General features: G+C 50.2%; 2 protein-coding genes across 3 annotated transcripts; one reads left to right on the top strand and one right to left on the bottom strand.

The window, feature by feature from the left end:
- Nucleotides 1-10,062: 10,062 nt before the first annotated feature.
- Ephb4 (EPH receptor B4) lies at nt 10,063-33,383 on the top strand. 2 transcript variants are annotated; one of them, XM_075976089.1, is made up of 17 exons: nt 10,063-10,608; nt 14,285-14,355; nt 14,493-14,780; nt 17,747-18,143; nt 20,472-20,627; nt 21,223-21,555; nt 23,298-23,449; nt 23,944-24,109; nt 25,828-25,930; nt 26,261-26,325; nt 26,428-26,541; nt 27,352-27,599; nt 28,702-28,917; nt 29,739-29,888; nt 30,900-31,093; nt 31,283-31,438; nt 32,396-33,383. In XM_075976089.1, exons 1-17 carry the CDS (start codon nt 10,557-10,559, stop codon nt 32,523-32,525), a joined length of 2,991 nt encoding a protein of 996 aa, XP_075832204.1. In that variant the 5' UTR covers nt 10,063-10,556; the 3' UTR covers nt 32,526-33,383. The 2 variants fall into 2 exon arrangements, with proteins under 2 accessions (XP_075832204.1, XP_075832212.1); XM_075976097.1 differs by having other exon boundaries at nt 10,064-10,608; nt 23,325-23,449.
- A 4,325-nt stretch (nt 33,384-37,708) lies between these two features.
- On the bottom strand, nt 37,709-122,013 carry Zan (zonadhesin). Its single transcript, XM_075974048.1, is given in 82 exon segments — nt 37,709-37,746; nt 37,829-37,872; nt 37,950-38,061; nt 39,708-39,848; nt 40,498-40,636; nt 40,729-40,928; nt 42,276-42,415; nt 43,580-43,747; nt 44,333-44,504; nt 45,305-45,434; nt 46,197-46,441; nt 46,734-46,875; nt 51,683-51,900; nt 51,995-52,136; nt 52,858-53,075; nt 53,301-53,442; nt 54,021-54,238; nt 54,627-54,768; nt 55,669-55,886; nt 56,751-56,892; nt 57,291-57,508; nt 57,881-58,022; nt 59,322-59,539; nt 59,961-60,105; nt 61,323-61,540; nt 61,827-62,028; nt 62,850-63,067; nt 63,443-63,584; nt 63,956-64,170; nt 64,556-64,697; nt 65,172-65,389; nt 65,910-66,051; nt 67,317-67,534; nt 68,116-68,257; nt 69,184-69,401; nt 69,838-70,021; nt 71,234-71,451; nt 72,042-72,183; nt 72,872-73,089; nt 73,480-73,661; nt 74,338-74,587; nt 74,935-75,076; nt 76,566-76,783; nt 77,142-77,283; nt 77,777-77,994; nt 78,369-78,510; nt 78,889-79,106; nt 80,689-80,987; nt 82,102-82,226; nt 82,845-83,009; nt 83,095-83,354; nt 84,514-84,655; nt 85,084-85,289; nt 88,668-88,844; nt 90,482-90,576; nt 91,833-91,944; nt 92,552-92,732; nt 93,021-93,268; nt 97,396-97,537; nt 99,577-99,779; nt 101,159-101,328; nt 101,442-101,579; nt 102,061-102,204; nt 103,748-103,893; nt 104,116-104,240; nt 105,298-105,414; nt 105,645-105,786; nt 108,288-108,472; nt 109,127-109,207; nt 109,210-110,451; nt 111,071-111,197; nt 111,777-112,048; nt 112,893-113,039; nt 113,158-113,236; nt 113,807-113,898; nt 114,686-114,850; nt 116,886-117,038; nt 118,732-118,819; nt 119,175-119,446; nt 119,580-119,726; nt 120,799-120,844; nt 121,942-122,013. Coding segments are annotated over 82 exon segments (14,688 nt in total).
- Between the last annotated feature and the right edge of the window lie 209 nt (nt 122,014-122,222).

Below are 122,222 nucleotides of genomic sequence, written 5' to 3'. Positions count from 1 at the left end.
CACCCCCCCCCTCCCCCAGCGCACCGACTTTAAACTCCCCTCCCAGTTCTTCAGCTTCCCTCCTCTTCTTCTCCATGCCCCCTCCCCACCCCAGCAAGCTCTACCCTACCCCTTTCTCCTTCTCCACTAGGTCCCAACTGGTTGGGTTCTCTACTTGCTGACATATCAACAGCATTCCGGGGCCCCTTTTCTTGACAAGGTTGAAGGCAAGGTGGAGAGGCACCCCTGCAGTAGTAAGGGGTGAACTGCCCCACCTTGCCTCTCTTTTTTATTTTATTTATGCTTTTACTTTTTGTTTTCCAAGACAGGGTTTCTCTGTGTAGCCCTGGCTGTCCTGGATCTCACTCTGTAGGCCAGGCTGGCTTCAAACTCACAGAGATTCTCCCGCCTCTGCCTTCCGAGAGCTGGGATTAAAGGTGTGCGCCACCAACACCCAGCTTAACCAGCCCCTATTAATAGTGAATATAAAGGATGAGCTTGGGGCTGGGAATGTGGCTCGGTTTGTTGACTGCTTACCCAGGCACCCGAAAAACCCGGGCTTGGTCCCTATGACTGCATAAACCAGCACGGCGGTACTTGCCTATAATCCCAGTCCTGAGAAGGAGGGAAGAGGACCCAGAGTTCAAGGTCATCCTCAAACATAAAGGAATTGGAGGCCAGCCTGGGCTACACAATGCCGGTTTCAAAAAGAGAAATGGACAAGAAAAGATGCTGCTGCCTCTGTAGAAGAATGACACCCTCAACCTGGGCAGGCTCCTGTCAGCCAGTGACTTCGTGGCCAAGGAGGGAAGGCTGAGGTGGCACGGGGTGCTCATCTCAATGCTGACCCCAGTGGAAGGAAGAAACAGTGGGTCAGCAGATCTGGGGGCCTTTGACAGGTCACCAAACCTTCTTTTTAAACTTTGGTGTGTGTGTGCACACACACACTCATGAGCACACGCACATGCAATCTTGAACCTGTGCCATGGCTTATGAATTAAAGATCATAGGAAAATTTGTGGGAACCGGTTCTCTCCTTCTACCATGTGGGGTCTGGGGAATCAAGCTCAAGTCTTCAAGATTGGTGGTGAGCAGCCGGGGGCGGTGGTGGCGCACCCTTTAATCCCAGCGCTGGGGAGGTAGAAGCAGGAGGATCTCTGTGATTTCGAGGCCAGCCTGGTCTGCAGAGTGAGTTCCAGGCCAGCCAGTGCTGCTTCACAGAAAAACCCTGTCTTGGAGGAAAAAAGAAAAAGAAGAAGAAAGTTCTGAGCTGGCAAATGGGCGTTGGGATCCTCTGGAAGAGCAGCCAGTGCTCTCAACCACTACGCCACTCTCCAGTCCCAATCTGTATTCCTTTAAGTGTGTTCACATGTCTCTCAAATGGGTCTCTCAGCCTGTAGAACACGTAAGGGTTAGTATTATGTTATCCATATATAATGGACCCTTTAGCAACAACAATGTGACGTCCTGAACTGCCACCCCCAGTGAAAAGTACAACTATGGAGATAACCTCGGTGAAGCCTGAAAACCTTTAGTGTCTGATCTGAGCAAGTGATCATAGAACTCAGACACTAAGAAGATACCATGAACTGAAGAGATGGCTCAGTGGTGAAGAGAGCCTCCTTCCCTTGCAGGGAACCTGGGTTTGGTTTCCAGCACCCACATGATAGCTCACAGCCATCTGTAACTCCAGTAACAGGAGATTCAGTGACCTTTCCTGGCTGCTACAGGAAATGGGCATGCACGTGGCACACAGATAAACATGCTCATGGTGATTAGAAGTGTTAGATCCCCTGGAACTGGACTGAGATATGAGGTCTCTCCAGCCTCATAACCTTTCTCTGAAAAAAATATACTGAGCTGGACTGTGGTGGTGCACACCTTTAAGCCCAGCACTCGGAGATGCAGAGGCGGGTGGATCCCCAAGTTAGAGGTCAGCCTGGTCTACAGAGCAAATTCCAGGACAGCCGGAGCTACTCAGAAAACCTGTCTTGTTAAACCAAAGCATGGCGGCCCATGTGTCGCACTCAGGAGGCAGAGGGAAGCAGATCTGTCTACATCATTGTGAGCTCCAGGTCAGTCAGGGCTGCATAGTGAGACCCTGTCTCAAAAATTGTTTTTAAAAAGGAATGGTTGGCGAGGGCTAATACAGCTTGATAAGATTTTACACAGCATAGGTGGAGATACTAACTTATTTAGTTCTTTGTGGTGTTATTTATCTTTGAGTTCTACAACGTTTTTGTTACCTGGGCCTCTGATAAGCTTGGAGGGGCCAACTGGAGATGTTTAGTTTGGCCTAGGACCAAAGGTTGGCCAGCATTTGTTCCCTTTCAGCTAACCCTGTATTCCTTAGGGCTACACGTGGTATTGCAGTCAGAGCCAGTGTCTCCCCGTAGGCCACATCTGGCTGCTGAGGGGGCTCCTGTCTGGACAAACAATCTCAACATGACCCTCACCAGAAGAAATGTACTTAGTGCCTGCAGGAGAACTGCCCATTCCTAGCTTAAGTTTAATCCCTTTAACCTGCATTGTTTTCGGTCTCTATCTGCCAACTGATGTTTAATTGCCTCTTACACTCCGGAGGCCGCCAGGAACCGGGCACACCTGCTTCCAGCATCCGCCCAAGCCCGATAGCATTAGAAGACCAATAAATCCACAATTTCACACGATCTTCAGTTACGGCGGGCGAGGGCATCCTCCCTCGCGGTTGCTCCGAGCACTCCATTAGGGAAGTGGCGGGGAACCTCCTTTCCCCACCATACAGTAGAAATCAACTGGACCTGTGTTTTGTATTTTTTTTCACACCTATGGTAAACTGCCAGTTAGGTCGCAAGATCTACCAGCGCACATTTGGTTCTCCGCCAATTGGCCCCCCACAGACTCCAGTTCAATGCAAATCTACCCACATTTTCCTCCTAGTGACAGAGAGAGGTTCCCTGTTTGGCTTGTTTTCTTTTCATCTGTTTTTACTTGTTTTAGCACCTTGTGGACCTGGCTCACACAACAGACTAAGCCATTTATGTTTGTTGACACCTTTTCCACCTCTTAGGGATTGTGTCCCTGTGGTGTTCAGGAGGACCAATAAAGCCCCCTGCCAGCCATTCAGTTGCTCAGCGCTCGCTTTCCTTCTCTCTCTCTCTCTCTCTCTCTCTCTCTCTCTCTCTCTCTCTCTCTCTCTCTCTCTCTCTCTCTCTCTCTCTCTCTCTCTCTCTCTCTCTCTCTTCCCCTTGCTACCTTCCACCACCCCCCTTTTTTTTTGACAGGGTTTCTCTGTGTAGTCCTGCTGTCCTGGAACTTGCTCTGTAGACCAGGCTGGCCTTAAACTCAGAGACCTCTGTCTCAGAAGGGCATGTGTGGTTGTCTCATCCCCTTCTCTGCTCCCGCTTCCCTTCGAGGCTCTTTCATTGCTGGTTTAAAAGTCTTCTCCAATTCTAGACGTTTCTGTGACTACTTTCGATGTGTTGTGTTCCAGAAGGTTTGCTGTGAGCAGAACAGCAGTGTGGCGGTTGTCACGTGCTTCTTAAAGTTCCAATAAGTTGGAAAAGAACCACCAACTGCAATTTTTAAAAGATGTATTTATTTATTTGGTTTTTTTTGGTTTTGTTTTGTTTTATTTGTTTTTGTTTTTTGGTTTTTTTGAGACAGGGTTTCTCTGTGGCTTTGGAGCCTGTCCTGGAACTAGCTCTGTAGACCAGGCTGGCCTCGAACTCACAGAGATCCGCCTGTGTCTGCCTCCCAAGTGCTGGGATTAAAGGCATGCGCCACCACTGCCCGGCTTATTTGGTTTTTTGAGAAAGGGTTTCTCTGTAGTTTTGGAGCCTGTCCTAGAACTAGTAAAAGATGCATTTATTTTTATTTTGTGTGTATGGGTGTTTTGACTACACAAATATCTGTGTACCGTGTGCGTGCAGTGCCCAAGGAAGCCAGAAGAGGGCATCAGTTCCCCGGGAACTGGAGTTACAGACAGTTGTGAGCTGCCATATGGGTGCTGGGAATTGAACCTGGGTCCTCTGGAAGACACTGCTCTTAACCACTCTGCCATTTCTCTAGTCCCACAAATGATTTTTAATTATGATTTTACTTTTGTGTTATATGTGTGTATATGTTCCCATGTGTGTGCAGGTGCCTAAGAGGTCAGAAGAGACCTTGGGATCCCCTGGAGCTAGAGTTCTAGGCAGTTGTGAACTGTGCCAGGTGGGGGTGCAGGGACTCAACTTCTGGTCCTGGCCAAGAGCAGCAAGCGCTTGTAATAACCAAGCCATCTCTCCAGCCCATATATCATGATGTCTAGAAAAGCGGCATTTATTATAAACGCTCCTCATTGATCTCTCTGAGATGCTTTCATGATTGTTTTGTTTTGTTTGTTCTCCTGTTGGTTGTGCCGGCAATAGGACTCAGTCCTGTGTCTGCTAAGCATTTGCCCTGTTACTGAGCCACATTGCCAGCTGTCTAGGTGATGCTGATACTTCCATTTCCTCCTCTCGGCTTGTTTCCTGTGAGATGTGTACTTTTTGCTGGGTGTGGTAGCTCATAGTTTATAATCTAGCACCTGGGAGGCTGAAGAAGGAGAATTGGGTGTTTGAGGGCAGCCGGGCAGGGCTACATGAGACCTTGTCCCAAGCAAATAGAAGGAGCCACTGAAATGACTTAGCCAGGAAAGGTACTTGCCAGCAAGCTGCCGGCCTGAGTTTAATCCTTGGGACCCACAGGGTAGAAGGAGGGAACCAAGTTCTTGTTATTTTATTTCTTGTTTTTATGTGTGGGAGTGCTTTGTCTGCATGTACGTGTGTGCGCCACAGGCACATACAGAAAAGGAAGTAAAATCCCTGAAATTGTAGTTAAAGATGGTTTTGAGCTACTGTGTTTGTGCTGGGGACTGAACCCATGTCCTCTGTAAGAGCAACAATTGCTCTTAACCCTGGAATCGTCTTTGTAGCCCTAAGAATCAACTCTTGCAAGTCACTTCTGAGCTCCACATTTTCAATGTTACCTGTGTATGTGTATATAAACACATGCATACACTAAACGAGCAGATAATATTTTAAAAAAATATTTGGATGGGTATGGTGCTGCTTGTTGGATGTAGAGACTAGAGAATCGTGAGTTCAAGATCAGCCCGCGCTACATGTCAAGACTGTCTCAAAAACTAAAAAAGGCTTTGAGCAGTACACCTCTCTCAACAATGTACAATACTTCTACCAGATTCTTTCGTTGTTTTTTTTTCTTTCTTTGGTTGTTGTTTGTTTTTGAGACAGGGTTTCTCTGTGCAGCTCTGGCTGTCCTGGAACTCAGTCTGTAGAGCAGGCTGGCCTCGAACTCACAGAGATCTGCCTGCCTCTGCCTCCCAAGTGCTGGTATCAAAGGTATGCACTACCACACCTAGCCCTACCAATTCTTTTTGTATAAGAGCTGTGGGGAGGTAGAGACAGGAGGATCGAGCGTTCAGAGTGAGCCTCACCTACATGGGAAGTTTGTGTCCAGCCCGGGACACGTGAGACCCCCATCCCAGTAATTAACAACAGTGAAAATGGGGCTAATAAAGGGCCATGTCCAATTTTAGGTTATTTCAAGTGTCGTTATGCCTGGGACTCACTGAAGAGCTGCTCAGGGCTGAGGATGTACCTGCAGGTGGAGTGTTTGCCTAGTGTGCTCAAAGCCCTGGTTTAACCCCCCAGAACCCGCATAAATGCAGTGAAGTAGTGCATGCCTGCTGCGGTGCATGCCTGCTGTGGTGCATGCCTGCTGTGGTGCATGCCTGCTGCGGTGCATGCCTGCTGCAATAGCAGCACCGAGCGGAACAGGAGTCAAATGCCACCTTCGGTTACACATTGATTTCTAGGCTCCCCTGGGATGTCTCAAAAGGAGAAAAGGGGATGAGGATTGCTGGGGAGATGGCTCAGTGGGTTAAACACTTGCCACACAAGCATGAGGCCATGAGGATTTGGGTTCTGATCCTTGTAGGTGTGAGTGTCAGGGTGGCACCAGCTTGTGACCCTAGCACGGTTGCGGGGGGCACAGACAGGTAATACCCAGGGGCTCTCTGTCCAGCTAGTCCAGCCAAAATAGAAAGCCCTAGGTTCAGAGAGAAACTGTGTCCAAAAAAACAAGGTGAACAGCAACAGAAGACACCTGTGGTGAACTTCTGGCCTCTGCATGCAAAAAAGAGCGGGCATACACACCCAAACCACCTCCAGAAAACGGTTTAACGTGGTGGTATTTATTAACTAGGGCCAGGGAAGCAGCCAGACAGGTGAGGGGCGCTGGAGTTTAAACATCATGGAACTTTGAAATAATCTTGAACTTTGGACTTGACAGGGTTAAGCGTGCCAAGAGAGGAGTGCTGGGCTGCGAGAGGAGATGTGGCGACTTCTACAGTTTATACTTTAGAGGGGTAGATAGCTAATCTGGTCTCTGTTATTTCCAACATACAGGAACTTTTCTTCTGGTTTATTCTTATCAATTTTTGGTTTTGTCTTTATAACATTTGGGGTGTGTGTGCACATGCGTGTGTGTGTCAGACGGGGGGGGTCAGAGGAAAACTTGTAGGAATCATTTCTTTACTACTCAAACTCAGTCATTGCGTTTCACAAGGTCTTTTGCCCCCTCAGCCATCTTGTCAACCTCTTACTAAGTTTTGAACGTTAGCCTACAAAGTAACGTGTTTTGTTACAACATTTCCTACCTACATTTTTGTCATTATACTTTGTTCTCGTTCTCCTCCCCTCTCCCACTGCCCTTCCTCTATCCTTTGGTTTCTATTTTTCTGAGACAAGATTTTACTGACTGGCTTAGAACCCACTAAGTACGGCAGGGCACAGTGGTCTCAAAATTCCGGCAGTCTTGCTTCTGCTTCCTTAGTGCTGGGATTATAGGCCTGCAGCACTAAGCCCCGTTTACACATCCGGAAAAGTTTTTATCTCTGTGAGGGCTCAAAACAAACCGTCAGGATGTGAAAGGGGAATCCTAGGCTGGGGTTGTGGGTCAGTGGGGGGTTCTGTCCAGAACACTTCATAAATCTGGTGAGCTGGTGCACGGCTGTAGTCCTGGCACTGAGGTCTCGGCAGGAGGATGGAGAGTTCAAGGTCATATTCAAATATATATAAAATCTGAGGTTTGCTTGGGCTAGAAAAAGGGGGGGGAAGACTCCTGCTGTTAAGGTTGTTCAGGAGGCTGGGGCGTGTGGTGTGTAACTATTGGCCTGGCAGTGTGTGAGTTCCTCATTGTTATTGCCTGGACACAGTTGATTGCTAACACTTGCCATGCGGGAATGGGGAAGAGCTCCATGCTTTAGTTTATTGTTATTTTTTATATTTTCCAAGTTTTTTTATGTGTATGGGTGTTTTGCCTACATGTTTGGCTGTGCACCACATGCGTGCCTGGTGCCCACAGAGGTCCAAAGAGATCATTGGATGGGGATCCAAAGGAACTGGAGTTAGAGATGGTTGTGAGCCACCGTGTAAGTGCTGGGAACCAAACTCACACCTTCTGTAAAGCCACATGTGCCCTGCACTGCTAACTCATCTCTCCAGGCCTTTGATTTTTTTTTATTAAATTTTTATCTATTTATTTATTGGGTTAGGTGGGAGCCAGTGCATGCCACAGTGTGCATGTGGCGGTCAGAGGACAGACGACTTCTGGGAACCCATTTTCTCCTCGCACCATGTTTAGTCTGTCATTCAAACTCAGACTGTCACTTTAACCGCCGAGCCATCATTTCTGTGTTCCTCAAAAGTGTCCTCATACTGAGGAAAAAATGCTTTGGGATTTCTTTGGTTCTCTTTGGGACAAGCACTGATTCTGGGCTAAGACGAGTTCACACCTGCAGCAGGCAACTGAGGTAGTTTGGCAACAAAGCGGTTCTGAGGGCTGGGGGTCAGAGCGTTGGAAGGAATGACTTCATCTGCACAGGATAAATGGAGGGTGCTTCCTGACCAGCGGAGTCAAAATCTCAGGCGTCACTTGCCTGGAAAAGGGAAATCACGGGATTTTCACCAGCTGTGTGTGAGTGAGTGAGTGAGTGTGTGTGTGTGTCTGTGTTTGTTTTTTTTTTTTTTTTTTTTAAGACTTGCAATGTAATTCGGCCTGAAACTTGCCCCTGCTTTCCTTTCAAGTAGAGGGGGTTACAGGTATGCAGCACCACACTGGACTTATGCAGGGCTGAGGAGCTAACCCGGGGCTTTCTGGGTACTGAGGAAACTGTCTGCTAAGCTCTCTGCCGATTCCTACCATTGCAGTCCTGTGGGCTGTTTCATCTTTTCAGCCCGTCTTATCAATAGCACCTTCCTCCACTCTGCCTCATCCCTTCCTTTCTGCTCGCCTCTCCGCTCTTGCGGGGTTAATCCTCTCTGCATACTAATGCTTTGCCTCTCCCACTAAATGAGAAAAACTGAAGCCGTCAAAGGCTTGACGTGGGCTGATGATAGTGGCGCCTAGGGTGAGACTCAAGCCGTGTGTCGGAAAGATCAGGGACCCGGGTGCAGAATGATAGCTGCAAAAAGGGGGTGTCTGTGGATTAGAGAAGGGGAGCCTGAGACTGCACGGGGAAGGAGGAGGGGACTCCCAGCTCCAGCCGGTCAGCCTGGCTCCAGCCAAACCGGCTGTTTCCTGCCCTGGCTGACCCCCCACCCCGGAGCAGGACCCAGGCTGGGGGGTGAGGAAAGGCAGTGTGGGGGGAGAGCACTACTTGCGGCAGGAAGATAAGTGCACTGGGACGAGAGGTCATCACGGGTCTCCTGTGTCCTTTGGGGGGTGTGGTTAGGGTATTTGGCAGGCCCTCAGGTGCCCCAGACTCCTACCTCAGAGTTTCCAGACTGCACTAATTACCTTAAATCAAAGTCTCCTTCTCCCAGCCCTCTAGGGACCTACTTCGGTAGCACCTCTCCCATCCATCCATGGTGCGCCCCCCACTACCGGTGCCCTTAAATTGATGGGGAGCACATCTTTCCTGGACCCTCCCCTCAAACTGATTGGGGGGTGTTGGCAAATGAGAGGAAGGGCCCTCCCAGTCATCCCGAGGGCCCCCAGAAGCCAGACAGGAAACAGCCTCAGGAAAGAGCCACAGCGGTCTCCACCCCCGCCCTGGAGGTCAAGGCTGCGGGCGGCGGGGGAGTGTCCCCCTCCAGAAAGAGAGAGAGAGAGAGAGAGAGAGAGAGAGAGAGAGAGAGAGAGAGAAGAGGAGAGGAGAGGAGAGGAGAGGAGAGGAGAGGAGAGGAGAGGAGAGGAGAGGAGAGGAGAGGAGAGGAGAGGAGAGGAGAGGAGAGGAGAGGAGAGAGAGAGAGAGAGAGAGAGGAGAGAGAGAGAGAGAGAGAGAGAGAGAGAGAAGGTGTCATAGAGATCCCATGGGATGCCTCACCCTTTCTGACACGCCTACCTTTTATTTACTTTTACTATACTTTGGTCCTCAAACCACTACTTCCACCCTCTCTGCTCTTTTCTCAGCGCTAGGCTGCGCGCATAGTGGGTCTCCAGCACTTAACCTGCACGCTCTGATTGTGTGAGTGCTCACTCTGGAGGCCTCCGAGCTGGGATTGTTGTTGGGGGCGGGTGTGTGTGTGTGCGGCGGTGTCCGACAGGCAATCTTCCATCACCAAAGGCATAGATTTAACCCTGTCCTCCCAAATGCAATCCCCTGCTTCAACGAGATGGCAGGGCGCGCATCCAGATGTGGAATCTCAGGTCCCGCTGCAAGGTCAAAGCAGGCTTTGTGTGTGGGGGGTGAGCATTTACACACATCTGTGAGGCCTGCTGGGTTCAAGCCTATCCGGAAGGTTCCTAGGCTCCGGCCCCCCAACACGCACAATCGGACAGCACGCACGGGTCACCCAACACCCCTGGACAGTCCTTGAGTTACACGCATGCCGCCCCTCCCCCTCTTGCAAACTTTCTCCTAACTTCCCGACTGGCTCAGTTCGGGCGCCCCCCCCCCTCATGAATTATTCAGCAACATAGAGCCAATCAGCTCCCCCGCTCCCCCCCCCCCCCACCGTCGAAGCCTGGGCTCCAGGGTGTAGGGAGATGGGGAGGGCGACGCTGACTCGGGACTGTCTCCGCCTCCCGTGCGCCCCTCCCTCCTAGGCCAGGCGCCTCCCGGCCCAGTCTCAGCCCAGCCCCGGCCCAGCCTGTCTCCCTCTCTCCTGCTCGGTCCCCACTTTGGCTTCCACCCTCCTCTACCACGACCCGCGCACTCAGCCCCGCGGCGCGTGAGCCACCAACCACTCCAGGGAGCGAGAGAGACCGCGAGCAATCGGCCCACCCCAGTCAGCCAGGGCGGGACCCCCGAAGCCCCGGAGGGACCCCTAACTCTCAGCCACGTCCCGATCAACGCCCGCCCAGCGACGGCCACTGCCAGGACGTCCCCCCTCAAGACTGGCCTCCCCGCGCGCGCGCGCTGCGGCGGGGACGTGGGGGCCGCACCTGAGCACGGGTGCCCGGCGCGCCCGCATGGGCCATCGCTGAGAGGCCCCCGACGGAAAGTCCCAGCAGCAGAGTCGGGGTGCATCCGCCCAAGGGAGGGTCAAACCTGGGGGGGCCAGGGCCCCCCAAACTCGGATCGTATTCAGCCAAAGTGAGGCGGCGCCATGGAGCTCAGAGCGCTGCTGTGCTGGGCGTCCCTCGCCACCGCTTTAGAAGGTGAGATTACTTGGGGGTGCCCCCTATTCTTGGGGTTTCCAAAATTGTGCCTCGGAGTGAAGAAGCTGGTCTCTCCCTATTCCAACTCTGGCACCCCTAAACACTTCGGACCAATAGTGCTAGAACGGGAGGGGGCGGGGGAAGAGGCGGCCTGGCGGGGAGTGGGGTTTTTCTTTTGTTTGGGAAAGAGATGGAGTCGAGAGCTGAGACCGGGGATCTTCCCATACCCAGTCTTCTAAACTCTCTGTCCTGATGCCAAAGGCCCTTGGCAGCCTTCCTTTTCCTGCCCACCCTAATATTCAAAACTATCCCGAAAGTTTCTATCCATCCTCCACCTCTGGCCAAACTCCGGGGAAAAGTTCCTGGAGGGGTACTTGCAGACTGGGCAGACCCCAGCTAGGCCATAAAACAACCCCCACCGCCTAATCCCTAGCATTCACACCTGGATCCTACAACCCCACACCCTAGTCACGGTGTCCCCATCTGCGGCCCCACTCAAACGCCAAAGGCTAGCCAGGCGGCTGACCTCGTGCAGGTCCCCCCCTCTTTTTTTGTTTTTCTCCAGCCTGTACTCCAACCTTTTGAATGCCATTTAGTCCTAAACTTTTCCCAAGCCTGTGGCTTTCTTCCAGCTGTGCAAGCCCGCAGAAACTGCCTAACGCTGGCTTGTGTTGCCCTAATTCACCCCAGCTGGCCACCTCCTAGTCGGCCTCAGATTTCTGGGGCTTTTTTTCCCCTCCCTATATTCCTCTCCAAATGCCTCTTGAAGATCTGTGGGCCTCTCACTTCTCATTCCCCCTTGGGGCTGCCCAGGACCTGTAAAACCCCCCTTCCCTGCTTCCCTAATCTCCTTTCAATGAATTTGGCTCCCCCACAACCTCCCTTGCTGCTTAGAATCAAAGGGGTATATGAGGAGTGGGCTACGGGAATGGGGAGGGGAGTTGCCGAAGGGAAGGATTCAAAGGCACTTGGAGAACCCTGCTCCCTCTAGGCTGGGCAGTGCTGTTCTGGCTGATCAAAGTGAGAGAATGGGGAGGGGGTGAGGGAAGGCTTCGGGGGCCCCTGGTGAGGAGGAAGTCCTCACCAGGGCAGTAAATCCGTGAAGTGTGTCGGGAGGGAAAGAAAGATGCCAACAGGAAATGCCCCTTCTCACGTGTGTTACCTGGGTGTTTCTCAAGCCCTCCCGCCAGCTGTGCCAAGGGCATCGATTTTACTGTTCTTTTCACTTTTGATGGCCCGGCTTGAGCCAGATCTCCCCTCCCCGCCCCATTTATACAAATGGAAAGACCGGAGCTTTAGAAATATTAAAGTAGTTTATCATCCAAGGCCACGTTCCCCCCCTCCCAGGTGTGTAAACTGAGAGGCCACCCCGGGGGACCTGGAAAGGGAGTTGAGCAGCCGAGGTGGGCTGGAGGTGAGGGTGGGTAGGGAACCCAGAGGCTGTAGTGAGCTGGGGGTGAAGTGGTCTGGGATCGCGAAAGTGAGTCTGAGCTCAGCTCAGCAGGCTGAAGAGCAAGCCTGTAGCACAGACAGTGTGTAAATTGGAGACAGGAAAACACTATCCAGGCTGGAACAATGGAGGGTGGAGTGTTAGGCCTCTAGCCACCCCCTTCCCAGAACCCTGGCATCCTGTCCCCAATGTGCTCTCCTGGCTCCTGCCACCCACTGAGGGCCCCTAGGCTTCGCCTCCAGCTGGTCGGGTTTCTGCCTGCCCTTGCACCCATGGACATCACCGGGAGCTTTGAGGCCGCACCTCATCCACCCTATCTTCCCGCACCCCTTTTCTCTTGCAGCCCCAAAGGGGAGGGCGGGACCTGGTCCCAGGTGTTCAGCTGGCTCCCCTGGGGGCCCACTCTCCATACTCAAACGTGGTTCCCTGACTTCTGCTCCCCCCCCCACACACCCCAGGTTGCCCTAACCGCTTCAGGGAATTCCCCAACCCCCCCTTCCCTCTTTGTATTACCAGAGGCTTCTGCACTTTTCCTAATCCCCTACTGGGTCAGCACCCTGTCCCCTCCCCACAAGTGATCCCAGAGCCCTGTCAGGTGTGTTCATAACCCCCACTCCCCCCCACACCCCTAAAATCCCCTCCTTTCTTTTTCCTAACCAGCTCCAGATGTGGTGAGGTCTCTGCAGGAGCCGGGGTGGTAACCCAAGAGTCCAGGCTTCCAGAACTTACTCCTCAGATGGTGGCAAATGGGGGAGGTGCTGTGCCTCAGGCTAGGGCACCACCTTGAAGGAGAACTGGGGTGTCTGGTGTGAAAAGGGGGTGGGGCCTGGGAAGAGGACTAGAGTTGGGATGCAAGCCAATTTTGGCACGAAGGAGAGGGAATGAGGAGTCCAAGACAAGCCTGCCTGTAGGGAACCATGGCCTGGGCCAGCAGCCCCTTGCCCCAAGGGGCAAAGCCCGGCCGGGGATGTCCTGGTTTTTGTTTTTAAACAAGATTTCATGTCATTCATACCAGCTACAAATTCACTACGTAGTGGAGCCTGGTCTCAAACTCTTGGTCTTTCTGTTTCCACCTCCCAAATCCTGGGATTACAGAAATGTGCTGCCATGCCCAGTGGTTTCGCTTTCTTTCTTTCTTTCTTTCTTTCTTTCTTTCTTCCTTCCTTCCTTCCTTCCTTCCTTCCTTCCTTCCTTCCTCTCTCTCTCCTCTCTCTTCTTCTTTTTGGTTCTTTCTTTTGTCTTTTGAGAGGGTTTCTCTGTATACTGGGTTGGCCTCGAACTCAGAGATCCATCTGCCTCTGCCTCTGCTGGGATGAAAGGCCTGGTTAACCGCTGCTCTTTTTGTGCTGCTGGGGATGAAGCACACTAAACAAGGAGCCGCGCCCCCAACCCCTCTGGCAAATGCTGAGGTCCAGCTGAAGAGCTAACTTCTTCAGACTTCCTGAGTGGTGGACTTTTAACTTCCAGCACGGGTTTCCCTCGTCTTGCTGGGCACAGCCTCCCGGGAAGCCTAGATCTCGGAATCCCTAGAGGCAGTCCAGTGCCTACCAATTGCTGCTAGTGGAGCTGGTGCTGGGAGCAGGAGGCATGAATCTAAGGGCAGTGGGATGGTGATCCGTCTGGGAATGGTGCCTCCAGGCTTAACAACCTGCTTTGGATCCTCAGCACGCGTGTGTGCATAATCAGACACACACACACACACACACACACACACACACACACACACACACACGATTTTCTTTATGTGGGGAAGAGAGAAAGGAGTTAAAGAGTTTTTGTTCTTTTTTTTTTTTTTTTCGAGACAGGGTTTCTCTGTAGCTTTGGAACCTGTCCTGGAACTAGCTCTTGTAGACCAGGCTGGCCTCGAACTCACAGAGGTCCGCCTGCCTCTGCCTCCCGAGTGCAGCACCACCCTGGTTAAGAGTGTTCTTGTGCCATGGCACCTGTGTGGCAGTCGGAGGACAACTTGTGAGCGTTGGCTCTTTCCTTCCACCCTGTGGGTCCCCAAAATCAAACTCAGGTCTGCAGACTTGGTGGCCTTGGTGGTTAGCATCTTTATCTCTTTGGCCTGAGGAAATAAATTTTGCCACCTCCTTGTATCCCAAGCCCACCTTGGAACTAGAAACATAACCCACTCCATACCATTCCTGTTTGTTTCCAGCAAGCTGCTGGCCCCACCTCTCTCCCACACCTCCCCAAAGGGCTGACTTTGTCTCTCTGTCTTAGAGACCCTGCTGAATACCAAACTGGAAACCGCAGACCTGAAGTGGGTGACTTACCCTCAGACGGAGGGCCAGGTAAGAGCTGGATCTCTGTTGATCCAGGAGGGAAACTGAGCAGGAGGTTGTAAGGAAGCCCCCTGAGATACTCGCTTCCTGTAGCCACTCCAACAACTCTAGTTAGAGTCCCTGTCTGACCGTCCCTTTCTCTGCAGTGGGAGGAGCTGAGCGGCCTGGATGAGGAACAGCACAGTGTCCGTACCTATGAAGTGTGTGACATGAAGCGGCCAGGGGGCCAGGCACACTGGCTGCGCACTGGCTGGGTCCCAAGGCGAGGTGCCGTCCACGTGTATGCCACGCTGCGCTTCACCATGATGGAGTGTCTGTCCCTGCCGCGGGCCAGTCGCTCCTGCAAGGAGACATTCACCGTTTTCTACTACGAGAGCGAAGCTGATACCGCCACGGCCCACACGCCAGCCTGGATGGAGAACCCCTACATCAAGGTACGGCCGTGGGCTTCAACAGCCTCTCTGGGGCCTTTGGCAGGGTTCCTGGGGGCTAGAAGCAGCAGGTTTAAGTCTAGGGAGGGAAGAGGACAGGGACACCGCCTCGCTGCCTGTGTGGGGAGGGCGTTGCCACACTTACCCGCTGTTCACAACTCTGCCCGTAGCAGGTCCTTCCACAGCGCCAGATCAGCGCCGCTGCCTCTCGCTGGTGTCTTCCTCCTAGGCCCTCTACACAAACCCCTCCCCTGCCTTCTTATTTTGTCTTTGAGACAAGGTCTCAGGTAGCCCAGGCTGGCTTCAGATTTGATAGGCAGCTGAGGCTGGCCTTGAGCTCCTGATCCCCTCATCTTCACCTCCCGAGTGCTGGGGTTATAGGTGTATGCCATTGTACTCGGCTCCTGGCTGACTTGTTAATGAGCTGGTCTGTTCTTTGTTGTCTTTTGAGACAGAGTCTCCCTATGTAGCTCTGGCTGCCTTGGAACTCTGCAGACCAGACTGGCTTTGGACTCAGAGAGGTCCACCGGCCTCTGCCTCTGAAAAACTGGGTTTAAAGGCGTTTGCCACTATGCCTTTTTTTTTAAAAAAAATATTTAAAAATTTTATTTGGTGTGCATGAGTGTTTTGTTTCAGTGTATATCTGTATATCATGTGTATCCTGGAAGTGGAATTACTGATGGCTGTGAACTGCCATGTAGGTCCTGGGAATCGAACCTAAGTCCTCTATAAGAACAACAGGTGCTCTTAACCACCGAGCCATCTGTCCAGTCTTGTCTTGTAAATCCCAGTTTCCAGCACCAGCCACACCTTGCCTCCCTAAAAGCTGAGGCGTTGCTGTCCTGTCCCTACTGGCCTTGAAAATGCTGGACGCAAAGTGATCTTCACATTCAGCCCCTCCGATGTGCTAGCCCAGAACAGGGTTGCCAAGCCTAAGCTTTGAGGGTACAAGAAACCCCGGCAAGCCTCCCACACCTGATCCTCCTGCCTCCACCTCCCAAGTGTTGGGATTGTAGGTGGATGGCACCATACTTGACAGGTTTCAAAATTTGTACATGTATGTATGTGTGTGTATGTATGTATGTATGTATGTGTGTGTATGTATGTATGTATGTATGTGTGTGTATGTATGTATGTATGTATGTGTATGTTTGTGTGTATGTACATATGTGGGTTTTGTTTATTTATTTATTTATTGGGCACCTGCCTGGCTGTGCCACAAGGCCAGAACGGAGGGCAGTCGGAAGACAGCTAGCAGGAGTTGGACCTCTCCTTCTGGGGTCCTGGGGATGGAGCTCAGACCATTTTTCTTGGTGGAAATCCCTTTACCTCCCAAACGGTCTTACCAACCTCTTGTTGTTGTTGTTGGTTTTAAATTTTTTATTAGGAGGCTGGAGAAATGGCTCAGCCGTTAACAGCACTGGCTGCTCTTCCAGAGGACCGGGGTTCTCAGTTCCCAGCACCCACATCACAGCTCACAACTGTCTGTAACTCCCAAGATCTGACACTCTCGCACAGATGTGCATGCAGGCAAAACACCAATGCACATGAAATAAAAATAAATATACATACTTTTTAATTAGATTTATTAGTTTTATTTTGTATGTGTGGAAGTTTTGCCTGTGTGTATTTATGCACACCATTGTGGATGTGTTTGGTGCCTGAGGGGACAGAAAAGGGTATTGGATTCTTGGAACTGGAGTTAAAGATGGTTGTGAGCCACCATGTGGGTATTGGGCATTGGGTCCTCTGTCAAAGCAATGACTGCTCTTAACTTCTGAGCTCTCTCCAAAGTTCATGGTTTTTGTTTTTTTCCCTTTCCTTCCTTTTTGTTTGTTTCTTTTTTCTTTTCTTCTTCCCTTTTTCTTTTCTTTCTTTTCTCTCTCTCTTTTTCTTTTCGTTTTGTTTTGTTTTTTGTTTTTTGAGATACAGTGTCTCTCTAACTGTAGATTATGCTAGCCTTGAACTCAGAGCTCTGTCTTCCTGCCTCTTGGAAGGAAGGATAAAGCATGCACCAGCATGTCCAGGTTTGTTTTGTTAAGATTTTTTTTAAAGGATTTATGTATTTTTATTTTATGCATGTGAGTGTTTGCCTGCGCATACGCCTGGGTTCCACAGAGGCCAGAAGAGGACATCATATCTCTTGGCACTAGAATTACAGATAGTTGTGATCTACTGTGTGGGTGTTAAGAATCGAACTTGGGTCCTCATCAAGAGCAGCAAGTACCCACGTCTGCTGAGCTGGCTCTCTTAGCCCCTGTTTGGTTTTTAAGATGAGTTCTCATGTATAGCTCAGGCTGGCCTCCAATTCTCTTATCCAGCCAAGGGTTACCAGAAACTCCTGGTCCTCCTGCCCCAAGCGCCCCAGGACTGGGATTGCAGGTGTGTGTTAGAGATTGACCCCAGTGCCTCCTACATGCTTGGTAACCCTCTACCAACTGAGCTACATCCGCCCCTGGGAGACGAATTTTATAAATCTCCGCCCAGCATCAGCTGTTGATTTCCCATGGGATGTCAGCATCTGGAGTGACCTTTGCGTCCAGAGCCGACGTCTGTCCTTGTCCTGGTTTCTGCTACACCGTCATCTGCCTGTCACTTCTGTGGCTCTTCAGGTCATGGTGCCAGGTACCACGAATATTCATCCGCCTTTAATCCCAGCACTCAGGGAGGCAGAGGCAGGTGGATCTTTGTGAGTTTGAGGCCAGCCTGGCCTGCAGAGTGAGTTCTAGGACAGAGACAGCCAGGGCTACAGGAGATACACAGAGAAACCTGTCTCGAAAAACGAGAGAGAGAGAGAGAGAGAGAGAGAGAGAGAGAGAGAGAGAATGTATGTATGTATATATTACATATCATGGAAGAAAGGAAGAATGTTCATGATCAGGAGCTGAGATCACTGAAGGGCTCTGTGAAGATAGTCTACCAGATCCAGGAATCGGGACAGTGGTGGTGAACCGGGCTTCTCTTGGCAGGTGGACACGGTGGCTGCTGAGCATCTGACCCGGAAGCGCCCCGGGGCTGAAGCAACGGGGAAAGTTAACATCAAGACACTTCGCCTGGGTCCACTCAGCAAAGCGGGCTTCTACCTGGCTTTCCAGGACCAAGGAGCCTGCATGGCCCTTCTCTCCCTGCACCTCTTCTACAAGAAGTGCTCCCGGCTGACCATGAACTTAACCTACTTCCCAGAGACCGTGCCTCGGGAGCTCGTGGTGCCCGTGGCTGGTAGCTGTGTGGCTAATGCTGTCCCTACCGCCAGCCCCAGCCCCAGCCTCTACTGCCGGGAAGACGGACAGTGGGCTGAGCAGCCCATCACCGGCTGCAGCTGCGCTGCCGGGTACGAGGCTGCCGAGGGAAACAAAGTATGCCGAGGTGAGAGTGGGACCACCCACGAAGCTCTCCTGTCTCGCGTGGGGCTGTCTCGGTCTCGTTTTTAAGCTTTGGGCCTTTTTTATTTTAAACTTCAGGTTTTATTCTTAGTGTGGTAGGAAATAGTGTTTAGAATTTTGATAATTCCGTTGATTGATGGGGTGGTTGATTGGTTGGTTGGGAGGCTGTAGGGGTCAGAGGACAACTTGCTGGAGTCCATGCGCCTCTCATCCACCATGTGGGTCCCGGGGACCAGACCCATCCTCGGGCTTGGCAGCAGACACCCGCATCCAGCCCTTAAGATCCCCCATTCTGAGCACACCCTACTTCCTGGACACTCAGTTACTGGAGCTGGGAAAGAAGCTCAAGCCACGGTTGGAGCTCTTCCTCTTGACCCAGCCGCTAACCCCGCCCACTCAGCCCACCTCCTCTGCTTTCTGGATGCTGTCTGGAGGCGGGCCTGGGAGGTCCGACTTTCGTGAGCAGCTGGAATACCTCTGTGGGCTGAGGAAAAGGACTTCTTTATGATCTCCATTCTATTTGTTGGGAGTTTCCTCTCATTTATTGCGCATGCTAGGCAAGCTCTGTATCCTCGGCCTTTTAGTTGATTTTTGGTGGTGGTGACTTGGTTTTGTTGTAATGTATTTATTATTATTTTTTAAATGTAGGTGCTGGTCATTCAAACTCAGGTTCTCATAGTGGCTTACTCATTTGTTTGGTTTTGTTTAGAGATTTGCCTGTTCTGTGTGTTTGTTGGGGGGGGGGTGACTTGTGCTGCCAAGGCACTTGTGTGGTCAGAGGTCAGAGGCCAACTTGCAGGCATTCAATCACGTCATGAGTGGCAAGCGCCTTCACCCCTTGAGCCAGCTCGCAGTCCCGTAAATGACTTTATTTTTCACAAATGTCCAACTAAAATTAGCCAGTCATTGCGTTCGGAATGTTGGCGACGTCCCAGCCTTTGGATTGGGATCTGAGGTTTTACAGGGCACCCTAAAGACAGGACTCTGCAGAGTCCCTTCTGGGTGCAGCAACAAGCTGAAACATTGTCTCTGCTCAGGACTTCAGCGGTCCAGAGATCCTAAGGCCAGCCACTGCTTCTCCTGGTGTTTTGTTTGTTTGTGGTTTTTATTTTTGTCCTGAGATAAGGTTTTCATTTATAGTGAAGACTGCCTTCCAATTCTGTGGATTCTCCTGCCTTAACCTCCTGAGAGTATCACCATGCCTAGGCTATACCTTGTTTTATTTTATTTTGTTTAATAATTTGAAAAGATTTATATTTTAAATTAGGTGTATACGTATAGTTATGCATAGGTGAGGTATCAGATAACTCCTGGAGCAGGAGTTTCAGACTGCTGGGAACTGAACTCAGGTCCTCTGCAAGAGCAACAAATGCTTTTTAACCTCTGAGCCATCTTTCTAGCCCCTGGATTTCGTTTTTGAGTAACAGGGTCTTCCTATGTAGCCCAGGCTGGCCTTGAACTTGCAGTCTTTCCCTTGCCTCTGGCTTCCAAATGCTATAATGACAGGATGGGACAAAACATCCAACTTTATTTTGTATTTTGGTGAAGGAGAAAAGTATATGGTGCCGCTCACACGCGCTTTCTTGATGCTTTACGTGGATTTTGGATCTCCTGCTTTCTCTGTCAGTCCTATGTGTTGGGCAGCAATGTATTCAAAATTATCCTGAAGGCTGAGAAGTTGGTAGAGTGCTGGCCTGGCAGGCACAGAACCATGGTTTCCGTCCCCTCCCCCGAGTAAACTGGATGTGTGGTGCTGCACACTTGCCTGTAATCCCAGCACGTGGGAGGCAGAGACTGACAATCAGAGGTTCAAGGTCACCCTCAGCAATGCATGGAGTCTGAGGTCAGGCTGGGATGTATAAGATGCTGTCTATACGTTAATTAAAATCACGAGAGGGCTTCACTAGACTGCCAACGTTAGGGTTGGGGAGGGTAAGGACTCCTGTTCTGGGGAGAGTGTTCCTTCTTTTCCTCTTACTAGCCGGGTCCCTCATTCATTCCTTAGCTCTGTGTGCAGGCTTGGTTTTTGCTTTGGAGTTGGGAGATTCTTTTTAAAGCTTTTAAATATTTTCCAAACTTCATTTTATGTGTATGAATGTTTTGCCTGCATGGATGTCTGTGTACTGTGTGTGTGCCTGATGCCTTCGGAGGTCCGGAGCGGGCACTGGATGCCTGGAATGTTGGCTGTAAGGCACCATGTGGGAACTGAACCCAGGTCCCCTGGAAGAGCAGCCAGTGTTCTTAACCACTGAGCCATCTCTCTGGTCTTCAGGGTGTTGTTTTTGATAGACACATGTGCTCTGTCCTTCAGCCTGTGGCCAGGGCACCTTCAAGCCTCAGGTAGGGGAGGAGCCGTGCCAGCCATGCCCAGCCAACAGCCACTCTAATAACATCGGTTCCACCGTCTGCCTGTGCCGGATTGGGTATTATCGGGCCCGGTCGGACCCGCGGAGTTCACCTTGCACTAGTAAGTTTCTGTTGTCCTGGGGTGAAGGACATTGGTTCATTTGGGGGAGAGTGTGTGAACTCCTGGAGCAGGCTCTCCCCATGGTCCCTGATCTAGTTTTCCATTCCTGTGATCAAACATCCAGATAAGAGACACTTTAGGAGAGGAGGGAGTTTATTCAGTCAGCTAAATTCCAGATCTTAGTCCATCAGTGTGGGTCCTCAGGGCAGGAACAGCAGCCACATATCCACAGTGGAGGACAGAGAGATAGGAATGTGCCCGTGCTTGCTTATGCTGACTGCTCAGATCGATTCCTCCACTCTTACACAGTTCTGGGACCCCTGCGTAGGGAATGATTCTGCCCACAGTGGGCTGGGCCCTCCCATAGCACTTAACTTAATCAAGACACGTCCATAGGCTAACTCAATGCAGACAGTCCCTCATGGAGACTTTTCCCAGGTGATTTTAGGTTGTGTCGAGTTGTCAAACCTAACCCATCACAGCCCCCATGCTTCCCAGCCTCAATCTCACCTTGAACATTTCAGATTGGTGAGACTGTCTGTCCTTTAGGGTGGTCCCCTCCTACCCTCTTCCTGATTCTCTTTTTTTCCCATAGCCCCACCCTCCGCACCAAGAAGTGTGGTTCCCCATCTGAACGGTTCCTCCCTGCACCTGGAATGGAGTGCCCCCCTTGAGTCCGGAGGCCGAGAAGACCTCACTTACGCTGTCCGCTGCCGAGAGTGCCGTGCTGGGGGCTCCTGCTTGCCCTGTGGGGGCGATCTGACCTTTGACCCTGGACCTCGGGACCTGGTCGAGCCCTCGGTGGTAGTCCGAGGGCTGCGTCCTGATGTCACCTATACCTTTGAGGTTGCTGCTCTGAATGGCGTGTCTGCATTGGCCTCCGGACCAGTTCCATTTGAGCCTGTCAATGTGACCACTGACCGTGAGGGTAAGAATGGGGATGTATGGGAGAGATGTTGAGCATGTCAAAGGCCCTGGTTAAACAGATCTGCCTCGGCACGTAAACCAGCATAGGAAGTGGAAGCAGGGAAATCAGAAGGTCAAGTTGTCCTTAGCTATTCAGAGAGATCCACCAGCAGAAGATCACGACCTTAAGAAGTGATGTGTTCGTATGGGAATGTCGTAATGAAACCGTTCAGCTGCTGCGCTCTAATGAATCTGAAAGGGGAACAGAAAGAAGGGTGACACGCTTATAATCTCAGTACTTGGGAGACGGAGACAGGAAGATCAGTGGTTCAAGGCCCGTCTGAGCTACTTGAGACTGTCTCAAAGAGAGAGAAAGTATATCTTGATATAAAGACATCCAGGCGTTGGTGGTGGTGCACACCTTTAATCCCGGCACTCCAGAGGTAGGTGGATCTCTGAATCCTAGGACAGCCTGGCCTAAAAGAGTGAGTTCTACACAGTGACACCCTGTTTTAGAAAACCAAAACCAACCAAACAAACAGGAGAGAGACCATGGCTAAAAGAAAGCGTTTAATTTGTGGCTCATAGCTCCGGAGGGTTAGAGTCCATGGTCATTCTGGCATGGAGCATGGCGGTAAGGCAGCCATGGCACTGGAGAAGCAGCTGAGAGCTCACATCTTGACTCATAAGCACGAGGCAGAGGAAGAGAATTGAACTAACCAGAATTGGCTTGGGATTTTTGAAATTTCAAAGCCCACCCCCAGTGGGCTTCTCCAACAGGGCCACACATTCTAATCCTTCAGAAGCACTTCCACCAGCTGGGTACCAAACGTTAAAATATATGAGCCTGTGGAGACCAGTCACATTCAAATGACCACAGAGAGAGGGAGTCAGGAATTCGGGGGGATGGGGTGAGTGAGAGATGTCAGAAGGCTGAGGGTAGAGGGGATCAAAAGGAATCTGTGTGTGTGTTGTGTGTGTGTGTGTGTACATGCGCACATATGCACCGGAGGCCTAAGGCTGACTTGATCAGTCTCCACTGATTTGGCTGATCTAGCTAGCCAGCCTGTTGGGGTATGCCCCTGTCTCTGCCTCTGTGCTCTGAGGTACAGGAAACTGAGATGCCTGTTGAGCATCTAACTGGGTACTGGAGATTCAAACTCCTGGACTAGGCAATTTGCTTAGTGGGCCACCTTCCCAGCGCCACAGTTACTGTTCTTTTACCTTTTGGTTTGTTTGTTTGTTTTGTATTTGTTTTTGTTTTTCAAGACAGGATTTCTCCATCACAGTCCTGGCTGTTTTTGAAACTCTCTTTGTAAACCAGGCCGGTCTTGAACTCATAGAGCTCCACCCGCCTCTGCCTTCTGAGTGCTGGGATCAAAGGCACGCGCCACCATTGCCGTGCTTGGAAATTTTTTAAAAGATGTATTTATTTCTATGTTTGTGAGAGCCACATATGAAGAGATGCCCAAAGAGGACAGGAGAGGTTGTTGGGTCCCCTGGCACTGCAGGCTGCTGTGAGCTACTGGATGTGGGGGCTGGGAACTGAACCTGGGTCCTCTGCAAGAGCAGTAAGAACAACTTTTAACTACTGAACCATCTCCAGCTCCTCCGAAGGAATTCCTGTAAAATTTGGAAGAGGAAACTAGTTCTAGCTGGTGGAGGTAGAATGTGCAGGGCCCTTGACTGCCTCTCCCAGCATCCATGGGGGGGGGCGCGGGTAGGGGAAGAACTGGAGAAAGGAATTGCTAGACTTTGCAGTAGGGCACGCTGGGTTTCTTTCTCCTGCAGTGCCTCCTGCAGTGTCTGATATCCGGGTGACTCGGTCATCGCCCAGCAGCCTGATCCTGTCCTGGGATGTCCCCAGAGCACCCAGTGGGGCTGTGCTGGACTACGAGGTCAAGTATCACGAGAAGGTGAGACCAGTCTCGGCCCCGGGTGGAGGGAGTGAGTAGTGGGTCTTGGTTCAGCTAGGATACCTGATCGGGAGACATCAGTTTCAGGTTGACTGTTTATTAACTGTACAACCTAGCGGCCAGTCCCTGGCCGTCTCTGGGCCTCAGTTATCCTCATCTGTAAAATAGTTATTATACTGCCAGGCACAGAGGACTGCTGCAGAGGGTTGTTAGAGTGGCTCAGCAGTAGAATGCGTGCCTAGAGTCCGCAGTGGGGGAGTCGAGTGGTGTGGCTCAGTGGTAGAGCACCTGCCTAGAATCCCCCAGTGAGGGGCTGGGGTGTGGCTCAGTGGTAGAGCCCCTGCCTAGAATCCCCCAGTGAGGGGCTGGGGTGTGGCTCAGTGGTGTAAAGCTGCTAGAAGGATTAGTGATGCCACACAAGGGAAGAAAGCGGGAACAAAAATCAGCAGAGAAGGGTGAATATCTCATGACCATTCCTTCCGCTTCCTCGATAGGGTGCAGAGGGCCCCAGCAGTGTACGTTTCCTGAAGACATCAGAAAACCGAGCTGAGCTCCTGGGGCTGAAGCGGGGAGCCAGCTACCTGGTCCAGGTTCGCGCACGCTCCGAGGCTGGCTATGGCCCCTTCGGCCAGGAGCATCACAGTCAGACACAACTGGATGGTAAGTTAACTGGGATGGTTGCCCCCTCGCCGCCTCCCCACCCCCACCCCGACCAGGCAGGTCTGAGCTCAGTGTCCCCAAAGTCATTTCCTTCAGTGATAAAGTCTCGTCAGCAAAGATGGCATAGGCCAGAGAGACTGAAGTCCGCAGGGCTCTTTGTTCTCAGCAGAAGGTTGACTCATGAGCCCCAGTTCTTTCTTCCAAGCAGATGAGAAAAATCATCCACCCTTTATCATAGAATTCTAAAATAAGGCAGCTTGTGCTTTTAGCATGTTAGACCCATGATTTTCCAAGTTATTTATTTATTTATTTATTTATTCGTTTATTGACCTATGAGACATCCCACTCTGAAGCTCACTATGTAGACCAGGCTAGCCCCAAACTCACATAGATCCCTTTGCCTCTGCTTCCCCAGTGTTGGGATTCAAGGTGTGCACCACCACACCCCACTAACGCCAGACATTTTTAAACAGCTCATTTCTTCCTATCTCCCTTTGTGTTTTTTTGAGATAAGGTCTTGCTAGGTAGCCATGGAAATGTTCTAGAACTCGCAAGGCTGGGCTCAAGGTTTTAGCAATTCTCCTGCTTCTGCTTTCCAAGTGCCGGGGGTTACAGGAGTGGACCAGCACGCTTGGCCTGCACGTATGTCTGTGCACTGTGTATCTGCAGTACATGTGAAAGCCAGAAGTGGGTGCTGGATCCCTGGGAGCTGGAGTTACAGATATTTGAGCACCCCCATGTGGACGCTGGGAAAGGAACCCAGGTCCTCTGGACGAGCCCGCTGGTGCTCCTTAGCCGCTGAACCATCTCTCCAGGCCCTTGTTTCTTTCTTCTAGAGACAAGGGTCTCATTGTATGGCACAGGCAATCCCCCTGCCTCAGCCTCTTAAATGATGGGGTCACAGGCGTGGACCATCACTTTTGTCTTAGCTTTCTTCTTGCTGATGGACTCCAAGACCATTTTGTATGCTACACCAGACTCTACCACTGAGCAATGTCCCCAGCCCTTATTTTTATTTTGCGATTGGGTTTTGCTCTGTTGCCCAGGCTGACCCAGAACTAGCTGTTATAGCCCAAGCTGGTGTTGAACTCTGTCCTCCTGCCTCAGCCTCCTGAATGGGGTTACATGTGTGTGCTACTGTTCTGCCTAATTTCCACCTTTGGACTCTTACTCAAATGGGATTTTTTATTATTGTTATTATTATTTATTTATTTATTATTTTCTGAGACAGGGTTTTACTACAGCTTTGGCTGCCCTGGAACTCACTTTGTAGACCAGGCTGGCCTTGTATACACAGAGATCTGCCTGGCTGAGAATTTTTTCTTAGAGGGCACCAGAACATAAAACAAAATCAACGTGTCTCTGGCCGGGGAGATGGCTCAGTCAGTAATGCGCCTGCTGTGAATGCATGAGGACTTGAGTTCGGATCCCAGAACACACATACAGGTCGTGTGTGATGCCCTCCAAATGCATATGCAGCACATGAATGAACAAACACACTCACACTCACACACACACACACACCAACCAAAATTCCCCCAACATCTCTGACAAAACAAAGCTTGGACACTTTCTCCGTTGTCCGCAGTCTGAGCTCACTGCTCACTCGGCTTGTTGTCCTGGACTGGGGTCTGCTCTCAGGAAACCTCAGACTGTTGCTTGAAGCTGGGGTTAGGGAATCAAGGACTCTGGGCTTTACCTGACCTCTTCTTCTGCAGAGAGTGAGAGCTGGCGGGAGCAGCTGGCCCTGATTGCAGGAACTGCCGTTGTGGGCGTGGTCCTGGTCCTGGTGGTCGTTGTCATTGCTGTCCTCTGTCTCAGGTAAAGACGCTGGCCTATAAACTTCCTGTGGGTCGTTACCTACCCACACACCCTAGAGCGGTGGTTCTTAGCCTCCCTAATGCTGTGACCCTTTAATACAGTTCCTCCTGTGGTGACCCCCAACCATAACATTCTTTTCTTTGCTACTTCATAACTGTAATTCTGTTACTGTTTTGAATGGTAATGTAAATGTCTGAGTTTTCTGATGGTTTTAGGCGACCCCCCTCACTTCAGTCTCCCCACTGGCCAGTTGGAGTCTCATTCTCTGTGAGAATATATACAGAGATATAGAGCTCACTTTGCTCTTTCCTTCTTTTCTCCCGGTTATAGGAAACAGGGCAATGGGAGGGAGGCTGAGTACGCGGACAAACACGGGCAGTATCTCATCGGGCACGGTATGTGGGCCACAGCAGGGGGAAAGGAGCTGGGACCTAATAGGACATTACAGTCCAGAGGAATTGGCTTCCTGGTTAATGGGATCCCGTGTGGCTCCTTAGGTACAAAGGTCTACATTGATCCCTTTACTTATGAAGACCCTAACGAGGCAGTGAGGGAATTTGCCAAAGAGATCGATGTCTCCTATGTCAAGATTGAAGAGGTGATTGGTGCAGGTAAGAGGAGCAAGTTGGGGCGCTGGGGAGCGGGCTCAGTTGGTAGAGCGCCTACCGTACACACGTGAGAACCCGTGTTTGATCCCCCAGGCCCACATGAAATACTTAGGGACAGCGGCACCTGCCTATAATCCCAGCTTAAGGTGGGAGAGGGGGGTGGACGGGACAGGATGGACGGATGGACAGGTGGATCGCCAGTGCTCATTGGCCAGTCAGCCTAGCCAAACTGATGAGCTCTGGATTCAATGAGAGAGAGAGACCTTCTCTCAAAAACTGAGGAGGATTGCTGGGTGCGGTGTCACACATATTTAATCTCAGACCTTGGGAGGCCTCAGAGGCAGCCCACTCACCGAGTTTGAGGCCAGCCTGGTCTACATAGCAAGTTCCAGACTGGCCAGGGTGACAAGATGGCTCAGGGGATAAAGGTGACTGCAGCCAAGGGTGGTGGTGGCCTGTGTATGACATCTAAGGAGGAGAGAACTAATTACTGAGATTGTCCTCTGACCTTCACACATTCGCGTATACACACACACACACACATGCACACACGCACGGCCATAAAATATAATTTAAAAAGAAAGAAAAGATAGAGGTAGAAGAAATACCAGGTGTTGACTTATGGTTTTTATCAACCTCTGTCCTCCACATTCACATGCATGCATACACCCACAGGAACCTGTGCAACCAAGCACGCACACACACATGCGCGCACACACGCACACACAAAGGCAGAAGCCTAGGCAACGGAAATGAAACAGACGGGTCAGGTCAGGATGGGAGGAGAACTGACCCTCCGTGTTCTTGCTGAAGGTGAGTTTGGCGAGGTGTGCCGGGGTCGGCTGAAGGCACCAGGGAAGAAGGAGAGCTGCGTGGCCATCAAGACCCTGAAGGGTGGCTACACGGAGCGGCAGAGGCGTGAGTTCCTGAGCGAGGCCTCCATCATGGGCCAGTTTGAGCACCCCAACATCATCCGCCTCGAGGGTGTGGTCACCAACAGCGTACCAGTCATGATCCTCACTGAATTCATGGAGAACGGAGCCCTGGACTCCTTCCTCCGGGTGAGCCACCCTACCCCCTTCACAGCCGCTGTGCACTGTTTGGTGGGGAGGGGGGAAAACAGGACAAATCCTAGCACTGAAGAAACTGAGGCAGGAGGCTTGTGAGTTTAAGCCAGCCTGGGGATACAAAGCCAATTCTAGGCCAGCTGAGACTAAATGATATAGCAAGACTCTACCTTCAAAAAAAAGTGAATAGTTTCAAACATGAAAAAAACCAAACCAGGTCTTCAACAGTGATTCAGTGATTTGATTGATAAATGTTTGTGCATAACTAGAGATTCCGACCAAGGTCTCATGTATGCTGTACATGTTCTCTATTGCTGAGCCATGCACTCAGCTTCTTATTGATGGATTCTAGGCAGGGGCTCTACCACTGAGCCACACCCCAGCCCTCACTGGGGGATTCTAGGCAGGGGCTCTACCACTGAGCCACACCCCAGCCCCTCACTGGGGGATTCTAGACAGGGGCTCTACCACTGAGCCACACCCCAGCCCCTCACTGGGGGATTCTAGACAGGGGCTCTACCACTGAGCCACACCCCAGCCCCTCACTGGGGGATTCTAGACAGGGGCTCTACCACTGAGCCACACCCCAGCCCCTCACTGGGGGATTCTAGGCAGGTGGTCTACCACTGAGCCACACCCCAGCCCCTCACTGGGGGATTCTAGGCAGGTGCTCTACCACTGAGCCACACCCTAGCCCCTCACTGGGGGATTCTAGGCAGTTGCTCTAACACTGAGCCACACCCCAGCCAAAATAAATAAAACAAAAACCAGGAGTCACGGTGGTTCATACCTGTAATCTCAGAGTTTGGGATATTGATATAGGATTACCATAAATTTTCCGGTTCATCCAGGGCTAAAAGCAAGGCTTTGTCTCCAAAATGCAAAAAAAAAACAAAATATAAGGTATTATGAGAAACTGTGTTAGGGTGTGAGAATATCCAGAATTTAGTAAGTAGGACTGCCTGAGAGAACTGAGCTGTCTTCTAGGTGGGCTGAGGTGGGTATTTGAGTGGCAGGCGCGGTGAACAGAGTAGCGAGGAGGGCAAATTGTGGGTGATTTATCCTAAACAAGCCTTTCCCCCTTTCTCTTCTTCAGCTGAATGACGGGCAGTTCACAGTCATCCAGCTGGTGGGTATGCTGAGGGGGATTGCCTCAGGCATGCGGTACCTGGCTGAGATGAGCTACGTCCACCGAGATCTGGCTGCTCGTAACATCCTGGTCAACAGCAACCTAGTCTGCAAGGTCTCCGACTTTGGCCTCTCCAGATTCTTGGAGGAGAACTCTTCTGACCCCACCTACACAAGCTCCCTGGTGAGCCTGGGGCCAGGGGTCCCAGCTAAGCATTCCAGCCCCAGGGGAGGTAGTTGGAGAAACAGCAAGTATTAGCGGCGTTGGGCCCGGGAGAGAATGTAGGTGCAGGCAGGAGGGAAATCAGCTTCCGACATGTAGAAAGAAAACCGGTGTGGAGATAGGAGATTGGAGGCCTGGAAAGAAATGAGACCAACAGCAAGGAGGCTGAGGAAGGAAAGTCGTGTGATGGAGGCCATCCTGGGCTACCTAGGTGTCTGGATCCTATCTCGGAAAGAGAAAAGATGTGGAGGTGTGTGCCTGTCATCCCAGCCTGGGGAGGTGCAAGCTGGAGCCGAGCTAGGGCCACGTGAGGCTCTGTTTCTAGAAATCATCTCGGGATGTGAGGCCAGCAATCGGAAAATGTCTTAGTCTTTTCCTATGGCTCTAATAAAATACGCTGACAAAGATACCCTTAGACAGGGTTATTTGGAGCTCAGTTCAAGGTAGAGCCCGGGTGTGGTGACAAAACCAAAGCAGGCAGAAACTGGAAGTGGCTGGTTACACTGCACCCACAGTCAAGACACAGAACAAGAAAGGAAGGCCTGTGCTTAGCTCCCTTTGTCCTGTTGATTCAGTCCAGGACCCGAGCCAGGAAACGGCACTACCTGCTTTTAGGCTGGGTCCTCCCACCTTGTTTAACCCCATTAAGATAATTCCTCTCAGGCACTGCCACAGGCTCACCTCCGAAGATTCTAGATTCCGTCAAAGCAGGCTGTCCATCATGGGAAGATACTCCTGGGTCCTGCTGGTGCCTGGGTTCACCTTTCCTCCTCTTTCCACAGGGAGGAAAGATTCCCATCCGGTGGACCGCCCCTGAGGCCATTGCCTTCCGGAAGTTCACCTCTGCCAGTGATGCCTGGAGCTACGGGATAGTCATGTGGGAGGTCATGTCTTTTGGGGAACGGCCCTACTGGGACATGAGCAACCAGGATGTGAGTGTTCCATGATCATACCGAGATTCTTGCCTGGGATACAGGAGTGGGGGATAGGGTTCCCAGACTCTTCCCCACCAATGTTGGGGATAGTGGAGGGTGACACGAAGAGGAAGTGATATTTATATCCAAGAGCTGGCTGCAGGGACTGGGACAATGACTCGTTAAGTACAGTGCCTGCCATTGCAGGGACAAGGACCCAAGTTCAGAACCCTAGCACCCACATAAAAGCCAAATTCATAGGCGCTCATCCATGACCCCATTGTATGGGGGTGTTGAAGACAGGCAGATCAGGGGGACTTAATGGCCCACCAGCATAGATTCAGATTGTCTCAGGGAAGGTGGCTCAGCGGGCAACGTGCTCGTAATGCAAGCATGAGGGTCAGAACTCAGATCCCCAGCACTCTCATCGACATCAGGTAGGTGTGGGGAGCCTGCCTGTGACCCCAGCATTTGGGAGGTGACCACAGGAGATCCTGATCAAGCTAGACGGGGATAATTAGCTCTGGGTTCACAGGAGAGATCCTGCCTCCATATATAAGGTGGAGTGTGATTGAGGAAGACGGCTGATGTTCTCCTCTGGTTATTACATGCAGCATGCACACATACACACACACACACACACACACACACACACGCATGCACGCACGCTCGCACCCTGCTTCCACAACTAAGTAAATAGGTAAAAACAATAAAGAATAAAATGAGCTGGAGAGCCGTGGAGGAAGACACTCTTTATTGGCCTCCATGTGCACGCATACACGTGAACAAACACACAGAGTTGGATCTTGGATGTAGCATTGCTAGATTTGGGGATGGATGGTCACCAGGGTTGGGAAGTTACACTCTGGACTGAAGCCTGGGAGCTACCGGTGTGGGGGGTGGTGCTTTGTCAGCCAGGGCCAACCTCCACCCACCTAGGGCTCATCACTCTGTTATTGGGTGGCTGTGGTTCCCAGCCCAACATGATTCTCTCGGATCTTCACCTCGTCCTTCTCCTTATCACTGCAGGTGATCAATGCCATTGAACAGGACTACCGGCTGCCCCCTCCCCCAGACTGTCCCACCTCCCTCCACCAGCTCATGTTGGACTGTTGGCAGAAGGACCGGAATGCCCGGCCCCGCTTCCCCCAGGTGGTCAGCGCTCTGGACAAGATGATCCGGAATCCTGCTAGCCTCAAAATTGTGGCCAGGGAGAATGGAGGGTGAGGATCCCAGAGAACAGCCCCCTCCAACTCTGACTGCCACCACCCAAGAGCCTTTCTAAGTGGCCGGGGGTATCCGTCCGTTTGATGACATATGGACTAATCTGTGTTGGTCTTCCCAAAGCCCTCTGGTGTGGCTGTCCAACTTAGAATTTCTCTCCATCTTTATCCCCCCCACCCCCCACCCAGGGCCTCACATCCACTCCTGGACCAACGGCAGCCTCATTACTCTGCCTTTGGCTCCGTGGGTGAGTGGCTTCGAGCCATCAAGATGGGAAGATACGAGGAAAGTTTTGCAGCAGCTGGGTTCGGCTCCTTTGAGGTGGTCAGCCAGATCTCTGCAGAGTAAGTGGGAAGGGCGCAGCACTCACATAGTACCTGTGGACTCTGGGTCCAGCCTCAGGGACCGAATGTTAGATTGGTGGTCCCACCATGCCCAGGGCTGCACACCAAACAAATGACTGAGGTTGAGACCCCGGATTCTCCCAGGTAGCAAAGCCCTGCTGGCGTTCATTGTGGTGCCTTCTCAGCCCTGGGCCATCTCTCTTCCCATCCCCAGCCTGTATCTATCTTTGTGCTTCTATCTACATTCCAAACCCGGCTCTCACATTAATGTGTCAACTCGGGTTCTCTTTTCCCACCCATAAAAGGAGAAGACGGGACTGAGATCTGGAAATCCCTTCCCAGCTTTGATCTTAAATGGTTTTATGATTCTATCAACTCCCAAATAACTGTTCTCTTGCCTGTCTGTACTTGGAATGCCTCCTTTCTCCCGTCTCTGATTCTCTCCCAAGGCCTTCGCTTACTCCAGCTTTGAAAGTGGGGGGAAAGACATAGACTTATGTAGGCAGGAGGTGGTGGCATACCGGTATAGCACTGTTCTCCTAGCTCCTTGGGAGGCTGAGGCAGGTTTTTTCATTTGAGGCTAGTATGGCCTACATATAAATACCTTGTCCTCAATTTACCAAATAAAATAATATGTAAAATTAAAAAAAAAACTTCAGAAGATGCATGGCTAGGCAGGTCCCCATCTCTCCTTAACATCTCTCTTGAGGCAAAGCCTCCCTTGATGCCCTAGCTCTTTTTCTGTTGGCCCCTTTCCTTATTTCTTACTCTTCTAAAGCAGTTTCTGAAGCATCTTTCCCCTAATTTCTCTGAGGCTTTTCTCTTTCTATCCTCTTTGGCAGCTGTGAAGTAGAGGCTTGGTGCCTAAATTCTGCCTAGCAGCTCCTGACATCACCACCCTATGGGCTTCCTGATTGGCCGGTCCCTAAACTCAGCCAGCCTTCTGTTTTTCCGCAGGGACCTTCTCCGTATTGGAGTCACTCTAGCGGGACACCAGAAGAAAATCTTGGCCAGTGTGCAGCATATGAAGTCCCAAGCTAAGCCAGGAGCCCCTGGTGGCACAGGAGGACCAGCCCAGCAGTTCTGACCTCTAAGGCCTCACCACGCCAGAGACATGGCCTCCCCTTCTTTCCAGGGCAGAGCGTGGGGACTCAGAGATGCCCCTCTCCCCCCACCACAGCCTCCCATTGGATTGCACTTTGAACTGAGGGGGTTGGGAGTTGGTAATCTTTGAGACCCAGGATTTGGGGAGCTGTGCCATATGGGATGGTAAGAATTATCTGCCCTCCAGGCGGGGAACCCCAAACTCAGAGTGAGTCTTTCCCTCAAGCCTGGGCAAAAAAAATCCCTAATCTTCCATCTTCCCAGAGGGCTCACTCCCCAAGTGCCTTCCACTTCAGTGGGCAAGTTCCTGCAGACCAAAGAGAAAGGGTGACCAGCCTGCCAACTTGGGAGTGGAGAATGTCCCAGGAGGCAGGAAGGGGCTGTCAAGACCCAGTGATGTAATCATTGGATTCTGATGTCCCAACTTGCTGCTGTCACCACCCAAGGCAATCATTTTCCCCTTGTGAGTGCCCCTCCCCTCATCTGCCTTCATATTGAAGGTTCTGGATTTTTACCGTTTTTGTTATTTCTCCTCCTTTTTCTCCCCTTTGTCCAGATTTTGTGTGTTGACGGGTACCTGTTTCCACCCTCCTGTTGGGAATAAGGACCCATTGATATGTTCTAGAACAGTGCCTTGGAAATGCCACAGCCCCAGACAGTTCCTTTCCCCTTCCCTCCCCCCAGCACCCTCAAGCTGTGTCCATGAGTGGAGGGGAGGAAGGGAGGTGGTAAAGGGGGCTGTTCAACATAGGCAGACGGCGGTGCTTGGAAGGGGGTTCTTAAATTATATTTAAAAAGAAAATTTTTGTATAAATAAAAGAAAATGGGATATGTCCCAGTACTGAGTGAGGGTGACTGGGAGCTGGGATAGGCTAGGTCTCTGAGAATAGGGGACCCCTTGGGTCTGGATTTGGAGGGTCAGGTGAGGGAAGGGGCTGAGTGTTGGTTCCCAGCCCCAGGGTGTTATGTTTGGGTTGGTGGGAGGTGAGTCACTGGCAGCTGGTGCTAACTGCTCCAGCTGCCCCTGCCAAGAGCCTCAGGCACCTCCGGGGTGGGGCTGCCTTCTCCTGCCCCTCCTCTGTCTCCTTTGCCTTGGCAGGGGCTGTATGAGGGAAGCCCCAGCCTATAGCCCACAATCCTCTCCAGCTCCGGCAAAGGGAGAGGGGGGGTGGCACAGGTGAGAGAGAGAGGTCCAGCGAGGTGTCCACAGCTGGGGCCAGATGTCCGTCCACAGCTGCGGATGGTTTAGTGGTCATGGGAGAGCCTGGGCTGTGGGGGAAGGGAAAGATGGGGAGTGGCTGAAAGGGGGGCCCTCACACGTGTGTACAGACACCAGGGAGCTCTCAGGACAATTCCCCCATTCAGGATGCTGCCCAGGCAGGTTTTCCTGGCCTCCTGGGAAGAGGAGGGGGAGCTGCTCCCTCCCAGACAGGAAGAGGAGGAGAGCCATCCCCCATTGCAGCTTCCACACTCCCCCTTGTAGTGTCTTCTCGGCTGCCCCTTCTGCCTTCCCCTTGGGACACCTGCGAGGGCAGGCTGAACCCCGGCTCGCCTGATGCAGCTGCTCTCTGCGGTGGAGGGAGGCAGAGCCTCACAGCACAGGAACCCCAGGCAGTGTTCCTGTCTATGATTTCCCATGCTGTGAGCCTTTGTGAAGCCCCCAACGTGGTGTGTGTGTGTGTGTGTGTGTGTGTGTGTGTGTGTGTATTCAGCTCTGTTGGGGGGTTATGTCCATGTGGATGTAGGTGTCCACAGAGGCCAGAAAGAGTATGCCAGATCTCCTGGAGCTGGAGTTCCAGGCTGTTGAGACATGGGAACTTAATTCTGGTTCTCTTTAAGAGCAGCAAGGGCTCTTCACCACCACCGAGCCATCTCGCTAGTTTCTTGGCTGTTTGTGTGAAATAGAGACAAACAGACAGGGTCTCTCCGCTAACCTGGAGCAGTACACTAGCCAAGTGGGCTAGGCTGGGTGGCTAGCAAGGTCTGGGAATTCAGTTTCTTCCGTCCGCAGTTCTAGAATGCTAAGCCCACACTGCCACCCCTGTTGCTTGGCCCCCTCTTCCACTGCAGACAGACTCCTGACTAAACTAGCTCTCTCCCCATGCCCTCACACACATATTTTGTGACCAGGGCTTGCTATATAGTCCAGGCCAGCCTGAACTCACTATCCTCCTGCCTCAGCCTCTGGAGTGCTGAGATAGGCACGAAATCACACTAAGTTCTTAGTCTCCTCTCTTCCTGGAGGGTGGGAGGGGCTCAATACTACAAGGAAGGGGAGTGTCCGGGGCACCAGCCCAGCCGACTGCCTCACACATACCCTGGGGAAGAATGAAGATGAAGGCCAAAGGAGCAGAGCTGCAAAGATGGCGGCCAGGTGGAGAAACTGGGCTCAAGGGGCAGGAGGCTGCTCTACAGAGGTGCACTGTGCCTTCCTGGGTAAGGGGAAGGAAAACACGGCCATGCAGGGCCTCCATGCCCAGCCCTTTCAATACTTTGGGTTTGGCTGGCTTCAGGAAAGGTCCCCAAAGGTCTAGTTGTCACACAGATGGATTAATCATATCTCCCCAGGGCATGTGTCAACCTGCTAAGTCCCAGTTTCTTGAGGTCCTAACAGTCCGATCCACCACTAGGTTTTGCCTAAGCAAGGAGGAACCTAGAAGGAGACAGACTCTCAGGGTGTAAAGTATACACCTTGGCTTTCTCTGGCTGGGCTAGGTGGTGGTCCTTTCTACTTGGGTTGTCAGAAGGACTCCCAAAGCCTATAACCCCACCCACAGTTTCCATGGTAACCAACTGAAGGGCTCTTTGGAGAAAGGGAGGAATGAAGAGGGTGTGACACCCTCTGGGAGGAGGCCAATTAGAAACAAAACCCGGAATAGCCTTGCTTCCCCCTAGTGGAGGAACTCAGAGGCCGAGTCCTCCATGAACCTGGACTCTTAGACCTGTGGAGTCCCTAGACTCAGGAGCCTGAAGTAGGGAGACTGAGCACAGTGAGTGCGAGGCCAGCTAGGGTTATAGGGAAGTCTGAAGCCACCGTAAGAAAGGGGCATATAGCAGTGACATGGCTCAGCTGGTAAAGATGCTTGCTGCTGAGCTTGAGTTTGGTGCCTAGGTAAAGAGAACTGACCCCCCTCTAGCTGTCTTCTGACCTCTACACGTATGTGTGAGCATCAGAACAAATAACACCCACTGGGTGCTGGAGAGATGACTCGGTGAAGTGTTTGTTGCCCATTTATCCCCATGGCCTGACGTAGCAGTGTGCACTGTAGAACAGCAGTGGGGAGCGGCCGGGAAAGATAGGTGGATAGATATGTGGGAGCTGGCTGGCCAGCTAGCGTAGCTGCTGGGCAAAGAAAAGGTGGAAGGGGCCTGAGGAATGACAGCAGGGCTGTCCTCTGCCCGCTATATCGTGAGTGTGCACACAGGGAACTGTGCAGCTGCTGGGCGAGAAGCGTGCTAGGGTTCAGGATGTTGGGCTGAAGAGACTGCTCCATGCTTAAGAGCACTTGCTGCTCTTGCGGAGAATCTGAGTTTGGTTCCCAGCACCCACAGCAGCTGGCTTAGAACTGCCTGTGACTCCAGTGTCCTCAGGTTCTGGCTTTATGAGCATCTGCACACATACGGCAGACATTCTCTCCTACACGCGCACACACACAATGAATAAAGCAGAGTTCTGACTCGGGGTGTTCAAAGGGAAGCTCCCGCAGGCTCAGGAAGTAAACAATTCAGGACATCCCTCGAGCCGAGCAGACGCACTAGGCTCCTCTTGGCCCAGCCTATATCAGCAGTAAGGACTGCTGAGAACACTCGGACAAGCTGGGGATGCCCTCCAATCTGTCAGGCTGCCTGCAAGTCGTGCAGCGAGCACCGGGTCTCCAGCTTCCATGAGCCGGCATGGCTACCTCCGAGTCATTTCTGCTGCTGTGACCGCTCACCTACACTCATTAGTTCACCGCGCTGGAACTGGGCGGTGTTGCCACTTGGGTCCATTGTTGGTTCTCTATCTGGGATAAGCAGATGTCTGTTCATGTCTTTACAGGAACGGTGTCACACAACAGCACCTGTACACACATGGACACATATGTGCACACACTCACACATGTTTCTTAAAATGGGGTCTCTGGGGTAAAGAAAATGTATGATGAGCACTGGAGAAATGGCTCAGGTGCGGAGTGCTTGCCTAGCATTCATAGAACCCTGGGCTCCAGCGCCAGCACAAACTATGAACAGTGACATGTGCCTGTAATCTCAACAGGTGGAGGCAGGGCAAGTCCAAAGTCATCCTCAGTTATATAATAATTTGTCCTAAAAAACAAACAAAGAAATAAAGAAACAAACAAAGCATGTGCACGGGAAGCCTTTTCTCTTGACTTGCAGGGCTCTGGGGCCACAGTTCATTCTTCCTTCCAGGAGTTTCCGTCCCTGCCCCTTCTGTCTTCCATTGCTGGTTGTCAGGACTGAGTGGCCCACTGGTCTGGCTTTCAGTGAGTGACCCTCTCCTTCCTGAGCCCTGAGCCTCTCTCCCTGTGGACCTTTGTACAGCATCCAGCCTCTAGGGACCCACACACACCTCTTTGTCTCCCAGACAAACTGCCTCCACCACAATCAGGGGAAATTCACATCTAAAAGCATTAAGTATGGGGCATCAAAGATTAAAATATCTAAAAGCATTAAGTATGGAGAGCTGGTACAGTGGTTAAGAGCACTGCCTGCTCTTTCAAAGGTCCTGAGTTCAATTCCCCAGCAACCACATGGTGGCTCACAACTGTCTGTAATTAGATTTGGTACCTTCTTGAGAAAGAGACCTGGTCAGTCATCCTCATAAATTTAGATCATGAAACCCAATATGGACAAATTCAATAGAACCTCCATACATGGGCTGCCCATGCATGCTTCAGCATTGCCAGGGCATAAAATAAGTAAATAAGTAAATAAATAAATAGCGAGATATCTCCGTGGAGAAGGCATTCACTGTGAAGTGTGGTGACCCAGGCTCAATCCCTACATCCCACAAAGTAAAAGGAGAGAACTGATTCCCACAAATTGCCAGACTTGAGAGTGGCAGCCATGTACACCCCACATATACATAACACACAGCCACACAATAACAAATGTAAAAAAATATTTAAAAAAATAAATTATTTCATCTGTTTTTCTGAGGACAAGTCAGAACTTGGTGGCTCTGAAGGCAGGCTCTGGAACATCTGAGGAGAGAGCAAGGAAGCCCACATTGGAGGAGGACTCACCTCTTGGCCAAGACTTGACGCCCCCAGAGCTGGCTCTTACCTGTGTCCTCCAGCCTATGTCTATTCCGTCTCAACAGTTTCTCCCTAGAGGTGGTGGGGAACAGATGAGGAGCACGGCCCCACCCTCCCACTGCCCGTTCACTCCCTGTACCAGGACTTACCTCCTCCTCCTCGCTATGACAGTTCTCACGTAAATATACACTCTAAGCAGTAAGACGGGGACTAAGAGCATCACAAGCACTCCCGGCAGGATGGCCAGTAAGCTGGATGATTCTGAGTGTAGAAAGGAAATAGCAGTGGGGCTGGGAGTGGGCTCAGTGGGTAGAGTGCTTGCCTTACACGCTCAGAACCCTGGGGCCCATGTAAAAGTCAGATGTGGTGGCTCATGCCTGTCTTCCCAGCAATAGCAAGAGGCCCCCCTTATCCTAGCCCTAGTGGATGAAGACAAGTGAATTCCTGGACACTGGTTCAGTTTCAGGCCAGTGAGACTGTGTGTGTGTGTGTGTGTGTGTACCCGCGCGTGCGTGGATGTGTGCATGTGTGTGTGCATGCACTCGTGGAGGTCAGAGGATAACCTGCAGGATTAGTTCTCTATTACCATCTGAATCCCAGGGATCAAATTCAGAAGGCAAATTGGAGACAGCCACGTTGACTCACTGAGCCCCTGTCTTAACTAAGAGGTGGGAGACATCTCAACAGCTACAACCAAGTTGTCCTCTGGCCTCCTGTGTAGACTGTGCCTGTACATATTCACACCCTCCCCCACGACAGGGGTAGGTGAAAGGGTGGGAGGCTGAGGGAAATGGGAGGAAGCACTGCCTTCAGGTCCTTAGCTGTCAGCCTAAGGCATCTTGGTCTCCTAAATCTCTGGATGTCTAGTTCTTCCTCCAGGAGGCTCAGGGACTCGAAGATCTGAAAGCCCTCGTCCAATAGCCCTTATTATCTGCAGTCACAACTCCCTAAGACTGTATGAGGCTGTGTGTGTGTGTGTGTGTCTGTGTGTGTGTCTGTGTCTGTGTGTACAGGAGCAGATGTCTATTCGTGTGTTTATACACACATGTGTAGGCCAAAAGACACCCCCTGCTGGTATTCTTCAAGCACAATCCTCCTTCCCCAGCACTAGAATTACAAGTGTACACCCAGATTTTCGTGTGGTTCTGGGAATCAAAGTTGGGTCCTTGTTCTTTCAGAACAAGTAACTGTGCTACCTCCCCAGTCCCCCGCTTCTTGTTTATTTGCTTGTTTTATTAATTTGTTTGCAGCATTATGTCACGTGGCTCTGGCTGGCCTTGAACTCACTATTTTGCTGAAAATGACCTTGAACTTGTTCTGGCCCTATACTCCCACCTCCCAGGTACTAGGATTATTAGCACACACCTGGCTGAACTTCCACCCCGCACCCGTTTGCTTCACTCTGGCTATTCCTGTCCAGGACCTCTCCATCACCTTTTGACTTTCCATATATATTTGTTATTTATTTATAAGAAATATACGTATTTTCCATATATAAAAATATACAGCACAATGTAATTTAAAGTATATTAATATACAATGCACCCAAAATATTTATATATAATCATAAACTATATGTGATAATTATGTATTTTAAATATTCCCTATAGTATATAATACACAATATTGCCTATGCTATATTACTTATTATACTATATATAATAGCTTGTGATAGATTACTAATATTGTATAGTATACCTATCATTGTCACCACATCACATATCTGTAAATATAACAGATATTATAATTGTAAAAAAATTTAATCAAAGTTAAATAAATTAAAATTAATATATAAGATACATGAAAATTAAAAAAGTAAAATATAATAGATACAATGTATATGAAAATAAAAACAGTAATTCTGTGGCAATGGCCAGTGGGACACAGGCCTGGGATGTGGTTATTACCTAGCTTTTTTCTGGATGGGATATCCCGAGGTTCTGTGCAGAATTCTCCTCCATAACCCAGGTCACAATGGCAGATGAAGGTGTCCCCTTGCTCCTGACACTGGCCATCATTGTGACAGGGGTTCTGTAGACAAGGGCTATCTGCAAGGGCAGAAGGGTGTGAGGGGATCCCAATAGGATATTCACAGTGTAGGAGATGCCTGGCTGTGGGACAGGCCCCAGGAAGAAAGCAGCAGCCACCAAAGCTGCTCTGGGGGCCACTCAGCAATCTAAGTTTTAACCCTGCTACCCTGGGTTCAGGGAATCTGCTTAGCCTCCCGAACCCCCGCATGTGTGTGTGTGAAGGTCCAGAGGTCAACTTCAGGTGCCATTCCTCAGCTCTCACCCACTTGCTTGTCTGTCTGTCTGTTTGTTTGTTTTTCAAGACAAGGTCTCTCTGTAGCTTTAAAGCCTGTCCTAGAACTCACCCTGTAGACCAGGCTGGCTTTGAGCTCACAGAGATCTGCCTGCCTCTGCCTCCTGAGTGCTGGGATTGGATTAAAGGCATGCACCACTGTACCTGTCTGGAACCCTATTTTCATTGCTCATAAAGTGGGGTGTTGTGCTTTCCACTAGGTAAGGATCAAAGTCTATCCTGGGGCAGAGCTCTGCACGGCCGGTACTAAACGCCTGGTAAGAGATGGTTCTTTTCAGACTTCCTGACACCAAGCAGGAATCCCACCCGGGCAGGAATCTGACTCAGGGAGGGAGGGTAAGCCTGGTGTTAGAGACCACAAGGACCCAGGCTCACCCCGGAAGCAGCCTCGAGTAAAGTTGGCCACAGTGCAGGCCTCTCCAGCTCTGCAGCCATAGGGCTCACACAGCAGGGTCCCCTGGCTTGCGCAGGTGCAATGCTGGGAGCAGTCCTCAGTCACGTAGCTGTCACCTAGCTGTAAAAGAGGAAGTGAAGGCAGCAGACATTCTAGACTCATCCTAGATCTCATTCTCCATACCTGGATTCCCAGGCCTCTGCTGTCCAGACCTTGTAATAGAGGCCATTGGTGGTGCAGCCGCACTGTGTCACTGGGAGGCTCTGGGTATCACTGTAGATGTAGCCTGGGATGGTGGCACAGCCTTCCACGCAGGGGCCTTCACAGGCCTTGGGGGTCACAAATTTGGCACAGGATGCTGGGCAGGGCGTCATACAGGGCTGGTACACAGTATTGGCAGGGCATGTCATGGCTGAGGGGATAGAAGCATGGTTAGGAGCTGGCTGGCCTTGGGACTGGTGAGTAAGAAACAGAAAGCAGGGTATACGGTCATTCAACAGAGCACAGGGCTCCCTGGACACAGGGAAGCTAGGGCGAGCAGGCCCGTTCCGCCTCAAGTGTTGTCTGAAACATAACATTTGATGAAAACAGATGGACAAGGTCGGGTGGGTACAGCAGCACATAATCCCAGCACTCAAGAGCTGATCGGGAAGGGCACCAGGAGCTTGCAGCCAGCTTGGGCTATGGAGTGAGATTTTGACGCAAAAGCCAAGAACAGGGGCTGGAGAAAGAGCTCAGCAGTCAGGAGCTCGATCCTGCAGAGGATGCTGGCTCTGCTCCCAGCGCCCACATGGCAGTTTAGGACCACCTGTAACTCCAGCTCCAGAGGCTCTGACACCCTCCTCCCACCTCTGTGGGCCTCAGGGTGCACACGGTGCACAGAACACATGCAGGCAAAGCACTCATACATATAAATCAAATAAAAATCAGTAAAGTTTTAAAATAAATCCACCCCGAAGCATACACGGGATAGCGCGGCGGTTAAAGCGCTTCTGCTCAAGTCAGGTGTGGGGACCAGAGGAAACCTGGGGGTTGATAGGCAGGCAGCACTACCTCATCACCAGGCACTGGACGAGAGAGAGAGGGGGGGGAGGGGGAGAGGGGGAGAGGGGGAGAGGGGGAGAAGGAGAGAGGGAGAGAGGGAGAGAGGGAGAGGGAGAGAGAGACCCTGTCTTAAAAAACAAGGTGGGGTTAGTGAGATGGTTTAGTGGGTGAAGGCGACCTGACTGGATCCCTTCCCACATGGCGGAAGTTGTCTTCTGACCTTCACATGTGTGCTGTGAGACATGTGTGCTGTGGGACATGTGTGCTGTGGGACATGTGTGCTGTGGGACATGTGTGCTGTGGGACATGTGTGCTGTGGGACATGCGCACCCACACATACACACAAAATAAAGAAATGTAACTGTCCCCCACCAAACAAACAAAAGAACAAAGTAAATGGTTCCTGTTCTCTGGTCTCCACACATATGTCTGCATGCATCCAAACACACATGGACACACACATATATAAACATACAAAAAATAAAAAAAGAGAAAACACAACAACAGAAAAAAATGGGCAGAGAGGAGGAGGGGATTGGACAGCGGAGGAGTGGATGGGAGAGGGGTCAGTCTGGAATCACTTGCTGCCTTGAACTAGGGGTAGAAGAATCAAGGCTGAAAGGCCACGGTGAGGGCGGCGGCAGCAGCAGAGCTGAGCAGACAGCAGAATGGCTGAGGAGTGAGAGCCGGCTGCTGGGCAGAAACAGAGCCTCACCACAGTGTGTCTGGTCCCGCCAGCCAGTCGTGTTGGCACCTGCCTCCTGGCAAATGATTGCGTATCCACTGAGGACCCGGCATCGAAACTCCTCTTCTTCTTTGGTTTTCCAACCAGTGCACACGTCGGACATACAGTGTCTGGGGTAGAAGGGGAGGGGTGGGGTAGGTGTGCTTTAGAGAGGGGGAGCAAGGAGAGCCAGCCTTGTGGGAAAAGGGCCCGGGTGAGGGGCTGGGGGCTGGGGGCTGGGGACATGGCTTAGCTGACCAAGTGCCTGCCTTGCAAGAATAAGAAAGGGCCTGTTTGATTCCCAGTATCCATGCTAAAAACAAGCAGGGTGTGCTGAGGTGCTTGTAATTCCAGTGCTGGTGAAGGGGAAACAGGAGGGTCCCTGAGGCTCACCAGCCAGCTATCTTAGCCTAATCAGTCAGCCTTAGGCTCAAGTTAGAGACTTGTCTCAAAACAATGTGGAAACTGGGGAGGTGTCACTAGGAAAAAGTACCTGCTGATCAAGTATGAGGAATTGAGTTCGAATCCCACACATGCCTGTAATCCCAGCTTTGTCAGGGATTAAAAACAAAAGGATCAATGTGGTTCACTCTCTCACAGTCTAGCCAAAAAATACCCAGTGAGCTGCAAGTTGGGTGTGAAACCCTGTCTCAAAGGAATAAGGCAAAGAGAGAAATCAGGACACCGGACTTTAACTCTTGATGACCCAACACTCACACAAAAGGAAAGAAAGGTGGATGGCCCCTGAAGTCGATCTCTGACCTACGTAAACATACATGGCACATACACTGAACAAACAAGTGCGTGCCCATTCCCCTTGCAAATCCCCCCAAACAGATAATAAGCAAAAGCTGAGGAGGCGGCCAAGTTGGTAGAGTGTTTGCTTAACATGCGTGAAGCCCTGGGTTCCATCCCATGTACCACAAAAGCAAGGTGTGGTGGCCCACGCCTGTAATCCCAGCACTTGGGAGGTGGAGGCAGAAGGATCAGAAATTCAAGGTCATCCTTAGGCACGTATTAGCCTGGGCTACACGAGACCTAAATAAATACAGGATAAAATGGATTAAAAATAAAATAGAGAAGAGGGGCCCAGAACCCCACACAGAAAGTCGGCAGGCTAGAGGGGTAGCGTGGGGATAAAGGATTGCAGAAAAACAGGATGTAGAATGGGGGGAGTCAGTAGGAAATGGGGTCACAAGGGAGAAGAACCAAGCCCACAGAGCTAGAGGGGGTCAGAGAGGAAAACCACAGCAGGAATCTGGAACATTCTTGTGAGTACTGGGCCTGTAACTCACTGCTCGAAGGGCTCTGGGGCTACAATCTGGTGACAGTCAGCAAAGGGACCCTGGGGGTCCACCACCACCCTACAGGCCTGGGTGCTGCTGAGGAGCGCTGTCTGCTCTGGGCTGCACTCTGACGGCAGAGGGTCAGACTCTTCCTCTCCCCCATCTTCTGGTAGGGCCCTGAAGTAGGGATGACAAGGGGCTGTGTGAGGTTTGGGAGGGAGGTGAACTTGAGGGAAAAAATAAAAACAACAAGTGTGCAGAAAAGTGAAGGAAAGGACAAGGGCACATAGGGATTTCCAATGAGCAGCTGTTCCCACTGGTCAGTAAGAGACCGAGTGACAGAAGGTGCGTCTGTGTTGAGGACCAGAGGGTTAAGGCAGTGGAAAAAGAGACTTGCTGGGTAGGAGATACCCAACTCAGAGGGACAGTGCCTGAAGAGAATCCCTAGTAGGGGCTGGGGTGTGGCTCAGTGGTAGAGCCCCTGCCTAGAATCCCCCAGTGAGGGGCTGGGGTGTGGCTCAGTGGCAGAGCCCCTGCCTAGAATCCCCCAGTGAGGGGCTGGGGTGTGGCTCAGTGGTAGAGCCCCTGCCTAGAATCCCCCAGTGAGGGGCTGGGGTGTGGCTCAGTGGTAGAGCACCTGGCTTTGATTCTCAGTAAGGGGCAAGGAGTGTGGCTCAGATTATGTGCACAAGTCTACAGGTTCAATCCTCTACAGCTCCAGTGAAAGAGACTCTTAGTCATCTCCCAATCCCCAGCCCTCACCTTGGAAAACGTAAGAGGGCTTTCACCATCTTCACCTCCCAACTGTTGCCAAAGACAGTGATGTTTGAGGCGAGTGTTCCACTGGGCAACATCAAGTCATTGTCTCGGTCCTTATCATAGTTTCCACACAGGCCCCGTATCATCCCACGGTACATGGTAGGCAAGGAGATCACTGCAGGACAAAGTAGTGAGCCAAACTCTGTTCTCCCCTCCACAATCTGAGTCTCCCTTTCAGGCTGGGGGCTCTATTCCCAGGTATAACACATCTTCCTCTGACCTATCTGAGCTGTGCCTTTCCATCCCAGAAATGGGGTTCCTATTGTTCCGTGGTTATTGGCTTTATTGTTGCTATTTTCATTTTTGAGACAGGGTCTCATATAGCCCAAGCTGGACTCAAACAGGCTGTGTAGCTGAGGCTAGCTTCACACTCCTGACCCTCCCGCATCCACCTTCCGACTGCAGAGACTACAGGTGTGCTCCAGCTGTGTAGCTGAGGCTAGCTTCACACTCCTGACCCTCCCGCATCCACCTTCCGACTGCAGAGACTACAGGTATGCTCCAGCTGTGTAGCTGAGGCTAGCTTCTCCACACCTGCACTGTCAGTTTCTTGGTTAGGGTTTGATTGGGTTCTTTTTTCTTTTTTCATTTTTCAAGACAGGGTTTCTCTCTGTAACAGGCTTGACTGTCCTGGAACTCGCTCTGTAGACCAGGCTGACCTCAAACTCACAGAGATCTGCCTGCCTCTGCCTCCTGAGTGTTGGGATTAAAGGTGTGCGTCACCACTGCTTTGCTGGGTTTCTTTGGGACAGTATTGCACTATAAGCCATGAATAGGCTGGAATTCACGATGTAGACCACATTGTCCCCAATCTCACTGGAGATCCTCCTGCCTCTGGCTCCCGAGGGTTGGGATTATGCATTATGCCTGGCTCAGAGACAGGTCCTCTGCGGTCTGAGTCTGTGCCCCAATTACCTGCACTGTGCTTCCCATCGAAGTCCACCACCATTTCAAAGTCAGTGATGAGAAACAGCCGCTGCGCCCGCAGGAGGACCCGCAGGTGGTCATTTGGACCGTAGGGGATTGCCACCTTTTGGTTGTTGACCTTGAAATGGAAGACTGCAGCTGCACAGCGTGCTAAGTGGGCCACACTCACTGCTGCTGTTGTCTGCACCTGGCTTTGCCCAGCCAGTGTCAGAGACCTCCCTTTATACCTCAGTTCCTTCCTTGCAAACACTCAGAAAGAGAGATGGCTCAGTGGGTAGAGGCATTTGCCACTGATCTGGAGGACCTGAGGATGACTTCCAGGACCCACACGGTGGATTCAGAGAACTGACTCCTCCAAGATGTCTTCTGACCTCCACACATGCACACACACGCACAATAAATAAGAAAGTGTGACAGAGAGATGACCCATAGGTTGACAGTGTCTCCAGAGGACCTGCATTTGGTTCCCAGAATCCTCATTGGACTGTTCACAACTACCTATAACACTAGATTCAGGGTTCATGACACCTTTTGGCCTCTGTGGGCACTCATACATATGTGGATATACTTACATAGACACACATAAATAAATAAATGATAAATAAATATTTAAAATTGAAATAAGTGTAAAAGAATGCTGCTTTTCTAGCCAGCCCCATTACCACATGCACGCCATCCTCCCTTCCGCCCCCTCGCTCCCTTTATCCTCCCAGCCTTTTGTTCAGCCCTACTGCCCTGCGCCACTTTTTTTCCAGGAAGTGGCACCAACTCTGCACCCCTGGAAACTCCCTGACAATGGAGCACTCTGGTTTTGCTAACCACGGACGGTCTACAGTGGTCTCCAGGTTCCCTTCAGGTCTGGTCCTGCCCCTTTACTCACCAAAGCCACCAGCCCTTCTTGGAGCTGTATTTTATAGCCATAGACGTTGGTGGTCACTTCATGCAAGGTTGGACTCCCTTTGGGGGATATTTTGTTGCGCCCCTCTATGACCAGGTGCTCCATCCCCTCTGAGAGTTTGTCCACTGTCTTTATGAGATAGTAGTTCATCCGACCCAGGAAGCGGTAGGAGAAGCCATCGAAAGTGTGGTAATAGGGGTCCCCAAAGATGGTACATTTTTCCAGTTCTGTCAAGAAATGTGCACACTGGAAAGGACCTCAGCCCAGCTACCGGTCTCCCAGAATCTCTTCCTAACTGTGGTATTTCTGATTACCCTCCCTCTTAGGCCAGGGGCCCTGCCTCTGATTCTTTTAGTCACCAGAGCTCCTCTCCCCTACCCCCCTTCCCCACGGCTCCCCACCAGAGCTCCTCTCCCCCCCCTCCCCCACGGCTCCCCACCAGAGCTCCTCTCCCCCCCCCTCCCCCACGGCTCCCCACCAGAGCTCCTCTCCTCTTCCCCTCCCCAACAGCTCCCTTACTGTTGGCCGCACAGTTACTGCTGCCATCATCACTGTGCTGGCAGTGGGACCCTGTGGGGCAGATGAAATTCCGGCACTGAACAACTCCGTCCACGCAGGTACAGCTCTGGGTGCAGCCACTGGAGAGCCAGGTCTTGCCTATCTGCAGAAGGCATGGGAAGAGAAAGGGAGTGAGGACAGGGGTGGTAATTCTAAAGAGAAAGGCTTAGCTTCCATGAGAATGGTTTGCATTTGACCTCCCTACCTGCAGGTCCCATGTCTATCAAGCCAAAATATTTGAAACAATTGCCTCCAGCTTTTATATGTGCCTGGTCTTACTGTAGCTTGGAAGGCTGTGTTTGGTTGGTGTCCCTGGGAGGTCTGCTCTTTTCTAAACAGAAAAGGAGAAGTGGATCTGGGGAAGAGGGGAGGTGGAGGGAGGGAGGGAAGGAAGGATGTAGTCTGTGCGAGAGAAGAATAAAAAGAAAACATAATAAAATAAAACTACCACATGGTCCAAATATCAAAAAATTGTATCTGTGATTGGGGTAGATCTCAGTGGTAGAGCCCCTGCCTAGAATCCCCCAGTGAGGGGCTGGGGTGTGGCTCAGTGGTAGAGCACCTACCTAGAATCCCCCAGTGAGGGGCTGGGGTGTGACTCAGTGGTAGAGCCCCTTCCTAGAATCCCCCAGTGAGGGGCTGGGGTGTGACTCATTGGTAGAGCCCCTGCCTAGAATCCCCCAGTGAGAGGCTGGGGTGTGACTCATTGGTAGAGCACCTGCCTAGAATCTTCAAGTGAAGGGCTGGGGCACAGACAGTAGAGCCCCTAGAATCTCCTAGTGAAGGGCTAGAGTATGGGTCAGGGGTAGAGTTAATAACTACCATGAATGAGGCCCTAGGTTCTAGAAAGAAAATCTACTTGTAATTTTATGTCATTATTCCCTAAATAATACAGCCGAACTATTTGTGTAATCCCAGCCTCAGCCTTCAACTTTGGAGGACCCTCCCTTGTGCTCTCCGAACCTTGACCCCCTCTCTGAGAAGGGTCAAGGTAGCCTGCCAAACCTTGACCCTTCCCCAGGAAAGGTCAAGACCATTCTCACAGGCAATTTAAACGGCTCTCCAGAAAATAAACACGTGGTTTTCCCTTTTGCTCTCTGGTGGTTGATGGTGTTGGCGGCTTCCTGTTCCCCTAAGGGTCACCTGGGAGCACAGGCATCTAATTAAACCTGGATATATTTAATTTGGTCTGATTTAGTTTAATTAGGATTATTGTGTGTTGGTTAGAAAATATTCCTAACATCTTGGAGGTCCCACCAAGGGGTTGATTTTCCCCGCAGGTCCACAGCCACGTGTTGGAAACGCCCTTATCCTCCCCCGACTCAGCTCTCCGCCAGGCTAAATTTGGCTCCGGGCTAGATAGGCTTCATTGTAGTGAGTATCTTTTTCTTGCCTATACTACTAGGGTTTTGTTTGTGTTTACTTTTCTTGATTTTCAGGCTTTTGTGGAAAATGCGGTCCGCGCCAAAAGCCTCGCCCACGTGGTGAAAGCTGAGACTTTCGCTGAGGTGAATTTTGTTTGTGCAGGGACGCCTGACAATTGATTTTCACAGCCCTGTTTGGGCTCAAGAGTTATTTCAGTGGACACACTGTGATAGACTTGAGCCACACAACTGGGCATAGACTTTTAAAACGGGCGCTTGCAATTCAAAGCTAGATTCGTTATGGCCCCTGGAATGCCTCTTAAAAAGTCTTTATAAATCTGTCTGATTCAATCTGTCCCAAGCGGCTAATTTCTCTATACACTAAGATTTGGCCTCACTACGATCTTGACAATGGGACGTGATGGCCACCAGAGAAAAGCCTTGAGTTTACTGTCCTTCAAGACCTAGAAAATTTTTGTTGCTGTGGAGACAAATGGACAGAATTCTCTCGTGTTCACGATTTTTGGGCAATGCATTCTTGCCCCTCCCTCAGTAGCCAGTGTCTTGCAGCACCAGTTTTTGTTGCTAGGTTCACGGTGCCTCCAGATTTCCAGTCATCTTGGAACTGGGATCCCGATAGCTAGGCCTTGACCATGCAGCCAGAGGCACTGGCCCCTCACCTACTCCCTGGAACCCTCACTACTCCCAATCCCCTATAGAGCAACATCCTTCATATTCCTCTCCCTAGTCACCCTCACCTACTCCCTCCCTAGCCAAACCTGAAGTTCAAGGTCAACTTTCCCCTTACCCACCTTCTCCGCCCCCCTCCACCGCATCTTCCTACCCTCGGACCCCCTTTGCACAATGGGTTGACTCCCCCAATCCTCCCTGGTCTTCTTTCATACCAGATCCCACCATAAGCCTGTCCTTCTCTGTCCTCTCTGGAAAGTAGCAGGAGCCAATGGCATTATTAAAGTCCATGTTCCCTTTTCTCTTCCAGATCTTCCTCAGAGAGAAAAGCAGCTGGGTTCCTTTTCTGCTAATCCGTCTGCTTATATGAAAGAGTTTCACTGTCTGTCCCAGGCCTACGATCTAACCTGGCAGGCTTCTACTCTCACTCCTGAGGAGCGAAGTAGAATTCAGGCAGCATCTAGACAGTATGCAGACCAGACTCATCTGTATGGTCCCTGTGGGGGAAGTGGCTGTGCCAGCCACAGAACCACACTGGGACTACCAACCTGGCCAAAGTGGTTGACAGAGGCGGGGCATCGTGGTTCATTGCCTCCTTCAGGGTATGGAAATAGTCTCAGAAAAAGTAGTTAATTTTGACAAACTTCAAGAGATCACACAGCTAGCTGACGAAAACCTAGCCATTTTTTAAAATAGGTTACAAGAGAGCATGGTCCAATATACAAGGCTGGATCTAGCCTCCCCCGCAGGAGCCATGGTCCTAGCTACCCATTTAATTTCTCAGTCAGCACCAGATATTAGAGAAAAGTTAAATCCTATACAAGAATTGGTGAAAATGGCCTTTAAAGTTTTTAATGCCCCAGAAGAGAAAGCTGAGTCTTCCTGACAGATGAGGCTGTTACGCTCCAGGCCCAAGCCGTAGCAGCTGCCCTAAGGCCAACAGGACTCCAGGAAGGGGGATATGGGAAGTCAACCACAAGGCTCCATCCCAGCAGAGCTCAGCTTAAGTCAACCTTGCCAGTAAGCTGCTTCAAAGGTGTTCTAGCCGGGCGGTGGTGGTGCATGCCTTTAATCCCAGCACTCGGGAGGCAGAGGCAGGTGGATCTCTGTGAGATTGAGGCCAGCCTGGTCTACAAGAGCTAGTTCCAGGACAGGAACCAAAAGCTACGGAGAAACCCTGTCTCGAAAATCCAAAAAAAAAAAGGTGTTCTAAATGGCCATTTGGCACAATATTGCATTGGGCCACGCCCTATCTGCCAGCAACCTGGACACTAGAAATCACAATGCCCCCATGGGGGCTCGTCCTCTATGTCACACCATGGAGGTCCAGCCTCACCAACATCAACAAGTAAGACAGTGCCAGTCTTTTTCCAAAGAGAGCCTAAAATGTTTGTCATAAATATCACCTTAGCTTGCTGTCACCCCTTATACAAGCAGTCTTCACCCCTCCCCAAGAAGGGTCAAGGTAGCCCACCAATCCTTGACCCCTCCCCAAGAAAGGTCAAGACTACTCCCACAGGCTATTTAGATTGTTCCCCAGAAAATAAACATGAGGTTTTCCCTTTTCCTCTCTGGTGGTCGCATTGGCGACTTCCTGTTCCCCTCTGGGCCACCCAGGAGTGCAGGTGTCTAATTAAACCTGGATATCTTTTAATTTGGTCTGATTTGGTTTGATTGGGATTATTTTGCATTGGCAGAGTGGCTTGGTTAGGAAATATTCCCAACAATTTGTATAACTTTACATAGTCTTATTATAATTCATGTAGAATTTTTTTTTTTTTTTTTTTTTTAGTTTTTCGAGACAGGGTTTCTCTGTAGTTTTGGAGCCTGTCCTGGCACTAGTAGACCAGGCTGGCCTCGAACTCACAGAGATCCGCCTGCCGCTGCCTCCCGAGTGCTGGGATTAAAGGCGTGCGCCACCACCGCCCGGCTCATGTAGAATTATTTAAACCAAATAGGAAGATATATCAGTACTATGTATTTTACTTATTACTTGTGTGTGGATGTATGTGTGTGAATGCATGTGTTCATGTGTGTGTGTGCATGTACACATATCTGCATGTGCATGTGTAGAGGAGGGCCAAAGGACAAGTTTTTCCTTAGGAACTGTTCACCTTGTTCTTTGAGGCAGGGTGTCTCATTAAGTCTTGAACTTGCTAAGTAGGCTAGGTTGGCTGGCCAGTGAGCCCCGGAGATCTATCTGCCTATCTCCACCTCTTCAATGCTGGGATTACAAATAAATAATACTACATCTGACTTTCAAAAAATAGAAAAAAATACTTATTTTGAGCATTGGATGCCATAGCATATGTGTGTGGGAGGGGTGGCCAGAGGACATTTCTTTCAGTAGCCCATTCTCCTGTGGTTTCTGGGATCAAAGTCAGGTCACTGGGCTTTGTAGGAGGAAATGGAGCAGCAAAGTTCTTCCTGTTTGGTCACCCTCTACCTTGGTTTCAGCTGCGGGGATTCCCTGACACAGTTCCCAATCTATGAGGGCTGGGAATGTGGCTCGGTTGGTAAAATGCTTGCCTATGATGTACAGAACCCTGGCTTCCACCCCAGGCACCACATAACCCAGGCATGGTGGGGCAGCCTGTCATCCCCGTGCTCCAAAAGTCAAAGCAGGAGGACCTGGAGTGCAAGACCATCTTCAGGTATGCAGTGAGTTTGAGACCAGCCTGAGTTACAGGAGTCCTTATCTTTGAAAAATGAAAAAACAAAAATTAAAACTCATTTTAAGGTCTACCAGCTTTCACATTCCAGGGCCAACCATATAAACAGGCGCATCCAAGGCTGAGAAAGGCAGAGGGTGCCTGCCCCCCACTTCCCGCCATCCCAGGATCCACACCAACTCACTGGGATGAGGTCACCCTCGGCATCTTTGCAGCCACATTGGTTTCTGGGTACACACTTGTCCTCACTGAGCAGGTAGCCAGGTAGACAGACACAGCCCTCCTTGCAGGTGGAGGGGTCTTTGGGGCTGACGCCCTCACAGTGGCCATTTGGGTTGGAGCAGGAAGGCAGACAGGAGGGAAGGCAACCGGTGTAGAGGCTGTTGGCTGGGCACTTCAGAGCTGTGGGGTGGAAGAAGAATGGGGCTCAGGCCATGCCTCGGATTTCTCCAGCCATGAGCTGGTTCTGTCCTTCCCTTCCCATGTGCTCCCTTACTATCGGAGACACAGTTACTGCTGCTGTCTTGATATTGTTGGCAGTGGGTCCCTGAGGGGCATTGGAAGTTCTGGCACTGAAAGAGTCCTTCCTTGCACGCACAAATCCGGGTACAGTCAGTAGAGATCCATGTCTGGCCGGTCTGCAGAAGTCACCAGAAGGGAAAGAAAGAGAGAACATAGAGCTTAGTTTTCTGTCCAAGGGTCTTACATATGCCCTATGCATCTGCAGGTTCCATATCCACTGAGTCAACCAACTACAGATGACAAAAAAATTCTTTTTAAATTGCCACTGGGATTGTGGGCATAACTGAGCCTGACTAGAACACTCAGTGAGGGATGGGAACATGGCTCAGGGGGTGTGACCCAGTAGTAGTTAGAGTACTGGCCCAGAATTCTTAGTGAAATGTTGGCGGTACCCAGTGGCAGGTATAGTGCTTGTTTAGAATCCCCCAGTGAGTGTTAGAGGTATGGTCCAGCAGAGGAACATCTGTCTAGAATCCTCCATTGAACACTAGGACATGTGGTTCAGTGGCAGAGCAGTCCCCTGGCACGTGCCAAGACTCTAAAACCTTCAAACCCCGGAGCTAACCATATAAGTAAGAGTATCCAGAGAGACAAAGAGAAAGAAGCTCTAATCCTAACCTTAAAAATCTAGGTGTGCGTGGGTGTGCCTGCGTGTATGAGAGTATGGGCATACATCCATGCTGAGGTGTCACCTCTTCTATCATAAGAAAACTGGGGTCACAGACAGCTGTACCCAGCTTCCATGGGTAGTGGGAACTCAACTTAGGTCCTCACATTTACAGAGCAACTCACGGAGCCAACTCCCATTCCCTCATGGCAGTCTCCAGGCCTGCTTACCTGGATGAGGTTGCCCCGGGCATCCTTGCAGCCACAGTGAATTCTGAGCACACACTTGTCGTCATGCAGCACGTAACCAGATCGACAGATACAGCCTTCCTTGCAGATGGAGGGGACCCTGGGGCTGGAGCCCTGGCAGAGGCCCTCTGGATCCGAGCAGGTAGGTAGACAGGATGGGAGGCAGCTGGTGTAGAAGCTGCGGGCCGGACATTTCAGAGCTTTGTGGCGGAAAGGGAGTGGCATTAGTGCAGAGAACCAGAGGAGCCCAAGGAAGCAGAGGCCACGTTAAACAGGGTGGGCAGAACAACTAAGAAACTTGAGGGCTTCCTCTGCCCCTTTTGTTATTCATCCAGCAAAGATTTACTGAGGATGGACTGTGTGTCCCCCAGAGAACTACCTTCCTTCTTGTCCTCTCTCTGATCCTTCCCCCATGGCTTTCTTACCGCTGGTGACACAGCTTCTGCTGCCATCTTTATTGTACTCGCAATTGGACCCTGCTGGACATTTGAAGTTATCACACTGGACAGTCCCTCCTCTGCAGGTACAGCTCTGGGTACATTCACCAGTGATCCACGTCTTGTTTTCCTGTAGAAGCCACAAGAGGACGAAGTCCCCAGTGAACAGCAGAGGGTGTCGCTCAGTGCAAGGGGACAGAGTAGCAGCTGGGCACTGGTCCAGCATATGCCAAGAACTGACTACCCTTCAACTCCAGGGCAAGCCATAGAGATAGGAGCGTCACGTAACAAGACAGATAAAAGGGGGAAATGGCTCCCAAGACCACTTTCAGAAATGTGTTTGTGTGCGCACGCACATTTGTGTTCACGCATGTGTGGGTGCGCATGTACTCCTGAAGGGCAGAAGACATTCTCAGGTGTTGGTCTTTCATTCTACTTTGCACCAGAACAGGTTCTCTCTCTCTCTTTCTCCCCGTCTCTCCCTCCCTCTCTCTTTCTCTCTCCCATCTTGGTTTGGATGATGCTCACTACTATGTACCCCAGACTGTCTAGCCTGCACCTTTCTGAGGGTTGTCCTGTTTGTACCTTCCATATTTCGGCAGGAGCTCTGGGATTACAAACCACTGTGCCCAGTTTAAATGGATTATGGGGACTTGAACTGAAGTTTTCACCACCCCCCCACTAATCCCATTTTTCACGCTCACTCACTGGAATGAGAGTACCCTGGACATCTTTGCAGCCACACTGGATTCTGGGCACACACTCGTCATTATTCAGCACGTAGCCAGGTTGACAGAGGCAGCCTGTACTGCAGACGGCAGGGACTTTGGTGCTGGTGCCCTCGCAGCGCCCATCGGGATTCAAGCAGGAGGGTAAACAGGAAGGAAGGCAGTTGGTGAAGTGGCTGTGGGCTGGGCATTGAAAGGCTGTCAGATGGAAGTGGCGTGGTGTTAGTGGAGAGGGCCTGAGAATGATGGTGGGAGCAGAGGCTTCAGAAACCAGGCTAGGAGGAATGACCAACACAGTTTGTTTGTGGGTTTCCCCTCCCTTCATTATTCATTCATTCAGCAAACGCATAGTGAGCATGGACTGTGCTGATTCCTGAGAGAGTGGCCCTCCAAAGTCAACATGGGGCTGAACCACTGGGAGACGAACACTGAGCAGAGGCCCTGCTGTGGGTTCCCAGACCCCTCCCCTCTGTGGTAGCGCCTACCTCCCATCTCTAAGGCCCAGGAGACTAGGTTCCTCTTGCCCTGCTTCTGATTCCTCCAGTAAAGAGTATACCCTCACCACCTTTCCCAGTAGCTCCCTTACTGTTGGAGGCACAGTTACTGCTGCCATCATCACTATGCTGGCAGTGGGTCTCCGAGGGGCAGCTGAACTTTTGGCACTGGATGGCCCCATTGATGCAGGCACAGCTCTGGGTACAGCCACTGGAGATCCAGGTCTTGCCTGCCTGCAGAAGCCAGGGAAGAGAAAGGAAGTGAGGAGAGGATGATTCTAAGGAACCAAGCTTAATCTGCAAGTTCCACACCTACTGAGTCAACTACTAGAGTGAGAAAAACTGCATCTGAACTTACGGGTAGAGTGGCTCAGTGGTAGAGCACCTGCCTAGAATCCCCCAGTGAGGGGCTGGGGTGTGGCTCAGTGGTAGAGCTCCTGCCTAGAATCCCTCAAAGAGGGGCTAGCTAAGATGCTCAGAGAACATTTGTCTAGCATTTTCCAGGCCCTGACTGATCTTCACAAACCAGGGCCAGACATACAGACAGATTTATCCAACATGGAGGGAAATAGACAAAAGGAAAAGGTCATCAACAATCTAACTTTTTTTTCGGGGGGGGGGTAGGTAATCTTAGTGCTTGTGTGAATGTTCTTGCGTGAGAGAGCAGGTGTGCATACATGTGGAGGCAGGAGGACAAGTTCAGGTGCTGGGTATGACTTTCTACCTTATAATGAGACATGCCTTCACCCTTGTTGTCATTTACCTCTGGATACAGAAGACTAACTGGCCCCCAAATTTCAAAGGATTCTGCTGTGTCCCTCCCCATTGCTCAGTGCAGCCCTAGGAGTATAGACACAGGCTATCGCATTCAGTTTACATGAATAATGAAGATTAGAACTCAGACCCTCAGCTGGGCGTGGGGGCACCCATATTTAACCCCAGCACTCAGGAGGCAGAGGCAGGTGGATCTCTGTGAGTTCGAGGCCAGCCTGGTCTACAGAGCGAGTTCCAGGACAGTCAGGGCTACACAGAGAAGCCTGTCTTGGAAAACAACAAGAACAACAAAAAGAACTCAGATCCTCTTCACATTTTCAGCTTCAACCTCCCCCCACCCAACTTCAGAGGCCCACTCACCAAGATGAGGTTACCCTGGGCATCTTTACAGCTGCATTGAGTTCTGGGAATACACTTGTCACTGCTCAGTATGTAGCCAGATTGACAGATACAGCCCTCCTTGCAAGTGGGGGAGGCTCTGGGGCTGGTGTCCTTGCAGAGGCCATCGGGGTCCAAGCAAGAAGGCACACAGGAGGGAAGGCAGCTGGTATAGCGACTGTGAGCTGGGCACTGTCCAGCTATGAAGTGGAGGGAGAACAAGGTTAGTGGAGAGGATGGGGTGGGCTAGGAAGCAGGGACTAGAGAAACAAGGACGGGCAGAGTGGCTAACAGAACTCATTCATTGTTATTCATTCAGCAGAGCATGGACTCTGTGCCAAGCCCCGAGGAAAGAAAATAAGAATGGTTTTCCGCAACTCAGTATGGGAAACTATTAAGAGATTAGCACTGGGAAGGGACCGTTCAGTAAACATTTACTGATGTGGGCTACGTGGTAATCCCTAAGAGAAAAAAGTAAGAAAAGGCAGATCTCCCAGGGTAACACGGGACACTTATTCTGATGGTTAGTTTTAATTATCAATTTGACACAATGTAGAATTATCTAGGAAGAGTTGTAATAAGTCTTGTCCAGATCAGACTGGAACCGTCTGGACTACATTAATTGATATAGGAAATTCAGCCCACTGTGGATAGCAGAACTTCCTGGGTTTGGCCCTGGGTTGTATAGAGTAGAGAAAGCTAGCTAAATGCGAGTGAGCAGGCATGCATGCACTGCCCTTTGTCTGTGTTCCTGTGATTACCTCTCTAAGTCCCCACAGTGATGGGCTGGAACTGTGAACCAAAAGAAGCCCTTTGTCCCCAAGCTGCTTTTTGTCACAGCACATGGTATCCCAGCAACAGAAATGAACCGTGACATGACCACGGGGAGACTGACACTGAGAAGGACACAGCCTAGCCACAGTCTCCAGAATCCCTTCCCACCATGTTATTCCTCCAGCTCCTCAACTCCCGAGCCCAGGGAGGGGCCTGGGCGCTTTCTTGCCCTGCCTCTGCTTCCTCCGGGCATGAGGACAGTCTCTTCATCTCCCTTCGAGGTTCCTTACTGATTTCAGCACAGCTGCTGCTGTTATTCTCGATGTCCTGGCACTGAGTTCCTGAAGGGCACTGGAAGTCCCGGCACTGAATAAGTCCTCCCATGCAGGTACATCTCTGGGAACAGCCTGCAGCAATCCAGGTCTTTCCTGCCTACAGAAGTCACAGGAGGATGCAGGAAGTAAGGACAAAGGGGCCAGCTGTAAGGAGACAGGCTTAGCCTGCTGTCTGTAGGGCTTATATTTGCCCTCCTTAACCGCAGGCTATTAAGTCAGCTAAGTACAGAACCAGGGGAAAATTGTATCTGGAGCTGCCTGGTGGGAGAGGGCCTATGTAGCCTTCACTAGGAAGAAGGTGGGAACAGGTCTTAGCCACAGATTACCTGTCTGGAATCCCCCAGTGAGGGGCTGGAATATGGCTCAATGGAAGAGCACGCTCCTATGTTCCGGGATCTGAACATCCCCGGGGCCAGTGATATAGTCATGTACATCCCAGGCACACAGAACAGGGGAAGAAGGAAGACCTCAGTCCCAGACTCTAAGCTCACTCACCGGGATGAGAGCACCTTGGGAGTCTTTGCAGTCACACTCAATTCTGGGTACACACTTGTCCCTGTTGAACACAAAGCCGGACTGACAGAGGCAGCCTTCCTTGCAGGTGGAGGGGTCTTTGAGGCTGGTGACCTCACAGTGTTCGTTCAGGTTGGAGCAGGATGGGATGCAGGAAGGAAGGCAGCTGGTGTGGTAGCTGCGGTCTGGGCACTGCAGAGCTACAGGGTGGAAGGATATGAAGTCAGTGTACGGGGCGCAGAGAGCCTAGGAAGTAGGGACTAAAGAAACTACGCGGGACAGGGCAAGAAGAGCTTGTGATTTTTCCTCTTTGTTTATCCATACAGCACACCCTTAGTGAGCATACACTGTGCCAAGTCCTGAGAGAAGAAAGTAAGAAGAGTGGGTCTCCCAAGTCAGTGTGGGAGCCAAATGACTAGGAGACGAAAGCTGAGAGGAGACCCTGCTGTGGGCCCCCAGAAACCTCCCCACTGTGGTACTCAGTATCCTGATCTCTCAGGCCCAGCAGACAGCTCCTTCTTGTTCTATTTCTGATCCACCAGCCACGAACACACCCTCTCCATTTTCCTTACCAGCTTTGGCACAATTATGACTGCCATCATCATTGTCCTTGCAGTGAGTCCCAGTGGGACACTGGAAATTCCAGCAACGTATGTCTCCTGCCATGCAGGTACAGTTCTGGGTACAGTCTTTGGAGAGCCAGGTCTTGTCTGCCTGCAGAGATGATGGAGAGAAAAAAGAAGTAGACATCTAGAGATGGAAGTTCTAGGGAGACAACTTTGTGCCCTGTCTGAAGGGCTCACATTTGTCCTCCTTGTCCACAGGTTTCATTCTATAGAAACAACCAATCGCAGGTGGAAAATACTGGAAAAACTATTACAACGGGGAATTTTGGTATATCTCAGTGGGATTGTGCCTATTTAGAATCTCCAGATGACGGATAGGTATGTGGCTCAGTGGTAGAGCACCTGCTTAGAACCCACAGTAAGGGGCTGGGGTGTGGCTCAGTGGTAGAGCCCCTGCCTAGAATCCCCAGTGAGGGGCTGGGGTGTGGCTCAGTGGTAGAGCCCCTGCCTAGAATCCCCAGTGAGGGGCTGGGATGTGGCTCAGTGGTAGAACTGTGGCTAAGAAATTTCCTGTAGGGGTCTGGGAGCATATCTCAGTTACAGAGCAAGGCTTTTCAGTATTTGCCTTGAATCCCCAAGTGATGAACATGTAAGGGAATGTGTGGTTAAATGATAGAACACATACATAGCATGTGCCATACACAACCAAGTTTCACACTGCAGGATTAGCCATAAATACAGGAGAACCCCAGATGGACAAAAGCAAAGGGAAAGAGAAATAGCTACCAATCTCACTCTGAAAAAATTTTACATTTATATTTTTCTTTGTGTGTGCACACACATGTACATACATGGTCATCAGAAGGCAGCTTGCTGGAGTCATTTCTCTCCTTCCACCACATAGGTTCAAGAAATTGACTTGGCCTATAGGCAAGTGCCTTTATCTCTGGAGCCAAGTTCCAGGTACACTACTTTTTTTTTTAATTACTTTTGTTTTATGTGCTTTTGCCACCAGTGTCAAGTCCCCTGGAACTAGAGTTACAGACAGTTGTGAGCTGCCATGTGGGTGCTGGGAATTGAACCCAGGTCCTCTGGAAGAGCAGTTAGTGCTCTTATAACCTCTGAGCCATCTCTCCAGCCCCTACTTTTTAAAAAAACTAATCTTTGTGTCTCTCTATTTAACGATGGCACACGTATGTGTGGAGGTCAGAGGACAAATCTTGGGTGTTGGTATCACCTTTCATCCCATATTCAGATATCAGACAACACAGATTAGCAAGCCCTTAAATTTTGGGGATTCTCCTATCTCTACCTCCCATCTCACATAAAACCCTGAGATGACATAAAGGCCTCTGGCAATCAGTTCGCCGGGCTGTAGAGATTCCAATCATGTCCTTACTGAGCCATCTGCCCAGGTCCACCAGGCTTACACTTGGCACACACTCACCGGGATGAGAATACCCTGGGCATCTCTACAGCTGCACTGAATTCTGAGTATACATTTGTCGTTATGCAGCACAAAGCCAGATCTACAGACGCAGCCCTCTTTACAGGTGGAGGGGGCTTTTGGGATGGTGCCCCCACAGAGGCCCTCTGGGTCTGAACAGGAAGGTGGACAGGAGGGAAGGCAGTTGGTGTAGCGGCTGTGGGCGGGGCACTTCACATCTATGAAGGAGAGAGAGTAGTGTTAGCAGATGGGGACAGAGGGGCCCAAAGACACAGAGGCTGCAGAAACTGAGCTAGGATAAGTGACCAAATGACCAACACAATTTGTGCTGTCTGCTTTTTTTTTTTTGGTTTGTTTTTTTTTTCCTTTGCGATTCACCCAGCACTTGCTGATCATGCGCTGGGTGCCAGCCCTGAGGAGAGAACAAATGAATATATCTCCCAAGTCAGTGGGAACCTAGTACTAAAGAGACTAGCACTAAAAAGGGATGCAATTCAGAGTGGGGCCCCCAAATTCCTCTGTATTGTGCTAGTTCTTATGACCAGCCTCTGAAGCCAGAGACTACCTATGCTCCTTGCCCTGTCTCTGATCCCTGCAGCCACAAGCACACCCTCCTTACCATCCCCATTGCCCTCTTACTGATGATTTTGGTGCAGTTAATGTTGCCATCTGGGCCATTCTGGCACTGAGTCCCTGGGGGGCAGTTGAAGCTGCGACATTGGACAACCCCTCCCATGCAGGTACAGCTCTGGGTGCAGCCACTGGAGAGCCAGGTCTTGCCTGCCTGCAGAAGCCATGGGAAGAGAAAGGGAGTGAGGACAGAGAGGCTGTTCCAGGGACACAACCTCACCTCCTGTCTGAAGAGCTTCAATCTGCCCTCCCTATCCATCCATAAGTTCCACATCTATTGAGTCAAGCAGCCATAGGTGGAATATATTTGAACAGAGAAATATATGGGGAAGGAGGATTAGCAGTTCATTGGTAGATCATGGTCCTAAATCCTCAGTAGGGACCTCTAAGGATACTAGCTCAGTCACACAACTCACCAGCCTAGAATTCCCTCAGTGAGGGGCTGGGGTGTGGCTCAGCAGGTATAACTACTGTCTAGAGTTTATTTATTTATTTTAAAGATTTATTTATTTATTATGTATACAACATTCTGCCTTGATGTATGCCCACACGCCAGAGGAGGGCGCCAGATCTCAGTACAGATGGTTGTGAGCCACCATATGGTTGCTGGGAATTGAACTCAGGACCTCTGGAAGAGCAGCCAGTGCTCTTAACCTCTGAGCCATCTCTCCATCTAGCCATCTCTCCTCTAGCCATCTCCCTGTCTAGAGTTTATAATGAGGGTTTGGAGGTGGGGTTCAGTGGTAGAATCTTCCACTGATGCACTGGAGGTGTAGTTTAGGAGTCGAGCACTTGCCTAGCCTGTGCCAGAACCTGACCATCCTTCAAACTCAAGGGCCAGACATACAGACAGGAGCATTCCAGAAGGAATTAGATAAAAAAAGTTTTATATGGCTCCAGAGATTGTTTAGCTGTTAAGAGCACTCGCTGCCTTGTGGAGGACCTGGGTTCAATTCCCAGTACCCACAAGGCTGCTCACAACTCCTGTAACTCTAGTTCCAGGGAATCTGATGCCTTCTTTTGGCTTCTGTGGATACCAGGTTCCCAAATGATATACATGAATACATGCAGTCACCCACACACATAAAATATGAATAAATCTCTTTAAAGATTGTACAGTGTGTGTGTGTTCACACGTGTGTGTTCACGTGTGTGTGTTCACGTGTGTGAGTGCTGGCCCACATGCCAAAGCAGTTCTGGGGGTTCTCCTTTCTCGGCCCACCATGTTTTGGTAGAGTAATGGGATTCCAGACACAGGTAACTGCCCATCTCTAGTGAGTTGTGGAGATTCAAGCTCAGGTCCTCACACTTGCACAAGAGAACAACTGACCCACTGAGCTAGCACTCCCAATCTTCTCCACACCTACTCACCGGAATGAGGTCACCCCGGGCGTCTCTGCAGTCACAGTGCATCTGGAGCACGCACTTGTTGTTATTCAGTACATAGCCAGGCTGGCAGACGCAGCCCTCTTTGCAGGTGGAGGGGACTTTGGGGCTGGTGCCCTCACAGTGGCCATCCAGATCAGTACAGGAAGGTGGACATGGGGGAAGGCAGTTTGTGTAGCGGCTGTGGGCAGGACATTGCAGAGCTATGGGGTGGAGGGAGATTGGGGTTATTGGATGGGGCCTAAGGAAGCGGAGAAATGGCCCACAGAGCTTCAGGATTTTTTTTCCTATTGTTATTAATTTTGAAAATATTTACTGAACATGGGGTGTGTGTCAAGTCCTTAAAAAAAGTAAGAATGGATCTCCCAACTAAGTGGGCAAGACTAACCATTGAGAAAGCAGCAATGAGAAGGGTCTCAGCAGAGTCAAAGGTCCACAGACTCTCGCCCAACCTCTGAGGCCCACGGGCTAAGCTCCTTCTTGCCCTGCCTCTCATCCCTCCAGTCATGAGCACACCCTCCCCACCTTCCCCCATGATGACCCTCTTACTGATTTTGACACAGTTATAGCTGCCATTATTGCTGTCCTTGCAGTCAGTCCCCAGGGGGCACTGGAAAGTCCTGCACTGGACAGTCCCTCCCATGCAGTTGCAGCTCTCGGTACAGTCTTTGTTGAGCCAGGTCTTGCCTGCCTGCAGAAGCCATGAGAAGAAAACTGAGGAAGAGGACAGCTCTAAGGAGACAGCTTCTTTATGTAGGTTTAGGTATGTAGGTTTGTTCTCACTGCATCTACTGAGTCAGCAAACTACGGGTGGAAAATCTTTGAAAAAATAATTGCATAAGGGGATGTGGGTGTACCTTAGAGGCACAGCACCTGCCTGGAGTCTGGTAGTTAGAGCTGGAGGTATGGTCAGTTATGGACAGCCTGCCTAGAGTTCTCAGTGACAGGCCATGGGCAGCCCTCACACTCTACAGTCAGTTCTGAAGACAGGCACATCCATGTGGTGGCACACTCATTCACTCCTAGCACTCAGGAGACAGAGTAAGCGCATCTCTGTGAGTTCAAGACCTGCTTGTCTAAATAGTAAATTACAGGACAGTCAGGACTACAGAGAGAGACCTTGTCTCAAAAAACAAAAACAAAACAAATAAAAATATAGGCACATCCCAGGTTCACAGAAGCAGAGGGAAGAAGCACATTTCACTTTTATTTTAAATCTCTGTGTGCATGTTTTCATGTGTGTTGGAGTGTTTGTGCAGATATGTGTGAAAGTCAGAATATAGCCTGTAATATTGGTCCTCACCCTCTACCTTGTGTTGTGAGGCTGTCTCTGGGCAATCACAAGACTAGCTAGCCTACACGTTTCCAGTAGAAGCTAGGAGCTACCACATCCAGCTTACATAGGTTCTGGAGATTCAAACTCAGGCCCTCACACTTGTAAGGCAAACATTTTACCCAGTGAGCCATTTCCTTGGCCACCCCACCAATCCCTTTCTTTCCACATCTACTCACAGGAATGAGGTCACCCTGGGCATCTCTGCAGCCACACTGAATTTGGAGCACACACTTGTCATTATTCAGTAAGTAGCCAGGCTCGCACACACAGCCCTCCTTACAGGTTGCGGGGACTTTGGAGCTGGATTCCTCACAGTGGCCATCCATAATTGAACAGGAAGGTGGACAGGAGGGAAGGCAGCTGGTGAAATGACTGTGGGCGGGGCATTGTAGAGCTTTGGGGTAGAGAGAGTGGAGTCAATGAGGGACCCAAGTGAGCACAGGTTATAGGAAGCAAGTCTGGTCAAGTGAGCAATGCTCTTTGGGCCTTAGTTTGCTTTTGTTTTATTCATTTAGTAAACATTTACTGAGCATGGCCCTGTGACAAGTCCTGAGAGAAGAAAGGAAGAAGACAAGTCCCAAGTCGGTGTGGGAGATCACCCACTGAGAGACTGACACTGAGAGGGGACTCAGCTGCGGGTCCCAGAACCCATCCCACTATTGTAACTTTTATACCCAGCCTCTAGGCTCAGAGGAAGAAGCTCCTGTCTTGCCAATCAGGAGCACGCCCCCTCCACCACCCCTGTGGGGCTCCCCCATGGCTCCCTTACGTATTTCAGCACAGTTACTGCTGCCATCATTGCTGCCCTTGCAGTAAGTCCCTTGGGGACACTGGAAATTCCTGCACTGGATGGCGCCTTCCACACAGGTGCAGTTTTGGGTACAGCCTGCAGAGATCCAGGTCTTGCCTGCCTGCAGAAGTCATAAGAAATGAAAGGAAGTAAAGTCTGAGGGTGGCTTTTTATTTATTTATGTTTGTGTGTGTGCACATGTGAGCACATGAGTATGATAGCCCATGGAGGCCAGAAGACACATCAGTCCCTTGAGGCATTTGTTATAGGCATTATAGGCATTTGTGAGTAGCTGGGATCAAAACTCCAATCCTCTTGATAGAGGAGCAAGTGCTCTTAACCAAGGAGCCATCTCTCTGGCACCTAGTTCTCAGGAGACAACCTCACTTCCTGTAGGAGGTACTTACGTCTGGCCTCGCTGTCTCCAGATTTCACACAAGTTGGGTCTACCAACTATCTCCCTCCACCATCCTGATTTCTCAGCTCACTCACCGGAATGAGAGCACCCTGGGCGTCCTTGCAGTCACACTCAATTTTGAGCACACACTTGTCATTACCCAACACATAGCCAGGTTGACAGAGGCAGCCCTCCTTGCAGGAAGGGACTTTAGGGCTAGTTCCCTCACAGCGGCCATCAGGGTCAAAGCAGGAAGGTTGACAGGAGGGAAGGCAGTCCGTGAAGTGGCTGTGGGCCGGGCACTGCAGAGCTTTGGAGTAGAAGTATGGTAGGGTTAGTGGAGAGGGCACAAGGAAGGCATGGCTGTAAATATCAAACTAGGCAGAATGACCAACAGAGTTCGGGGCTTTTCCCCTTCCTCTTAGTGTTCATTCACTGAGGATGGGCTATGTGTCCAACACGTAGGACAGACAGCAAGAATAGTTTCTTCTAGCTCAGTGTGGGAGACTAGCCCTGAGAAAGGAAGGACTCAGCCACACTCTATGTTCCCAGGATCCCTCCTTTTCAATTCCAGAATTCCTACTTGGACCCTCGAATCCATGACCACTTAAGTGTGAACTAAGTGCCTTCTTGCCCTGCTTCAAACCCTTCCAGTCATGAGCACACCTGCTCCACCTCTCCCACGGCTCCCTTACTGATTTTCACACAGTTGCTGTTGCCATCATCGTTGTCCTTGCAGTAAGTCTCTGAAGGACACTGGAAATTCTGGCATTGGACAGTCCCTCCTGTGCAGGTACAGCTCTCGGTGCAGCCTCTAGGAGTCCAGGTCTTGCCTGCCTGCAGAAGCCATAGGAAGAGGAAGGGAGTGGGAAAGGGGCTGGTTCAAGGAAGACAGCCTTACTGCTATCTGCGGGACTTTCACTCCCTCTCCCATTCTCTAGGCCCATATCTATTGAGTCAACCATTAGTGCATGGAAACTATTTGAAAAAATACTGCATCTATGGATGGGACTTAGTATCTGACAGCGAGCTGCTAGCAACTATTTCAACAGAGAGCATCTGTCTAGAATTACTCAGTGAAGGGCTGTGGCATGACTCAGTGGTAGAACAAGTGCCTAAAATCATACAACAAGGGGTTAGGAATGGTTCTCAGGGAAGAGCACTTGCTTAGCCTATGCCAGGACAGGCTTTTCTTCACATCCCCAGGTCAGCCATATAGACACGAGCATCCCAGACTGACAGGAGCAGAAGAAAGAAGAGGGAGAGGAAGCCCAGGAGGAGAAGACATTCCCATTCTCCAAGCCCACTCACCGGGATAAGAGCACCCTGGGCATCTTTGCAGTCACACTGAATTCTGGGTATACATTTGTCCTTATTGAGCACAAAGCCAGAGTTGCAGAGGCAGCCTTCCTTGCAAGTTGAGGGGACTTTGGGACTGGTGCCTTCGCAGTGGCCCTCCAGGTCCAAGCAAGAGGGTGGGCAGGAGGGAAGGCAGTCAGTATAGTGGCTGTTGTCTGGACACTGCAGAGCTATGGAGTAGAGGGAGAGTAGACGTATGGAGAGGACCAGAGGAAGCCCAAGAGGAAGCCCAAGGAAGCGCTTCTGTGCAGGGGTCAGACTCGACAGAATGACCAGCAGATCTTCTCCACCCCACCTGCACAAGCATTCACTAAGCATGCCCCGTTGATCAATCCACAAGAGAAAAAGTAAGAAAAATGGGTCCTTCAAGTCAGTGTTGAGACTAAGAGTGAGAAGGGACTCAGCCCAGCCATGGCTCCACAAACTCTTTCTCTACTGTGGTAAAATTTATCCCCAAACCTCTAAAACCCAAGCAACAAGAACTAAGCTCCTTTTTTCTCTGTGTAACAGTCCTAGCTGTCCTGGAACTAGCTCTTGTAGACCAAGCTGGCCTCAAACTCATAGAGATTAGTCTGCCTCTGGGATTAGGGGCATGTGCCACCACTGGCCAGCTGAAAGCTCCTTCTTGCCCTGCCTCTAGTCTCTCCAGCCATCAGTACAGCTTCTTCATCATCCCCATGGCCCCCTTACTGATTTTAGCACAGTCGCTGCTGCCATTATTGTTGTCCTTGCAGTGAGTCCCCAGGGGACACTGGAAATTGTGGCACTGGACAGTCCCTCCTGTGCAGGCACAGCTCTGGGTGCAGTTTCTGGAGAGCCAAGTCTTGCCTTCCTGCAGAAGACATGGCAAGAGACAGAAAGTGCGGAAGGGGAGGTTAGCTAGAGACAGCCTCATTTGTCTGACTTAGGTTTGCCCTCCCTATTGCTACTGCGGATCTACTGAGTCAGCCAACAACAGGTAGGAAATATTTAACAAGTATTTCCTTCTGCTTCTGTATGCACAACTCAGCAGAATAGAACCTGCCTACAATCTCCCAGTGAGCAAGTGGGGGGCGTGAGCGATCAGCAACATTTCTGCCTGGAATCCTAGGTCAGGACCCTGGGGGAGGGGGTCTGTGGTAGAATGTTGGCCCTGAATCCTATAGTAGGGATTTAGGGATCATATAGCTCTTAGTGATGGGTGGTTGTGTGATTTTGAAGTAGAATACTTGCCTGGAATTCCCAGGAAAGGATGGGGAGTGGCTCAGTGGTAGTGTATTTGCCTACCCTGTGCCTGGACCTGAACAATCTTCACATTCTAGCACCAGCCATACAGGCTGGAGAATCCAAAATGCAGAAAAGCAGAAGAAATGAGTTAGTGGTTCCAACCCTGCATGGGTGTTATTTTCTTTTTCTTTTTCTTTTTGGTTTTTGAGACAGGGTTTCTCTGTGGTTTTGGAGCCTGTCCTGGAACTAGCTCTTGTAGACCAGGCTGGTCTTGAACTCACAGAGATCCACCTGCCTCTGCCTCCCGAGTGCTGGGATTAAAGGCATGCGCCACCACTGCCCGGCTCATGGGTGTTATTTTCGCTGTTGGCTGGTTTGTCTGTTTTTGAGACAGGTTCTCACTATGTAGTCCTGGCTGGTCTGGAACTTGTTATATAGCTCAGGTTGGCTCTGAACTTTTAGGGACATACCTGACTCTGCTTTCCAAGTACTGGGATTAAATGCATGAGCCGTCACCGTCCCCCCACCCCCACCCCAACCCCATGTGTGTGTGTGTGCTTGGACATGAAGGTTAGAGGATAATCTCAAGTATTGGTATTCACGTTGTAGCTTGTATTTAAAAGTTCAGTATGTCTCTCTGTATGTCTTTTTCTCTTTGTTTTGGCCACAACAGCATACACAAGACTAAACTAGCTCTCAAGTTTCTAGGATTCTGCTGTCTTCTTTTCCCATCTCCCAGTATAAGCACTGGGGTTAGAGACATAGGCTACTGTGTTCATCTCACATGGGTTCTGGGGATTCAAACCAAGATCTGAATACTTGCAGGATGAATACTTTATAATGGAGCTATCTTCACAGACCCCACTAATCCCATCATCTGTGTGCACTCACCGGAGTGAGAGCACCCTGGGCGTCCTTGCAGCCACACTCAATTCTGAGCACACACTTGCCGTCATGCAGCACAAAGCCAGGTTCACAGACACAGCCCTCCTTGCAGGTGGAGGGGGCTTTGGTGCTGATGCCCTCACAGTGGCCTTCTGGGTCTGAACAGGAAGCCAGACAAAATGGCACGCAGTTGGTGTAGTGGCTGTGGGCAGGGCACTGCATAGCTATGGGGCAGAGAGAGTGTGGTTAATGAAGAGGAACACAGGGTCAAAGCAGAATGCTCAAGAGAGGGTGGAGCTCCCCACGCCTTTTGTTTCTCATTCAGCCAACGTTTACTGAGTGTGAACTTTATGCCAAGTCCTAAGGAAAGCAGCGAGAGTAGAGCTCCTGGGACTGGAGAGGTGGCTTAGCAGTTAAGACTACTTGTTGCTCTTGTGGACCCAAGTTAAGTTTGTCCTGTTCAAGAATCTCGTGTAAGTCAGGCTCCAGAGCATCTGATGTCCTCTGTGGCCCCTGCATGAACTCGCTCGGGTGCACATACCATATACAGACACACCGCTATACGTGGAATTATAAATAAAATCTTTGCAAAGAATGCGTTTTCCAGGTGAATGTGGAGACTGACAACTGAGAGACTAACAGTGAGAAAGGATCCAGCTCAGCCACGGCTCCCCACAACCCATTCCCTTAGTGGTACCTCTTATCTCAGATTTCATAGGCTCAGGGGACTAAGCTCCTTCTTGCCCCACCTCTGGTCTCCTCAGCCACGAGGACATCCTCCCCACCTTCCCCATGGCTCCCTTACTGATTTTGGTACAGTTGCTGTTGCCATCCGCCATGTCTTTGCAGTAAGTTCCCGAGGGACACTGGAAATTCCTGCACAGGATGACCCCTCCCGCGCAGGTACAGCTCTGGGTGCAGCCTCTGTTGATCCAGGTCTTGTCTGCCTGCAGAAGGCAAGGGAAGGGAAGTGGGGGCATAGGATTTATTAGAGAGAGACAGCTTTGCCTCCTGTCTGAGGGATTTACCTTTGCCTTCCGTATCCGCAGGTTCTGTATGTATTCATTTAGCCAGCTATGGATGGAAGGTATATGGGGAGAAAATGCAGTGGAGGTATGCCTAGAATCCTCCAGTGAGGGACTAAGGGCATAACTCAGTGACAGAGCTGAGCCCTGAGAATTCTCAACTGGGGTTTGGGAGCATGGAGTACAGTTCAGATGTAGAACTTATGCCTAGAATCCTCAGAAGTAATAAGTGGGGCGGTGGGCAGGCTGTGGTTTAGAGATAGGACATCTGTTCAGAATCCTTCAAGAGGGTCTGCGCTATGGCTTAGAGGGAGAGCAACTACCTAGGAGCCATCACTGAGGACTGGGAGGACAGCTCAGCTGTAGAGTACTTGACTAGAATTTCCCAAGAGGGGATGAGGCCATAGCTTGTTCTCGAACCTTTACACTTACAGGACTAGCCATACAGACAGGCGCATCCCAGGTGGAGAAAAGCAAAAGGAATGAAAAAAGTGGCCCTTATCTCACTTTTTACAAAAAGTTTCAAGTGTTTATGGGTGGGAGCAGGAACACATGTATGTTCGGAGGTCGGAGGACAATCTTGAATATTGGTCCTGTCTTTTACTTTGTTCTCAGACTCTCTCTTCTTCCCTTCCTCCCACCCCTCTTTCCTCCCATCCACTCCCCCTGTCTTCACTGTCGTTCACTCTGTTCTCTATCTCCTAGTAGGAGCCCTGGGATTACAGACGCACACCACCAAGCCTACATTGACTGAACAGATTCACACTCAGGTCCTCAGTTCTCTTCAGGAAATGTTTTACCCTGAGCCATTTCCCATCTCCCACACCCCACTTTAGACGTTCACTTACCGGGATGAGAGCACCCTGGGCGTCCTTGCAGCCACAGTGATTTCTGAGCACACACTTGCCGTCATTCAGCACGTAGCCGGATTCACAGACACAGCCCGCCTTGCAGGTGGAGAGACCTTTTGTGCTGGATCCCACACAGCGGCCATCAGGGTCCGTGCACGAAGGTTGGCAGGCGGGAAGGCAGTTGATGAACAGGCTGTATTCTGGGCACTGCAGAGCTATGGGGTGGAGGGAGACAAATTACTGGAGATGACCTAGAAATCCAAGTGAGCAAGCTGCAGAAACCAGACTAGCAGGCTAGAGATAGGACTCAGCCTTTAAGATTGCTTGCTGCTCTTACACGGGCCTTGAGTTCAGGTCTCAGCATCCATATAAGGTGGCTCAGCACCCCCTGTAATTCCACCTCAGGGGATGCAGCATCCCTTCTGGCCTCCACACGCACTGCACTCAGGTGCAAAACACACACACACATAGGCACCCCATTATACATGTATTAAAAACATCTTTAAAAAATTTCAATCTGCCAAGTCAATTTGGAGACCAACAATGTAAAGACTGACAGTGGGATCCAGCCCAGCCACGGTCCTCACCTAGCTCCCCACCATGGTACTCCCATCCCTCCAGCCATGAGCACCTTCCCCGCGGCTCCCTTACTGATTTTCATGCATTTACTGTTGCCATCCTCGATGTCCTTGCAGTACGTCCCCGGGGGACACTCGAAGTTCCTGCATAGGATGGCCCCTCCTGCACAGCTGCAGGTCTGGGCGCAGCCTCTGTTGATCCAGGTCTTACCTGACTGCAGAAGCCAAGGGAGAGAAAGGAAGTCAGGACAGAAGGGCTGGTTAAAGGGAGAGAGCTTTACCTCCTGTCTGTACCTTTGCCTTCCCTATAAGCAGATTCCAAATCTATCATAAACATGGAAGGAACAGATTTGGGGGAAAATGCATCTGGGGCTGTGGACATAGCTTAGTGGTATAGTGCAGATCTAGAGCCCTCCACTGGGGAGGTGCCAGTGTTAGCGCTTAAGCTGAGGCCTCCACTGATGGCTTGGGAGCATAGCTCAGATACAGAAACTCTGCCTAGGATCCTCAGTGATGGTGGGGGTTAGAGAAGGTCAAGCAGAGCTATAGAACACTTGCCTAGGATTCTCCAGTGAGAGGCTGGGACCTGGCTAAGATTCCCCAGTGGAGAGAGTAGTGTAGTTCGTGGGCAGAGCTCAGCCCCAGTCTTCAAGTGAGGTCTAGGTAGTGTAACCTAGTTTCATAGTTCCTGACCAGAATGTCCCTGGGAGGGGATAGAGGCATGGTTCAGCACCAAAGCACTTGCCTAACCTTTATCCATTCAGACAGGAACATCCCAAGCAGAGAAAAGCAGAAGAAAGAAGGAAATAACCCCCAATCCTAGCTGTTTTCTTGCATGTTTGTTTTTTGCCTTTGTTTTGAGACAGGGTTCACTTTGCAGACCTGGCTGTCATGGAGCTCACCTTGTAGATCTAGTGGGTCTCAAACTTAGGGGGATCCGCCTGCCTCTGCCTCTGTTTACCGAGTGCTGGGCTTAAAGAAATGTGCCTCCGTGACCAGTACAATCTCAGTTTTATGACAACCAAGGCTGCAAAGTGAACCCTGTCTCAAAACAAAAGCAAATGTGTGTGTGTGTGTGTGTGTGTGTGTGTGTGTGTGTGCGCGCACGCGCACGCGCGTGCGTGCACACGCACGCATGCGTGTTTGTTTTCTTTGGAATGCCTGTAAATATGATGCATATATATGTGAAGACAGAAGAAAACCTCAAGCCTTGGTCCTCACATTCTACATTTTACTGAGATGCGTCTCTCTCTTTCTCCCTCCCTAGCCCTTAAGTTTCTGGAAATTCTCCTGTCCCTGACATCACCACTCCGCATCCTAGCAGGAGCCCCTGGGACTAGAGACAGCTAACGAGGTTAGCTAACATGGCTTATAGGGATTCAAACTTGGATTCTCATACTTGTAGAGCAAATGTTTTACACACTGAGCCATTTCCCATCCCCCACACCCCACTTTGGATGCCCACTCACCGGGATGAGAGCACCCTGGGCATCTTTGCAGCCACAGTGAATTCTGAGCATACACTTGTCGTCATGCAGCACGTAGCCAGGTTCACAGACACAACCCCCCTTGCAGGTGGAGGGGGCTTTATGGCTGATGCCCCTACAGAGGCCATCTGGGTCCGAACAGGAAGCCAGGCAGGAGGGAAGGCAGTTAGTGTAGACAGTGTGGGCTGGGCATTGTAGAGCTTTCGGATGGAGAGAAAGTGGGGTTAGTGGAGAGGAACACAATGACGCAAGGAAGCAGAGGAAATAAGGCTGTACCAAATGACCCACAGAGGTTGGGAACTTTTTCTTTTCTTTTGTTATTTCTTTAGCAAACATTTACTGAGCATGGGGTATGTGCCGACTTATGAGGAAAGAAACTAAGAAGAGTGGACCTTGGACTGGAGAGAGAGTGGTTAACTTAGTGGTTAGTGTTGCTTGCTGCTCTTGTAGAAGATCTGAGTTCAGTTCCCAGCACCCGGGTTGAGTGGCTTATAGTTTCCTGTAATTTCCACGGGCTCCAACACACACACACACACACACACACACACACACACACACACACACATACACACAATCTTTAAAAAGAAGGAAGAGAACAAAAAGAAGGAGGAAGATCTCCCAAGTCTGTGTGAAAAACTAAGATCTGAGAAAGTATCACTGACCCAGCCATGGATTCCCAGAATCCTTCCCCACTGTGGTCTGTGGTGCCCTTAAACTCTCAGAATGTGATTTCTCTGATCCCTTCAGCCATAAGGACACCCTCCCTCAATTTTCCCCATGGCTCCCTTACTGATTTGGGTGCAGCTACTGTTGCCATAATTGCTGTCAAAGCAATAGCTCCCTTGGGGACACTGAAAATTCTGGCACTGGATGGTCCCTTTCATGCAGGCACAGCTCTGGGTGCAGCCCCTGGAGATCCAGGTCTTGCCTGCCTGCAGAAGCCACAGGAAGAGAAAGGGAGTGAGAACTTGGCAGTGTGTTCTAGAGACAAGTTTATGGCCTGAATGGATTACCCACACACTCTAGAGAAGTAGAGCCCCCCATCTGCGGGGCCAACCATCCACAGTAGGTGGGAGATACTAGACTGGCGAGATGACTCAACATTAAGTGCGCCTGTCGATATTTACACTCCCCAAGTTTAGATTCCTGCACTCACACTGGGACCCTCAAAACTGTAACTCTAGTTCCAGGCTGTCTGATGGCCTCTTTTGGCCACTTCAGGCACGTGTACTCAGCTGGCACACGTTCACACAGACACTCAGATATACGCATAAATGAAGTTTATAAAATCTTTTTAAATTGCATTTAGTGCTGGTGGATGTGGTTTGATGGTTGAAGGTCTGTGCAGAACCCCTCCCACTCCCAGTGAGGAGTTGAGGGCATGGCTCAGCAGTAGATTGCTTGCCTGGAGCCTTCAAATGAGTTACTGCTATGTGATAAAGAGCTAAATTCCTCGCCTGGAACCGCATGGTCACTCACACTTAGACGACCAGTCCACTGAGTGCCAGGCCCTGATCAGTGTACACTCCAGGGTCAGCCATTCGGACATGAGCATCCTAGACTCAGGGAAGCAGAGGGAAGGATGAAGTTACCCCAAAACGACTCTCCACACCCACTCACCGGGATGAAGGCACCCTGGGCGTCTTTGCAGTCACACTGAAGTCTGGGCACACACTTGTCCTCATTAAACACAAAGCCTGGGTGACAGAGGCAGCCCTCCTTGCAGGTCGAAGGCACTCTGGTGCTGACTCCCTCACAGTGGCCATCCAGGTTGGAGCAAGAAGGCAGACAGGAGGGAAGGCAGTGGGTGAATAGGCTGTGGGCCGGGCACTGCAGAGCTATAGGGTGGAGGGAGAGTGCGGTTAGTGGAGAGGTCCAGAGGGGGTTTGAGGAAGCAGAGGCTACAAAACCAGAGGAGATGGAAGGTTCAAGAGAACTTGAACATAGGTTGCTTTTTTTCCTCCCAAACATTTACTGGCCACAACCTGTGTGCCAAACCCTTAGAAAAGAAAGTAAGAAGAACAGATCTTCTAGATGATTGTGGGGTACTAGCCATAGAGACACCCAGACTAAGAAATTACCCAGTCCAAAAGTACCAATCCCCAGAATCTCTCCTCACTTTGTGACCTCCTGCCCTGCCCTCCCAGGCCCAGGAAAGCTCCTTCTTGCCTGCCCCTGCTCTGTCCAGCCATGAGCACCCTCCCCAGTCCTTTCTGCGGCTCCCTTACTGATTTTGATGCATTCACTGCTGCCATCCTTGATGTCCTTGCAGTAAGTCCCCGAGGGACACTGGAAATTCCTGCAGTGGATGGCCCCTCCCACGCAGGCGCAGGTCTGGGTGCAGCCTCTGTTGATCCAGGTCTTGTCTGCCTGCAGAAGCCAGGGGAGAAAATGAAGTGAGGGCAGAAGGCTGCTTAGAGGGCAACAGTCTCGTCTCTCTGAAGTGCTGACCTTTACCCTTCCTATCCGCAGGTTTCTTATTTAGTTAACCCATCATTTATGGAAAATTTGGGGGGAAATGACCTGTGTGATTGGTACAGCACCTGCCTACAATTCCCATCAAAGTGCTTACAAAACAACCGTCCCTTGGAGGCCTGGGAGCACAGCGCAGTTCACACAGCTTCTGACTACATACAGTCTCCTGGTGGGGTTTGGATGTGGAGGCTCAACTATAGAGCACTTGTCTAGTATATTCCAGACCTGATCAACCTTCACACTCCAAGGCAACCATGTGTATAGAAAGGTACATCCCAGGTGCACAAAACACAAGAAAAGAACAAGTCGTCCCATCCCAATTTTCAAAACAATCTTTTTGTGTGGAGATGGGTTTATTTGTGTGTGCAGAACTAGGGCACATGTATCTGTAGAGGTCAGAGGATTCCACTTTGTATTGAGACAGCTCCACTCCCCCTCCTTTTTTCTTTTTACATGTCCTTCTCCACGAAGCACAAAGACTCCCTTGAGTTTCTAGAAATTCTCTATCTCCTAGTAGGAGCCTGGACTACAGAGACAGGCTACCCAGCCAGTTTACTTGGGCTGTGGAGATTCAATTCAGATTCAAACCACATTCTAAGCCATCTCCCCACCCCGCACCATCCCAGTCTCCAAGCCCACTCACCGGGATGAGAGCACCCTGGGCGTCCTTGCAGCCACACTCAATTCTGAGCACACACTTGCCGTCATGCAGCACAAAGCCAGGTTCACAGACACAGCCCTCCTTGCAGGTGGAGGGGGCTTTGGTGCTGATCCCCTCACAGTGGCCTTCTGGGTCTGAGCAGGAAGCCAGACAAAATGGCACGCAGTTGGTGTAGTGGCTGTGGGCAGGGCACTGCATAGCTATGGGGCAGAGGGAAAGTTGGATTAGTGGAAAAGCTCAGAGAGGCTCAAGAAGCAATGACTACAGGAGGGCTGAATGACCAACAGAGCTTTGAGGGTTTTTACCCCCTCTCATATTATTTATTCAGCAAACATTCACTGAGCATGGGATGTGTGCCAAGCCCCTAAAGTAATAAAATGTCTTTCCAAGTGAATGTGGGAAACTAACCACGGAGAAGGTGCCCAACTGAGTTCTCTACTTTATCCCCCACCTATAAGGTCCAGAGAACTAAGCCCCTTCTTGCCCTGTCTGATCCACTGAGTCATGCGCAAACCCCCTCCACCTTCCCCCATGGTGGCTCCCTTACTGGTTTTGACACAGTTACTGGTATAATCTTCGTTGTCCAGGCAGAAAGTCCCTGAGGGACACTTGAATTTCTGGCATCGAATGACCCCTCCCATGCAGTTACAACTCTGGGAACAGCCTCTGGAGATCCAGCTCTTGCCTACCTGAAGAAGTCAGGAGAAAAGGAAGTCAGAAAGGAGGGGCTGGTTTGAGGTGGCCAGCCTCACCCGCTGTCTGAAGGGCTTCAGTCTACCCTCCCTAACTGTACATTCAGAATCTAGTGTGCCAATTAACCACAGGTGGAAAATATTTGGAAAAAGAAAACCACTACATCTTGTCAGGATGTAATGGCAAACACTTCTAATTCAAGTGCTAGGGAAGCAGAAGCAGGTAGATATCTGTGAGTTCAAAGACAACCAGGGCTACATAGTGAGATTCTGTCTCAGAAAACAAAAACAAACACAAGGGCAAATGCTGTATCTGGGGCTAGCAGTACAGTTCAGGGGTGCAATGCTCACCTGGACTCCTCCTGAGGGGGACTAGAGTATAACTCACCCTTAGACAATCTGTCTATAAGCCGTACTGAAAGGCTGGGGCATGGCTCAGTGGTAGAGCACCTACTACCTAGAATCCTCCAGTTTGGGGATAGAGGTGTGGCTCCTTGGTAGTGGGCCTGCCTAGACTATGGCAGGCCCTGACAAACCAGGGAAGGACATCCCAGGTGGAAAGAAGCAGAGGAAACTAGAAAGTGGCCACCAAACCTATTTTTTTTTTAAAAAAAAATTTGTATGTGTTTGTCTATGTTTGTGTGGGGGAGTGACTGGGGAAGGACTCATCCATTGAGGCCTGAGGACAAGCTCTAGTTTTTGACTCGTCTTCCATTCTGTGTTGAGATAGTCCCCCCACACCTCACTCTCTGCTGCTGTTCTCCACAAGACTAGCCAGCTCCCACTTTCTAAAGACTCTCCTGTCTCCCATCTCCCAGGAGGAGCACCGTAAGAGAACTACTACAGCAGTCATGTGGGCCGTGGTCATCTGAACCCAGATCCTCACCCCTGCAGTGTGTGGCTGTTCTTGGTTGTCAACTGACTACATCTGGAATGAACTAAAACCCAATGACTGAGCACACCTGTGAGGGATTTATTTATTTTTTTCTTAATTAAATAATTTGAAGCGGGAAGACCCACTTCTAATCCAGATCTTTGAGGTAGGAAGATCGACCTTTAATCTACCTGCTGGCAGCCCATATAAAAGACATGGAAAAAGGAAGCTTTCACATTCTGTCTGTCTGTCTGTCTCTCAATCTCTCTCTCTCTCTCTCTCTCTCTCTCTCTCTCTCTCTCTCTCTCTCTCTCTGCTTGCTCTCACTGGCAAATCCATTCCTTCACTGGCATTAGAGCCTACTTTTTTGGGACTCTGGTGTATACTAAAGACCAGCAGAGAAATCCAGCCTCATAGACTGAACAACTATTGGATTCTTGGGCCTCCCATTTACAGGCAGCCACTGTTGGATTAGACTTACAGGGTAAACCATCCTAATAATTTCCCTTCCTATATCTAGAGAGATTCATTCTGTCGAGAACCCTGTCGAATACACACAGCAAGAGATTTACCCACTGAGCCCTCTCAAACCAACTCTCTATACCAACTCACTGGGATGAAGGCACCCTGAGTGTCTTGGCAGCTACACTCGATTTTGAGCATACACTTGTCGTCATGCAGCACAAAGCCAGGTTGGCAGACACAGCCCTCCTTGCAGGCGGAGGGGGCCCTGGTCCTGGCACTCTCACAGTGTCCTTCCGGGTCCAGGCAGGAAGGCAGGCAGGAAGGAAGGCAGTCGGTGTACTGGCTGTGGGCTGGGCACTGCAGAGCTAGGGGATGGAGGGAGAGTGGGGTTAGTGGGAAGAACAGAGACAGACCACAGAAACCAGGCTGGGTAGAATGATCAGTATAGCTTGGGGGGTTTCTTCCCCCTTTTGTTATTCATTTAGCAAACATTTATTGACTGTGTGCCATGGCTTGGAATAAAAAGGTAAGGATATGTGGAATATTGACGTGGATATGGAAGACTAACCTCTGAGAGCTAACGCTGAGAAGAGTACAGCCAAGCTGTGGATCCCCAGCATCCCTCATCACTGTGGGATTGCCTATCCCTAAGCTCCACCTTGCCCTACCTCTCGTCCCTCCAGCCATAAGCACCCTCCCCACCTTCCCCCACGGCTCCCTTACTGATTTTGACACAGTTACTGCTGCCATCATTGCTGTCCTTGCAGTGAGTCCCCGATGGACATTGGAAATTCCTGCACCTGATGGCCCCTCTCATGCAGGCACAGCTCTGGGTGCAGCCTGTGGACATCCAAGTCTTGCCTGTCTGCAGAAGCCAAGGGGTGAGAAAGAAGCGGAGACGGAGGATGCGCTAGAGAGCCAGGCTTAGCCTCATGCCTGCAGGGCTTAAGCAGGCCCTCCTCACATTCAAGCTCCATATCTATTCAGCCAACCATGCACCAGTAGAAAATATCTGATTTTTAAAAAATGGCATTTGGGGCTGCAGGTTCAGAGACAGAAGACATGTGTATAATTTCCCAGTGAAAGTCTAAGGGTGTGGCTGAGCAGTACATTGCTTGCCTAGAATCACATCAGGCAGGGTGTGCTGCTTGGCTCAGAGTTAGAAGGCTTGCCTAGAATCCAGTACTAAGATGCTGGGGGCAAGGTTCATCCTTAGAGCCTTTGCCTGCTGTATGCCAGGCTCTGAGGACATAGGTCTTCACATTTCAGGGCCAGCCATACCGACAGGAATATCTCAAGCAGAGAGAAGCAGAGGGAAGGAGGAATGGACCCCAAGCCCACTCTCCACACCTACTCACTGGGATGAAGGCACCCTGGGTATCTTTGCAGCCACAGTGAGTTCTGGGTACACACTTGTTCTTATCAAGCACAAAGCCAGGGTGGCAGAGGCAGCCTTCTTTGCAAGTGAAAGCCACTTTGGGGTTTGTGCCCCTGCAGTGGCCGTCCAGGTTGGAGCAGGAAGGAGGACACGGGGGAAGGCAGTTGGTGTAGAGGCTGTGGGCCGGGCATTGCAGAGCTATAGGGAGGAGGAGAGACGGATTATTGGAGAGGTCCAGAGGGACCAAAGGGAGTAGAAACTACAGAAGCCAGGCTGGGATGAACAACGAACAAGCTTAGGAGAGCATTTTCATTCTTTTGCCATTCACTTAGCAACCGTTTACTGAGTGTGGGCTGTGTGCCAAGCCCCTAGGAAAAAAAGAAGACGGATCTCCCAAGTTAATGGGAGAGATTAACCATTTAGAGATTTAAACTGAAAAGGAACACAGCCCAGCCATGCATCCCCGGAGTCCCTGTCCACTGTGGTGCTTCCTATCTCCCAACTCTTAGGTCAGGACACTGACCCCGCTAGCCATGAGCGCACTCTTTCTACCATCCCTGGGATTTCCTTACTGATTTTGACGCATTTGCTGCTGCCATCTTCATTGTCCTGGCATTGAGCTCCTGAGGGACACTGAAAATTCTGGCACTCAATGGCCCCTCCAATGCAGACACAGTTCTGGGTACAGCTACTGGAGATCCAGTTCTTGCCTTCCTGCAGAAGCCATGAGAAAAGAAATATAGTGAGGGGGAGAACTGCTTCTGGAGAGACAGCCTCTCCTCCTGCTGAGGACCTTGTTCTTTTAGCCTGCGGGTTTCATTCTACCAAATTAAAACACACACACACACACACACACACACACACACACACACACACACACAGATAGAAAAATATAAAAAAAATTGCATCTGAGGCTGGAGGTGGAGCTGAGTGAAGAGCCCCAGTGTCCAGTCCTTTATCAATGGCTGGAAAGCATCAGGCCCTGACCAGCTTTCATACTCCAGGGCCATGCATAGAGAGACGTTCATTCCAGACTGAGAGAAGCGATGCAAAGGAGAAAGTGGTCCCCAGTCCTATCTCTACGCCACTCACTGGGACGAAGACACCCTGGGCGTCTTTGCAGCCACAGTGAGTCTTGAGCACACACTTGTCATTATTCAGCACGTAGCCCGGTTGGCAGATGCAGCCCTCCTTGCAGGTGAAGGGGACTTTGTGGCCAGAGCCCTCGCAGCGGCTGTTGGGGTCCAAGCAGGAAGGTGGACAGGAAGGAAGGCAGTTTGTGTAGTGGCTGTGAGGAGGGCATTCCAGAGCTACGGAGTAGAGGGAGAACAGCATCAGTTACATCAGTTATGAGGGCCAGAAGGGGCCAAAGGAAGCAAAGGCTGCAGAACCAACATAGTTTGTCCCCGCTTTTTATCCATTCCACATTGACTGAGTACGCATGGGCTGTGTGTTAGCCCTGAGGAAATAAATAAATGAATAAGGTTCTTTTAAATTAATGTGAGAAACTTAGCCAGGCCAGTCAGCAATAGCAAAGTGACCTTCATGTCCTCAGTCCTCCTAGACGTATGTGTATAGGACATACAGCTATAATGGGGACGCAGGACAGGGAGGAGAAACTGCCACGGGATTTAAAATGGTCTTTCAGGGAAACAGCTGTGTGTGGTGCCTCAGAGCTGTACCATCAGCACTTGGAGTACAGAGGCAGGAGGATCCAAACTCAAGGCCACTGTCAGCTACATAAGTAAGTTTAACAACAGAGAAAGACAGGGCTGAAGAGATTTCCCAGAAATAAAGGTGCTCGTCAGCAAGCCTGAGGACCCGAATTGGATTTTTGGGATGCCAGTGAGAGGAGAGAATTAATTCCTGAAAGTTGTCCTCTGACCTCCACATGTGTGTTCTTACATGCATGCATATACACACACATGCACACACACACAATAAATAATGTAATAAACAAAGCAAAACAGAGAGTGACCAAATAGAACATACACTGTGTTCATGAATAAGGAGCGTCAGCAATATGCTGTTCACATCAATTATTTCTCAGCGAATTAACTTGCTCCTCCCCCATCCCCTCACTGAGAGATTCTAGGCGATCACTCTACCCCTGAGCTACATTCCTAGCCTGGCTGACTTAGCATGTATATTACATCATATATCTTAAGCTACTTAGAGATGGTTAAAAGTGTATTGGAGGGTATACACAGGTTCTATGCAGACTCTATGCCATTTATGAAAGGGACTTAAGCATCCTCAGATGTTGCTACCCTTGGGGTTCCTGGACCCAATCAGACCCCTGCTGATATGGACAACTATAAGTACTAAAAAGTTTTAATCATCCCACTTGCTTTGCATTTTAAAATATCTTACGTGTTTATGTGTGTGTGCATGCATGTGTATGTGTATCTGTGTAATGTGCATAAGGGTGCTCACAGAAGCCAGAAGAAGGTATCAGATGCCCTGGAGGCAGAGTTACAGGGGTTTGAGAGTCACCTGATGTGGATGTTGGAAACTGAACTTGGGGTCCTCTGCAGGAGCACTTAACTGCTGAGCCATCTCTCATGCTTTAAAATTTTAAAGGATCTTCATTTATGTTGAGGGCTACACAATTGTAGAGATCCCAAAATTGTTCTTACCTACCGAGTCATCTCTCTGGTCTTAATGTTTGTTTGGCTATACAACTGAGCCAGTGCTCTTAACCTCTGAGCCATCTTTCCAGCCCGCCCCCCCCCCCCAACTTTTTAGGTTACAGGGAACATACCTATTACCCTGGTGTTCAGGAGGCAAAAGCAAGAGAACCTTGAGTTTGAGGCCAGTCTAAGCTACAGAGATATGTGGGGAGAAACGGGGTCTGGGAATAGCTATGGGGAGACTCCAGGGGAGACTCACGGCAGAAGCTGCTGTTCCTCCAGATAGGTGGCTTGAGCCCCTGTTTCTGGCAGGCATCCTGGAAGGACTGAAGAGCCTCACAGAGGGCACGGAAGAGTTCTCTGAATTCACAGAAGTTGTTCATACATCCCAGCAGGAAGGGCTTAAGGGATACCCGGGAAGCACACTGGGCCCAGGTAGGACCCTGGAGAGCAGTCTGGCAGTTTGCTTGGGCTTTCTCAAAGTCAGTGGGCCTGCAGTTTCCGTTCATGATCTCCTGTTGCTCCACTTGGATATTCTGCTCTTCGATTTTCTGGCAACTAGAACAGGAAAAGCAAGGGCTCAGAAGAGCTGGGCATGGTGATGGATGCTGTGATCCCAGTACTTGGAAGAGGGGAGGCTGGAGGATCAGAAGTTCAGAGCCGAGGTTGGTGAGGAAGCTCAGCAGGCAAAGCACTTGCCACCAAGCCTCAGGACCTGAGCTCGGTCCTTGGAACCTACATAACAGAAAGGGAGAGAATGGATTTATATAAATTGTCCTCTGACTTCCACACATGCACCATGGCACATGTACACACACAAACACAATTCATAAAATTAAAAGAAAATGTTTTAAGTTGCTCAAGGAGGCTGGAGAGATGACTTAGTGGTTAAGAACTTGTTGCTCTTGCAAAGGAGCCAGGTTCAGTTCCCAGTACCCACACGATAGTTCTCAAGCATTCATAACTCCAGTTTCAGGAGATCCAGTGTCCTCTTCTGATCACGGTGGGCACCAGGAACACATATGGTACACAAACACACCCACAGACAAAACACTCACACACATAAAATACAATAGAAATCTTAAAAAACAAAAAGTTGCTGGGCAGTGGTGGAGCATGCCTTTGATCCCAGCACTTGGGAGGCAGAGGCAGGTGGATCTCTGTGAGTTCAAGGACATCCTGGTCTACAGAGTGAGCTCTAGGACAGCCAGGGCTATGAAAATCAACCTTGAAAGAAAGTTAGTTGTTCAAAGTCATCTTTAGCAAAAGTGAGTCTAAGACTGTCCTGTACTATGTAAGATTCTGTCTTAAATACACACACACCATATATAACCAATAACAATAAATTTAAAATGGAAGTTGGGAATGTAGTTGCAGGGTAGGGCCCTTGCCTTGCATGTCTGAGGTCCCCTGTACTGCAAAAATAAAAGAAGATAAGTATGGTGGTGCGTGCTTGCAATCCTAGTGCTCAGGAAGCAATGGCAAGAGGATGTTGGTGAGTTCAAAGCTAACCTGGTCAATTTATTAAGTCCCAGGCCAGCCAGGGCTACACAAGAAGACCCTGTCCTGAAAGGGGAGAAGGAAAAAAAAGGAATGGAAAAAAGGAGGAAGGGAAAGAGGAAAAGAAGAGGCAGAAATTAAGAACAGGTGGCCAGACTTAGAAGACCATTACTTTGGGTCCATGTGTTTATCTTTCCAGCTCTCCATGTACTCCTGCTCATCCTGGGCTAGTTCATCACTGGATGTCATGAGTTCATCCTCTTCTTCACCGTTGAAATTTCCACACACACCACAGACCTGGGAGGGCAGAGAAGAGTAGGTTTTCAGGGCTAAAAGGGTAGAAAAGTTTATCTTTTTCTTTTTCTGCTGCTGGGGTGAAACCCAGGGCTTCGGGCAGGTATTCTACCACTGAGCTACAGACCTCATTGCCTTTTCATTATTTCAACTTTTATTCTTTGGAAACAGAGTTTTCTGTACCCTAGGCTAGCCTCAAACTTGATGTGTAGCTGAGGATGACTTTAAATTATTGATCTTTCTGCCTCCAGCTCCTAAGTGGAGGAATTACAGGCTTGTACTACTACACATAGCTTATGCATTGAAGGAATGAACCCAGGGCTTCCTGGATAGTAGATAGGCACTCTTCCAAAAGAAGTAAAACTCATGCCTTCTAATATTTGAGACATGGTCTCTTTGTGTTATCCTCTCAAGTGCAAGGATTGGAGACGTGTGTCCAAAATGCCAGGTGCTAAGAGCATTTTTCATTGATGCATACTTGTCATCTATAAATAGACAGGAACACTTGGCCTTCTTCCTCTACTCTGGAGAGTGACCTCTTTGGTGTGTTCGAATGGGGTACCATTCTATCCCCCAAAAAGTCACCTCCCCACCAACACAGCCAGTTGTTTCCCTTCTCACCTTTCCATTAGAGGATGCAGGGATTTTGATATCTAAGAAATTGTTGCTCTCAAATTTGACTTGAACTTCATCCTTAATTGTGACAATGGTATAGACGTCTTCAGTCGTGATGCTGACTCCTGGGATCTGGGTCGTGGCAGGAAGGGTGACCAGCGTGTCATTGATCTGAAAAGGAAGACAGAACCATGAGTACATGAAGAAACCAGAAGCCTCTCCTTCCAGACTTTGCTCCTAATCCCACCCACTGTACCTAGCTCACCAGGACTGAATGGCGCTCTTGCAGAGTGACTCGGAAGCTGAAGATGTCAATGTATAGCTGATAGACACTGAAAGTCTTGGGTTTGGTGCGGGTATGCTGGTCAGCCTTGGCACTGATGGTGAAGAAAGGCAGGTTCATGCTGGGGTGGCAGACTTTGACCATGATGTAAGTACACATGTCTTGGATTGGATGGCTATGGCCATCGAAGCTCACGATCTGGGAATCCTCTGAGATATGACACTCTCCCATCTCTGTGGAGAAAGAGGTGGATGAGGGATCATTCCAAGACAAGATCCCTAGGAACACAGTTCATCCTTCTCTCTAGTCCAGGCCAGAGAGGCCCAAGAGAGCAGGGACCACATTAAAGAAAAGAATCAGGGGCTGGAGAGATGGCTCAGTGGTTAAGAGCATTGCCTGCTCTTCCAAAGGTCCTGAGTTCAATTCCCAGCATCCACATGGTGGCTCACAACCATCTGTAAAGAGGTCTGGCGCCCTCTTCTGGCCTTCAGGCATACAGACAGAATATTGTATACATAATAAATAAATAAATAAATATTTTTAAAAAAGAAAAGAATCAAAGGGCAGGTAAGGTGTGACTCACGCTGCTGGGGACTTATGCCATGTGTGGTAGTTTGAATGTAAGTGACCCCCATAAGCTCACAGAGTGGCCTTATTAGGAGGTATAGCCTTGTTAGAGGAAGTGTGTCTCTGTGGGGGTAGGTTTTGAAGTCTCCTTTGCTCAAGCTACACTCAGTGCGACAGACAGTTCACTTCCTATTGCCTGCAGACAAAGATGTAGAACTTTCAGCTCCTTCTCCTGCACCATGATTGCCTGAATGTCATCCACCATGAAGATAATGGACTAAACCTCTGAACTGTAAGCTAACCCAATGAAATGTTCTCCTTTATAAGAGTTGCTTTGGTCATGGTGTCTCTTTGCAGTAAATGAAACCCTAAGACACCATGGGAGAGCAGGTGTAGGCCAGTGAGATGAGGGAACAGGTAAGGACACTTGCAGCCAGCTGAAAACTCAACTCTGATTCCCAGAACCCACATGGTGGAAGAAGAGAACTTATTGACATAAGCTGTCCTCCATGTGCACAGGTTCCTGCTGACTTCGCCACACAAAATAAATAATAAATGTATTCTTAAAAAAAATTAAAGAAAGAGCTAGGTATGGTGGGACATGCCTAAAATCCCAATACTTGGGAGGTAGACAGAGGAAGATCAGAAGTTCAAGACCAGCCCAGGGGAGAGAGAGGGAATGACAGCGTGAGTTCTGCTACAGGTCCTTCAGATATAGTCAGGCTACGTCAGACTCAGCACAACAGGGGATGTAGGGAAGAAGGTGGAGGACTTAGAAAGCCGCTCCTAGTGACTGAGGGTTCCCTGGCAGGATGCCCTGCTTACCTGCAGCACAGCGCAGCAGCCCATTCTGGCGCAAGCACACATGGTTGGCCGCACAGGCCGTTTTGCTGCAGGTGACGTTGCTGTGGACTGAGCACGTGCAGAGGGTGGTGCAGGTCTTCTCTGTGTACCAGCTCTCCCCCAACTGTGGGGCATGGCCAATCCAAAAGGGTAACTGCATTTGGTCCCTTCCCTTCCCCCATCTTTTTCCCTTCCTTCCCTCCCTCCTTCCCTTCTCCTTACTCTTTCCTCCCCTCCCTCCCTTCATTTTCTCCATTTTCCTCCTCTTCCTCAACCTCTGTTCTCCTTCTATCTGTCCATCTATATTTTCTATGCAACAGAGTCTCATTATGTAGCCCAGGCTGTCCTTGAGTTCACGACCCTTCTGCTTCAGCCTTCCCCAACACCTGGGTCTAGATCTATTTTTCTCAGTCTCTCAGTGTCTAGCCTTTGTCCTCATCCCCACTCTGTCTGGTCCCACTTTTTCTTACTCTGAGGCTTCCACTTCCTCTTGCCTCCCCATACCCGCATGAAGCCAGAAAGGGAGACCATCCCTGCCATATGGCCTCTCACCAGGTGGTAGGAGCCGTCCTGGTCACTGCAGCCACACTGTCTGAGGGGCACACAGGTAGTTCCACTCAGGATGTGGCCTGTCTGGCATTCACAGCCCTCAACACAGGGCAGGGTTGGACAGTTTCTTGGGCTGCTTAGGGTGAGGCAGGTGGCTGGGCAGGGGTTGGCACAGGGGTTATAGCTGCTCCTGGGTGGGCACCTCAGAGCTAAGAAGAACACAAATGTTAAGAACAACAGAATGGCATTGTTATCTCCTGACCTCGGAGTGACAGTCCCTGGGAAGGTTCACTGATGAGTGAGGAACCCTAGTCCATCTGGGGGATAGGTTTTTAAATCTTTTTCTGTTTTTGAGGCAGGGTCTCATGTAGCCCCAGCTAGCCTTGAACTTGCTATGTAATCAAGTATGCTCTTGAATTCCTGATCCTTTGCCTTCATCTCCCCTGTTCTAGGATTAGAACCATGCCTTATTTTATTAATTGATTAACTGGCTGACCAGTACAGGGTTTGGTTCTGTAGCCCAAACTGACCTCATAATCCTCTTTATTCAGCCTCTTGATTCTAGGGTTGCAAGCATGGACTACCACACATGGCTCTCATAGCTCTACAGTGAACTATTATGTAGGCTTCCAACGGAAGTATGACCTGGGCACGGCAGGCAGGACACACCTAAAAGCTCAGGAGGCTGATGCACTGCTAAGAGTTCAAGGTCAGCATGAGCTATATAACACCTGTCTGAAATCCTATCTTCCTCCTCAGCCATGATGAATGCCCTGGTATGTGCTACAACGTGGATGAACCTGGAAAATCACACTAAGTGAAAGAAGTTAGTTACCATAGGACACATACTATATGATTCCTTGTGTGTGCAAATGTTCACACGTGTGTGGATATATGTGTGGGGATGGGTGTGTATGGGCGAGGATGTTAAAGGTAAAGCCTAACTTCCGATATCATTTCTCAGGTGCTGTCTACTTTTTTTGAGAGAGAAAGAGAATCAGACAGACAGACATGCACAAAGAGAGGGGGAGAGAGATAGAAGACAAAGAGAGAAAGGGGAGAGATAAAGAGAAAGGGTATAAACTATGCAGTCCCGACTGGCCTAGAACTCCCTAAATAGCCCAGGCTGACCTTGAACTCCTGACTTTCCTGCCTCCACCTCTCAAGTGCTAGGATTACAAGCACCGAACAACACTCCTATTCTTACAGGAAGCTAAGTTTGCAGAGAAAGGGGGCTGAGGTGGGGGATGGAGTGTTAACAGGTCAGACTTCCAGCTGGGAAAGAAAAGGTTCCGGTGCTGGATGGTGGTAGGGATTGATGGCTGGAGAACAAAGTGAATGCCCTTCTTACCAGTCAATTTTTTTTGATTTGTACACTTAAAAATGCCCAAAATAGTTTGGACATTTTATACAAATGGTGTCACATACAACCCTTTGTGGCTTCTCTAGTAAGCAGAGTTTTCAACATTCATCCCTGTTGAGCTAGAATTTCATTCTTTTTCCAGCTACACAATTGTAGGAATGTGCCCCATTCTGTCTACCCACTGCACAGTAGATAAGACATTTGAATTGTTCCCAATCTTTTTTGCTCTTGGTATGGTCTTGCTAGATAGCACAGGCTGGCCTCCAACCATCCTTCTCCTGCCTCTGCCTCCCAAGTACAGGGATTACAGGTAAGCACCTAGCCCAGACTTGCGTCCACTTGTTGGCTGTGATGAAAGGTGTTATAGACCTAGGTAGATGAATTGTGGTTATTGTCCTCAGCACGCATGCCAGACTGGATTGCAGGTCAGATGATAAATCTATTTTAATTATTTTTAGGAACTGCCATACTGTTTTCCCCAAATGGCTAAAATGGGGGTTTAACTCCACGGTGGTGGGTCTGCCCAGTATACACAAAGCCCTGGGCTTGATCCTTAGCACTACGAAGAGGGAAAAGGAGGCTGTAAATCTCAAATCCCAGCAGGCAAGAGGGTGTTTTTTTGGGGGGGGGGGTTCAAGACAAGGTTTCTCTGTAGCCTTGGAGCCTGTCCTGGAACTAGCCCTTGTAGACCAGGCTGGCCTCAAACTCAGAAATCTGCCTGCCTCTGCCTCTCGAGTGCTGGGATTAAAGGCATTCGCCGCCACCACCTGGCAAGAGGGTGTTTTGAGAACACTCTAGACTGTACAGAAGTTCAAGGCCAAGCTACTTACCAAGGCTCTGTCTCAGAAACCAAACAAATGGGATTGGGAAGATGGCTAAATGGGAGAAGTGCTTGCCAAGTAACTGCAGACTAGAATTGGGATCCCCAGCAAAGGCATAAAAACTGTGTGGGCGTGGCTGACTACCTGTAATCCAACAATTCAAAAGGCTGAGACAAGGGATCCCAGGGTCAAGCTGGCTAACTGGACTAGCCCATGAAAAAGTTCCAGGTTTATTGAGAGACCCTGCCTCAGCAAATAAAGTGGAGAAAGATCAAGGGAGACACCTGAGGTCAACCTCTGGTCCTCTCTCCTCTCTCTCTCTCTCTCTCTCTCTCTCTCTCTCTCACACACACACACACACACATGGGCATACATATCTGCATACATGTGTGCCCACACATGTAAAAATGAATACGCAGGGGCCAGTAATGGATCAGAGGATAAGTAAGTGTGCTTGCTGACAACCTGCTGACCTGAGTTTCATTACCAGGACCCTCATGATGGAAGGAGAGAACCAACTCCTGCAGCTGTTCTCCAACCTCCACATGCACACTATGGTTTGCACATACATGCACACGCGAAAGAAAGGAGTGCATACCCACATGCACACCACACACAAATACACAGTAAAAACCAACAAATCCAAACAGAAAACAAAATAAATTTAAAGCAATTTAAAGACTGCTTCTGGCCAGAAGGATGGCCCATGCCTTTAATTCCAGCACACAGGAGGGAGAAGGCAGGCGGATCTCTCCACCTGATCTACATAGCCAATTTCAGGCAGCCAGGGTCCCACAGTGAGACCCTGTTTCAAGATTAATTAATTAATTAAAAATACTTTTTTTAGCCAGGCAGTGGTGACACACGCCTTTAATCCCAGCACTCGGGAGGCAGAGGCAGGCAGATCTCTGTGAGTTCGAGGCCAGCCTGGTCTACAAGGGCTAGTTCCAGGACAGGCTCCAAAGCTACAGAGAAACCCTGTCTCGAACAACCAAAAAAACAAAAACAAAAAACAAAAGACAAAAAAAAATACATTTTCTAAAAAGGAAGAAGAGGACAATAACTAGACACAAGGCCAAATTTTTGATGATATAAAAATCAGACAGAGTCAAGCATGGTTGGTATACACCTGTAATTCCAGCTCCTCTTCACTTACACAGCAAGTTGGAGGCCAGCCTAGGTTACACGAGATCCTAAAATCCTGCCTTAAAAAGGGGGTGGGGCATGGGGGGAGGGAGGCTCTGGCACTGTAAGACAGAGCCAAGCTGAGAGAGGCAGAATGGGGAAGAGAAGAGAGCTTCCTGTGGGTGTGGATGCAGGCTGAGGAGCAGGGCTGAGAGATGGGAGAGGATGGGGTTCTCAGGATTCACCAGGGGTGTAGGAGCTAGAGGGGGATCACTCACGGCAGAAGGTGCTGTTGCGCCAGGTAATCACTTGGCCAGCTTGGGCACACAGCGATGCATAGGCCTGCAGGGAGCGGCACAGGGCCAGGATGTCTCCGTTGGTCCCACACTGGCCGTACACACAACTGGAGAAGCTGGCCTGCGGGGGCACCGCTTCGTGGCAATTGGAGAAAGGTCCTGGAGGACAAGACAAGGTCGGGAAGAGGAGAGTGAGCCCTGTGAGCAAGCTGGGCCTTGAGGCTTCTGTATAGCTGGTTTAGGGGATGCATGTGTATCTGTGTGTGTGCGCAAATGCATGCGTAGACCAGAGGACAATCTCATTTCAGTCCTCAGGATTCATCCACCTTGGGGTTTAATTTTTATTACTATTATTATTACTGCGTGTCTATAATATATCTGTATGGGCATATGTGCTATGGCATGTGGAGGTCAGAAAACAACTATGTAGAGTTAGTTCTTTCCTTCCAAATTTACATGAATTCTGGGAACAAAACTCAAGTCAGAGCACGAACCTTTACCAACTGAACTCCGATCTTCAGGTTTGACGGTTAAGTGCTTTTACTCTCTGAGCCATCTCACTGGCCCTCCTCATCTATACTGTGTGTGTGTGTGTGTGTGTGTGTGTGTGTGGTGTAGAGACACATGTGCCGCAGCACATATGTGAAGGTCAAAAGACACCCACAGGAGTCAGTTCTCTCCTTCCATATGGGTCACAGGGATCAAATTTGATGGCAGGCACCTGTGTCCTGCAAGTCATCTTTCCAGTCTTCCATCTTGCTTTTTGAGACATGGTCTATCATTGACCAGGCTGGAACACACCTAGTCAGCTAAGCTGGTTAGCCGTGAGCTCCAAGGATTCGCCTATCTCTCTTCTCTCAGCCCCGGGATTACACATGTGGACCAACATGCCTGGGCGTTTTTATAAAAGTTATTGTTTTGTGAGAAAGGGGTATATATGCATGCCACAATATCCATGTGGAGGTTAGAATACAACTTTCTGTAGTTGGTTCTGTGGGGATTCCAAGGACTGAACTCCGATCTTCAGGTTTGACGGTTAAGTGCTTTTACTCTCTGAGCCATCTTTCCAGCCACACATTCGGGTTTTGTATTTGGGTTCTAGGGATTGCAGTCAGGTCCTGTGCTTACAACACATGCACTTTCCAACTGCGCTATCTCCTCTGCTTTAGCACAGCTAACTTCATGTCCACTTGCACCAAAGCCTGGATGTAGTCAGGCATGGAATCGCAGGCCTGTAATCCCAGCACGTGGGAGAATGAGGGAGGAGTACCACCATGATTTTGAGGCCAGCCTGAGCTACATAGTGAGACTGAGCCCACCCTGGTCTGAAACAGGACTTATCTGAAAAAACAAACATGGCCTGGAAATGTAGCTCAGTTGTGCTTGTGTGGTGCACCCTGGTTTTGATCCCCAGCACCACATGAACTGGATGTGATGGTGAACATCTGTGATCCCAAGCATTCAAGAGGTAGAGGCAGGAGGATCAGAAGTTCATTGCCATCCTTGGCTACACAGCAGGTTCAAGGCCAGCCTGCAACACACACACACACACACACACAACCTTGTCTCAAAACAAAAACAAACAAAAACCAAAACAACGATGGCAAAACCAGGAGCACTAGGAACCTGTGCGGAGAAGGCCTGCCAGGCATGGCTCCTAAGAGATAGATAGTCTGTACTCCTGCCGGCCTCCCTGCCTTTCCGTCTGCTGCTTCTCTGGCTTTATCCCATCGTGACCTGTTCCACCTCTTGTCCAGGGCAGAGGACAAAGGGCACTGGGAGGAGACGCCTCTCACCAATAGGGTTCATCAAGATGGCGCATTTTTTAGTCCAGGCGTCGTCCATGCTGTTCTCTTGGCAGCTGGAGGTCTTGCCCCCGACTACAAAGCAGCTGCATGAGGAGGAGAGGAGAGGTTAGAAAGGCTAGGTTTGAGGGAGAATCCTCCAAACTGAAGCTAAGCCATGGAGAGGGAAAATGGGAAGGAAACACATTGGCACCCTCAAGTGGGAAGGCCAGGGGACACATCAGGAAGGAAGAGGCTAGAGGCCAGCGGGGCTTCTCAAACCTCGGTGTCAAAGGCAAGCATGAGAGAAGTCAGCTGGCACAGGCCTGAGGAGCCAGAACCATTTTATTAAACTTTTTACATTTTTTTTGGGACAGGGTCTCCTACATAGCCCTGACTGTCCTAGAACTCACCATGAAGACCAAACTGGCCTCCAACACAAAGAGATCTACCTGCTTCTGTCTCCCAAATGCTGGAACTAAAGGCATGAGCCACATGCCTGGCTTGTTTACCTTTTATTATTTATTCTTTAATGTTTAGTTTATTATGTTTAATTACATGTGTGTGTGTCTGTGTATATGCCCATGAGTGCAGACGTCTGGAGAGGCCAGAAGAGGGCATCAGAACCCTTTTAGCTGTAGTTAAAGGTGTTTGTGAGCCACCACGTGTGTGCTGGGAACCAAACCTGGGTCCAGTGCAAAACAGGAAGCACTCTAAATGCTGAGCCACCCTCAGCCCTTTTCTGAGACAGGGTCTCATGTAGCCCAAAGTAGCTTTGAATTCACTATATTGCCCAGAATGACATCGAAGTACTGAGCCCCTGCCTCCATCTCCCATCTGCTGAAATTATAGTTATGGACCATCATGCTTGATTTACGTGGTGTTGGGGATGCAACCCAGGGCTTCATATATGCTAGCAGAGCACTTTCCCACTGGGTTACACCCAGTACTGTTGGAACTTTTCAGACTTGTGGTCTCAGGTCAGGAATGTGGCCCTAGCCACTGGCTATACGTTTATCTGTCATAGGCAAAGCCCTGAGCTCCATCTCCAGCACTGGAAACTCGGAGAGGCTGAAGAGCAGAACTGGCTGGATCCCAGGCAGTACGGTGGACAGCACAGAGGAAACCAGACAAACAAAGGACACTCATTTGCAGACTTCCCCCCAGAAACTAGTTTCCCTAAGCCCAGCTCAAAGATGCCCAGGTCCCCCAAGTTCTGATTTCCATGTCCATCTTCCTATGCCCATTTTTCCTTAGGCCTAGCTCGCTCGCTAAGGCTCAGTCTTCACTAGACCTACCTCACCCAAGCACAATTCACCCAGGCTCAACTCACCTAGTCCCAGATCCCTACACCCAAACTCACCCAGGCTCAGAAGCTTCAAGTATTTTCCAAGCAGCTCCCAGAAGAAGTGAGTTGCCTGCAGGCTTCCCATCTGGACGCAGATTGTCATCCAAACTGTTATTGTTGTAGTTCCCTAAGGAAGAGAGACGTTGTAGGGATGGCGTACGTTGCATAGGGTCACCCTTGAACTCACTAAGTAGCAGAGCTTCAGGTCCACCTAGTTCTGAGGCCACTTCCTTTCCAACTAGAAGAAGACACGTTGCTTAACGCCATATTAAAGCTAACCCTTTGGTCTTTTTGTTTTTCTTTTAGATGACAAGGTCTATATACAGCAGTCTAGCCTTGGACTAACTATAGCTAGGGATGGCCTTTCAGGTTCATCTCCAAGTCCTGGTATTATAGACATGTACTACCGCCTAGGTCATGCAGTCCTGGGATGAGACCCAAGACTCCCTGCATTCAAGGCAAGAGCTCTACCGATTGAGCTGCAGCCCCAATCCACCTGCCGTCTTTGTTCTTAAGCAGGTTTCTTTGAAGCCCCAACTGCCCTTGAACTCACTGCCTGACAGAGGGTGGTCTCTACCTCCTGAGGACCATTACATGTAGAAACCCTCTCCTCTTTCCCTCTGGCTTTCCCAGACACCTGCTTTGGGGGTGTCCTCAACTCATTCATTGGTTGACAAGTTCTGAGAACACCGTGGAGACAAGGGGAGTGGGGGAGATTTCCCCAAGGGTCTTACCACACAGCCCACAGAGGAAGCCAGCGTATAAGGAAGGCACTGTCACCTCCACCAGGTGCTTTCCGTCAAATCGAACCTGAAGCCCAAAGTCCGTGTAAAGCAGGACAAAGATGCCGCTCAACCTAATGGTCACCCGTCCTTTCAGAGGCCACACAGGGAGTGCCACCCGTTGGTTATTCAGCTACAGAAATGGGCACAACATAGTAGAGAGAGTCAGAAACTTGGGACAAAGATGAAATGGGGCACAGTGGGAAAAAAATGTAGAACAGGATAGAGGGTTTGGAGCTCAGCTCTTGGAGGTAGAAGCAGAGGAAGGGGTAGTAGTTCAAAGTTCTCCTCGGTTACATAGCAAGTTCTGGGCCAGTGTGGACACATGAGACCCTACCTCAAAATAACAACTGAAAGAAAAAGGAAGGAGAAAGAAGTCGGGTGATGGTGCAGGGTTGTGGAGGCAACAGAAGACACATACCACGACTGTTCGGCCTTTGAACAGGGAGACTTTGAGGTCGAGGACCTGCACGTGGACAGCTTTGACACTGGAGACTTCCAAGTTGCCATCACGAACCTCGTTGGTGACACTCACTACAAAGTTGTTGTCATGAACATTGGACCAGCAAGGCTGAGTCAGTACGTAAGTGCAGGTGCCCATAAAATGATGCAAAGCTCCATCAAATGTCAGGTAGTGGGGGTCACCTGAGGCAATGCAGGTGGCTGCACCTACAGAAGAGAGGTCAGGCTTTGGTGTCTCGTTGCCCCACACCCCAGAAGCCTTGAGTCAAGGCTGCCAACTTAGGGAGACTGTTTTGAGGTGGTACACATCCTTGGATTTCAGTTCCTTCTTGGGAGAATTGTTGGATTGGCCCAGGAAGGTCAAGGAAGGAGACTACCTTCCTCAACTTCATGTTCTCAGCCCTTGAAGATGCTGATCCTACTTTGAAAGTTTGGATCTGGAATTCCAAAGACACATGCATATGCCAGAATCTTGATTCTCCAGTTCAGTATTATAGGGAAATGGTAGAAACTTTAGGAGTGGCAGAAGGTTTGAGGTCAGTTGGAGGGATGTTGTTGAAGGGGATTGCACTTCTTTCTCTTTCCTTCCCTCAAGTCCCAGCCATGATGCAAGGAATGTTTTGTTCTGCTGTTTCCCAACAGGATGTGCTGTCTAACCACAGGACCCAAACAACAAGATCAAATGATCACAGACTGAAACCTCCCAAACGGGGAGATCAAGGAAAACGTCCTCCTTGTCCTCCTCACTTTTCTCCTCCTTCCCCCTCCCTCCTTTTATTCAATAATAAAACATTTGTTGATTTTTCACACAGTCCAATTACTTCTACACAAATGGCTTCAAAGTAGTTACATGGCCCCAAAGGATTGTGGGTTAACAGTCTAGCCAACAGCCTCAGGACATTTGCCCCTCTGCTCTCAACTGTTCCCCTCTCTCTCATCACTCTGAACACTTACTGATCCTAGGGGGAAAGAAACCCCCTGAAGTGTCTATCTAAGCCCAAATGAGCGAAAGCAGTGACATTTTCAAACCCATAAAAACTCAGGGAGATGGGACTGAGCATCACAGCGGACAGCCTTAAATGTTGGGTTCTTCTGCCGTCATAGCTTCAGATGAGACCCTGACACACCGGGAAAGAGGGTGCCTCATGGCAAAATCGTCTCCACCAGACTGGCCTGTGAGCAAACTTTAGGGGCATTTCTGTGATTCTTAGCTGATATACGATGGCCCGGTCCCCTGGAAGCAGTACAGTCCCCTAGGCAAGCAGTGCTAGGCTGTTGAAGAGCTAAATTTGATTTTGGAAGAAGCCAGCAGCATTGTTTCTTCAGCTCCTGCCTCCAGGTTCTTGCCTCGGTTTCCCTCAATGTAGGACTGTTAACCTGTAAATTGAAATAATCCCCTTCCTCCCCAGGTTGTTTTGGTCCTGACCTTGATCATGGCATAGAAAGCAGAGGAGAACACTTTGAGAAAAACCTCGCTTTTGTTTCATGAGGTTTTAAGGAAGTCTGAAAGCACAATGCCAAATCAGAATTTTACAGCTAAATTGTACTCTTTTTTTTTTTTTGTTTTGGTTTGGTTTTTTGAGACAGGGTTTCTCTGTAGCTTTGGTGCCTGTCCCGGAACCAGCTCTTGTAGACCAGGCTGGCCTCGAACTCCCAGAGATTCGCCTGCCTCTGCCTCCTGAGTGCTGGGATTAAAGGCGTGCGCCACCACCGCCCGGCCTAAATTGTACTCTTAACAGCTATTTCTCCCAGTTAGGGTCTGATTTCCAATGAAAACTGTTCTTGCACATTGACTCCCTGGTATTGTCCGAGAGCTGTAAAGTTTCAGTCTCCTGATAGGACATGCAATGATTATACAACAACACAAACCAAGAAACCCTTTGCAAGATTAATGCAAGAAATCTTTGTAAGAAACCCTCACAAAGATTAATGTGACATTTAGGCCAAAGAAAACGTCAACGTGGCGTTAAAAATATGCTCTCCACAGAACGATCAACCAATTAAAAAATAAAATAAAAGAGGCCTAATTTTTTGAACTGCAAACTGCTGCATTACTCTTATTTCTGAAGGCAATAAACCAAAAAAAACTCCCCCAGCGGAAGTCCTTAAACAAACTAAATGCTTACTTTTTATTTTTGTTTGTTTGTTTGGTGTTTGCTTTTGGTTATTTTGATGATGGTGGTTGTTTGGGAGTTTTTTGTTTTGTTTTTATCTTTTGAGACAGGGTTTCTCTGTGTAGGTTTTTTTGTTTGTTTGTTTTGTTTTTTTGGGTTTGTTGTTTTTGTTTTTGTTTTTTCGAGACACGGTTTCTCTGTAGCTTTGGAGCCTGTCCTAGAACTCACTCTGTAGACCAGGCTGGCCTAGAACTCACAGAGATCCTCCTGCCTCTGCCATCCAACTCCTGGAATTAAAGGTGTGCGCCATCACCGCCTGGCAAAATGGTTTATTTCTGAACGTATACATCATATCTGCTCCAAAGAATAAAGACACCCAGCTGGTTGGTGGTGTATACCTTTAATCCCGGCACTCATGAGACAGAGGCAGATGGATCTCTGAGTTTGAGGCCAGCCTGGTCTACAGAGTGAGTTCCAGGACAGCCAGGACTACACAGAAAAACCCTGTCTCAAAAAAAAAAGATACAAAAGGATAAAGACAGACACAACAAAGAATACCTCACCAAGAATGTACGCAGTAGTAGGAATCGAATGTAGCCTAAGGATATGGAAGGAAACACATTCTAAGACCAGAGAGTTTTCCCACAACTAGAAGAACAAAAGTTATTACTTGATACCCGGTGTTTCTCATTTCTTTCTTGAAACCTTGGTAAATGTTCGGGTGTCGACAGCGTCCTTTAAAGGCAGCATTGAGATCTCTGCTCGTGTCCTCAGAGAGGGCTCGAACGTACTGGATCTTTGCCTCTAGGCCCAGCAGGTAACTCATCTCGGAATTTTCTTCCCTCTCCCGGCAACCTCTGCTCTTCTCTTTCCTGCTTGAGTGTTCGAAGATTTTCAGAGGACTCTTCCCCCGGCACTTCTGATGGATACTGTTGCCCGGAAGTACCTGTCGTGTTCCTCACGGGTTCTTCTCCCGGAAGTACCTGCCATGCTCCTCGAGGCTTCTCCCGGATGTGCCTGTCACGTTCCTGGGAGCTGCTCATACCGGAAGTACCTGTCGTGTTCCTCCCCGGGTTCTTGGCTTCTCCCGAATGTGCCTGTGGCCTTGCCCACAGCTGCTCCTCCCAGACCTAGAGGTACTCGCTGGACACCTGAAATTTCCTGAAGGGATTTCCTGTTGCACTCCAGGCTCCTCGCAGCACAGAGCAGAATATTCTGTCAAGCTCCCGATTTCGCAGATTCTTCCCAGGAACCATCTTCTGCTGTCTTCCTCTCCTTTCCTTCCTTTTTATTATTTATTTGTTTGTGTTTGTTTTAAACAGCCTCTGGGCTGGAAAGATGGTGCAGGATAAGTGAAGAGCACTTGCCGCTTTTGCAGCCAGAATTCAGTTCCCAGCACTCAGGATGTAGGGTTAGGGGAGCTTCCAACTGTCTGCAACTGCAACTCCAGGGGATGTGGCGCCCCCTCTGGCTTCTTCAGGTACTTACATCCACGTGTACACCCAGTCTCACACAGAGAGACACAAACACATTTACAGTTAAATATTGAGACAGTCACGTGTAGCCTGGACTGGACTCAAACCAGCTATGCAGCTGAGGACGGTGACCTCAAACTCCTGATCCTCCTGCCTCCAACTCCCAAATGCTAGGGTTACAGGCAGGCACCACCACCACAGCTAAAGCTTTCTTCTTCATAAATGGTTTTTCTCATTATTTGTTCCAATCTCAGTAAAAATCACCAACGCAAATCTCTAGTTGAGTCCCTCGTTTTGGGGAACACTGCTTTTGGCAATGTTTTCCATGTTACTTTACTAAGTTCTGCTTTCCATATTACTATATTACCAGATCTTGACGAAAGTGACTTAAGCATGGGGGCCTTCTGGCATGCAGTGTGCCGGGGAGGCCACCGTGGTGGGAAGGTGTGGTGAAGAGGATGTCAGGTAGCTCCTGTGGCATCCTGATAGCCAGGGAGCAGAGGAGATGGATGCGGGCGCTCGACTCGATTTCCCCTGTTCACGTAGTCCAGGACCACAGCCCATGGAACCATGAGGCTTCCATTTAGTGTGGGTCGTCTCACTTCAGTTAACTGAATCTAGAAACTTGCCAAAGGCTTGTTTCCTAGATGTTTCTAGACCCTGTCAATCTGACACTCAGTATTAACCATCATCATCCTCTCAGATGAAGGCCCTGCTCACCGTCCACGGTGACTTGACTGCTCACCTTGGGCATGACAGCCTAACACACCATTCTTATGGCTACAGACTTCCTGAGCCCTACACTTCCAGGGCTGGCAGCGAACGCTGTTGTTGCCATCACAAGTGCAGATTTCTTTGCAGTCTGGATTAAACCATTGCTCCTGTACCTGGGTGCAGAAGAGAAAGCAGTAAGAGATGGCTTCCTTGCCTGGTTATCTTGTCTTCCTGAAGCCCTGGGCTTAGGTGCAAAAGTCTGGTATCAAATAGGCCTAGTAGTATACCAAGTGCAGTGGGAGGACCCTGTTCCGGAAAGTGATGAGGCGGGATGCCAGGCATCCTCCACAGGCCTCCACACTACACACACCACACAGACAAATTAATAAGATACTTAAAAAAAAAGAGGGCCAGCAAGGTGACTCAGTAGGCGGGAACACTTAGTGCCACAAAGCGTGAGGATCTGAGTTCAATCCCGAGACCCAACGCTAAAAGGAGAGCCCCAACTCCCGAAGATTTTCCTCTGAGCTTGGCATGTGAGCACAAGCACACCACACGCTCCCAGTTAAAATAGAAAGACACCCAGGACAACTTCCTGCCATGAATATCCACTATCAATACTTGCTACTAAGATAAATTAAACAGAATTATCTTTCTTTAAATATAAAAGTAAAGGTGTCATTGCCTGCTCTTCCAAAGGTCCTGAGTTCAATTCCCAGCATCCATATGGTGGCTCACAACCATCTGAAATGAGGTCTGGTGCCCTCTTCTGGCCTTCAGGCATACACGCAGAAAGAATATTGTATACATAATAAATAAATAAATATTTTTTTTAAAAAAAGCAAAGGTGTCTCGCCTACATGTATGTCTGGGTGAGGGTATCAGGACTGAAGTCACAGACAGTTGTGAGCTGCCACATGGGTGCTGGGAATTGAACCCAGGGCCTCTGGAAGAACAGTCAGTGCTCTTAACTACTGAGCCATCTCTCTAGTCCTGAGAGATACATTCTTTTTGTTTGTTTGTTTGTTTGTTTTTTGCGATAGAGTAGCTCAGCTGGCCTGGAGCCTCCCAAATACTGTAATAACAGGTAAGTGTCACCACATAGGTGAGGGATGTCCCTAACTTAGTTGTCAGGAAAGCTCCAGGCAGGAGGAAGGGTTGCAACAGAGCCTCAAAGGAGGCGAGAGATTCCAATAGGAAGAGGTGACTTAGAGGCAGAACAGGGTGTAGGGGAAAGGCTTGCAAAAAAACAAAACAACAACAACAAAAACCCAGTTTGGTGATGGTTCCATGTAACCCTATCACCGGGGAGGCAAAAGCAGGAGGACTGAGTTTGAGGCCAGCAAGGGGTACATAACAAGATCTTCTCTCAAAACTTTGTGGTTAAAAAAAATGAAAAGAAAAACAAGTAAAAAGTTAGAGCTGGGGCTGGAGAGACAGCTGGGCAGTAAAGAGCACTGGCTACTCTTCCAGAGGACCCGGGTTCAATTCCCAGCACCCACATGGCAGCTCACAGCTGTCTGTAAATCCAGATCCAGGGGATCTGACATCCTCAAGCCAATGTACATAAAACAAGGTTAAATAAATCATTAAAATTTCTTTTAAAAAAAGCTAGAGCTTTGGTACATTAACTGGTACTACAACTTGGTTGGTAGCGCTCCTGCTTAGAATCCCCTAGTGAGGGGCAGGGGTGTGGCTCAGTGGTAGAGCACCTGCCTAGAATTGCCCAATGAGGGGCTGGGGTGTGGCTCAGTGGTAGAGCACCTGCCTAGAATCCCCCAGTGAGGGGCTGGGGTGTGGCTCAGTGGTAGAGCACCTGCCTAGAATTGCCCAATGAGGGGCTGGGGTGTGGCTCAGTGGTAGAGCACCTGCCTAGAATTGCCCAATGAGGGCTTGGGGGCATGGCTCAGTTGTTAAGCTCTTGCTAAACATACATAAGGCCCTGGGTTCCATCTTCAGCAACATCCAAAATAAGGAAAAGAGAGAGGGAAGGAAGGAAATTAGAGTAGAGCCAGGAGGGAGGGAGGAATGGAGAGAGAGAAAGCGCTGAGCATGGATCCAATATGCCAGCCTTAGCTACTCTTGCTTTTGCTCTGACCTTCTCTTTCTTGCCTATCCCCCATTGCCCTCCCTCACCTCAACCCAGGGCTTCAGAAACTCAGAGCAAGTCCTTTCTGTCTGTAGGGCTGAGGGGTTCACGCCAGCTGCTCACCTTGAAGTAGCGTCCCTCGAGGCTGGTGCATCCACACTGGATCTGAGGGACACACTCAAAACCACTGAGCACAAAGCCAGGCTCACACTCGCATGCTTCCACACACTTTTTTGGGCAGGGCTGGAGAGCAGATCCAGGATGGCAGGTGTCCGGGCATGGTTTGGCACATAGGGAGTACCTGCTATTTTGAGGGCAGACCAAGGCTGTGGAGGGAGAAGCTTAAGTAAGAGAACGGGCAAGCTGGCTGTGCAAACCTGTAAATCCAGGACTCGGGAGGCTGTGGAAGCAGGGTTGAGAGTTCCAGGACAGCCTAGGCTGCAGAGTGAGAACCTGTCTCAGAAAATAACTTCAAAAGGAGATAGATGAGGCCAAGGGACAAGAGGAAAGAATATGCTAAGAAGGTCCCAGCTAGAGATGCCAGGACCAAAACTGAGAAATAGGCCTTGGAGTCGATGAGACTAGGAGCTCAGCTGACTGCTAGGGCTTGCTGCTGAAGCTAAAACAGTGGCCTGCAGTCTGAGGATACAGTTCACTTGGTAGAGTGCTTATATGCATGCATGAGGCCCTGGGTTCCAACCCCAGTGCAACATAAACTGGTTGTGATTGTGCATGACTGTAACCCAGGCCTGGGGAGGTGGAGGCAAGAGGATCAAGAATTCAGTGCCATCTTAAACTCCATGGTGAGTTCAAGACTAACCTGGGCTACATGAGACCCTGGCTCCAAAAGCAAACCAAACAAAAGCCAAGCCTGTTGCTTGGATGGTACCAAGGCCCTCCATGGAAGGCAGATGAGCTCCGAGTTAGAAGATGTACCCACTCTGATAGATAGACATTCTCAATAAGCAAGTATAATACCCAGCAAGCCATGAAGAGCCTGGTTCTGGGGATACAGCTTCCCCAGAGGACTTGGAGATGGGGGTGGGGTCCAGGCCAGAGCTTCAACACAGTCTCAGGCCTTCACAGACTTCACGCATGAGGACTTCGGGGAGCACAAAAGTACACTATCTTCTTCCCTACCGAACCAAGTAACTGTGGGTGCTTATTGTTCTGCCTTCTCTTCCTCCTCTTCATCCTTTTCCTCCACCTGCTCCCCCTCTCCTATTTCTTCTTCTCCTTCTTTTCCTCCTCCTCCTGTGTACCCCCAGTGCTGAGGATTCAATCCAGGGCCTTGAGCAGCACATCAGACAAGTGCTCTACATCTGAGCCACACCCCAGCTTCTCACTGACAAGCACCCTATCACTAAGCCACACCCCCAGCTCCTCACTGATGGATTCTAGAAACATGCTGTACTGCTACGCCATGCACCTAGCCCTCTTTATGCCTTTGTGTTTTGAACCGAGCCTCCTTAAGATGGCCATCTTGGCCTTCAACTTGAGATCTTCCTGCCTTGGCCTCTCCAGGAGCTGAGGTTACAGAACCTGCTGTCTGGCCAGCTTACTCATTGTTCTCAGGCATCCTTCCAACTCTCCCCGCTACCCTCTCCTCATAGGTAACTGTCGTAGAGGGACAACAGGAGTACCCTGTCTGTATCTACAGGAAGCTCTGCCAGATCATCCCCCAATGCTTTGGGTCCTAACTCACGGCAGAACTGGGGTCTCCTCCAGGGCCTCACGGCATAGCCAGCATCTTGGCAGACAGCAGTCATGGCTGACATATGAGTACAAAGCATCTGCTGGAGCCCCTGGAAGCTACACATGTCCGACACACAATTATCCAAGAAGAATGAGGCCTTCATGTGGAACAGGCATGCCCTGGGGAGAGAGGTTAAGTCAAGACAGCAGGAGAGGGCAGAGCCTCTGTTCTCCACCTCAGAGAAACCCTAGTGCTGAGCAACCCCAGGCAGCCCATCCGCCTTCTTCCATACTCAAAGGTTCCTCTTGGATCAACAAGCTGGCCACATAACTTGGGCTCCGACATAGTTCTTCCCAAGACTGCATCACAAGATGGGGGGCTCTTCTTGTTCTGACACCTGGAAGAGACCCAACCCAAGCAGTCAACAAGACTGGAAGAGCCCAAAAGAGGTAAAACAGCTGGAGTCTCCAGGTAGGGAAAGAGAAAAGGGCAATGCTAGTCATATTCTTTTGTTCCTTTTGAGACAATCTCACTACATTAACCCAGGCTTGACTTTGACCTTCCTCTAGTCCTGGAAACCTAAAGATCACAGGCAACCCCCCACCCCAGTCCGTTACTTTTGCTTCAGTTTTTACATTGCTGAGGATCAAACCCAACACCTGGTGCATGCTAGACAAGATCTCCACTAAAAAGCCACACCCCAACCCCTCACTGGGGGATTCTAGGTAGGGGCTCTACCACTGAGCTATAAGCCCAGCTCTTGGTATTTAGAAACTGGATCTTGTTATGTCTGTGACTCCAGACGAATGACAGGCAGGAACAGCTAAGCCCAGTTCTGATAGATCTTAAAATGGGCAGAGGACTGAGAAACGGAGGGCCACCCCTGGCCCCCAGTGGGGAGCCTCACTCACTCCTTGTTCTCTTCCTCTTTCAACTGCCAGCTCTTCCCCAGCTCGTCCCCATCTTGTGTCCTCGTGCCGTCCGGCTTCTGGTTATCATTGCTGCTGTCCCCGTCATAGTTCCCACAGAAACCACAGAGTTTTCTCGAGTAGGTACTGTGGGTCCAGGAGAGGGATGAGTCATGACTGGGAAGAAGCGTCTCAGTCATCAGAGACCACAGCAAGGGGGCAGTGCACTGTGCGCCCTGATGGCAAGAGGCAGGAGGAGGTTGAGAATATGCACTCATAACAGATTCTGTGACAGGCCTTAGCCTGAGCCATCTCTACAGGATCTCTTCTGTCCTTTCTGCTCAACATCCCTTGCTGCCCCTACCTTCTCATGGGTTTAAGCAAGAATGTTTCTCTCTCTCTCTCTCTCTCTCTCTCTCTCTCTCTCTCTCTCTCTCTCTCTCTCTCTCTCATGTGTGTGTGTTTATGCACAGGTATGCATGTATGTGTGGGTCAGAGGTCAAAAACGGGTATGTTCCTCAGGGGTATGTTCCTCAGGTGCTGTCCACCTTATTTTTTTTAGATTATACATGTGAATATGTATTTTAATATTTTTCTTTCTTTTTATTTTGAGACAGGGTTTCTCCATGTAGCCCTGGCTGTCCTGGAACTCACTCTGTAGACCAGGCTGGCCTAGCACTCAGAGATCCACTTGCCTCTGCCTCCCAAATTGAAGGAGGGCATCACCACTGGCCAGCATTTGCTTTTATTTTATGCATATGTGTGTCTTGCCTGCACGTATATTTGTACACCATGCGCATTCAGTGTCCACAGAACTCAAAAGAGGGCATCATGTCCATTGGGACTAGAATCACAAACAGTTGTGGGCTGCCATGTAGGTGCTTGGAATTGATCCTGGGTCCTCTGAACTCTCAGGCCTGGTGAGTGTGTGCACTCAGAGGCCAGAGAAGGAAGTTGGATGTCTTGTTTGATCACTCTCCACTTTATGTCTTTGAGACAGGGTCTCTCACTGAACTTGGAACTAGGCTGGCGGCCAGCAAATTCCAGGGATCCTCCTGTCTCTGCCCTGCACAGCACTGGATTTGCAGGTGCATGCACAGCCATGTCCAGCTTTTAATATTCAAGCTTGGGGCCTCGTGCTTGTGCATGAAGAACCCTTGCCCTCTGAACCATCTCCTCAGCCTCCCCCAGCTAGGCTTTTGAAGAAGGGTCTCTCGCCGACCCTGGAGCTCAGCGAGTCAGGGTGGATGGCTCGCAAGCCCCGAGAGTCCTTTCATCCCTGCTTCCCTGGCACTGTAATTATGAACACACCACTGCACCCAGCTGTTCTTTGTGTCTGTGTGAGTTCCAGGGTTGGAATTTACCAGATGTGGCACCTCTAGTCCCCACGTCAACTTCTCCACAAAGCCTGACTTATCCTTGTCTGGGGAGCCACTCTTCCCTGAAGAATGGCCTCTGGCAGCCGCTCCCCTGACTGCTCTCCAGAACATTCCGAGGCATTGTGTTTGCATCCTGCTGTTATCTCACTGCCCTGACCCCACTTCCTACTGTTTCCCTTCTGTTGCTCAGGTTAGAAGCTTCCCAGCTTTGAGGACATATGTAAATGATTAACCCTGAGTGACTGGAATGGTGCAGGGTGGAACATTCTGGGAGAGGAATGTCAGCTTCCTAACTAGGCTACCTCCCTTACCTGGGCACAGTCATAAAAAGCTGCTGGTCACCATCCCATTTTACACGCAAACCAAATGTCGTCCTCAACTCCACAAATCGCCCACTCAGACCCACATAGATGTTATTAGAAGGTATCGCCGGGAGGGTGACTCTCTGGTCTCCAATCTGGCAGATAGAGGAGACAGAGAGCGTGATCCAGGGGTCGAGGAGAGAGAGCCCTAAGACTCTCACATCACCCCTCACACAGCATCCCTCCAACTTCTTTTGCCCGGGCTGGTTTGAAGCATCACCATCATTATTTTGCTGAAGCCCATCCCTAACAGGGTGTGGGACAGGTGGGGCTGACTGTAGCCTGGCCTGGAGGAACGAGCAAAGGATGGGACTCACCAGTGTTTGTCTACCACTGGTCATGGTAATGGTAGTCTCCGGCAGGGTGATGAAGACTTTGTCCAGGGAGGATACGCCTTCTACTCCCCGTTCTTGGGTGCTTGCTGTTATTTTAAAGAATGAATCTAGATGGAGAGAGGAAGGGCCATGTTTCAAACGTTTGTTTGTTTGTTTGGTTGGTTGGTTGGTTGGTTGTTTTCAGACAGGGTCTCATTATAGCTTAGACTAGCTAAGAATGAACTTGAACTCTTGAGAGTACTGCCCTCGCCTCCCCAGTGCTGGTATCGTTGTAGACATGTGCCACCATGTCCAGTTTATGTGGCGCTAGGGATTCAGTCTCATATCAATATGTGGCGCTAGGGGTGGAACCCAGACAGGGCTTTGTGCGCGCTAAACAAGCACTCAGCTGACTGAGCTGCGTCACATCCCCAGCCGGTTGGTTTTCAGACGTGGTCTTGCTGTGTATCCCAAGCTGAAACTGACAACCTCCCTGCCTCAGCCTCTAGAATGCTGGGGTTAAAAGTGTGCACCACCCCATCCTCTGCTTTCTGACTCCCTGTTGGTGGTGGTGCCCGACTGGGCACTGTCAGGCAGACAGAATGTTCCATGATATGGCCCTGAGACTTGGTAAGGGACTCAGAACCCAAACGGAAAGGAACACGGCATGATTTTCTGCTTTCATGGTCTCCTGTCTCCCCTCTGTGGACTAGGACATCTTCAGGCAATCCTATTCATTCATGACTCCTTGTCACCCTTTTTGTGAAGACCAGAGCTGGTCTCAAACTGTGTAGCTGAGATGACCTTGAACTCCTGATCCTCCTGCCTCAGCCTACCCAGTGCGGGTGGGCATGCACTCCACACTCACGAGGCTCTGGGAGTGGAAACCAGTGCTTCATGCCCACTAAGCAAGCACTCTGCCAGCTGAGCCACACCCTCAAGCAAGAGTCCCTTTACCAGTAATTGTCACTCTGACACAAGAACAGGCAGTTGGTACTGTCAGCGGCCTTTCCCCAGGACTGTGGGACTTGAAAGCACCGCCTCTGTGTGTGTGCATAGCCCAACCGCTGCTTACCAGAGGGCCTTGGTCCAATGCAACCCCTTCCCCAAGCCTGACCCTTATTCTATCATCCCAACCCCTTCCCACCCCACCCCACCCCCGCCGCTCGGGCTTGAATCTCCTACCTGTGGAGTTGTCACAGGTCTGGGCCAAGATATAGGTACACGTTCCTGTGAAGCTAATGTGCCTCTCATCAAAGGTGACAAAATGAAGGTCCCCATAGACCAGGCAGGTGGCACTACCTGCCAGAGAAAGGGAATGGAGATTTAGGAAGCTATTTCCAGTGTCCAGCTTGACTGAATCCAACACACCAGCCCCTCCTACCCAGAGACAATCCCAGCTCCACGGCCCAAGGCATGTGGGGCGCACAGGCTCTCACTGACTCTGACAGGGTGTTGATTTACCAAGACACTAGGGACGACTTTCTGGGGTCAGAACAGCACCTGCAAATGTGGGGACGGGCAGTGCTTACCATAGGGCTGGCATTCATATTCACCACTCTTCAGCAGGCACACCGTGTATGTCGCACACTGGGAGATCTGACACTCCATCCGGCTACCGGGCAAGCAGCGGCACCGTTCTGTGCAGTTGGGACTAAACCATTCTTCCCCAGGCTAAGGGTAACAGATGGAGTGTCACAAAGCCGCAGTTCTAAGGTGTGTGTGTGTGTGTGTGTGTGTGTGTGTGTGTGTGTGTGTGTGCGCGTGCGCGTGTTTCCGTAAGCCATGGCACAAGTCTGGAGATGAGAGAACAACTTTCTTGGGGAATCTGTTGTCTCTTTCCACCATGCTGGTCCAAGGGGTGGAACTCAGGATCGAGGCTCAGAGGCAAGGGTCTTTACCTGCTAAGCCATTCCACCAGCCCTCCTGCTGTGTTTTGTTTCTGAAACAGGCTCTCACTACATCGAACTCAGGTAACTCTCCTGCCTCAAGCGTGCTCACATTGGCCTGCAGACACCTCTGGGGGTATTGTCCTATTGCCTTCATTGATAAAAGTGCATACCCCATTCTCTGGTTGGTCCTGGACTACACGAGAGTGGAGAAAGCCAGCTGGGCACTAGGCGTGCATGCACTGGTCTCCCTGTGCTCTTGACTGAAGATAGAGTATAAAAGTAAAACCATCTTTCATTCCTGCTGCCTTGACTTCCTCTCAGTGATGCTCTGTTTCTTGAAGCTATGAGCTACAGGAAACCCTCACCTCCCAAGGTTTATTTTTAGCCTGAGTATTTTATCAGAATATTTTATGAAACCAAAACATATCTTTACCAAAAAAAAATCTAATTTTTTGGTTGATTTTTTTTTTACACCATGTCTCATGTAACCCAGGCTAGCCTTAAATTCCCTTAACCAGCTGAGGATGATCTTGAACTCATGATCCTCCTGTCTCCATCTCTCTACTGTTATTATTACAGGTGTGTGCTAGAACATCTAACTGTGTATACTCTGAGGTAAGGAGAGAAGAATCTTGAGCCAAGAGTAGTAGTGCACACCTATAATATCAACATTTGGAAGACTGAGGCAAGAGAATGGACACAAGTCTGTGGGCAGCCTGGGCTACAAAATGAGTTCCAGGACAGCCCGGAGCAGCAAATAAGACTCCGCCCAGAATGGCAGCAACAAAATGGAGTAGCTTTTCCCTCCTCTTGTCGGAACTGAAACATGGCAGAAGAAGGAGAAAACCTGGATGTAGCTCAGGGACTTGTCTGACAGGCTCAAAATCCTAGGTTCGATCCTTAACGCTGCACAGCTGGAACCCAGTATGTGGAAGGTGGAGGAGAAAAAGCAGATGTTGAGGAGCTGAAGGTCCGCCTGGGACATATGAGACTTGTATCTCAAAAGAAACTAAATGAGTCAGGCAGTGGTGGCACACCATTTTAATCCCAGTTCTTGGGTGGCAGAGGCAGGTGATCTCTGTGAGTTTGAGGCCAGCCTGGTCTACAGAGTGAGATCCAGGACAGGCTCCAAAGCTACAGAGAAACCCTATCTCTAAAAAGAACCAAAAATGTGATAGTTGTGTAGCTTGGCCCTCTTGTGGGACTCCTAACAGTGGGAACAGGGGTGTCTCTGACTCTTTTACTGTCTTTTGGGACCCTACTCCTCACACTGGGTCACCCTGCCCAGCCTTAATACATGAGGAGATAATCTTACTGGAACTTAGTATTCCATATGCTGTTGATACTCATGGAAGACCCGTCTTTTCCTAAATAGAAATGGAGGGGTAATGGATTGTAAAATAAATAATAATTTTATTAAAATTAAAAAAATAAAATAAAAACTAAATAAATACAAATGTAGGTCTTACTGTGCATATTATAGCCATGGGAAACAGATTTAACAAGATAAACATTCCCAAGGTCATGCAGAGGATGCATGCTGCATCCATGTCCCAGCTCTGCTACCTAACTCTAGATCTGTCTATTATGCTAGTCACCAGCCATACCTTAGTGACTGAGCTCTGGCAATGTAATTAGTGGCAGAGCACTATCCTAAAGCCCACCAGTAAGGGACTGGGAGTGTGCTTCAGTGGTAGATCCCCTGCCTAGAATCCCCCAGTGAGGGGCTGGGGTGTGGCTCAATGGTAGAGCACCTGCCTAGAATCCCCCAGTGAGGGGCTGGGGTGTGACTCAGTGGTAGAGCCCCTGCCTAGAATCCCCCAGTGAGGGGTTGGGGTGTTGCTCAGTGGTAGAGCACCTGCCTAGAATCCCCCAGTGAGGGGCTGGGGTGTGACTCAGTGGTAGAGCCCCTGCCTAGAATCCCCCAGTGAGGGGCTGGGGTGTGGCTCAGTGGTAGTGCCCCTGCCTAGAATCCCCCAGTGAGGGGCTGGGGTGTGACTCAGTGGTAAAGTGCCTGTTCAAAATCCCCTAGTGAAGAGTTGGACTGTGGGTCCTTGGCAGATCACTTCCCTAGAATGCAGGCTGTCCTTGGCTCCATCCTCAGCACTGTAAAACCAAAGCCAGTGCTAAATGGATGGCTCTCCCATTTTATAACCAATCCTTCTAGCCTATACCCTGGAACTTTCTAGCCTCTTCTCACACAGAGAGAAAGCAGGGGCACGAGATCCAAGGTGTTCTGGCATCAGTTCCCCTTTGGAAATTTGGGCATCCCCGGAGTCATACCTTATAATATTTGTTGCTATAGAAGCAATTGCAGGAAGAAGCATTAATACATTGATAGTTCCTAAACAAAAATCCAGGATTGCAGACACAGCCAATTCTGCAGGGGGCGTGGCAGTGGGGCTTGGGGTTCTCACAGGATGCAAGGCATGCACACAATTCCAAGTGGGCATTTGGAGGGCAACTCTCTGGAAGGAAAGCACAGCCTTCATCAGGCTTCCATTGCACAGCTGCCTCCGGTCCCAGAGCCTCCCTGTCTCTCTCCTACTCTGAACTCCAGTTCTTTTCTAAGAAAGCCTGCCTTTATCCTTCCATTAAAAATAAGAGTGAAATAGCTGGGCATGGATGGTGGTGTCTGTGGGAAGCCGAGATAGAAAGACTGCCAAGGATTCAAGGCCAGCTCCATAGTGGATTTGAGGCCAGCCCGAGCTACATAACAGGACCTTGTCTCAAAAACAAAAAGTTCTGACCAATGTTGTAATGAGGTCGACATCTTGAAGACATTGTGCTCACAAATATGTTATATGGTTCCACTGATGTGAAATATTCAGGTCCAGGTCAGGTGTGGTGGTACGTGCCTGTAATTATTCTGGAGACCAAGGCAAGGAGATCATCAAATTTGTGGCTAGCCTGAGCTATGTAGGAAGACAGGAAGGCAAGAAGGGTGGGAAAGAGAATGGAGTCAGGAGAAGGAAGAAAAGAGGGAAGGGAGCTGAGGATGATTCGGTTTGTGGCTAGTGTATCTGCAGTCTGTGTGTGCCTTTTACGTCAAGTACCTCCCTCCCTAATCTCCTCATTGTCTTCTACAGAGAGCTCCAGGCCATGCTCTTCCCACTTCATACCTGTCGTAGTTATACCTGTAGCCAGGGCCATGCCAATCATCAAGACACCTGGAACCTGTGACGGGCTTGGACAGGGTGTTTACCTGTTGTGGGCATTTGAATGGGAGTAAATTGCTCTGCAAAGACAGTCGTCTCTTCATTGGGGACAATAGTCGCTTCAGGAGGGGTGGCAATCTCCTCAGGAGGGACAGTGGTCCCTTCAGGAGGGGTGGCAGTCTCCTCAGGAGGGACACTGGTCTCCTCAGGAGGGACGCTGGTCTCTTCAGGAGAGACGGTGGTCACTTCTGTAGTGACAGTGGTCGCTTCTGTAGTGACAGTGGTCACTTCTGTGGCAGCAGTGACCACTGCTGTGGAGACAGTGGTCACTTCTGGAGAGGTGGTGGTCTCCTCAGGAGGGACGCTGGTCTCTTTATGAGAGACAGTGGTCACTTCTGCAGTGACAGTGGTCGCTTCTGTAGTGACAGTGGTCACTTCTGTGGCAGCAGTGACCACTGCTGTGGGGACAGTGGTCACTTCTGGAGAGGTGGTGGTCTCCTCAGGAGTGACGCTGGTCTCTTTATGAGAGACAGTGGTCACTTCTGAAGTGACAGTGGTCACTTCTGTGGCAGCAGTGACCACTGCTGTGGAGACAGTGGTCACTTCTGGAGAGGTGGTGGTCTCCTCAGGAGGGACGCTGGTCTCTTCATGAGAGACAGTGGTCACTTCTGAAGTGACAGTGGTAACTTCTGTGGCAGCAGTGACCACTGCTGTGGAGACAGTGGTCACTTCTGGAGAGGTGGTGGTCTCCTCAGGAGGGACGCTGGTCTCTTCATGAGAGACAGTGGTCACTTCTGCAGTGACAGTGGTCGCTTCTGCAGTGACAGTGGTCGCTTCTGCAGTGACAGTGGTCGCTTCTGCAGTGACAGTGGTCGCTTCTGCAGTGACAGTGGTCACTTCTGGAGAGGTGGTGGTCTCCTCAGGAGGGACGCTGGTCTCTTCATGAGAGACAGTGGTCGCTTCTGCAGTGACAGTGGTCGCTTCTGCAGTGACAGTGGTCGCTTCTGCAGTGACAGTGGTCGCTTCTGCAGTGAGAGTGGTCACTTCTGGAGAGGTGGTGGTCTCCTCAGGAGGGACGCTGGTCTGTTCAGGAGGGACAGTGGTTACTTCTGTAGGGATGATCTCCTCAGGAGGGAAAATGTCCTCTTCAGGAGAGACAGTGCTCTCTTCTGCAGTGACCACTTCTGTGGCAGCAGTGACCACTGTTGTGGGAGCAATTGTCTCCTCAGGAGGGACACTGATTCTTTCTGTGGAGGCCATGGTCTCTTCAGTGGAGACAGTGGTTATTTCTATGGGGAGGATAGGGACCATGGTTTCAGAAGAGCCAATAGGTGGACTCAGAGAACCGGAAGGAGTCTCCATGTGTGAGAATGCTACAAAGAAAAACAAGCCCCTGTAAATTCATTAAAATTAGACCACCTCTCTTTCACTCACCCAAATAGGAGTGGGTGGGCTCATGGGGGCACTTAGTCACCCCTATTTCTGTTCCCAATCCCCAACCTTCACTCTCTTACTCAAGAGGCAGAGTTCCCAAAGCACCTGACATGGTGCCAGGTACAGGAATCACAAAACTGAGCAGGAGATAGGTCCTGCCTTCAACACCACTAGAGAAGGAACGGTGTGGATCTGGCCGTCAAAGACTCCATCATGGGGCCCCACCTGACATTGAGGCAAAAGGATCACAAGTTTGAGGCCAACTGGGCTGCATTGTGATCGCCTGTCTTACAGGGAAAACAAAACAAGTTCAGCAGGAAAGAACTTTCCCAGGATTCCCCTGGTGAGGGGCTGGCACCATGGCTCAGTGGTAGGGCCCTTGCCTAGAATCCTCTAGTGCGAAGCCAGGGTGTGATTCAGCACTAGAGTGAGCCTGCCTGGCAAGTCTGAACCACTAGGTTCTAGTCCTCATACCAGGGAACAGGGAAGAAGCTGGGCCCTCGAGTTTTATCTTAGCCCGACACGGTCCATGACTGATCAAGATGTAATTCACAGCGATGACAAAGGCAGTGCTGGTCCCCTGGGTGGCCTCAAGAAGCAACTGAAGGCAATGGAGGACAAAGGAAGAAGAACAGGAAAATAAATCCCCAGAAACTCAAACACTCCACAGTGCCTGTCCTCTACCATCCATCAGACCCCCAGCCTCTGGAGCCTTAAGTCCGCCTCTTCTCTGGGTTCCTCCCCCCTTATAACCTGACTCTGAAATGCCCCATGCAGGCATGTGTTAGCATACTTGGTCCCCATCTAGTGGCACTGTTTTGAGAGGTTGTAGGACCTTTCAGATATAGGCCACTGGGAGACAGGCCTTTGATGACTGTAGCCTGACCTTGCTTTGGGTGCTGGTCCCTGCTTTGTGATCTTTACAAGCCACTCAGCAAGCTCATGAAGAATGAGCCCAGCTAACGCGCCTTTCCCACCATGATGGGCTATACCCTCCCCCCACCAAAAAAAAATCCTGAGTCAAAATAATCCTCTCCCTGCATAAGGTGCTCCTGTCGGGTGCCCAAGAGAACTAACGTATCACCTTCCTAACTCAGTTTATCACCCACCCCCTTAGTTATGGACCCCCTTACTAAGCCCCACCCCCAGACACATACAAGGTCCACTCTCCATCTCTCACCTCCATGGGCTGTTGATGTCCCTTAAGGATGGTGACAGAGCTGTTCACCCAGCCAATGCTCTGAGACCCAACACGTTTCCATAGAGAAATGGGAGAACTGCCCGCAGGACTCCCCAACAGGAGCTTGAGCGTGGTACCTTCTCCAAGGCCGTACATGTGGTAAGCAAACTCCACACAGACATCCCCAGGGGCACAGAAGGGTGGACTCACCAATCGGGCAGACTGTCCCACCTCGGGTACCATGGCTGAATCGAAGTAAATATAATGTTCCCCTGGGTGAAGGAAGAGAACCAGAAAGGTGAGACTTCCCTCCACACACACTGATTTCTGCCTACAAGTCAAGTCTAGCGGCTTGCTGCAGTCGTGCCTAACTTTCTCTTTGCTGTTTTCTTTAGTTTCTAAGACAGGGTCTTGTCGTATACCTCAGGCCCGTCTAGAACTTACAATATCCCCACCTTAGCCTTCCCATCACATGGAGGCTTCACAACTACACTCTGCTCCTTTAGGACTGACTCTTAGCTGAAGAAGACCCAAAGACATGGGAAACCCAGTCTACAGATTCTATTGGCATTACCTGCAAATGTCTTGGCTGAAAATAAGACAGTGGATTTTGAAGTCTTGGGCTCAAGGCAGAGCAAAGACTCTATTGCTCCTCTCCATCCTACCCCCAAAGCCAGGGGTGGAACCTAGGGACTTTCACATGCTAAGCAAGTGCTCTGTTGTTGAGATGCACACACACGTGCGCGCATGCGCGCGCGTGCGCGCGCGCGCGCGCGCACACACACACACACACACACACACACGCTCACAAATACACACAAAGACACACACCAGCCCCTCTTCGGAGGACTCTAAACAACTGCTCTACAATTGAGCCATGCCCATATGGGGAAGCCTGGATTTCCTGTTGGGCTGCAATGATCCCACAGTCTTGAGCATCCTTGGCATCATCTGCTTTCTGGGTCTGAGTTCTCATCCATCCACACCTGCAGGAGGTTGTTCCCTCCATCCCCCATCATCCGTAATTTCTTCATCATCCTCATGACACCACCAAGTCCCTAGCTTAGATGTAGATGCAAAGATCCATAACCCCAAGGGGTTCCTCAGTCTCCTCACCTCCATATGGGAACTCTCTTGGGGGTCCTGAGATGGGGGTGGGGAAACTTTTACTCCCCCAGCTCCAGTGCCCAGCATCTCCTACCACGTGGTTCCAGTCACAGAAAGGATGAACTCTATCTTCAAAGTTGCACTGGGGAAAGCCCTCTAACAGATTCCAAGAGGAAAATTTGAGACACAGACTGTGCCCACCCACCCCCACCCACCCCCGACACCCATTATTCCAACCCCTAACTCAACAGGGGTTTCCGAGGTCTGTTTTTACCCCCACAGGGAGAAATGCTGATGGAATCCACGGCTATTGCTGGCTCTGGCTTCTCTCCAAACACACCCACCACTATGAACTGAAAAGAAGAGGAGAATAGGCTTGGAGTGATCCGGCCTCTCAACCCTGCATGCCCCACCCCAATCCTCCAGTCCTCTTACAAAGGCTAGGATTAACCACCAACTTGACGAACTCTAAAGTCACCTTGGTAGACAGGCCTTAGGACGTGCCTATTGGGGGATTAACTTGGTTGTGTTCTTTGAGGTGGGGAAACCCACCCACCGTGGAAGGTGCCCTTTCCTGGCTGGGATCCTGGACTGTACTGGTGGTGAGAGGAAGCTGAACAGCAGCAAGCACTCTCTGCTTCCTGATTGTGGGTAGGACAGGACCGGCTGCTTCAGGCTCCTGCCGCCATGAATTCCCCCCTGTGGTGGACTGTACCCTCGACCTGTCAGCCAGAATGAGCCCTTTGTCCCTTAATTTGCTTTTGTTAGGGTATTTTGTCACCTTGACAGGAGAAGAAACCTCCCATCTGGCATTTCCATTAAGACCGAGAGCCTTTTCCTGATGCCAAGACCCTCAGCTCACCCAACCCTACGAGAACCTACCACACGCAAGGACTCCTAATGAGGACCTCGCCCCTCTGTACCTGTATCATTCCCTGTCCTGTATAATTGACAGACACAGACTGCCAGTTGAGTGCATGGTGTCCTGAGAAGAGAGTGTGTTTCCGGATGTTGCCTAAAATGGAGAAAACACAGAAGAGAAGGAAGTTTATGGGGACTTGGAGTGAAGGACAAGTTGCATGGGGAACTCTAGGGCAATATTCCTCCAGATGCAAGCAATCCCCTAGCCTCCCTCTCCCTCTCCCTCTCTCTCTCTCCCCTCTCACCTATCTATCATCTATCTATCAATCACCTATCTATCATCTATCTATCTATCTATCTACATCTCGTGCCTCTCCTGCTTTGTGTGTGTGTGCACAGCACACGTGTCCACTCTTGCTCCCACTCCCCTGTTTTGTGTGTGTGCATACATACTCAAGTATGCATTCTTGCTTTTGCTGCAGTAGGTGACCATGGAGCCCCCAAGGATCCTGTTTCTGCCTACCCAGTGCTGGGATTGTAAGCAAGTGTTACTATGTTTAGCTTTCTTCATGGGTGTTGGGCATGGGAGTCAGGTCCTCAAATTTGTGTGACAAGCACTTTAATATCTGAACTGCCTGACTGGTTTGCTTCTGTTTATTTGACAGTCTCCTGTAGAATAGGTTGGCTTCAAACACACTTTGTAGCAAAGGCCTTGGCTTTCTAGTCTTCTGTCCATCCATCCCAAGTGCTATGGTTATAGACATGGCCCACCATGACTGGCAGAGCTTTTACTTTCTAGAATCCAGAGCCCTTCTCATTTCTAAAACATGGAACAGTCTCACAGTACATTGAGTTTTCCTAGATCCTGAAGAGATATTCCTCCTTATTTCCCCATCAATCCAACCCTCCCAGACGCGCCCTGGTCAACCATCTCCTCTAACCTAAGAATGAAGCATAGGCAAAAAGGCCTTCGCCAGGAGACAGGCCGCGCATTATGTATTGGAAAGACAGGGTCAGGCAGCCACTGGAATGGCTCAGGGGACTCAGAAGTACAGCTTTCTGTCCTGGTCTTGCATTCGTAGGGTCCAGGAGCATGTAGTAGCCACCTGCAAATGAGAAAGTCAGTGAAGTAAAATGGTTGGGATGGAGGGGAGGCAGTAAGCAAACGAAGGCGTAGGGACTTGGGGAAGAAAGGGATTTGGCCTTGGGGAACTCCAACTGCCGCCTTAGAATGTGGCAGCGGTGAGGGGCTTACACCCAGTCACGCCTGGCAGAGTGCTTGGACTGTGTAAAGACCTGGTGTCGCTATAGTAACTGCAAACATCCTCGCAAAAACAGCCACACAATCTTGTCTCTTTAGTGCTGACTCTTCAGGGCTCTCAATCTTAGCCAGACAGCCAATCATTCTGAGCTTCGCTTAGTGATGCAACTAGTAACCAAGGGGAGAGGGAGTAGGGTGTGCTGTGGAGGTTCGTACTTGCCTGCGTACTCATGTCCAACGCCCATTGGCTCCCTGAGAGCCTTGGGCTGAGGGAGGCCAAGAAACCAAGAAAAAGAGCAGGTGTCAGGAAAACAGAAGAGGAGGGTAGTGATAAAAAGCAAAGGAGAAAGCAAGGAAGAGGAGTAGAAAGTAAGGAAGAAACGGCCAGGCTTGCTGGAGCCTGGAGTTTCAACCGGCACTTTGGGAGCCGAGGCCGGAGATTGGAACTCAAAGCAAAGATTAAAAACCCAACCGACCACCACTAACACTACTGATTTGGGACGTAATGTTAAAGGCTAAAGGGTCCAGAGGGGATTTACCAGGGGTTTCACATGAAAGGGAATAGGAGGCTGAGGAATTTTCTAGAAGGTAAACCTCCCAGAACTATGTGGCGATGAAGAAGAGGGCCTCGTGTGAGACACAAAAAAAGTAGAGGATAGCGGAAACCGGAAGAGATCTCCCAGGCAGGAGGACAGGAAGGGGGGAAGGCAGAAGGGATCACCATGGAATGAATGGGAAGGAACATTTTGGCTTAAAAGACTGCAAGACTTCCTCAGAGTCCTCATCAGACCTTGCTGTTCCAGACAGCAGCTTCTCAGCAGGAAATCCACATGGCAGAGTGTGCTGACCAGGCTCGGCTGGCCTGAACTCACAATCTTCCTGCCTTGGCCTCCCAAGTGCTTGGGTTACGGATATATTATCACCATGCCTCCCTCTCTCCTTCCCTCCCACCCCTTTTTGTTTTGTTTGTCCTGGAACTAGTTCTTGTAGACCAGGCCTTGTAAACCTCGAACTCACAGAGATCCCCCTGCCTCTGCCTCCCAAGTGCTGGAATTAAAGGCGCCACCACTGCCCAGCTCCCTTCCTTCCTTTCTTTTCCCCCCTTCCCTACCTCTCTCTTCTTTCCGTAGCACTGAGAATGAAACCCATGGCCTTGTGCATGCTAAGCAAGTACATTACCCCTGACCTACATCCCTAGCCCTTATTTTTTGTCTAGCCCAGGCTGTACTTGAACTTGCTGTGTAGACTAGGCAGTTCTTGAACCTCACCTCCTCTTGCCTCAGCCTCCTGAGTGCCGGGGTTACAGGCATATACCTTCATACCTGGCTCCTTGCTGGTTTTACACACTGATTCTCAAGTTTCTGGGATACTGTACAAGGTAGCTACTCAGTAAATGCCAGATGGATAACTGGATGAATGAAGAACAGAAGATGCCAAGGAAGGAGGTAAGGAGCTGGCTGTGCCGAGGCTGCTCAGCAGCCGTCGTGGCAGTGGAAGGGGGGGGAACTGGAAAGTACTTAAAATCATGCTTCTTTTAAAAAATGATTTGTTTAAATGATTTACTTATTTTTACGTGCATTCTTGTTTTGCCTGCATGCATGTCTGTGTGGGGGTGCCAGATCCCCTGGAATTGAAGTTACAGAGAGTTGTGACCTGCCGTGTGGGTGCTGGGAATTGAACCCAGGTCTTCTGGAAGAGTAATCAGTGTTCTTAACCGCTGAGCAGTCTCTCCAGCCCGAAATCATGCTTCTTGTCATGATCTCCGAGCTGAAAGAAGCTTGGGGATGCTGGGCTTCACCTAGCCTGACCTAGGAGTGCTACTGTAGGAGATGTAGAGGTCACAGGAGCCCAGACAGTCAAGGGATATGTTCAATACTCACTGCCAGGGCTAGAGAAGTCGTCATCAGGTCCCACACCCAGTATCCCCGATGATCCCTTCTTCTGAGTCCACTTGGCCCCAGTGGCAGTTGGGACCCAGCTCCAGCCACAGAGATTGTTTAGAGCATCAAAGTTGCACATCTGGGACATGCATACTGAGAGAGGGGAAAGAAGAGAAGGGGCTGGGGTGTGGCTCAGTGGTAGAGCCCCTGTCTAGAATCCCCCAGTGAGGGGCTGGGGTGTGGCTCAATGGCAGCGCACCTGCCTAGAATCCCCCAGTGAGGTGCTGGGGTGTGGCTCAGTGGTAGAGCCCCTGCCTAGAATCTCCCAGTGAGGGGCTGGGGTGTGGCTCAGTGGTAGAGCCCCTGCCTAGAATCTCCCAGTGAAGGGCTGGGGTGTGGCTCAGTGGTAGAGCACCTACCTACCTAGAATCCCCCAGTGAGGCTCTAGGGGCATGGTTCAGTAGTAAAGGACCTGCCTAGGATCCCTCAGTGGGAAAGTGGGTCGTAGCAATAGAACACCTGCCTAGAATTCCCCATTGAAAGGCTAAGAGGGATTGAGAGCACTGGCTGCTCTTCCAGGGCACCTGGGTTCAGTTCCCAGCACCCATCTGGCAGCTCACACTCAACTTTAATGTCAGCTCCAAGACATCCTCACACAGACATACATTTGGGCAGAAGATCGATGAACATGAAATAAAAATAAGTCATATATATTTTTAAAGAAGCCCATTTATTAAAAACAAATGCTAAGAGTGCATTGTAGCCACAGGACACTTATCTAAAATGCTCCCATATGGGGCTTAGGACAGGGCTCAGCAGTAAATTTTCCTAAGACCTTCCAGTGAGGGACTGAGGCCATTGTTCAGAGGTAAGGTCCTTGGCCAGAAATCTCCAGTGAGAAGCTGGGGGCATGACTCAGTGGTAGAGCATTTGCCCAGTATACACAAAGCCCTGGTTAAACCCCAATATCAAAAGGAATGAGTTTTCTGCCATAGGAAAAAAATGCCTCCGCTTGGGGTCTGAACTCCGAGGTTCACTCTCAAGGCTCTAAAATGAGGCCCACCTCTCTCTTATTGCCCATGAATGCCACTCTTGGCCCAGATTCCATAACCTGGAATCTCTCAGTAACCTGGGAATCAGCTCTGTGTGAAGCTGTAAATTGAATTATGTTTGTGGAGCATCTGGCCTAGGCCCCATGTTTGATGAGTTTTCCCTTTATAGCTTCTGGATTTTTCCTTTCCAGTCAGTTTCAAAGGGCCATTCTGTATGTATCAGAGTCATTAGTAGGATGGGACTAACACCTACAGTGACTTCACATTCAGGTTTTCATAGAACCAAAGGCTAATTTTGTTTTGGAGACAGCGTGGAATGAGGCCCTGGGCTGTGTAGGCCAGGATGACCTTGAACTTGGGACCCTCCTGCCTCTGCCTCCAGAATTCTGGGATTAAAAGTGTCTCACACTACACCTGTTGAATGCAGAGCTGGGGATGGAACCCAGGCTGTGTGCATGCTGGGCATGTGCTCTACCGACTAAGACACAGCTCCCACCCCACCAAGGGTTTCTGGACACATGGGCTTTCCAGTGCTAACATAGACCAGCCTGTGGTCATGTGTCCTGGTCAGTCACTGTAGACCGGATATCCCCTACAACTCCATCTCGAAAGGGGACCTCTTACAGAGTGACTGCTTTAGGAGCCAGGGGTCTGGGGTGAGGTAGCCCCAGAAAACCAGGAGCCTCAGTTCATGAGAAACCAGGGTCCAGGTCGCTGAGCTGTCTTACCCCTACTTCGGAAAGTTTGACAGGGGTCAGGAGAGGGAGAGGCGCCCGAGAGGGACGGGAACTCACTCCGATTGCAGGTGCCCTTCCGGATAGAGAGGCCATCCAGAGAGATGTCCAGGTAGGCGGTATTGCCCCTCACGCCCTCAAACATCAGCTGCGGAGTTAGGAACAAAGAGACCCTGACCCTGTGAGTCACATGGTTGGATTCCCTTCTCTGCTGCGGCTGCTGATGTCCACCCCGAATTCAGATGACTGGGGATCCAGGTCTCTTTTTAAAAACTACATTCATTTATAGCACATGGCACAGATGGAAGAGTCAGAGGACGTCTTGGGAGTTGGCTCTAGCCTTCTACCATATGGGTCCTGGAGACTGAACTCAGGCCACCAGGCTTGCTGCAAGAAGGCTCCATGTGTGCCCTCTGGATCCCCTCTTTGCCATTGCCTACCTTCCTAGGCCCCTTCTTCCAGACCCTTCTCTCCCAAATCTCTAGATCTGCTCTCAGCCTCACCCAGCTCGGTATATCACGATCCGCTGGCACGGTGACCGTGGTGGGCATCCAGGAGGGACTCTGGGTATTCACATATTTCCAGAGCACGTTGGGCCGGTGGTACCTCCGACCCCTGAGCAGCATCAGTCTGAGCTGCGCACCCCATGACAGCCCAAACATGTGGAAGGCGAAATGGATGCAGAGCGGGCCTTGCTCCCATATGTCCGGGCTGCGCAGGCGTGCCACTCCACCCCGAGGGAAGGTGCTGGCATCCATGTGCAGGTAATAGCCTTCTATGGGGAGACAGAATGGGGGAGGTTGAGACCCCTCCACCCTCCCTCAGCTCAGCTTCCAGTAGTCCCCTCCCAACTTCATCCCTTTTCCACGGTCCTCCTCCAAATTTTAGGCTTCCCTCAGACTCATTACCTCCATTGGGGTAGCCCCCGGGGGGGCCAGAAGTGCCAGTGGAGGAGGGTCCAGTCATTCGAATCCAGTCCCCATCATCCCCGGACATTTGAGACCAGTCACACAAAGGTCTGGTGTTATCTTCAAAGTCACACTTCGTGAGAATGGCTGGGGAAGAAAGAGCCTCAGTGAGGCCTCGGAGAGGGCAGGGGTCAGGTCACAGAGCCACACCAGGAGATGGGGTCAGCAGGGTCACTAAGCTTAGAGAAGGCCACCACTAAGCATTCACACCCGGAGCAGAGGTGCGGGAGACAGAACTTCTGGGGAGAAATGCAAAGCTAGGGAAAAGAGTAGTTGACAAAGTCAAGGAGCGCAAACTGGAGTCTGAACTGATTTAGTCAGACAGGCCTTGTCTTGGCGTGTGTTTTATTGTGGCTATTATCATTACATTATCTTGGGGGTGTGTGCGTATGTGCACATGAGCATGCTCGAGTGCATGCTAATGTGGTGCATACGTGTAGAGAGCAGTGGTTAACATCAGGTGTCTTCTTCAGTCTACCTAATGTTTTGAAACAGGGTCTCTCATGCCCCAGGGCTCACTGATGAGGGCTCTGACTGGCTAGGGAACACTAGAGATAGGTCCTTCTGTCTCTCTGCCTCTCTACTGCAGGGACCAGAGGGTGTGCTCCCAACCCAGCTTTTTACATAGATACTGGGGATCGAACCCAGGTCCTTATGCTTGTGCAGCAAGCACTAACTTTCCCTACTGAGTTATCTCCCACACCTCCTCCTGCTTAAATAGGTCTCACATTCTCGCAGAAAGTTCAAAGTGGCCTTGAACTCCGGATCCTTCTGCCTCAACCTCCTGAGAGCTCACAGGTATGCACTCCAATACCTAGCCAATTGTTTTGTAATTCTGAGACAAGGTCTTGTTACTGTGCAGCCCAGGCTGGATCTGAACTTATGACCCTCCTGCTTTGGCTTCCCCATTGCTGGGATGACAGTCCTGTGCCACCATATCCAACGTGCCTGTCATATTTCATCTGAACGGGAATCTTTGAGGTGGAGTTGACAGTTTCTCCACTGTTCCCTCCGCCCTTGGCTGTTTAGAAGCCACCCTTAGCACATTTATCCTGTGTTGTGCCCTGACAACAAGCCCTGTGCTAGGGACTGGAGTTCCGGGTGGGAACACTGAGCGTGAGGAGAGAAAGGTGCCCGAGCAGCCCTGGTTCCGACTCACAGCTCTCCCTCGAAGTGCGCACCATCGGTTTCCAGTCTGAAGAGTTCTGTCTCCTTGGGATTGGTTTCCAGAAAGCAAAACACATTGCCTTTGTTATTATTAAAATTATCATAAGACTATGATTATATTTTAATACTATTTCTTTTTTCCTTCCTTCTTTCCTTCCTTCCTTCCTTTCTTTTGACACAGGGTCTCACGTAACCCAGCCTAGCCTCGAGCTCCCTGTAGAACTGAGGATAACTTACGTTCATAATTCTCCTGCCTCCACCTTCTGAGTATTGGAATTACAGGAGTTCACTACCATACCCTTTTAGAATCAAAGGTCTTTGGATGAGTAGCCCAGGCTAGCCTCAAGCTTTCAATCCTCCTGCCTCCCTCATCCCTAGTGCTAGGATTGCAAGTTTGCACCACCACAGCCAGTCCTCCTCCATGCTTTACAAACCCCACAAAGAAACCCGTCCTCTTTGATCTGCAGCTTGGGTCATAATTCCCCACAATTCACCTGCTCCTCGTCCAAAGCCCTGCACTCAACTTCAAGGAACCTAAGCTACCTTTCATTTTCTTGCTGCCTTGTGCTTGAACTCAGCTAGGCCCATCCTGGGTGTTGGAGAGTGTAAATTCTTTTGGCTTGGCACGTCTCCCCATCCTGGTCAGTAGGTTGTCCTCTTCCCCCGTCCCACTCTTCTGACCTTTCTCCCCCGTCTTCTGTCTTTGAGGCAGGGTCCCCTGTAGCCCAGGCTTGCCTAAACTTGATGTGTACTCAAGTGTGACCTTGAACTCTCAATCCTCCTGTCTCCACCCTCCAAATGCTAGTGTTGCATCCTGAGTCACCACACCAAGTTCACTTGACGCCGGGACTTGAACCCTGCGCTTTGCGTTTGTCGTGCGGGCCCTGAACCAACGGAGTTACATCCTTAGCTCTTCTCTTTTTTAGTTTGTTATTTTGAGGCAGGGCTTCACATGGTTGAGGCTGGCCTTGAACTCCCGATCCTCCTGTCTCTGCTGAGATGGCAGACATGCAACTCCCATACTTAGCTAGGCCTCTTGTTATTAACCTTCCTGCTCCCTCTGGCATCCCCAGATGCAACCCGTAAAACCCCTGCCCCATTTGTCACTGCTGTCCCCATGTCCAGCTTACCGCACAGGGTCAGGTGCTTGGTCTTGTCCCCAAGCAGCCCCCACCAGCAGCATCAGAGTCCAAACTACAGGAGCCATGGGGAACCTCGGAGGTAGACCTCAGGTAGAGAGAAAGATTATGGCAAAGGTCCCCAGCCACTTTATAAACACCTGGCCCTCCTCTCTTGTCACCTTGCCATTAAAAAAAATCACAGAATTAAAGAAGTCCCTGGGAAGTTAAAGTTACCAGAGTTACACTGGAAAACCAACAGAAGGGTTATGGAGAGAAAGAGAGGGAAAAGAAGAAG

This window comes from Microtus pennsylvanicus, chromosome 1 (assembly GCF_037038515.1).
Source record: "Microtus pennsylvanicus isolate mMicPen1 chromosome 1, mMicPen1.hap1, whole genome shotgun sequence".
NCBI classification, from domain to species: Eukaryota; Metazoa; Chordata; class Mammalia; order Rodentia; family Cricetidae; genus Microtus; species Microtus pennsylvanicus.
This window is presented reverse-complemented; position numbering and strand designations above follow the sequence as displayed.

Excerpts from the sequence above, each read along its gene's own strand:
- Ephb4 (XM_075976089.1), top strand. The coding sequence starts at position 10,557 with ATGGAGCTCAGAGCGCTGCTGTGCTGGGCGTCCCTCGCCACCGCTTTA. Across the intron at positions 18,144-20,471 it reads GGGAAACAAAGTATGCCGAG|CCTGTGGCCAGGGCACCTTC; the intron begins GTGAGAGTGGGA and ends TCTGTCCTTCAG. Across the intron at positions 26,542-27,351 it reads TGAAGAGGTGATTGGTGCAG|GTGAGTTTGGCGAGGTGTGC; the intron begins GTAAGAGGAGCA and ends TTCTTGCTGAAG.